The 116,712-nt window shown below is 55.2% G+C and overlaps 6 protein-coding genes, 1 long non-coding RNA gene and 1 pseudogene across 10 annotated transcripts in view; 4 read left to right on the forward strand and 4 right to left on the reverse strand.

The window, feature by feature from the left end:
• ARMC5 (armadillo repeat containing 5) overlaps nucleotides 1-1,924 on the forward strand; it is a 6,978-nt gene extending 5,054 nt beyond the window's left edge. The window contains exons 4-6 of the mRNA XM_084880769.1: nucleotides 1-109; nucleotides 640-772; nucleotides 873-1,924. The exon at nucleotides 1-109 is cut by the window's left edge and continues 391 nt beyond it. Coding sequence (XP_084736895.1) covers nucleotides 1-109; nucleotides 640-772; nucleotides 873-1,692 — 1,062 coding nt within the window. The 3' untranslated portion in view covers nucleotides 1,693-1,924. The remainder of the gene's footprint in view (nucleotides 110-639; nucleotides 773-872) is intronic.
• A 3,206-nt stretch (nucleotides 1,925-5,130) lies between these two features.
• On the forward strand, nucleotides 5,131-11,118 carry TGFB1I1 (transforming growth factor beta 1 induced transcript 1). Its single transcript, XM_084883115.1, has 11 exons — nucleotides 5,131-5,240; nucleotides 6,409-6,524; nucleotides 6,650-6,702; nucleotides 6,804-6,946; nucleotides 7,113-7,200; nucleotides 7,312-7,417; nucleotides 7,526-7,720; nucleotides 8,429-8,602; nucleotides 8,861-8,942; nucleotides 9,051-9,199; nucleotides 9,405-11,118. Exons 1-11 carry the CDS (start codon nucleotides 5,228-5,230, stop codon nucleotides 9,669-9,671), a joined length of 1,386 nt encoding a protein of 461 aa, XP_084739241.1. The 5' UTR covers nucleotides 5,131-5,227; the 3' UTR covers nucleotides 9,672-11,118.
• A 2,765-nt stretch (nucleotides 11,119-13,883) lies between these two features.
• On the forward strand, nucleotides 13,884-20,037 carry SLC5A2 (solute carrier family 5 member 2). Of its 2 annotated transcripts, none has more exons than XR_014794863.1 (14): nucleotides 13,884-14,114; nucleotides 14,856-14,927; nucleotides 14,999-15,103; nucleotides 15,749-15,913; nucleotides 16,143-16,248; nucleotides 16,645-16,725; nucleotides 16,860-17,089; nucleotides 17,379-17,514; nucleotides 17,718-17,825; nucleotides 17,927-18,077; nucleotides 18,181-18,349; nucleotides 18,583-18,718; nucleotides 19,401-19,530; nucleotides 19,616-20,034. XR_014794863.1 is itself a non-coding variant. In XM_084882002.1 (14 exons), the coding sequence occupies exons 1-14, from the start codon at nucleotides 13,989-13,991 to the stop codon at nucleotides 19,840-19,842; spliced, it is 2,022 nt and encodes a 673-aa protein (XP_084738128.1). In that variant the 5' UTR covers nucleotides 13,925-13,988; the 3' UTR covers nucleotides 19,843-20,037. The 2 variants fall into 2 exon arrangements, 1 of the variants encoding a protein (XP_084738128.1); XM_084882002.1 differs by having other exon boundaries at nucleotides 13,925-14,114; nucleotides 18,503-18,718; nucleotides 19,616-20,037.
• RUSF1 (RUS family member 1) lies at nucleotides 18,870-37,432 on the reverse strand. Of its 2 annotated transcripts, none has more exons than XM_084882004.1 (13): nucleotides 37,149-37,432; nucleotides 36,914-37,028; nucleotides 28,075-28,120; nucleotides 26,523-26,555; nucleotides 26,332-26,437; nucleotides 24,210-24,311; nucleotides 22,674-22,744; nucleotides 22,411-22,595; nucleotides 22,272-22,329; nucleotides 21,528-21,598; nucleotides 20,830-20,973; nucleotides 20,653-20,730; nucleotides 18,870-20,195 (listed from the first exon to the last, which is right to left on the reverse strand). In XM_084882004.1, exons 1-13 carry the CDS (start codon nucleotides 37,404-37,406, stop codon nucleotides 20,098-20,100), a joined length of 1,365 nt encoding a protein of 454 aa, XP_084738130.1. In that variant the 5' UTR covers nucleotides 37,407-37,432; the 3' UTR covers nucleotides 18,870-20,097. The 2 variants fall into 2 exon arrangements, with proteins under 2 accessions (XP_084738130.1, XP_084738129.1); XM_084882003.1 differs by having other exon boundaries at nucleotides 18,870-20,256.
• On the reverse strand, nucleotides 29,171-32,825 carry LOC311621606 (thioredoxin reductase-like selenoprotein T; annotated as a pseudogene). The gene has a single exon. The product of its transcript is annotated as a thioredoxin reductase-like selenoprotein T (transcript).
• Nucleotides 37,433-38,411: 979 nt separating the features above from the next.
• Nucleotides 38,412-46,468, reverse strand: LOC311622216. Its single transcript, XR_014794965.1, has 3 exons — nucleotides 46,331-46,468; nucleotides 39,896-39,997; nucleotides 38,412-38,921 (listed from the first exon to the last, which is right to left on the reverse strand). It is a non-coding gene; the product is annotated as an uncharacterized lncRNA (long non-coding RNA).
• On the forward strand, nucleotides 45,918-47,049 carry AHSP (alpha hemoglobin stabilizing protein). Its single transcript, XM_084883124.1, has 4 exons — nucleotides 45,918-46,229; nucleotides 46,350-46,428; nucleotides 46,648-46,851; nucleotides 46,894-47,049. The coding sequence occupies exons 1-3, from the start codon at nucleotides 46,063-46,065 to the stop codon at nucleotides 46,849-46,851; spliced, it is 450 nt and encodes a 149-aa protein (XP_084739250.1). The 5' UTR covers nucleotides 45,918-46,062; the 3' UTR covers nucleotides 46,894-47,049.
• A 9,416-nt stretch (nucleotides 47,050-56,465) lies between these two features.
• IL4R (interleukin 4 receptor) lies at nucleotides 56,466-77,757 on the reverse strand. The gene is given in 11 exon segments (XM_084883109.1): nucleotides 56,466-57,119; nucleotides 57,122-58,614; nucleotides 59,410-59,459; nucleotides 60,701-60,779; nucleotides 62,410-62,509; nucleotides 64,942-65,098; nucleotides 66,548-66,699; nucleotides 67,827-67,978; nucleotides 69,210-69,348; nucleotides 70,641-70,728; nucleotides 77,639-77,757. Coding segments are annotated over 10 exon segments (2,421 nt in total). The 5' UTR covers nucleotides 70,711-70,728; nucleotides 77,639-77,757; the 3' UTR covers nucleotides 56,466-57,090.
• Between the last annotated feature and the right edge of the window lie 38,955 nt (nucleotides 77,758-116,712).

Consider the following 116,712-nt stretch of genomic DNA (forward strand, 5'->3'; position numbering starts at 1 on the left):
TACGGCGCCGCGCTGCTGCGCGCCTGGCTGGTGCTGGGGGTCGCCCCGGACGACTGGCCCACACTGCGGGCCCGGCCCCCCAGCCTGTGCAGCCAGCACCGGGAGCTGGGTGAGTCCCTGCCCTTCCCGCTGTCTGCCACTCACCCTCAGGGAGCCTAAAACCTCACCTTACACTCCTCCGTCTCTCACTGCCCTCGGCCCACATCCACACCACCCAGCACCGGGGTGGAGGGTTCCCTCCCGCCCCTCCTGCCCCACCATCCCAGCCTCAGAGTGCAGCTCCATCCCGGGCCCATGCTTTGGGGCCCCAACAATTTAGAATTGCACCTGTTGGCGTTTCCTTCCCTAATCTACTCTGGGTTCTGCGGGTCACTGACTTGTGAAGCCAGGCTCAGGCGCCATGTCCTTTCAGGCCCCACCCCCACCCCCAACACTACCAGGGTCTGCCCTGTCTCCTGGGCTCCTGCTCAGCCCTGACATCCCACTTCCTGTTCCTGCCCTCCACTTCCAGTTCCTGGGCCCTGGGCTCTTGCCCTGAGGTTTTACCCACCTTCCTTTCGGGCCCGGAAGCCTGTTTCCCATCCCTCCCCAGTCTCGGACACCAGCTCCCGAGCTGACCCACTCTGCCCACCCCTGCAGGTGAGATGCTGCTGCAGAACCTGACGGTGCAGGCCGAGTCGCCCTTCGGAGTGGGTGCCCTCACTCACCTGCTGCTCTCCGGGAGCCCTGAGGACCGTGTGGCCTGTGCACTGACCTTGCCCTTCATTTGCCGGTGAGGGGGATGGGGGTGCTTGCAGGGGGCAGGGAGCGAGGTCGCACCTATTGCCCAGTCGCACCTTTTCCACCTTCTGAAAGATTCTCTCTCCCCGCAGGAAGCCCTCTCTGTGGCGCCGGCTCCTTCTGGACCAGGGCGGCCTCCGGCTCCTCCTCTCGGCCCTGACGCGGCCAGCTCCGCACCCACTCTTCCTCTTCTTCGCTGCAGACTCCCTCTCCTGCCTCCAAGGCCTGGTGTCGCCCACTGCGAGCCCAGCCCTCCCACCTGCAACCCCCTTGGACCCGGACCCGCCCTCCCATTGCCTCTATGAACCTCTGCTGGGCCCAGCTCCCGTCCCAGCCCCGGATCTGCACTTCCTGCTGGACTCGGGCCTCCGGCTCCCTGCACAGCGAGCTGCCTCATCCACTGCCTCCCCTTTCTTCCGGGCCCTGCTGGCTGGCAGCTTTGCTGAAGCCCAGATGGACCTGGTACCTCTTCGAGGCCTGTCACCCAGCGCGGCCTGGCCGATCCTGCATCACCTGCACGGCTGCCGGGGCTGTGGGGCAGCGCTGCGGCCCATTCCCCCGCCAGGCCAGCCCCTGCTGGGCTCAGAGGCCGAGGAGGCACTGGAGGCCGCTGGCCGCTTCCTGCTGCCTGGGCTGGAGGAGGAACTGGAGGAGGCTGTGGGCCGGATCCACCTGGGATCCCAAGGTGGCCCAGAGTCAGTGGGTGAGGTCTTCCGCCTGGGCCGGCCCCGGCTGGCTGCCCACTGTGCACGCTGGACCCTGGGGCCGGGGCAGTGCCCACGGAAGCGGGCTCTGGCCTTAGTGGGGCTTGTGGAGGCAGCAGGCGAGGAAGCAGGTCCCCTGACTGAGGCTTTCCTGGCTGTGGTGATGGGAGCTGAAGTGGGGAGCAAGGGGCCCAGCCTAGACTCTTGATATCCCCTCGGAGGGGACCCGAGAATGAATTACCAAGAAGGCCTCCCTCAGACTGGCTGAGGGAGGATAAGCAGCAGTCACCACTGAGGACCGACAAGAGGTTGGAACTGGGCCCCAGGACGATGGGCTGAAGACTCAGGAGTGAGAAGCCGAGGCCAAGGTCTGGGCATGGGGCCCGCGAGATGGAGACGAGCCCAGCCTTCGGGAGTGGGATTAAAACTTTGGAGTTGGATATTCCTGTTGTGTGTGTCTCTGCTTACTTTCCTGTGGGCATCTCCTCACCCTTCACCCATCAGGAGGGTCTTGTCTAGGTCTCTGTGCCTCAATATAGGCCGCCCTGCCATGTCGGAGTTGAGTAGTGATAGGCCGTGGTTCCCGGAGCCCTGGGATAGGGTAGAGCTCCAGGCTTGTCTCTAGGATGTGGTTATGGGCCTAAGGGAAGCCTGCTTCCAGCTCACGTGACTTCATTGCTCAGACAGCCTCTCAGCTGACCAGACCTTGCTCAGGCTGAGCAGGCTGGGCTGAGGGAATGCTGAGTTTGGTGAGGTATGGCCATGGCCCTGGCATTGCTGTTTTCTGATGGCCCTGCCATCACCCACCTTGGCCTTCCATCTCTGGGTCTGTTTTCACCTCTTAGGCCAGGTGTCCTCCTGCTGTGTTCCTGCCTTAGTCATGCCCAGAGAGAGCCTGGCATTGAGTTGAGGGAGGAGCTTGTGTTATTTTGGTCTCCAATGCAGAGCCTCCGTCACCTGGCTCCCAGGTCACTGAGCACGCAGGTGGCAGCCTATAGGAGAATGCCTGGACTGAGTCTGCCATTGGCCTCAGAGGAGGCTGGCACTGCTGTCTCCATGAGTGCCTGTCTGTCCAGGTGTCTGATCAGTCTGTGCATTAGAACCGCCAGGGAGCTTGTTAAAGATATTTACACATATTGATGCCTGAGCCCTTTCTGATTGAATTGGGCTGAGGGGAGGGTACCCTGGACACCAGATTGTTCTGATTTGCGGCTTTTTTTGTTTTGTTCTGTTTTTTCTCCTTCAGTTTAATTGACATGGCCTATTGCCTTGCAGAAAAAACATGAATTGAAGATCAGTTCTTGTACAGATCTCAGCTCAATATCAGTTATTTTATAAGAGACAGTATTACCAAATATAACTATACCATTGAGAACTATTTATGACACTATGATTCTTATTATAGAGGCTCCAGTGCACAAAATCTGTGCACTCATCGGGGGGCAGGGGCCCTCCCTCAGCCTGGCCTGCGCTCCATCACAGTCAGGAGCCCTCGGGGGATGTCTGACTGACAGCTGAGGCCCACTGTCAGTCGGACATCCTTAGCACTGCTGCCACTGCACTCGCCAGCCATGAGCCCAGCTTCTGGCTGAACAGAGCTCCCCTGTGAGAGTGCACTGACCACCAGGGGGAAGCTTCTGTGATGAGCATCTGCCTGCTGGTGGTCAGTGCACATCATAGCGACCAGTTATTCCACCACTTGGTCTATTTGCATATTAGCCTTTTATTATATAGGATTTTTTTCTGAATTATAGTTTAAAACAAGGATTGTACCCTATTGTACCTTTGTAAGTCTTGTTTTTAGCATTTACTCCATCTACGACAGCACTGTATACCTCAATTCCACATCCAAAAAGGTGTGCACAGTAAGAAGTTATTTTTAAGTAAAAATGACAGCCCTGTCTGGTGTGATCAGTGGTTAGAGCATTGGCCCACACGTTGAAGGGTTGCAGGTTTGATACCTGGCCCTGGTTGGGGCACATGTGGGGAGGCAACAAATCAATGTGTCTCTCTCACATCAATGTTTCTTTCATCCCTTACCTCCCTCTCTCCCTTCCACTCTAAAAAAATCAATGGAAAAAAATATATTTGGGCAAGGGTTAACTCACTCACTCAATAAACAATGGGCCAGCCAGCGTGGCTCAGTGGTTGAGCAGCGACCTATGGACCAGGAGGTCACAGTTCAATTCCCGGTCAGGCCATATGACCAGGTTGCAGGCTTGATTCCCAGTAGGGGGAGTGCAGGGGGCAGCCGATCAGTAATTATTTATCATCATTGATGTTTCTCTCTCCCTCTCCCTTCCTCTCTGAAATCAATAAAAATAAATTTTTAAAAATTAAATAACTAAAATTACACATATAAATCAAAGCCTATGTGAAATATTAAATACTCTCTCCACTTAACAAAACCACCATTTTATATGGAATAATTTGCAATGATGCTATTATATTTTGTAAATGCAATGAGAGGAAACCCATTCTTTCGTGGCATGGTGGTGGGCACATCAGCTCATGTGGCCTGCTGAATTTTGAAGACTAAAGTGCTCAGGTCTGGATTGAGACCCACAGTCCAGTGGCTACAGCACCATTGTGTCTGTCCATACCAACTATAGAGGGTCTCATTTCAATCTTTTAAATATATATATATATTTGTATTGATTTTAGAGAGGAAGGGAGAGAGAGAAACATCAATGATGAGAGAGCATCATTGAGCAGCTGCCTCCTGCACGCCCCCTACTGGAGATCAAACCCACAACCCAGGAATATGTCCTGACCAGGAATTGAACTGTGGTCTCATGGTTCATAGGTCGATGCTCAACCACTGAGCCACACTGGCCAGGCTCGTTTCAATCCCGATTTCTCAGAGTCTTGGTCCAAGGAGGGCTTCTTGTTCCTTTGTGGCTGACTGGTGTGTATGTCTTCCCTTCTTTGCTGTGTTCATTGTAACAGGTCTGGGATGCCTCTTGGGGAAGGGCCTTGTCTTGCAGGCGGGCCGGGGGCTGGCTGCCTGGGAGTGTTTCCTCAGCCTGCACGGCCTGGGTTTCAGTGGAACTCTATGTCTGTTTTCCAGTCTTGGAGGAAAGGCCCTGCCTTACGGTCTGAGGAGGGTCCATTGTGTCTGTGTCTGTCTCAGAGATGTCTTTGTGGTTAGTATTGTGCTTTTGGGGTCTCTGTTTATGTCCTGTTTATCTGGGTCTCTAAGGGAAAGTCTCTGAAGTGGGATCTGCCTGAGTTTCAGAACATCATTTCTGCTCCAGCCCCAAACCCTGCCTAGAGTAAGCCTCGGGAAAGGCTGGGTGGGAGCGGGCTCTGTCTGAGACTCCGGGTGCTAACTCGGAGAGGTGTCTGCTTGGGGGCCTCGGTCTGAGTCTGAGGGTGGCACGGGGCGAACGGTCCCTCCCGGGCACCGTCTGGAAGAGCCACTTCTCTGGCTCTGGCCGCGGCCGCCTGGGGCTCCCTGCAGCCGAGGCCAAGGCTGGGGTGTGGCTGCCTCCCCGCAAGCAGGCTGGCGGGCTGGGCCTGCGTGGACCGCAGCCCTCCCTCCCTTACACGCCCCCACCCAGGATTCTCCCCTTCGTTGCCCCCCAGCTTTCCCTCCAGCCCCATCCCAACGGATCCCGGCTTCCTTACATGGTCACGGCTGGGCCTCCAGCTCCCGGCCGTCCTCGCCCCACCCCGCCCTCCGCCCCCACCGGACACGGCCCCCGCCCTGCGAGCCCAGCGTGGTCCGTCTGTGCCCCACCATGGAGGACCTGGGTGAGTAGGGCCGGGTCCCCTGCGCCCAGCCCCTCATCACCCTCTGGACCCGCTCCCCATCCTGGTGCCCCCGGCCCTCCCGGCATCTCCCCATCCTGCCTCCTGTCTGCTCGCTCCTGCGCTCAGCCCGCGCCTCTTTCCGACTCCACGTCCCCCTTCCTGCCTCTCCCTTCCTGCCTCTCCCGGCCGCCGCTCCCTCCCCCTCCTCCCGGCCCCGCACCCCCGCTGCGGCCGCCGGGAGATGCCTGCGGGGCTCATCGGCTCCAGGATGGGAGGGTCGGCGGGGTCCTGGGTCCGGGATGGGAGAGGAGGCAGGAAAGGGAGGCTTGGACATCAAGTTGTGGAAAAGAAGGGCCTGCCCGGGGGGTGGGGAGGAAAGGGTTAAGGGTCCCTAAGTTTGGTGGGTGCCGGGAGAGGTTAGGGCCCCGGCGAGGTGCTCTAGGTGAAGGGTGAGGGGGCAGGGACTTGTGGGTTCTGGAAGGGAAAGGGGGTGAGGGTGGGGTGGGGTGGGGTGGTAGCGGTGTCGGGGAGAGAAGGAGGCGGCATTCTGTGCTCCCTGTCTCTTGGAACTGGGGCTGGGAGGCTGTGCCCTCCAACTGTGAGACAGAAGGGGTTCCAGCGCCCTGCCATAGGGGGCGCTGCTCCGTAGGGGTAGCGGGCACTGGTACTGCGGAGAATGAGCCAATCAGAGAGCAGGTCCCCCCAGACCCACCAATGAGGTGCGTAGGGTGGGACCGGGGGCTTGGAGGTGAGCCAGAGCGGAGCGGGCCGGGCCTGGCCGGAGGAATTAGTGGGCGGGGCAAAGAGCGCCCAATCAGAAGGCCGGGTGCCAGGCATGCAGCCAATTGAGCAATTTGGGGTGGAGTCAACGTTGGCTTCAGTTAAGAGCCAATTTTGACTACATTAGGGAAGATTTTAAGAATAAAAAAAAAACAGACGGCTGGGTTTGTGCACGACTCCCAGGAAGAGCCAATTGGGATATTCTGGCCGAATGTATTCCTTCCTGCCCTTCCACTTCTCCGCCTGGCTCTGGCCTTGTCTCCTTCTGAAGGCCGGCTTCTGTCCTCACATACTGCCCACTGGGAAGCCTTATCCGTTGGTATCTTAAGGCCCTGTCTCTGCCCTAACCTTGACCTCTCAACTTCTCACCTTAACGGCCTCCCTGCAGATGCCCTGCTCTCGGACCTGGAGACCACCACGTCACACATACCAAGGTCAGGGGCTCCAAAAGAGCGGCCGCCAGAGCCCCTCACTTCTCCCCAGCCCCAGGGCCACCAGCCACAGGTGAGATCAGATGCTGTGGACTGGGGCAACCATCAGGGCCAGTCTGGCCAAGGCTAGGGGAATCTGGGCCTGAGTGAGGCAAAGTATTCGACTACCACCCCACACCTGTGCCCCTCTCTCTGTAGATGGGGACTGGAGAGTCTTCTGGAGCCTCCGGGGACAAGGACCATCTGTACAGGTAAGAGGTCTGAGAACGGGGGGACAGGGAAGCCAATTGAGACTCCGGTGAGGAGTCTTAGATTCCCTGCCCTGAACCCGAGCTCCCGCCCTGTTTCCCAGTACGGTGTGCAAGCCTCAGTCCCCGAAGCCTGCGGCCCCTGCTGCTCCTCCGTTCTCCTCCTCCAGCGGCGTCCTGGGCACAGGGCTCTGTGAGCTAGACCGGCTGCTTCAGGAACTCAATGCTACTCAGTTCAACATCACAGGTACCATGGTTACTGAGACAGGCCCTGATCCTGATGGGCTGGGGCAGGCAGGGCAGAGGGTAAGGGTATAGATTTCTCGGGGCAGCAGCTACAAGGACACAAAGCCTTAGGCGCGAGGGTGTGCAGAGCAGGCCCCGCGTCCAGTGCCCTTCTCTCGTCTCTGCAGATGAAATAATGTCCCAGTTCCCATCCAGCAAGGACACGGCCGGGGAGCAGAAGGAGGACCAGTCTGAGGACAAGAAACGGCCCAGCCTGTGAGTTCGGCAGTTGCCAGGTCTAGGAGAGGTGACTGGTCTCGGATGCCCGAGTTCCCGGAGGGAGCGTTACAGGGGAGGCTCCGAGCTGACACAGCTTGTTCTTCACAGCCCGCCCAGCCCCTCCCCCGTCCTCCCCAAACCTTCGGCCACCTCGGCCACCCTGGAGCTGGACAGACTGATGGCCTCGCTCTCTGACTTCCGAGTCCAGAACCATGTGAGTCAGCAGGAGGGTGGGCCGAGGTGGTTTGCGGCTCCCTAACCCATCTGAGACCTTCCCACGTCGGTTGCCTGGCTGACTCAGCTCACATCCTCCCCGCTGTAGCTCCCAGCCCCGGGGCCCACCCAGACACCGGCGCCGAGCTCCGTGAGCGAGGGCTCCCCGTCCCCGCCAGGGCCGGCGAGCAAGGGCAGCCTGGACACCATGCTGGGGCTGCTGCAGTCCGACCTCAGCCGCCGCGGCATCCCCACCCAGGCCAAGGGCCTCTGCGGCTCCTGCAATAAAGCCATCGCTGGGCAGGTAAGTGGAGCTCTTCACTGACCCGCCTTCCCTGAGCACCGGCCCCGTGCTGCCCCTTCTAATAAACAGCTCCGGAAAGGGGGTATTACTGTCATTCATGTTTTATGACTGAGGAAACGGAAGCTCTGATTCACACAGTAAGTAAGGAGCAGGGTGAGGATCCCAACCCAGGTACCACGTGGTCCTCCTATGTGCTCCGTTACAAACCCCCCTCACCTCACTCCAGGAGAGCCTGGGGCTCACCCCCACAGACGTTTTCCTCCACCACAGTGTGGTGCGTAACTGTGCCAGGTTGTTTTCTGATAGATAAAGTGCTCCGGTTTCCATCCCAGAATTCCCATCCCAGCAAAGCTGGTGGCATTAGGACTTTCGTGGGCCGTAAGCACTCTCACCTTCATGGGTCCCTTCCTCCATTAAAAAAAAATATTAAAATGTGCATTTTATGACTGTGTTAGTATAAAGATGAATATATTATGTATGAAATAATGTTCTTGTAGCTCATTTTTTCCCTTCTGACTTTAAAAGAAATGACAACATTTTTGTGGTCTCCTAAGAAGTATTGAGGGCCGCAGGCTCTGTGCTGGAAGACCCGGGCTGACTCTCCATCACTGACAGACTGAGTGGCTTGAAAAGTGCACCGTGAACCTCGGCTCACTGGGGACGTGGTGCCTCAGGGCCGCTCTGACCCTGGCCTCAACCCCAATGCAGGTGGTGACTGCGCTGGGGCGAGCCTGGCACCCGGAGCACTTCGTCTGTACTGGCTGCTCCACCGCCCTGGGCGGCAGCAGCTTTTTCGAAAAGGACGGAGACCCCTTCTGCCCCGAGTGCTACTTCCAGCGCTTCTCCCCGCGATGCGGCCTCTGCAATCAACCCATTCGCCACGTGAGCCCTGCCGGCCCACAGCTAGGCCCGCTCCCCCAAGGAGCCGGAGATGGGCCTCATCCACTCCTGACCCCTCCCTCCAGCCCCCCCACCCCTAGCCCTGTCCCTTGGCCTCTTCTCCTCTCTCTTTGGCTCCCAAGTTCTTCCGGAGGTCTCCCTCGCCTTAGCTCACACTTCAATCCGCTCACCGAGGTTCGGTGGGAGGGGGAGGGAAGAAGGGATGGGGGGTCATAGCGTGTCCACTCTCGTTTCCTACAGAAAATGGTCACCGCCCTGGGCACCCACTGGCACCCGGAGCATTTCTGCTGCGTCAGTTGCGGGGAGCCCTTCGGAGACGAGGGTGAGCGGCTCCCACTGGACGCCAGGGTCTGCCGGACACCCCGCCCCGAGACCTCCTCAGTCCTGGGGCTGAGGGTCCCACCCATCCCCTCCGCTCTCCCGCCCCCAGGTTTTCATGAGCGCGAGGGCCGCCCCTACTGCCGCCGGGACTTCCTGCAGCTGTTCGCGCCGCGCTGCCAGGGCTGCCAGGGCCCCATCCTGGACAACTATATCTCGGCGCTCAGCGCGCTCTGGCACCCCGACTGCTTCGTGTGCAGGGTGCGCGGGGGGCGGGCCTGGGCTGCGGGGCGGGGCGGCTCGGAGGCGGGGCCTGGGAGGGGCGGGGTCTGAACCCGGGGCGGGGCGGGGCGGGGCGGGGCCTGGGTCGCTGGGGCAGAGCGGGGGCCGCGGGGCGGGGCCGGGGCGGGTGGTTGGGTTCCGAGTGCGCGGTCCCGGCGCGAGGCTCCGCTGCCCCCCTCCCCAGGAGTGCTTCGCGCCCTTCTCGGCCGGCAGCTTCTTCGAGCACGAGGGCCGCCCGCTGTGCGAGAACCACTTCCACGCGCGGCGCGGCTCGCTGTGCGCCACGTGCGGCCTCCCGGTGACCGGCCGCTGCGTGTCGGCGCTGGGCCGGCGCTTCCACCCGGACCACTTCACCTGCACCTTCTGCCTGCGCGCGCTCACCAAGGGCTCCTTCCAGGAGCGCGCCGGCAAGCCCTACTGCCAGCCCTGCTTCCTCAAGCTCTTCGGCTGATCCCCCCCACCCCAGACCCTCCTCCACGGTGCTGCCCCCCTCCCCCCAGGCCGCTCTGGGAGCCGGGGCTTCCCAACCCCAACCCCCACCCCCACCCCGTGAGCACCGCCCGCTGGAGACGCCCCCGGTACCTGACTCTGCGCTCTCCGCGGGCAGCTCAGGAAAGGCCCGGCCCGGCCCCATCCACGCGCCCCCGAGGGGCCCGCACACCGACCAGCACCCCTCCTGCGCCTTCACTGATCCCCACCCGAGGGACCCCCGTTGCAGGAGACCCGGGCCGGAGCCCCGCCCCCCGCCCTCACCGCTCTGTGCACTTTTCTACATAAACACGCGGTCCACGTCGCCCTGGTTCTGTGTCTGCGGGGAGCCGCGCCCCGCGCTTCGTGCCGGTTCTTCCCGCAGCGGTTCCGCGCCGCCCGGCTGGAGGGACCTGCGGGATGGCGCACTGGGCAGAGCCTTCCGCCGCCCCCACCACCCGCTAAGCCCTCTGTATTCTTGAAATGAGCACTTAGGCTGTTCCTTCCCAACTCTCCCGCCCCCGCCGTCTTATCTGGTTTCCAGATGTTACCCCCTCCAGAGTGTCAGTGGTGCCCACCCTCTGGGCCTGGGCACTAAGGCACAGCTTCCCTCTTACTGGCGTTGACTCAGCCCTGGGCAGAGGGTGACACTTGGTGTGGTCAGGGCAGGGCTGAGGGGAGCACTGGGGCTGGAGGAGCCAGAGGGAGGCTTCTAACTGGGAGTCATCAAAGAAAGCTTCCTGGAGGAGGTGACACCCGAGCTAAGCCCAACGGAGGAAGGCCAGGTTTTAGGTGAGGAGAGGATCAGGCTCCATCCGAATCCCCAAGCCCCAGGGGCCCTTCCGAGCCCCAGAACCTTTACCTCGGACCCTGCAGTTCCCTAGGGAGGGGCATGGACTCCGGGGTCTGAATTACAGGGAACTTGAGGATGGAAAAGATGGGCCCTCAGAGCCCCTTCCAGCTCAAGGAGGAGCTAGCAGCCAGAGAGAGCATATGGGAAGAGACACCGGTGTTATCTGCTCTGGCCTCAGGCAGATGCCCGACTCCTCTCTGGGGCTCCTCTCCCTGCTCTTCCCCAGCCTCCCGCTCTTCCCCTACCACATCTTCTCCCTGGACAGTGCATCCATCCCCATCTGCACGTAACTCCCCAAACATTACCACCCCCTGGCTGAGTACGCTCAAGTCGGCCATCTCCAGTCTCCACTCAGTCCTCTGCCAGCATCTGCTGAACACTCGCTGTGTCAGGCCCACACCGGGCGCTGGGACCATAGGAGCATGCTCCGTGCCCTCGTGGAGCTGAAATCTAGTGTGTTGGGGGGTTGGGGGGTGACAGTGTGATGAGCTGAAGTTGGCTCACCCCCCTTGTTCCTACCACAGCACCTCCCCATCCTGCACATCACTATCACAAATACATGTTTATTTGTTGCTCATTTACGTCTGTTTCTGCAAATGGAGTGCAGGCTCCGGAGAGCCCGTCAGATGACATATTTATCTGTCAGCTGACATGGCCTCTCCAGCGTCTGGACTGGTATCGGTAAGTGGTAAGTGCTCAGTAGATGTTTGTGAAAGAAGGGAAGGTGGGAAAACGAGAAGGAAAAGGTAGAGAGCTCAGAGAAGGCCTCTGTGGCAATGTCATGTCTGAGCTGCAACTTGGTTGAGAAAGAGCCAGCCAGGCGAAGAGCCTGAGGGGGCGTTCCGGGCGCAGGAAGCAGCAGGTGCAAAGGCCAGGCGGTAGAGAGAGCTGGGCAGGTTGGAAGAAAGGCAAGGCCAGCGTGGCTGGATTCGAGCAAGCAAAGGGGAGAGCAGCAGGCGATGAGGTCAAAGAGGAAACAGGTGCCACGTCCTGAAGTGCTGAGGAGGCCACAGTGAGGCCAACAGCCCCATCACCCTCTGTACTGGCCCGATTCTCTCAGGCACTTCAGATTCACCACCTGGAGCAGACGCTGTGGCTGCCTGCCCACAGCTGCTCGGCCCACCTCCAGCTGCTTCCCGGGTATCTGTCTGAGGGTGCTCTCTGGGGGAGGAGTGTGCTCTTGCACCCCACAAGGCTGAAGTGGGGGGGGGGGGGGGAGACACACACACACACTTCTGTAACCTCTAACTAGTTAGAGACAGGAATTGGCGAAGAGACACCGAGCTTCCTGGCTGCTTGAGGGTCAGTTCTGAGGTTGTTCTCCAGTCTCAGAGGACCCCCATTGGGGCTGGATTCCAGTTGTGCATGGCGGTAACCTGCCTGTGGACACACCCTTCACTGGCTTTTCGCCTTTCTTTGTCTTTTTTCTCACTCCTTCACAGTCCCTATTGGGATTACCTCCCCAGTGAGTAAAGTCCTTGCACTCCACTTCTCATGTCTGGGGTCTTTTTTTTTTTTTTTAAATCAATCTTTATTGTTCATATTATTACAAAGGTTCCTCATTTCTTCCCCCCTCCACCAGGTTCCCACCCCACCCTCCGTCCCCTCCCCACCCCCCATTGCCCTCATCCATAGGTGCACAGTTTATGTTCAGTCTCTTCCCGCATCCACCACTCCCCCTTTCCCGAGAACTCAGTCCACTCCCCTCCAGAACCTCTGACTCTACTACAATCAACAGCTAATATTGTTCATCAGGTTTTTCAATCTCCTTTTTTTTAAAATTAATAAACTTTTACACTTCTAAGAATAAATTTTAAAATCTAATAATTTTAAACCTTTTTTTTGCCCTGGGAATTGAGAAGCAAACTTGTTTACATGTAAACTTGCCCTTAGGCTATAAAAAGGTGTAGCCATTCAAATGTAAATGAACACATTATTTAAAGATAGCTGCTGGTTGGAATTGGATTACCTGCTCGGGGTCGGAAGGGCTTGTCCTCCCCTTTCTCCATTAAAATTAAGGTGTTAGCTTTAAAACCTCTTTTTGGCAAGAGACCTTAAACTTTCAGAACTTTAAATTTTTCAGATAGTAAATCAGTTATTTAGCATTTTCTCAAATCAATACCTCCACATGCCCAAGGATACACTTCACACAAAAGACATTTCCAAATAGATAACCAACCTCATCCAGACCCCACACAAGGCACTCACAGATCAACACCCCAGCGCTATACTAACTCAACACATCCAGATCTAAGCCTTCATCACTTGATTCAGCAGACCCTCAAGTTACCCCAAAAGTTTCCAGCCATGTCTGAGAGGCAGCCCTGGGGCGTGGGCAGGCGAGGAGTGAGCTGTTCCGGGCCTGGCTGCTCTCAACCCGGCTACTCTGGGCCTGGCTGCTGCTGCTCTGGACCTGGCTGCTCCTGACCTGGCTACTCCGGGCTTGGTTGCTGCTGCTCTGGGCCTGGCTGCTCCCGACTCGGCTGCTCTGGGCTCGGCTGCTCTGGGCCCAGCCACTCTGGGCCTGGCCGCTTCCGGCCTGGCTGCTGCTGCTCTGGGCCTGGCTGCTCTGGGGTCTGCTTTTAAGGCATTCCCTAAACATAATTCATTCACTTCCCCTAAAATGCCCCACTCAGGCATGAGCCCAATGGCCAGGGTCAGACGTCCGAGGCTGGCCAATCCTAGAAGAAAGGCAGAGACACAGCTCTTCCCCAACTGAGGCACGGACCAGAGCACGTCCAGCTCTTGGGGGGGCTCTAGCCTGTTGGGGAGACAGAGATGGGCCGGGATAAGGGCCACTCCGTGTGCAGGGAACTGTATCAGAAAAGTTCGAGAAGTCTTTGTAAGGCGGTCACAGGGCTGGGTGCCGAGGGCCGAGTAGGAGTTGGCTGTCTGGGAGGCAGGGAGGCATTCTAAGCAGAAGGCACAACTCACAGAAGTTTGGGGGTATGAACGTACACACGTTGGCAGGGCCAAGGAGCAGGAAGGAAAGTAGATTGGGTTGGGTGCAAGGGCAAGGGTGGGCGGAGTTGGGGGCTGGCAGGCCCTGAATGTCAGGTGCGAAGCTCCCGCGCCCTCCTGAGTGCTTCTGAGAGGCACTGACACTGTCAGGTTAGGCTTCGAAGATGATCCCTCTGGATGGATCAGAACCAGGGGGCTGGCTCCGCCAGACTCCCCAGGTCAAGGCTGAAAAGTGGACGAAGTGGTTTTGAGCCTGAGGCACAGGGAAGGGGCGGGGGCTGAGGCCCAGGAAAGAGCAACCCAAACTTGAAAGGGTCCACCTCCCAGGACCAGCCTTCGGTGGATGTGGCCTGATTCAGCTAAACACAGGCGGGGAGGGGGGCCACGGCCTGGGTGATTTGTCAGCTCACTGCACCTGAGGTAACCATTAACCCCTCCCCCGGGGGAACCCAGGGCCTGGTCCCTGGAGGTGCAGATCCCGGCAGAATGGAGGAGCACACAGAGGCAAGCTTGGCGCCAGAGCTGGCGGAGCAGAGGGTCTTAATTGACAACCCTGCTGACATCCTGGTCATCGCTGCTTATTTCCTGCTGGTCATTGGTGTCGGCTTGTGGGTGAGAAGCTAGGGCCAGGTTTCGGGGTCTGGCGCAGGGAGACTGCAGGTGGCAGTAGGGACAGGATGCCTGGATCCTTGAGGGAGAAACCAGGTGTAGGGGGAGGAGCGGGAGACTTACCCCCCAAATAAGTCTGTTGGTAGCCATAGGGAGGCCTAATCCACACTCATTCTTTGTCTCCCGTCCTTGGGTTGGCTGTCCTCAGGGACAGCATTCTGAATGAGGCCTCTGTCCGCCATCTATGTTATGGCCGACAGAAGCCCCTGGCCCGAACCAGGGCCCAGGAAAGCCAGGCCATGGGCTTCTGTCAGCTACACTCAGGCTTGGGGAGTTGGACAACAGCTTAGGACCGTGGTCAGCAAACGGTGGCTCGAAAGCCACATGTGCTCTTTGGCCCCTTGAGTGTGGCTCTTCCACAAAATACCACAGCCTGGGCAAGTCTATTTTGAAGAAGTGGCGTTAGAGGATGTTTAAGTTTAAAAAATTTGGCTCTCAAAAGAAATTTCAATCGTTGTCCTGTTGATATTTGGCTCTGTGGACTGATGAGTTTGCTGACTGCTGGCTTAGGGCCTAGGTGGCTCTGGGGGCCTGGGAAGAGGTTGTGGGGGTGGGGTGTGAATCATCGGGGAGCAGAGCGGGTTAATCTTCAGCCTGAAACAAGGCTGAGGAATGTGTTGAGACGGCTAATGAGGTCCAAAGACGTGCCCTGAACCCAGGTCTCCCCCGACTCCTGTCCCCCAGTCCATGTGCAGGACCAACAGAGGCACCGTGGGCGGCTACTTCCTGGCGGGCCGGAGCATGGTGTGGTGGCCGGTGAGCGAGGCGGGCCGTGGCTGGGAGGGGGCTGGAGAAGCTTCCTGCTCACCCACATCCCCGGCCACCAGGTTGGGGCCTCTCTCTTCGCCAGCAACATCGGCAGCGGCCACTTTGTGGGCCTGGCGGGGACTGGTGCTGCCAGCGGCCTGGCTGTGGCTGGATTTGAGTGGAATGTAAGCCCCCTTTATAGCAATAACCCCCACCCCCATGGGAACCCTGGCAGAGGGGGTGTGAGACTGATTGTGGGGTGCAGTTGGCTTCAGGAGAGGGTCCCAGGTCCAGCCTGGAAGCAGAGGGATGTAGGAGATGACCACTCTCAGGGTAGGGGTCCTGCTGTGTGAGCTGGACCAGCCCCTTCCTTCTGTGGCCTTGATTCTCTCCTCTGGGAAGTGGGTGAACAGCCTCAGAGACAGTGACGTGCTTGTTCCGATGGATGGATGCTCTCTGAAGGTGTGGCTGAGGCTCCCCGGGTCACATTAAAGCCCCTGCAGAAGTGGGAGAGGGACAAGGCTCTGGGACTGAGGCTCAGGGCTTCCTGGAGAAGGAGGCCTCTGAGCTGAGCCTTGATGGTTCCCGGAGTTGGGAGAGAGGGGACGCAGCCCTTCCCGGCAGAGGCTGGGTCTGGCTGAGGGGGTCTGTGCTTGGACCCAGGTGCTTGGGGGTAGGGGCAGGGACCGCCTCGGGAAGGACTGGCCGGGGAGGCGGCCTGGGAGGCCAGGAGGGCTGTAGTTAAAAGCCCAAGGTGAGAGGTCTCATGCCCTTCGGGGGTCTGAGATGCTGCAGGCAGGTCTGGGACAGAGTCGCCTCCCCGTGCGCAGGCGCTGTTTGTGGTGCTGCTGCTGGGCTGGCTCTTCGTGCCGGTGTACCTGACGGCGGGGGTCATCACCATGCCGCAGTACCTGCGCAAGCGCTTTGGCGGCCACCGCATCCGCCTCTACCTGTCGGTGCTCTCGCTCTTCCTGTACATCTTCACCAAGATCTCGGTGCGCGCCAGGCGGCGGGCCCCGGGAGGGCGGGGCTCGGGCTGCAGGGCTTTGGGGAGTCTGGGAGGGGGCGGGACCCAGGAGACTGAGGTCCTGATGGAGGGGAGTCAGGGATTTCTGGGACCACGGCCACGGGGTGAGGCCTGGAAGGTCAGGGCGTGGGAAATGGGGAGCCTCTGAGGCGTGGCCACCGAGGCTGTGGCCCTGACCTCCCCGCGCTCCCCCCCAGGTGGACATGTTCTCCGGGGCGGTGTTCATCCAGCAGGCCCTGGGCTGGAACATCTACGCCTCCGTCATCGCGCTCCTGGGCATCACCATGGTCTACACGGTGACAGGTGGCCGTGGGGGGTCGGGGTGGGGGGTTCGGGGGTGTGGTGGGAGCCACATAGCCTGGCTGGCACAGTCCCACCTCCTGCCCTGAGGGCGTGAGCCAGGGAGCCGCCTTCGCTTTGAAATGTGTTCTCCAGCCCCCACCCATGTGGTTCAGTGGATAGAGCGTCGGCCTGCGGACTGAAGGGTCCCAGGTTCGATTCCAGTCAAGGGCACGTCCCCGGTGGGGGGTGTGCAGGAGGCAGCTGATCGATGTTTCTCTCTATCCCTCTCTCTTCCTCTCTGTAAAAAATCAATTTAAAAAAAAAGAAAAAAGAAATGTGTTCTCCGGGAGGGCACTCTCTCGGCCTGCAGCAGGAGCAGCTGGTCCAGGCTGTCCCGCTGACCCAGGCCCCTTGCAGGAGGGCTGGCGGCGCTGATGTACACGGACACCGTGCAGACCTTCGTCATCCTCGGGGGGGCCTTCATCCTCATGGGCTACGGTATGTCCGGGGGGAGGTGGGGCGCGGGGCTGAGGGCAGGGCTCCCTCCGGGAGCTGGGACATCAGAGTCCCAGCGCGGGTTCCAGGGAGGGCCCTAGCCGGGTGCCCGGCCCCTGACGGTTCTGCCCACACAGCCTTCCACGAGGTGGGCGGGTATTCTGGGCTTTTCGACAAATACCTGGGGGCAATGACGTCGCTGACGGTGTCGGAGGATCCGGCCGTGGGCAACATCTCCAGCGCCTGCTACCGACCGCGGCCCGACTCCTACCACCTGCTGCGGGACCCGGTCACCGGCGACCTGCCGTGGCCCGCGCTGCTCCTGGGGCTCACCATCGTCTCCGGCTGGTACTGGTGCAGCGACCAGGTGTGAGGCGGGGTGCTGCGCGGTCCGGGTGACGGGGGAGCAAGGCTGGGGCCGGACAGGAACTGAGGTGGGTGGGGCTGGGTTGAGGGCGTGGCCTGAGGGGTGGGAGCCCTGCCGGTGGGGCTGAACTCCAGGAAGCCGGTATCGCCCGCAGGAGCTGCAGGGAGCGGAATTGCTCAGCTGAGCCAGGCGGGGCCTGAGTCAGAGCCGCGTTGAGGCAGGAGGTGGGGGGAGAGGGGGCCGGAGGCGGGGGGCTGGGCTGGCACAGGTGGTGACGCCCCTGTCACAGGTCATCGTGCAGCGCTGCCTGGCGGGGAAGAACCTCACCCACATCAAGGCGGGCTGCATCCTGTGCGGCTACTTGAAGCTGATGCCCATGTTCCTCATGGTCATGCCGGGCATGATCAGCCGCATTCTTTATCCGGGTAATATGTGCCCCCTGCCCGGCCCCCCGCAGGAGGCCTGTGCCCACCCAGACCCTTTCCTGCAGAAGGACCGGGTGTCCGCCTCCTATAGGTTTGGGAGCCCGGCCATCCAGCCCACCTCCCAGCAGGCCTCCCACCTCAGCTCCATTAGAATCCCAGCCCCAGGCCAGGTCCTGTCCTAGGTGTGTCGTCCCTTTCCCCAGACGAAGTGGCGTGTGTGGTGCCGGAGGTGTGCAAGCGCGTGTGTGGCACCGAGGTGGGCTGCTCCAACATCGCCTACCCGCGCCTCGTCGTCAAGCTCATGCCCAACGGTGAGGCGCACAGGGGGCCCCGCCCAGGGTGCGGGCGCTCCGGAGACACCGGCTGCCCAGCCCACCCTCCGTGTCCCGGACTCACTGCCCCGTCCCCACAGGCCTGCGCGGGCTCATGCTGGCGGTCATGCTGGCCGCGCTGATGTCCTCGTTGGCCTCCATCTTCAACAGCAGCAGCACGCTCTTCACCATGGACATCTACACGCGCCTGCGGCCCCGCGCGGGCGACCGCGAGCTGCTGCTCGTAGGACGGTGCGGCTCCGGGTCCCCCCTCATCTCCCGTCTCCGAACCTGCCTGGGAAGGGGCCGGGCGCGGGGCTGGGGGAGGGTCCGGTGAAGTCTGACCACCCCGCAGGCTGTGGGTGGTGTTCATCGTGGCGGTGTCGGTGGCCTGGCTCCCGGTGGTGCAGGCGGCCCAGGGCGGGCAGCTCTTTGACTACATCCAGGCCGTGTCCAGCTACCTGGCGCCCCCGGTGTCCGCCGTCTTCGTGCTGGCGCTCTTCGTGCCCCGCGTCAACGAGAAGGTGAGCGCGTGCGCAGCTGGGCGCAGGCTGGCCCAGGAGCCATCTCCTCCGCAGGGAGCTTCTGGGGGCCGATTGGGGCGAAGCTGACCTGTCTCCTCCGCAGGGCGCCTCTGGGGGCTGATTGGGGCGAAGCTGATGCTGTCTCCTCCGCAGGGCGCCTTCTGGGGGCTGATTGGGGGCCTGCTGATGGGCCTGGCGCGCCTCATTCCCGAGTTTTCCTTTGGCTCCGGCAGCTGCGTGCGGCCCTCCGCCTGCCCCGCCCTCCTCTGCGGGGTGCACTACCTCTACTTCGCCATCGTGCTCTTTGTCTGCTCGGGCCTCCTCACCATCGTCATCTCACTGTGCACGGCACCCATCCCGCGCAAGCACGTAGGTGTCAGCCTCTGGACGGCCCCCAACATGTGCCACGGGGCAGTGTGACCCTCCCTGCTGCTTGCCAGCAGCTCCCAGTGGAGAGGACCGGATTCCTTATATTGAGGGCTGGCTGGGAGACCAGTTTGAACTCGAATTTGCAATCACGTTTTCATTTAATGACATTTATTTGAGGTGGTTTGGGGGAGATGTCTTGAAGATTGTGGGGGAAGTGATTCAAGTTCCCAAAGTCCTTGGCCTGGCCTTTGGGATAGAAAACAGGCCCATGGCTGAGGGACAGGACACTTCCCTCAAAGCCCACAGAAGGGTTTGGTCTTGTTCGGCTGCAGGGCAAGGGCCCCAGGACAGGGCTGATTTGGGGCCAGACAAAAAGGCAGAGTCAGAGGATGGATAGGATTCCACGGGTGGAGAAGGGGGAAGGCCACAGGAGGAAATCCAAGCAAATACCCACAGGAAGGGACGGTTAGCAGGACTAAGCCGGAGTCTAAGCACTACAACTTTGAGCAAAGAGTAGCCTCTGGGTGCTGAGGCAAGGCCAGGAGCTTTCAACACCCCGCTGAGGTGAGCTGAGCCTGGCCGTGTACACGCAGGACAAGGATAGGCCGTGCCAGTGTGGACAAGAGGCATCAGGCCCTAGTGGGAACCGAATCCCATTTGGTCCCTGCTCCCCTTTCCCCAGCTCCACCGCCTGGTTTTCAGTCTCCGGCACAGCAAGGAGGAGCGGGAGGACCTGGATGCTGAGGAGCTGGAAGGGCCGGCCGCAGCCCCTGAACAGAACGGGCGCCCGGAGCACGCAGTGGAGATGGAGGGTGAGGCACGGCCCAGGAGGAGGGCCGCGGAGCTGAGGGGGGGCCAAATCCCTCAAAGTAACCGTAAGGCTTCAATTTCTCCCAGAACCCCAATCCCCGGCCCCAGGCGCGCTCCGCAGGTGCCTGCTCTGGTTCTGTGGAATGAGCAGGGGCGGGGCGGGCAGTGCCCCACCCCCCACCCAGGAGGAGGCGGATGCAGCAGCCAGGCGGCTGGAGGACATCAGTGAGGACCCGCGCTGGGCGCGGGTGGTCAACATCAATGCCTTGGTCATGATGGCCGTGGCCACCTTCCTCTGGGGCTTTTATGCCTGAGGCAGACCCTGTTGGGCATCCCGAGCCACAGGCAGGGCACTGGAAGGCCGAGATCCCCCTTCCCTCTACCTTGTCTCTGCCTGGGGCTCAAGCCTCTGAGAGGCAGTTACCTCCTGAGGCCCAGGCCAACCCCGCCTCAGCAGTCTCTCCCCCCCTCCCCCCGCCCTGTACAAAATAAAGCTGTGTTCCCACATGCTGCTGTAGCCAGTGCTGTTCTTCAGGCTCCGAGCCTGGGCTGGCCTCCACCCGGGCTGCTCACAAGACCTTCTTTTCTGGAGACGGCAGCCATGTGGCCCTCCACTCGTCCACCTCCAGCTGGTGTTTCTCCGTGTCCCAGCCGGCATCCTGCAGCCCTGGGGAGAGGCCGTGGGGGATTGGTACTAGGGGCCCGCTGGGGCGGAGGCTGGGCTGACCCTGGAGAGAGCGGGAAGGAGTGGCCCAGGTGGGGAACAGGCCTTATGCCCTGGCTGGCTTCCCTGGCCTCTGCAGGGTGACTTCTGACAGAAAGTGGGCTAACACCTCATCTGGTGCAGCAGGAGCTCCCTGAGCTAGCATGGAGAAGCGGGGGACGGAATGGGGCTGAATGAAAGACCAGGGCCAGTCATTGGTGAGCCTCCCTTCCCTCCCGGTCCTTCAATGCCAGCTGGGGTTAGAGACAACAGGACACCTCAGGGACCATCCCAATCTCCATCCTCAGACACCGAGGCCCACACTCACACCCACAGAGAGACCACATCTACACGTCCCAGGTGGAGGGGGTGGGGGTGGGGGGGGCAGGCAGGGCCCTGGGGAGAGCCTGCAGGATGTTACCTTTCAGGAACTCTGGGAAAAGCTTGTCCAGCACCCGGTGTGTCTCCCTGACAAGGACCCAGCTCTCTTTGTTAGGGTCTGGGTGGGGGTACAGAAGAGGCATTCATGGGTCCCCAGGCTGAACAGCCTCTCTCCACCCAACCTGGAGTCACCACCAGCCGGGCTGTGAGCTCTTACCTGCCCGCACCCGGCTCCTCAGCTCGCCCAGCTCTCTTGGGAGGGGCCCGCCTTCCCGCAGGGCTCCGAGCACCAGCCCGTGTGTGGCGGCCCTCAGGACGGTCTCAGGGCCTGCCCCCTCGCTCAGGACCACCTGCACCTGACCTGGAGACCAGGGGCAGATGGTACCAGGGGAGGCCACCTCCCCGTCCCCTCCTGCTGCCCCCACTGCTCTGGCCAAACTGAAATCCCACTTTCCAACTCAACTTCTCTGCGGCTCACTGCGCTGGGCTTATTTTGCATGCTTTCAATGGCTCGTGAGAATAAGCACCTTTCAACATACGACCTAGCAGACCAGTAAACGCTACAACTTTTTCCTCAAGAGGTGACTCCAGATGAGAGAGAAGTGGTTCCCCTGAGGAACCCGAAGGGAACAACCTTATCTGAGTGAGTGTGCTGCAATGCACAACCTGCTTCTACATGTCACCCTGTCTGAGCCTCAGACACACTGCGGGACGTAAGGCAGACCGCTGGCTCCGCTTACAGAGCGGGAAGGGAGCGCCATGGGGCACGCAGCTGTCATTTGACCACACTGAGTCTTAGTCAAGAGCTCGCCGCGGGGCAGCAGGCGGACTCCAAACCGTGCAGGGCTTGCGGGGCTGGGGCTGGAGGAATGGCGGCCAACCCCAGGCGGGCAGTCTGAGGTGGAGAACACTTACCCTGAGACTGGTCCCAGCGAAGAAGGTAAGGTTCCTGGTGCCCCTCGGCCAGCTGCTGCAGCTCAGTGACACTGAGGAAGGAGTGCAGCGGGAGGAGAAAGCAGAGGCAGGGTAGCACCCAGTCAAAGGAACAGCCACCTGAGCCATCGCTGCCTCTACTTCATCTCCTTCACCACTTCCCACCCCCCCCAGCCATTCCTCCCGCCCCACAGCCACCTCCCTCTGCGTCTAGCCATCCATTTGCCCCACCCACCCACTATTCCTTTATCCAACAAATATAACCTTTTTTTTGTTGTTAATCCTTATTCCAGGGTATTTTTTTTTCATTGACTTTTTAGGGAGTGGAAGGGAGGGGGAGAGACAAAGAGAAAAAAATCGATGTGGTGTGTGAGATATATTGAATGGTTGCCTCCCACACATACCCAACTGGGGCCAGGGATCTAGCCTGCAACAGAGGTACTAGCCCTTGACTGGAATCGAACCAGTGACCCTCAGTCCAAGGGTCAATACTCTGACCACTCGAACCCTGAACAACCTGCTAGGGCACAAATATACCCTCTATATCTCCTCTCTGTACACACTCACTGCACTCAAGCACCCAGGCTGACCCCGTCTGTTCAGTGGAATTAAGGACCATAGAGCAGAGGTGGGTCTGGTCAAGGAAGGCCAGTGTGTAATTGGAATGAGGCGCATGTGTGGGGAGTGGGGGGCCAGCAGTGGTGAGTGGGACGCTGGGCTACTTACCTGGAAACCAAGTGGTGTAGGGGGACCCCCAAGGACAGAGACAGAGACGGCCAGAAACCTGTGGGAAGGTGGAGTCAGCAGTACCAGGCAGGAGGACAGACTGAGAGACATAAAACTTGAGACCAAGGGGTTGGGTCACCTGTCCACAGCGGCTCCATCTGATTGGCTGAGGTGGGGTCAAGCACCTCTCCTTTCTGAAGGAAGTGCTGCAGGACCAGCCGGAGCCGGACTTCATTCAAGGTCTCCATGACAAGGGCTCGGACGGCCCGGTAGTTGGCGTAGACATGGAGGGCAGTGAGGAGGAAGAAAAAACCGAGGCTGAAGCTGGAACGAGAGTGTGAGGCAGTCGGCAGGGACAGAGGCCCAGCCGGGCACCTCCGACCCTCGCTTGCCCTCGCTTACCTAGGGCAATCTGACACCAGGGGAAGCATCAAGAGGCTGGCCAGGAGCCCTGCCAGGTTTACCAGTGTCTCCTGGAAAATGGCAGATGGATTGGGAGTTGGTGGGCTCCCCTCCAGGCCAGACTGAGTAACCCTGAGTGCCTTTCACCACATCCCTCCCCGTCCCAGAACCACCCAGGGCTCCACACACAGAGGGTGCCTAATAAGTTTTTAACATCTTTAGTGAGTACACTGTCATTTAAAAGATACCACTGCATCCTGGCCGTGTTGCCTAGTGGTTAGACTGTTGGGTCACTGGTTCGATTCTTGGCCAATCACGTACCAGGGTTGCAGTACCTGGGTTCTAGGTTCAATCCCCAGCTCTGGTCAGTGTATGGGAGGCAATCCATGGATATGTCTTTCTCTCTTATCAATCCTCCTCCCCACTTCCACTCTCTCTAAAAATCTGTGAAAAAAATATCCTCAGGTGAGGATTAACAAACAATCAAAAAAATAAGCCTGCTGCTTCTCTGACAGATACAATGCCCTTGAAACATTTTCTTTGTTTTGCAGGAGTCAGCTGAGGAGTTCTATGCTTAGGCAAGAAAATGTTCACAGTGTGGGGAAGTGTTTTCTTGGTGGTTAAAAAGGGCACATTTTCCCAGCCAGCGGGGTTCAGTGGTTGAGTATGGACCTCATGGTCAGGGCAAGGGTGGGTTATGGGCTCGATCCCCAGTAGGGGGCGTGCAGGAGGCAGCTGATCAATGATGTTTCTCCCTCTCCTTTCCTCTCTGAAATCAATAAAAATGTATAAAAAAAATACAAAAAAGAAGTTCTCTTTAGAAACAGAACAAAACATCTAAGAGAAGGCCAGAAAGTAGAACTGGAGAGGAGAGGCTTCTAGATTGCTTCAGTGTTAAAGAAAACGTCACACTTCTGACCTCCCTGGACCTCACTTTTCTCTCTCATCTACTCAATTCCTAGCCGCTCAGCTTCCCCCTCCCCCAGCTCCCAGGCCTCCTCCACCCACAGAGGCAGGAACACAACAGAGTGCAACCTGGGACGCGTTCAGGGGGGAGAAACATCGACTCGGCGTCCGGGTGCCACACCCCACTCCCAAGGCTCCCTTGGTCAGGGGAGGGCTGGGCCAGGCCTGCTAAACTGCTGAGTGGCTGCCCCGGCCAGTCAGTGACCCCAGCCACCTTGCATGCTGAGGAGCACTTTTTGACTTGCCATGAGCTTTAACCTGTGGGCCTCACATGATCAGAAGGTCCTCCCTCCCAGAGTGGGGGCCACAGCCTAAAGAGGGCCAGGCCCGGGGCTCATTCTTGCCACATGGGTGATGGGCAGAGGCTGGGGGGATCAGCTTGGACTTACTGCCCCCAGAGCCTGTGCCCTCACACCGGACCACCTGCCCTGAGAGTCAGAGCACGGAGCACCCACATTTCTTCCTGCCAGGAGCACTCAGATGCTTCTCTCCACACTCCGAACTGTGACCTGGCCTGCCCCCACCCCGACACCCCCTCCCTCACGCCGTCCCTCCAGCCCAGCCGCTCACCTGGCTGCCGTCCTTGGCTGACACGTCGGCCATGTTGTTCCTCCGGGCCTGGTGCATGGTCAGTGCGGCCCGAGTGGCCCCGCCAGCCACGCTCACGATGCACTGGGGACGGGAGGAGGAAGTGAGAGTGGCCTGAGCTGTGAGAACAGACCTTCTGGGGTGAGCCACGTAAATGGCTCCAACCGGCCTGAGAAAGCAGGCTCAGACCCTAGAGCAAACCCCCAAATGCCGCCGGTGTACTGGTTCTCGCTCCGCACTTCCACCAGGCCCACCTCCCGTCTCGTTCCAGGAGAACTCTCCCGCTCTCCTGCCACACCACCCTGTGGACCTCAGGGAAACCCAATTTCTCTCCAAGGTAGAGCCCCCAAACCAGCCTCAGCCCAGAGCTTCTGCCCTCCGGCTTCTGCCCTGGCTGCACCCTGCCCTGGCCAAGCACCCAGGCCATCTGCCGCCCACCTGCATGCCTGCATCCTGCCTGCCAGGACCGACTCCTCTCCCAGGGAAGGCCTAGCCAGCTTCCAGGCCAGCTCAGAACCCACACAGGCGGTCCTGACCTCCAAAGGGGACCTGGAGCTCCCCTCTGAGATCTAGAGCCAATTCATTGATGAGGGTCAGTGATCACCTTCATTCCTCTACTATGCTTAGCTGTCAGGCAAGACTGAATGGCATGGTATGATTCAGGCTCAACCCCGCCCTCAGGAAGCTTATGCATCAGCGGATGGCAAACGAACACGCTGGTAGTGGGCAGAGGAAATCACTTGCTCGAAGGTAAGAGGATTGTGGAGCAAAACGAGCTGGAGTGACTGGCGGGGCCCCAATCACACGGAACCTCGCAACCTCGTACAAGTCTTTATCCTGAGAGCAAAGGGCGGGAAGTGAGCTGATTTGATTTCCACTCTTAGAGGATGACTGGGCTGCTCTGAGGATGAAGAGGGTGAGAACGGAAACAGGAGACCTAGGAAGCAGCTGTGCTTTTCCAGCAGTGAGGAGCACCGGGCGGCATGCAGGTGGAGGGAATGGATGGGGAGGTTCAGGAGGGAAAAGAACAGAACTGAATGGAGACTGAGCTGAGGGTGGCCGGGGAGGGGGGAGAGGGCATGGATGACAGCCAGGCTTCTACTTAGTGTCCCCGGGGGACAGAGGTGCTGGTCACTGAGAGGAGTGGAGGGAGGGAGTGGAAGAGGGGGAGTAAGGGAGGAATCTGAAGCATGGTCCACAGCCTCCACAGAGATGGCTCTGGGGTCTCCCTGGGGCTGAGGGGTGCTCGAGGCAGTTAGTGCACGGCCAGGGAGGCGGAGGCCCCACCATGAAGTGCGTGCCTGAACCTGGCAGCGTGCGGCAGCGGCAGGCTCCGGAGTGCCTGAATGAGGGAGGGGCTCTGAGACGGGTCTTGGTCTTCTTAGGAATCTGGTCTGGGCCTGGAGCTTCATCCTGAGCGAAGACTGGGAACCTGGCTGGGCTTCCGCTTCCTCATCTGGATGAGGCGGCCTGAAGGAGCTGTGAGCGGAGCGGCCAGGCGGGACCAAGAGCTCCATTCACCCCACAGCCCTCGCCGCCCCACCAGTCTGTGCTGTCTGACCTACAGCTGGACCTTGACCCCACTTCCTTCTGCTCAGAATGGCCACCCTGCACCATCAATTCATTCTTCAGGCCCCCGCCCTGGGGACCCCTCCATCCCTCACTGGGCCCCATTCACGGCTGAGCCCTCTTGCCCCCCACTTCTCATCTGGACTATCGGGAGCTATAATTCTATACATTTGTTTAATTTCGTGGCTTTCTTCCAAAGACAGGAGGGCCCTCACTCTGTGCCAAACGTGCAGCAGGCAGTCAGTGAACATGCTCCTGAGAGGGGAAGGGAGCCAGGGAGCTGGGCCCATGCTGCTGCACAGGAGCGCCTTCCTCTCTCAGCTCAGAGCTCCCTCCCCGGCCTGCGGCTCCAGGCCCACTGCAGACTGGGAGCACCAGAGGCTGTGGCTGAAGAAGGATCGGAGTACGGCTGGGTCTGGGGAGGAGCATCTGAACCTTTTCACTTTTCTAGAAGTGCCCAGAACAGAGGGTCCAGGCAGGGCTCACCTGTGGGCCCCAAATGAGCCCACCGGCAGCAGGATGCCCAGGTGAGTACCTTGGCCAGATTGCTGACGCAGATGGTTATGGTGAAACAGATCGGCAATACGGGAGCCATAATCTCGAGGAACATGGCGATATCGTTGAGGATGTCAGCAAAAAGCCTGGGGAAAAGATCAGAGGTCAGAGGTCAGAGGTGAGCGACCTTCACAATAGAAGACTCCCCTTCCCTTAGTCCCAGCTCCTCACCTCCACTGCTTGGCATTGCAGTCCAGTTTGCTCCTGTTGGGGGGAGAGGTTGGTTTGCGATTTGGATTCAAGAAGAAAACACGTCCTGTGAGCAGTGCAGGCCCTCCGCAGGCCATGGTAAGGTCTGACGGGCTCAGGAAAACCCACACTCCAGCAGACACCTGTCCCAACCCCATCATTGCTGCTGAAATGCCACCATTAGCTGGGAGGATCTCCGGTGGTCACTAAGTGCTCCCCCTTACTAACCCAGGGCAGGCGAAGGTGTAAAACTGTCTTACGGCTGCGCCCCACTCTCTGGGCCTCCGCTGAGAGACGCTACCCCTGAGTCCCTTGCTGGCTCCCCGTTCCTCCTGCTTTGAGGGTGCCCAGCCTGTCGACCCAGAGGAGGGCGATGACTGCCCTGGGACCACATGGACAGTGGGGGACAGGCCAAGGGAGAGCAGGTCTGACATCCAGGCCAGGGGGTCTGTCACCCAGCACCACAATGCCCGCCTCTTCCGCCAGGCAGTGAGCGGCCCATGCACACACCCGGGACCACTCCCCAGTGCAGATTGTGCAACCCCAGCTCCTCAGAACCTGCAGCATTAGCCCTGACCCTGAACTTCAATCTCCCCGAGAGAACGGGAGCATCCCGGCGGGGAATGGCACTCAGGGGAACTCCTGAAGGAACACACGGCGAAGGCAGGACTGCAGCACACGGGCCTGGACCAGGGCTCTGCCCAGTGAAGCAGCCTGCTGCTGCCACAGGCTTTAGGTTCACGTCCCGCCTCACTGTTACACGCTGTGTGACATGGTAACTTCCCTCTCTAGGTTTGCTTCACATCTGTGAGAGGTATACACTCAACCTTACTCTGAAGAGTTGTGAGGGTTAGCGATGACATACAGGAGCTTGTGAGGCACAGTTAGTTAACAGCAGCCAGTGCTCACTGACACATATTATGTGCCACGCAATGTGCTAAGCACTTAGCATAAACTACCTCACTGTACCCCGTAACCACAATGAACAGAAGACACTCACTCCTGAGGTTGCCCAGTACCGACCTGAGGAGGAAGCAGGCAGCACAAGACCTTTAATCCGTTCTAGACAAATGGGGCATGGACCCCACGTCAGACAGGGATCCTGAGGACCTGCTCACTCAGCTCACAAGGCCCAGCTAAGCGTGCGAACCTCATGGTGGCGTCTGGAGTAGAGTCACTCCTTTTGGGCTAAGCACTGCCCGTTCAGGCTCCTCTTCCAGCAAGCAGACAAAGGACTCTCAGAGCCCGCGACTCTGTGCTGTTCCGTGAGGGGCAGCAAGTGGCAGATCAGTTCTCTTGAAGGTAGATCTGATCACGGCAGTGGCTTTGTGCCTTCATTGCTAGGGGACCCGGGCAAGCCACCTGCTCTGGGCACTTTATAAAGACTCCTTAGCTCTGATGAAATAATTGCTAACCCTCCTCTACCCTGGAATCTGGTAGGAGAGGAGGAGCTGAAAATACAGCCAGGGCTGGGACAGGTAAGACCACTGCGGGGAGAGTGGCCAGGAGTCTCGGACCCGGAAGACAAACTCACCCCTTCCACCAGGCAAAGATGATGCGACCCAGCATGCCGGTCGAATCTGGGGGAGAGAGGCATTGGTGAGGAATGAGAAACAGCCTCGGGCCCGTGGGGCCTGGCAGACCCCGGCGCCTTGCGTCACTGTCCTTGGAAGTGTAGCCTGGCACGGAAAGTTCTGGACAGACATAGCTGTAGGACGGGCCAGAAGCGCCTACACTTGGCAGTTCCTCAGTCACACCCAGAGAAGTCTGTACCATGTACATCAGGATCAGAAAGTCTTTGCGGCATTATTCACAACAACCAAAGCTGAGAAACACAAATGCTCGTCGATGGAATGCACAGTGAATTCTGCACAGTCACTCAGAGGCACATTAGACGGCTTTTTGTGAAGAGCCAATGGATTGCAGCTACTCACATCAACATGGCTGACTCCTGGCAAAACCTGACATGAAAGTCGGCCATGAAGACTGTATACAGCACAGTGTTCTTTTCATAAAGCTCTAAAACAAAGAGTTTGGGTTTCTATCCAGATGGTACAACCACCACAAAGAGCAGGAAACGCTGAGTGGGAAGGTCAGCAGTGATGTGATGCTCTGGCTCTCAGGCTGGGCCGCAGGCTCACAGGTGCTCATCAGGATGCAAAGACATAAAAAGGATTTGAGCTGCAGGTTGGTGACAGGGAACTGGGGGTGAGGGCAGAGGGAGAGGCCTCCTCAGGCTAGAAAGTCAGAGAAGTCTCTGGAATCAGCCAGACCTTCATTTGCACAACAGATGCTTACTGGCTACCTACTCTGTGCCAGGCACCTACACCTGGGGATACCACAGTGACCGAGAAAATGATGGCTCCAAACCCAGTGTAAAAGCAAAAATCAGTAGTCAGTATGAAAAACACAGATTTAGCCCAAGGATCATTAACTGTGGTGCTTGGGCTTCCAATCTTTGTCTGTGTAAATAAAATCTTACTGGAACACAGCTGTGCCCATTCATTTATAGCATAAAAAACACCCCCCCCCTCAAAAAAAAAAAAAAAAAAAAAAAAACACCAAAAAACCCACAAACAAACAAACGAACAAAAAAAAAAAATCCAACAAAACAAAACAAAAATGGACCTGGAGCTGCCATCCCGGAGGAACTGCCTTGCATGTCTTAAGCATTAAAAAGTCAAAACAAAGGAAAATAATCTTTAGACTGGAACTAAAGCAGCCTGTGCCCAGGGAACTGTTTGCAAAGAAAACAGAAAGCAGATATGATGACTGTTGCCGAGGATCAGCACCACACTGCTGTCTGCACTCACAGAAACGCCTTCCTGCCGTGGATGCAATTGTTCCCTCCCCTTCTCAAACCCGTTGCGTTCGCCTCCTGACTGGATTTGGGCTTCTGCCTGCATTAATGACTTTGCTTTCCACAAAGTTGTTCTGTTTGTTTGTTTTTTAACATTTAAAAAAATTAATCTGATAATTTCTTCCACAACACCAACTATGGTAAAAACCTCATTCTATGTTCTTCTAATTAATATAATACAAAGTTCTGCCAGCATGGCTCAATTGTTGAGTGCTGACCAATGAACCAGGAGGTCACGGCTAGATTCCTGGTCAGGGCACATGTCTGGGTTATGGGCTTGATCCCTCGTGTCGTGCGTGCAGGAGGCAGCCGATCAACGATTCTCTCTCATCATTGATGCTTCTATTTCTCTCTCTCCCTTCCTCTCTGAAATCAATAAAAATATATTTAGAAATGTATACATATAGTACAAAGACATTTATAAATTACAGAGCCACACAAATTTATAAATAATAAATTCTGAAATGTTAAGAATAAAGCTATCTTCTAAATAGCTTCATTTAAACTTTCCCCTTTCCTTTAATATTTTTCATATTCATGCTTCCCATTAATTTTTCACTAAACTCATTAAATCCTAGATTTAAATATGGCTAAAGATAAAACAACAATATAGAGGTGAGTATCAACAAAATAGCTGAGTTTTATCATAGTCCAAGCTACTGAAAGCTATTCTTTAAAAGACAATTTATTCACCTAAGCCAGTGGTTGGCAACTCATTAGTCAACAGAGCCAAATATCAACAGTGCAACGATTGAAATTTCTTTTGAGAGCCGAAAACCAACTTCTGCGCATGGGCCACGAAGCTTCAATAGCACTGTATGTGCGCCCACATGTGGTATTGTGTGGAAGAGCTACACTCAAGGCGCCAGAGCCACATGTGACTCGGGAGCCGCAGTTTGTCAGCCACTGACCTAAGGCAAACATGGGAGAGTTAGAATCAAATCTTAGGTTCTGCGTGGTTGACCTGTGAGATACACGGGAACATTCAAGATCTAAATGCCAAAAGGTTAACTGCCACCAGAGGAGGAAAGACCCTGGGCACACTCGGCAGGGTGCAGCTTGCAGAAGACAGGAAGTCTGAGCTGGTACAAAGCAATGACAAGGTTTTGGCCCTAGTCCGAGAGCGCAAAATGTTATTACATCTGAATACTAATAACCTGGAAGTAAGTTCCCAGCTTAAACTGCACTGACTGCTGCACTAAATGAACGAAGGTTAACAGCTCTGCAGACTTAATAAGAAGGATAAGGCATTTAATCCATTTTCTGCCAACTAACTTCCTATCTGCCAGATATTACAGCATGTTCCACCTCGAGGCTGTCACAATGGTGATCACTCCCAGACACATTCAACACCAAGTACGTATACGGCTGTGCTCAGTGCGTGGTGGACCGATGTTGAATGACCTCCTAACTTTTCCATAAATCTCATTACTTCCATTAGCAAATCTGGATCTACTCCTATGTGGGGACCAAAGTATGTTATGACTGTTGCTAGGTGACTATTTTTATACATTATGGTCATATTTCTGCTAAATTATTCTTAGTCTTTTTAGAATGCTGAAAAGATATTAAATTCACTGAATAAAAGTTTCAATTTTGTTCCTCAAATATAATAAAATTCTTATATATGTTAGGCAAGTTATTAGACAAGTGATCTTTGATCATCTAATATTGAAGTTGTAAAGAAATTCATCTAAATTTTCTGGTGAGGTCAGTTTCAATTATCCTAAAAATGGTAAATGACCTATTATTTGTGTGTGAATCTAAAGTATATGCCTTATGAAATCTGTAAGTCAAAAACAAAAATGTAAGCAGATGACTGTTAAATATATTGTTAACAGGTATTCTGGACAATAAATTCTAAGTTTATTTAACTTATATCTGCTTTGTTTTTTATTGAGTTAAGTATAAAGGCCCAGTTAATCAACTCAACAGATTGATCAAGGCAACACACTCGAACTACAACAGTACTCAAAAGGCAGCTGGGCCCTGGCCAGTGTGGCTCAGTTGGCTGAGCATCATGTGCACCAGGCCGTCATCAGTTTGATTCCCAGTCAGGGCACCTGCCCAAGTTGTAGGTTCAATCCTATTGGGGTGCATGCCAGAGGCAGCTGATTGATTTTTCTCTCCCCTCCAAAATCAATTAAAAGGATCTCTCCCCATAAACTTGTATAATGTTCTGCAGTATTTTGAAAGCTATGTAAATTGGACATGACCAAATTAGAGATGCCTGATAAACTCATAAAGTATTGAGAACTTCAGCTGTATTCCCAAAAGATAAATTCTAAGCTATAAAAAAGGAAAATTCATATAAAAATCACAACAGATACCTTTGGGAAAAAAATCAAATTCTAACTGATTTGCTATTTCAAATATGACTAAGGAAAAAAGGTACAAGTAGTAATGCTTCCATTAAAAAACAACAACATTAACTGAGTGGACGGAGATGGGGGGGAGGGAGAGAATAACTATACAGTATTATTGCACTCCACAAATGTACAGAATTCCAAAGTGTGCCAGCACCGAAAACCTGTCTTGCATTGAGGTTTCCCAAGAGGTACTCTGAGCCTACCATCTGGTCTGCCCGGGTGTGGCTCAGTTGATTGGGCACCATTCTGTGCACTGAAAGGCTGCTAGTTTGAGTCCCCATCAGGGCATATGCCCAGGTTGTGGGCTCGATCCCTGATAGTGCAGGAGGCAGCCAATTGACATTTCTCTATGAAAGCTTCTGGTCTGTGTAACAGCTTACTGTCTTCAGGACAGGTCTTCATAATGTCAGTCACACTGCTCTTCAAAAATCCCTTAACATAAGAGTTTTCAGTGCTGATGGGTGGGCTATGATTGATGATGTGGGGCTGAATCCATAAGCACACTGGGCTTCATTTCATTGTCAAGAATTTGAACACGCTGTTGCATGGATGGAAGGTGACCAGATTCCAGCTTGGACCTCACAGGCACATCTTTCAAAGTTATCTCAAATGCACAGTTGACATGCACTCTTTCTCAATCATGTTGCTCAAGAAGAAAACCATCATACATGCATAAACCTTATTTTCTTAGTCTCACTGCCAGATACTAGGAGCTTGCATGGCAAAGAAAGCAAAGGATCCTTGCCAACAACTATTCAGCCTATTGATACTAGTTTGAAGATGACAGGAAAGATGCTATGTGTGTATATATATATTGGTCGAGGGAGATAATTCTTGACTTCAGTGTGGATGTGTGGGGGTACCGCTGGCTAATAACCAGCAGATACTCCTCAAACACCTGCCTATGGCCTCAGGGAATACAAATCTGGAACTTGAGCAGCGGCCCCATGGCCCACTGCACCTTTAATCTCTTGCTAGGCATGCAGCCCAGGTTGGCTGGGGCATCGCTCTGGACCAACGCCAAGCCACCACCTGGAGCAGTAGCAAAAGTCTCATCTTAATGGAGCCAGCACTTCAACCACACTCAGACTGACTGCAGCCAGCTCAAGGCTCGATCCGCTAAGGTCAGGGAGGGAGGCAGGAATCCCAAATAGCTATTCTTATTGATCTCAATAAATGCTGGTTGCCTCTATCTTTGAAAGGCCCTTTACTTTTGGGTTAGCAAGAGATTGATTATGGATGTTTTTGTGACACAATGGCAGAATCAGGTTGCTGTGACTGAAACTACACAGCGTACAAAGTGTACAGAGTCTGCCATCTGGCCCTACACAGACAGTGTGCCTACCATTTACACAACACCTTACTCTGACATTAGCACTCATCACGTTCAAAGGACCACCTGAGAATCCACAACGGGAAAGGCCTCATACAGGGCCCCGGAAGGGACAGACACAGCAGGCAGGGCTCCCCGCTTGTCTGAGCTGAAGGACGTGGATCCGTGTGGAGAGGCAAGGAGGAAGCTGGTTGTGGAGGGTGGTGATGTATATCAGCCTTCCCATTCTCCACAGAAACAGATGTCCTCCTCCTCCCACAGCCTCGCTCTTTAGACACCGAGGCCTTCTCACTAGACATCTTTTATTTTATTTTATATTTTGTTGATTTTTTACAGAGAGGAAGAGAGGGGGACAGAGAGTTAGAAACATCGATGAGAGAGAATCATCAATCAGCTGCCTCTTGCACACCCCCTACTGGGGATGTGCCCGCAACCAAGGTACATGCCCTTGACCGGAATCGAACCCGGGACCTTTCAGTCCGCAGGCAGACGCTCTATCCACTGAGCCAAACCGGTTTCGGCCTCACTAGACATCTTTTACCCAGTTGAGCACCCTGGCAGACTCCTGAAATATACATGCCTTTCATTCTTCACAGCAGGCCTGAGTTTGAGAAGAATCATTTCCTTTCACAGATGAAGCAACTGAAGCTTGAAGAATATAGGTGAACAAAAAGGGGGCAGTTTACAGAAGATCTGAATTCCCAGTTTTTCTGAAGGCACCTAAATTCATGGCTGCCCTGGACCTGCCTTCCCTTACCGCCACCACTAGCTGGGCTGAGCAGCGGCTCTCAGGCACGTGTCCGACCCAGTTCCCATCCAGCCTGCTTTGCTTCCCCTTTTCCGTCTCCTGTGTCCCTGCGAGTGGTGCCCAGCAGGCTGGCTATGGCGGCACCCTCCCTTTGTCACTACCTTACCCTCCTCCCTTCAAGCACACTTGATTTAACACAAAATTTTCACCATTCCATTTAAGATTTGGTACTGGATCAACTCAGTGGCTCTGAGATAGCAAGTTTACTTCCACTGGCTGAGAGGGAGCTCGCTGGGCCAGACTCTTGTTTTCTTCCCTTGACTGCAGACTCATAACCACTCAGGTGTGTGTCCTGCATGCAAGGCCTACGCTGTCTTCTGTCAGCGGCAGTCTGCAAGGCCCCTATCAGATCTGGAGGTTGGCACTAGGATGCAATAATGACCCATATCCTCCCTATTATCCAAAAGTCAGCACTGTCTATGAGACTAGGAAGCAATTTCTATTTGCCCAGCTCTGCCCCATTTACAATTAGTTGAACTATAAGATCTAGAAACATTTGAGGCCCAGTAAGGGATCAGCTGTGCACAAATTGCACTTAGCTCCACTCTAAATTCCTAGCAAAGGAGTGTGGTGCTAAGAGTGGGACACAGGAGTCAGTCCATCTGGGTCCAAATCCTGGCCCTGCCTTATCTCAGGCAGGTCACTAAACCTTGCTGTGTCTCAGCTTTCCCCTCCGGAAAACTTATTAACAGCAGCATCCACCTACGGTAACACGGCTGCTGCAGAGAGTAAGTGACGTACCTTGGAAGTGTGCACATGCCTGGCATAGAGTAGGCTGTTAAAATATTATAATAACAGTACCTTTGTTAGGTTTGACAATTAATAGCGTGTTCCATTAAGAGATTTGTAACTGAAAATGACATCAAAACATTCCAAAAGACTTTCTTATATATATCTCTACATAACATTTTCTCATGTTTGATGGAGACGAGTCTGTAAAATCCTTTCTAGTTAAGAGGGCTTTTAAAAATACCAACAGACTCTAAAGAAAATAGTTATTTCACACCTTAAAGTGGTCTTATTTTTAAGATTAATCTAAAGACATATGTAGGCAGCACGCTGGCGATAATTCTAGGGAGTTCAGAAATGACTTGAAAACATCAACTGCTGACACAGGCGCCTACTGTGCGCCAGAGAGTTAGCCAACAGGAGAGTAAAGGAAAAGATCAAAGTTAGCAGCTATGGAATGGACTCTGAACTACACTCCCTGGGTTCAAATCCATGCCCTCGTACTTACTGGCTATGACCATGGGCAAGTTACTTTCCTGTGCCTCAGATTCCTCATCTATAACATGAAGGTAAGGACAATACCTATCTCAGAGCCACCGTGGAAGGTGAGTCAGTTTGTTTGTTTGTTTGTTTGTTTACTAGAGGCCTGGTGCATGAAAATTCATGCACTTGAGGGAGGGGGTCACTCAGCCTGGCCTGTCCCCTCTCATCTCAGGGGCAGAAGATGACCCAGTGATCAGGGGAAGGCAATGCACCCATCACACCTCTGCTGCTGCCACTGCCGGCAGTGCAAGCTCGGCTGGCCCTGGTTACCTGAGCCTCAGGCAACCCTAGATGGCTGGGCAGCCGACATCCAAGGCTTGCCTGAGCCTTGGGCCAGCCCTGGGTGGCTGGGGCGCTGAAGGGACTGGGGGACTCTGGAGGTAGGCACCTCGATGAGGCTGAGCACTGCCATATGTGGTTGTAGATGCCGCCATCTTTGAGGGCGTGGCAATTAATTAGCATATCCCCTCTTTATTGGCTGTGAGTGCCGCCATCTTTGGGACGATGTGAGGGTCAATTAGCATATTCCTATTTATTAGATAGGATTTATTTATTTTAAAAATTTTATTGATTTTTTAGAGAGAGGAAGGGAGATGGATAGAGAGCTAGAAACATCGATGAGAAACATTGACCAGCTGCCTCTTGCACACTCCCCACTGGGGATGTGCCTAAACCAATGTACATGCCCTTGACCGGAATAGAACCTGGGATCTTTCAGTCTGCAGACCGACACTCTATCCACTGAGCCAAATTGGTTTCGGCAGGATTTATTTTTTTAAATTAAGGCCAACTTTTTTTTTTTTTAATATATATTTATTGATTTCAGAGAGGAAGGGAGAGGGAGAGAGATAGAAACATCAATGAGAGGAATCATTGACTGGCTGCCTCCTGCACACCCCCTATTGGGGATCGAGCCCGAAACATGGGCACGCATCCTTGGCTGGAATCAAACCTGGGACCCCTCTATCCACTGAGCCAAACCGGCTAGGGCTGAGTCAGTATATTTAAAGACTGGCATATAATAAGCACTGTTTGTGTGACAAGCCACAGGTCAGCACCGCTCCACTGACACACACTATCAGAGGGCTTCTTTCTGAGAAAACTCCATCCGGCCAGTTGGCTGGGTCTTAAAGGTAAGGATGTGAGCAGGAGCCTCCTGACTTTCCCAAAGGCCCAGGGAGGCTCCTCAGATGCGGCCAGGCTGATGCTGGAGCAGAGTGAGCCTCACTTCGGCTCTAATTTAAATCCTGGCCAACGTGGCTCCGTGGCTGAGCATCGATCTATGAACCAGGATGGTTTGATCCCTGGTCAGGGCACATGCCCAGGGTTGCAGGCTCCATCCCCAGCGTGGGGTGTGCAGAGGCAGCAGATCAATGATTCTCTCTCCCCCTTTCCCTTCCTCTCTGAAATCAATAAGAACATTAAAAAATAAATCCTCCCGGGGAACGGTAGTGCAGAGGACGGTGCAGAGGCCAGGGGTCCTGATGTGGATGGAACACGGGCAGTGTCTCCTTCTTCTCTCCTCCTCTCTCTGGGCGGCAGGGTACCAAACTGTATCTTTCATTTCTTAGTGGTTTTCCAAAAGGCTGTGCACACTTAGCAGATGATTACTGCATTTACTATGTATAGCACCAACTAGTACCCCAGAATATCTAAATGCCTTTCCTTCTTCCCAGAATCTCCTGCCTCCTCCTGCTGAGGCAGCGGCGGGCAGGCTCCGGGCCGGCTTACCTTTCAGCAGCCAGGTGGCAGTGGCGGCTGACACGGAGGCGCTTGCATTCCCCACCCCTATGCCCAGCAGGACGGCGTGGGTCGCCAGGGAGCCCGAGAGGCTGGAAGCAAAGGCCTGGAGGAGAGAGGGAGCGGGGAGTGGGTTCGGGGCAGGGGGGTCTGGCGCTCTCCGCGGAGTGCGACCTGGGGCTCAGCCCGCAGCCCACGGAGGGGAGGGGGAGCGCCGCCCGCCGACCTGCACGGAGTCCCACAGCTGGTAGGGCAGGTAGTCGGGGCTGACGCTGTCGGGGAAGCCCTGCGGCAGGAACACGGTCAGCAGGCGCGGAAGAGGGGGCGCGGCAGCCCCGGACGCTCCCCCGTCGCCCCCCCACCAGCGCCGCCCCCAGGCCTCCCACCGCAGGCTCCCGTCAGCAGCGGCGCTGCAGCCCCGGGCCGCCTGGGACCCGAACCGCTCGGAGCACAGAGCGGCCCCAGCGCCTGCCTGGCCCGCCATCCCGGTCACGCCCCCGCCACGCGGGACGGACACGTGGGCGGAGCCTGCGCCCGGCTCGGCTACGGCGGCGGCGGAGGGACAATCTTTCTTCGCGCGGGGCCGTAGGCCTCCACGGGATCCCGGATGGAGCCGGCCACGTGAAAATTCCTGCGGGACCTGCGGCCCCGCCTCCCACCGGCCCTCGGGTGCGGCGCCCGCCCTGTAGCTGGGCCGCGGGGGCGACTGGGACCCTCCAGCCCGAGGAGCCGAGGACGGACCCGCATCCCTGTGACCCGCTACTTCCAGTCACCAGGAGGAGAGAAAGCGCCCGGGACCGTTGCATTCCAGACCTGCTGTGGCCACAGAATATTTTTAAAAGTAAATATGTCTTTATTGCTTTTCAGAGAGATGAAGGGAGAGGGAGAAAGAGAGAGAAACATATCGAGCCCGCAACCCGGGCATGTGCCCCGACCTGAACCACCCGTGACCTCCTGGTTCATGGGTCCATGCTCAACCCCTGAGTCACACCTGCCAGGCAGAATTTTTAGGGTTTTTTTTTTTTAATATATCTTATTGATTTTTTACAGAGAGGAAGGGAGAGAGATAGAGAACTAAAAATGTCGATGAGAGAGAAATATCGACCAGCTGCCTCTTGCACACTCCCCACTGGGGATGTGCCCGCAACCAATGTACATGCCCTTGACCGGAATCGAACCTGGGACCCTTTAGTCCGCAGACCGACGCTCTACCACTGAGCCAACCCGGTTTCGGCAGAATTTTTAGTTTTTATTATTTAAAAATCCTTTTTGTTTTTTTAAAGGTGTTTCTTTTTTTATTTTTTTAAAATATATTATATTGGTTTTTCACAGAGAGGGATAGAGAGCTAGAAACATCGACCAGCTGCCTCCTGCACACCCCGCACCAAGGATGTGCCTGCAACATGCCCTTGACGGAATCGAACCTGGGACCTTTCAGTCTGCAGACTGACGCTCTATCCATTGAGCAAAACCGGTTTCGGCTAAAAATATCTTTTTATTGAGGGGGGGGAAGGTGAGGGAGAAAGAGAAACATCCCTGTGGGAGCGGGAAATGCCTCCTGCACGCCCCCTACTGATCGAGCCCACAACCAGGGCGTGTGCCCTGACTGGTAATAGCACCTGCAGCCTTTTGGTGCCAGGGACAATGCCCAACCAACTGAGCAGCACCAGCCAGGGCGGCCGCAGAGTTTCCCACGGTGTTGTCACTTCAGGCATCTCAGTGCCTAGGCCTCAGGTGCCGTCTTTGTTGTGAGGACAGGCGGCTACATTTTACGCCTATTGGGTCCCCAGTAACTAACACAGAGTAGGTGCTTCAAAGAGACTTATAAATGAAAGTGCATGGTGAGAAGCTGGACCAGATGATCCCTGAGGAGGTCCTGTTAAACTTCCCTTTTATTTGTTTTTCTTCTGGACTGCTCTGGCACTCCACTAGAAGTTCTCGGCCCTTCAGCTTCCCCAAGGATGGAAGAGTATTGCTTCTGGGCGGTCCCTAGGGACATCTGAGAAATGAGAAAATCAAAGGATTGCAGAATAGTGTCAGAAAAAAAGAGAAATAGGCAAAAATTGTTGTGTGTTTATTGGGGGAGAGTCTAAAGACAGTGTTCCTCTCCCAACTCATCTTTTTCCCCTCTTTTCCCCTTCTCCCTTCTTTCTCCTTCCTATTCAGTGCAATGTACTGACTCCAACAAAGAAATGTGCCAAAAGCACCCTCTTGTTATCAGAAAAGTACCCTGATTCCTTAGCCTGGTGTGGGGGTTCAACAGGAGTCACCCAAAGATGAGCTTCTGTGGAATATGGATTGTTTTGAACTAAAGGCAATTATAGCTTCAGGCTCAAGAGAATCTCTGCCCCTCCCTTAACTCCCTAGATTTTGAATTGGCCTTGTCCACAATAAGAGGTTATTAGCAATAACCTTTTGTGCCCTAACTATATGGCAGGGAAAACTTTTACAGTACTTAGTAAACATCTGCTCTTCTTGTCATCCTGCAATGACCCTTTGAAGCCCCAAGGAACCTACCCTCATCCCTAGCTCAGAATGTCTTATATGCCTAGATTCCTCTTTCTATGTCTGAACCTCTTCTGCATGTTGGGGAGGGGCGTCTCTGAACCTCTCATGTATGCGGGGTTTCCATTCCTAACTATGTGTTAAATGTGGTCATTTCCCCTTGCTAACCTATTTCATGTCTATTTGATGATTAGACCAGCCAGGAAACCTCGAGGGCAGAGGAGAGTTTGTCCGCCCTCACGCTGGCCTTGGACACCCACCCCTCCCAGTTGGACTCCCTGCTTAAAACTTCTGATTCTCCCAAACCATCACCTCCCCCTGGGACCTCATCCTGGCCAGCCCTGCCACCCCCTCATCTTACCTCAAAACCAAACAGACTTTCTCTGAGGCCAGGTAGACCAGGGACTTCATGTTTCCTTTTTAAAAATCTGAGTTGCTCCTTGGAGTGAAACATTGAAGGTTACACACCTGTAATGTTTTAAAAGTTGGCTTCTATGAGTGTACGGAACTCTGAGGCCACATAGGGTTGGGATGAGCATTGAATGAGTGTAAATGTAGGAACATCCAAACCTGTACATAATTTTTATAAGAATTTATATCAGTGCTCACTTCAGCAGTACATATACTAAAAACAAAACAAAACAAAACCTAAAAAAAAAAAAAAAAAAAAAAACTAGAAAAAAATAACATTTGAGCTAAACAGAGGACACTCCTAGTAGCAAGCTCTCAACAGACTGAGACAAATGCTCTCCAGTTTGCAGCTTCTTGTATACATTTGGAATTAAGGGGTGAACATAGGGCGAGTGCCCTCTGGAACCTCTTTTCAAGTGAATTTTCTTTCTTCTAAACTCGAAGGGACCCCCAAGACTTGCAACCAGGGGAGCAGTGGGCAGCAGCAGCTTCTCCCTGGCCAACCCTCAACCTGTGTCCAAGCCCCTTTTCTCTGACTCCCCAACGAGCTGACAGCAGCCCAGCGAGTCTCTTTCCTGTTGCTTCTTCTGGCCTAAGTACGTCCCTGTTTCACTGTCTTCCTGGCTTTAATAGCACACACTCGATCTGGTAGGTTTCTCAGTGGTTAGAGCATTGAAGGGGCTCAGGTTGAATTCCTGGTCAAGGGCATGGGTCTGGGTTTCAGGTTTCTTTCCCCGCCTTTCCCTTCCGGGTGTGTTCGGGTGTTCGGGAGGCAACCAGCCAATGTGTCTGTGTCACACCAACCTTTCTCTCTCTCCTCTGAAAAAAAATGGAAAAAATATCCTCAGGTGAGGATTAATAAAATAATAAAATAAAATAAAACAAAATAAAAGTAAACATAGTCTCAAATAAAAAAGGAGGGAACATAAGGAACATGCAGGTGGGAGAAAGCAAGATGGGAACTGTATTATGGGATGAAAGAGTCTTCCCCAAAGGTGTGCCAGACGCACAGAGAGAATGGACAGCGCTTGCGTTAGGGCGAAGGCGAACCTGTTGTATGCCTGGAGTTGAGAGGGGGAAGGGCAGTGGGAAGCATGGAGCCACAGGCGTTTAATAATTCCTCACATTACTCACTGCAGGTGAGAGGTTTTCTTACAGACCCTGGGAAGTGGGAGGATGAGGTGCAGGAGGAAAAGCAGTGCTGTAAAAAGACACCCATCGAAAAGGCAGACCATGGTGGTTTACATGTCTTGGCTGGGATGAATACAGGGTGCATGTATTTTTACAAATATGTGTTTTCCGACATCTGGGGTAGACACCCAGAAGAGGGATTGCTGTGTCATAAGGTGGTTCTATGACATGTTTGGGGACCCTCCTCACTGCTCTCCACAGTGGCTGTGCCAGCTGACAGCCCTGCCAGCAGTGTATGAGGGTTCCTTTTTCTCTAATCCTCTCCAACATTTGCTCTTTCTTGTCTTATTGATAATAGCCTCAATAGCTTTTTTTTTTTTTTTCATTTCTTCTGTTTTTATGTAGTTCAACTAATTCCATTGGATTAATCTGCTCATTTCTATTTTACAAATATGAGAATCAGGGGCATTTATGAAGCAGTTCAACGCATAGTCATTTAGAAAAGTGAGGTCAAGAACCTCTCAGTGTGAACTGGCACATCATTAGCCAACAGGCAGAGCTGTATTACTTTCAGTAGATAAAATAGTCATTTACAATCCTCCAATTAAGAGTTGTTTTCTGAAATTTCCCAAAAAGGAATATGAAACTACACAAAGAAAAATTACCTTTGTTATTTTGAAGTTGTAAATATTAAACATTAAATAAGCAACACTTTATCAGGCCACAGAGTTATCTCCTTTAAAGAGAGCATGGTGTTTGTATTCTCAAAACGAGACTAAACAAACAGTCACTGTTTTCAAACTTTTTCCCCCCCTGATTATAAGAGTAATAGGTATTCACTACAGAAAAAACTTTAGGTAGAAAAGGATAAAAATGAACATGAAAATCACCCATTTTCCATAAACATACACTATTAGCACTTTATTATAGTTCTTTCAAAAATTTCCCATGTATACTTGTTATATAACGTAAGATTAAAATCTTATATATAGTTTTTATGTGAATTTTCTAATATCATTAAAACTCTTCAAAAAATTTTAGACGTAGAAGTTTTGGTTAAAACGATACATGTTGAGTATGACATTTTGAGAGGGGGAAAAAAAAACAGAAAAAAAGGGAAAAATAAGAATCTTCCATATGCCATCAGCTAGAGCAGTGAGTGCTTCTCAACCTTTCTAATGCCGCGACCTTTTAACGCAGTTCCTCATGTTGTGGTGACCCCCAACCATACAATTATTTCCGTTGCTACTTCATAACTGTAATGTTGCTACTGTTATGAATCATAATGTAAATATCTGTGTTTTCCAATGGTCTCAGGCTCTAGCAGCGGTTCTCAACCTGTGGGTCGCCTAAGACCATCGGAAAACAGATATTTACATTATGATTCATTAATAGTAGCAAAATTACAGTTGTGAAGTAGCAACGGAAATAATTTTATGGTTGGAGGCACCACAACATGAGGAGCTGTGTTAAAGGGTTGCGGCATTAGGAAGGTGAGAACCACTGATCAGAGGTAAACGCCAACGCTGTGGTCCTATAAATGAAATCTAGAGGAATTCAAACTATTCCAGCTTCCAGTACTAGAATCTGTACATCATCTTTTTTTTTTTTAAGTGCAATTTAAAAAATATATATATTATTGATTTTTTTACAGAGAGGAAGGGAGAGAGAGAGCTAGAAACATCGATGAGAGAGAAACATCGACCAGCTGCCTCTTGCACACCGGGAATGTGCCCGCAACCAAGGTACATGCCCTTGACCGGAATCGAACCCGAGACCTTTCAGTCCGCAGACTGACGCTCTACCACTGAACCAAACCGGTTTCAGCATGTACATCATCTTTTGAGGACTCTCTCATTCCTCCCGTGCACAAAGCTGCAGGAAAGGACATCTGTCAGCCAGAACCAGCTGATGAACTTGAAAAGTTTCCTTCTCAGCTTGTAGCTGCGCATCACAGAAATGCTGTCCGTTCCTCATGTTATTGATCGGGGCCTAGATGACTTGGGCATGTCTAGCTGATGAAAAAAGACTCTCCCCAGACTTGGGACAGCCCTCATTATCCATGATGATGATAAATTAATTTAGAGGACTTTTTCCCATAACCTCTGCTTCCCCTTCCCGCCAGAGCCACTATTTTCAGTGGCTTTTCTTCACACTTGGAAATAAAACAAACTTTTTGTTGTGGCCCACGAAGCTCTGTGGATGGGCCCTGCCCTCATCTCAGACTTTGCATCTCACCCCCTCCCTCCCCCACTAGGACGTAAGCTCCAGGGGGCAGGCGTGTGTCGATAGGGGGAAGGGCACTGTCTTGGGCAGTGGTATAGTCCCAGTGCCTTGTACCAGTGCCCTGCACAAAGGCAGGTGCCCAATACTATTTGTGGAATGAATACATTTATTTTCCCAATAGCCTTTGTAATTTATTTTATTCCTCCTTTACAGACATAACTGAGGCTTACATATATGAAGTGACTTCAAAGTTACAGAACTGAAAATGGCAAAGCATTCATTCATTTATTCATTGAACCAAGATTTCGTGAGCAGCTGCTACTTTTTTAGGCGCTGAGGCATGATTTAAATCTGAGGCTAATGATTTTAGAACCACACTATTTTTTTTCTTTTTAAAAATTACAAATAATTATAGGATACATTCATGCTGTAAAATAATTCAAACAACAATATAAAGGGTTAAGGTCAAGTTCACCCTGACATTTATCCCTCTTCACATTTCCCAACAAATGCCCATCAATCCCCAGAAGTAAATATTGTTTACCATTCTACACACACACACACACACACACACACACACACACACAACACACACACACCACACACCACACACACATGGGTTGGGGGAGGGGCAGAGAGAGAATGAGAGAGAAGGGGAGAGAGGAAGGGAAGGAGGAAAAGAGAAAGAGAGAGTTTTACATTTAATCCCACTCCCGCTCCCATATTTTCAGCCTGGGACAGCCTGCTCTATTTATAGCTCAGTTAACATTGCCTTAGAGAGCTTTTCCTATCAGCACATGCTTATCTACCTCATGTAACAGCTGTATATCATGCCTTAGTATGAATGTGCCATAAATTCTTTAGATTCCTCATAGTTAAGGACCTTCAGTTTGAATCTGTCTCTTGATGATCACAAATGGCAAATTCCTTTACTGGTAAATTCCTCGTACAGGCCTTTTTTGTGAATTGAATATGAACATTTCTTTAAAATAGAGGCCAAAGCAGAATCATTGAGTTGAAAGGTATGCATATTTTAATTTGAACAAGTGTTGTCAAATTATTCCTCTAAAAAGCTTGGTCAGGTTGTATTGCAGCTGTTTCTCCTAGTGGAAACAATGGTTTGTACCCTAGATAAATGAAAACATATTGGCACAAAAACCGGTGCGCAGCCAAAACCGGTTTGGCTCAGTGGATAGAGCATCGGTCTGTGGACTGAAAGGTCCCAGGTTTGATTCCGGTCAAGGGCATGTACATTAGTTGCGGGCACATCCCCGGTTGGGGCTGTGCAGGAGGCAGCTGGTCGATGTATCTCTCTCATCGATGTTTCTAGCTCTCTATCCCTCTCCCTTTCTCTCTGAAAAATCAATAAAATATATTTTAAAAATGATATATTTAAAAACAACAACAACAACAAAAAGAAAACAAAAAACAAAACCGGTGCACAGCCGCAGCCGCACTCATGCTTGCCCCAAGCTGCACACTGTCTAGCTGTCAGTGGGCGGACAGGAACTGCTTGTGTCCAGGCGACACACACTCCGCAGTGGAAAGGAACGACTTTCTGCTACTTACAACAACTTGGATGACTCTTAAAGGCATTATTCTGAGAGAAGGAAGCCAGACTATGCAATTCCGTTATACGGCATCCTCAAAAACACAGAGCTGCCTGGAGGGGAACAGATTCATGCTTGGCTGGCTGTAGTGGTGGGACTGGGGGTGGCGACAGAGGGGCAGCATGAAGGAGTGTTTGGGGGTGAGGGAAATGTCCTGTGTACTGATTGTGGCAGTAGTCACATAAATCTATGTATTCAAATTCATAAATTGCACACCAAAAAGAGGTCAATTTTGCTGAATGTTAAGAAAATGCTATAATCCTAGCTGGCTTGGCTTAGTGGGTAGAGCGACAGCCTGCCGACTCAAGGGTCCCAGGTTTGATTCCGGCCAAGGACACATGCCTGGGTTTCGGGCTCAATCCCCAGTGGGGGTTATGCAGGAGGCAGGCGATCAATGATTTCCTCTCATCATTGATGTTTCTATTTCTCTCTCTCCTCCCTTCCTCTCTGAAATCAATAAAGAAATATATTAGTAAAAAAAAAAAAAGAAAAAAATGTTATAAACAAAAAAGAAAATGGACAAATGTCCCTGAGAGAATAGGTACCTAGGAAGTATGCATGCCAGGTTGGAATGCAGAAAGATGTCACGGGAAACACCGCATCTTTAATACTGGCTACTGCGTAGAAGGAGGGAGCAAAAATAATCCCCCTTTCCAGGGAACATTTTGGTACATTCTGGTACATTCTACTTAATCTCAAGTAGAAGGTGGTGGTTTGAAATTTGAAGATGGCTAGTAAAAATGGAAAACATTAAAAAAGACAAAAAGAGTATTTCTACTGTGAGTACCTAGTGACGTATCAGAGAACAGGACGACTGTGTCTCCCTCTTACAGAGCAGAGCCCGTGGAGTCCGGTCCCCACATCTTACATGCGGCTCCCCTGCCGATTGTGACATTACTGGCACCTGCCTACCTGAGGACAGACCTTGAACAGGTGTTTGGAACAGTGCCTGGCATCAGGGAGAAATACAACGGAAGCTGCTGCTCACGTGTCATCCATGGATCAGGGGAAAACGCCATCACATTGCTGCGATGACTGGAAAGGCCCGCCCTGACCCAGGGTGCATGCCAATGATGTGATGTTGTTAGCATCGGGAGCCTGGACACTGGGATTGGGCGGAGGGCAAGGCCCAGGCCCCGGCTGGGTGCCCTGGGTCCCCCTTATCTGTGTCTGAGGCCTTGCTATCTTCCCAACCTCAGGGGAGCCTCGCCCTCCTTCCCCTCCCCTGCCGACCTATCACCCTCCCTCAGGGTCTGGATGCAGGGCGTTCCCGGCTTAGGCGGACACCGGGCTGCTGGCCGGCACCTAGCGTGGCGCAGAGGGACACGTAGCCTGAACGTGTGGGTGGCACACACCAGCACGCCTGGGCCTCACGGGAGCCAGCCTGGGAGAACGTGGCTTCAGAGCAGGGCAGGATTTGCAAGGTGCGGGAGGGGAGGCGGCCCTGCAGGGCCCCTTAGGGGATCTCTAAGAGACGTGAGGGACTTGGGGGCAATGCCCAGGGAGGAGGGAAAAGCATGCTTACAATTTCCTTCCCTCAACAGGCAGATGGCGCTTCTTTCGGCCAACAAAGATATCATTTCCACAGGAATGAAGGAATTCAATGCTCTGCTGAATCAGCAGGTAAGTGAGCCCAAGTGTTGTCTCAAAGGACAGGTCTGGTGTGTTGAGGGGTTGGGGAGGGCAGGGAAGGGAGAATGATTTGGAGCTGGGAGGGTCGAGGTGGAGTTGATGGAAACAATCAGAGACGGGGCATGCAAATCCGAGAAGAGAGGATGTCAGAGTTTGTGGGTTGTTCCTGACTCACATTGCTGACCCCTCTCCCACCCCACCCCACCCCAGGTCTTCACTGACCCTCCGGTCTCTGAGGAAGCCATGGTGACCATAGTGAACGACTGGGTGAACTTCTACGTCAACTACTACCGGCAGCTGATGACCGGAGAGCAGCACGAGCAGGACCAGGCCCTGGAGGAGCTCCGGCAGGAGCTGAACACTCTGTCCGTCCCTTTCCTGGCCAAATACAGGGACTTCCTGAAGTCCTTGTGAGCACCCACGTCACCCACCGCCTCTCCCTAGCCCAGAGGCCAGGCACCCGCGTCACCCACCGCCTCTGTCCTAGCCCAGAGGCCAGCCTGCGGCGCCAGGAAACCCTGTTCCCGCCTGCTCCGCGGTCCTCAGGCCTGCTCCTTCTGGCTGTCCCTCTACCCGGACGCCCCAATAAAGACGACACTGGCTTTGCTGGTCTTCCCGGCTCTCCTGTGGTCTGTCCTTGCCTTGTGCAAACAGCTGGTCTCTTTTCCTTCAGTCCTGCTTCCTAGATGGGATCTTGGAGATTTAACAAAGTCCCCGCTGGCAAGTACTAAAATGGCCTGGAGGAGGGGCCAGGGAGAAGTGCTGGGGGAGGGGTGGTTGAAAAAAGAGGGAGATAGAAATTTCGGGAAATGGGGGCCCTGAGACCTGCTAGCCTGGAAGACAGCCGCTGGAGGCCGCCCTGTCTTGTTCATCCGGTGCTGGGTGGAACCAAGCCGGAGTCCTCCCGCCGCTCGTCCATCCTCCGGCCCTTCACCCCAGCTCCAGCCAAGTTCTAGGATCGCCCGCCCCTAAGGACCACACAGCCCCTCCCTGGAGCCCTGCTGTCACTCAGAGTTGGACGGGGTCTTGGGGAGTGTTTGATACGCCCCTTGCTTTTCAGAGGGAAAACCTTCGGCTCCATCCTTCCTCAGCCCGGAGCCCAGGACTGGAGCAGATATTCCTGCCCCCTTCCCTGCAACCCAACCGTCCCGGTCATTCCCCGGACGAGACACCCTTTCTCTTTGACCCCAGACCCTCAGCTTCCTTATTTAGGGCTCTGGGGTGGAGCCGGGGCCAGCCCAGGCTCCCGGGTTTAAAAAACGTAACAAAGCTGCTAGAGCGAGGAGGGACGGGCTACTGTGCAAGGTCTTAGGAAAGCCACGCGGCGCGGGGGAGGCGCCGGCGGGACGGGGACGGGGACGGGGACTGGGACGGGGATGAGATGGGTATGGGGGTGGGGATGGTATGGGGATGGGATGGGGACGGGGACGGGGATGAGATGGGTATGGGGGTGGGGATGGAATGGGGATGGGATGGGGACGGGGACGGGGACGGGGACGGGGACGGGGATGAGATGGGTATGGGGGTGGGGATGGTATGGGGATGGGATGGGGACGGGGACGGGGATGGGGACGGGGATGGGGGTGGGGATGGGATGGGGACGGGGACCGGGTTGGCGCCGGGCGGGACGGGGATTGGGGTGAGGTGGGGGTGGGGATGGGAATGGGGACGGGGATGGGGACGGGATGGGGACGGGGTGGGGGTGGAGCCAGGCTGGCGGGAGGGGCGGGCCCAGGCGGCGGAACGCACCAATCAGATGCAGGGCGTGTTGTCTCCGGAGCGGGAGAGGTCTGGCTCGGAGAGAGGTCTGTTCTCATCCCCACTAACTGCAAGCCTTCCTTTCGGCTCTGTGCCCTCCCATCTCTGACTCTTGGCTTTTGGGTCTCTGTAGCCTGGTTCAGGGTCCAAAGGGAACTAGCTCAGCGCTAGTCCCCCAACCATCCTTTCAATCTTGGGGTGTGCGGAGAGAACAGCTGCCCAGGGAAGCAGGAAGCGAGCTCCTATGAAGCGTGGTCTGGTGGGTGGCTTGGGAGGAGGCCAGGTGCCCCCTCCCCAGACCCGCCCCTCCCAACCTCGCCCACTATTGGTGATCCCGGGCCTGTTTCGGTGGGTCAGTAGTCAATAACATCTTTGCAAAAAGGCCTGGACTACTGTGCATGGGTGAAGCAGAGAGACCAAGGAACTACACTGAGTGGCCAGATTATTATGATCTCTGAACTCATAACAATCTGGCCACTCAGTGTATATTCTATATAATAAGAGAGTAATATGCAAATTTCCCCCTCGACCAAGAGTTCAACCAGCAGGCAGGCCAGCCACCAACCTCCCATGTCCCCTCCCCCTGGCCAGGCTGGCCGGACCCCACCCATGAGTGAATTCATGCACTGGGCCTCTAACACACACACACACACACACACACACACACTCCACATACACTGAGTGGTCAGATTATTATGTGTTCAGAGATCATCATAATCTGGCCACTCAGTGTCTATGTAAAAAGTACTAGATTGTCCTGGCTGGTGGCTCAGTAGGTTGAAGTGCCATCTCCTGCACCAAAAGATTACCTGTTGGGTTCCCAGTCAGGGCACATGCCCAGGTTGCAGGTTCCATCCCCGGTAGAGGGTGTGCAGGAGGCAGTGGATCGATGCTTCTCACATCTCTTTCTCTCCACCTCCACCTCCACCTCCACCTCCATCTCCATCTTCATCTCTCTGCCCTTTTGTTCTCTACCTAAAGCCACCACTTAATCAAGACACAGCTTGTTACAGAGGCTGGTCCAGCACATTCTTCAATGGGGAGGGCCAGGTGCCTCTGAAAGCAGCACAGAGCCTGTCACCTGCCGATGGGTTTGGGCTCTGCTCTGCCACCTGCAGATTCAAACTCTACAATCAGGCGGCAAGTGCAGTCTGCCTTGTCTTCCTGGAGCCCGCTAAGGCCGTCCACGCTGAGGGGCAATTATAGTTAGAGACTATAACACACACACACACACACACACACACACACACACACAAGTCCACAATCGGCAAGACGGAGCCTGCTCTGCTCTGTGCTCTCTGTTCAGGGGCAGGAGTTCAGCCAACGGGAAGCTGCACCCCTGCCTGCCACGGAGCGCTAACGGTACCAGCAGTGCTTGTGACCACATTCCATGCATTTTAAAGAAAACTTCCAGGGTTATATGAAGATGGTAACTCGCGGTGATGCGTATAGTGAGAGTCATAAAGGATATGTGCGGGCAGCCAGGTGTGGAGTGTTTGAATCTGTTGAAGTTGAGAAGCTTGTCTTCTCTGGGAGACGGGAGGTGGTGGGCCCCTCAGGGACATGGCGAGGCAGTCCCTGCGTTCCGCCCTTCCACGCCGCTGTGGCTTCTGTGTTCACTGTACAGACACGCAAGCAATTACCTTCTTGGGGTTAGCTTTTCATTGGGCATCGGCCACCTCCTGGGTCTCTGCTGGGAGTGAGAAGGGGGCAATGGAGCAAGCCCGGCAATTCGGGGGCTCCGTGGCAGGCCTGACATTAAACACACAGGGTGCTCTGATTATGAACGTGTAGCTGGGAAGGTCCTGGTGGGTAGTAACACCCAGGCCCATGGCATCCTTCGTAGAAAGTTGATCTTTGCCGTAAACAAGCCCTGCCCGTTGTTCTTATTAACACACCTGGGACATAGCAGAGCAGTAAACTCTGTCTCAGAGACGCAACCACCCTCATGAGCCCAAATCCATTTTATCTTTCTGTGCATACACCAGCTCTGTTTACTGTAAATGTCAAATGTAGCCATCCTGCACCTACCAATGTAAATAAACATGTCTCTTAATTTTGCTTTTAATCCAGTCCCTGAGATCTCCCTGCTTTGCTTTCTCCTGCTTTGTTAACCTACCGCCACGAGGAAGCAAGCTGAGAGAGGCTGCATGGCTGGGCCCTGGTCACACAGCTGTCCTGGGAGCCCCGGGAGCTCCTGATGCCCGTCAGCCAAGCCTTCAGCCGGTGCTGGAGAGGGTGGGGAAACGCAGACACCGAAGAGAGGGTGGGCCCCATGGGTGGGGCTTCCAGGCCCAGTTTTCTGAGCTTGGCACGCCTTGGGACAGGACCTACTGGAACAGAGGCAGGCGCTGGGGCCAGAGTGGGCCACCAGGGGGCAGCAGGGACCGAGGAGCTGGCCTCCCGCCACGCGGCCTCTCTCCGCTGGCCAGCTGCCTGTGATGTGGTGGGAAAGGTGGGGTTTTGGGGATGCCTGCCGCCCTCCTGCAGGGCTTCAGGCAGGTTCATCACAAGAGCACCGGCATCGCCTGGCCTTCGCCCAACGTGACATCTGTCTTTACCCACCGCGGCGGCTGCAGGTGCCTCTCTCTTATCTGTGCTTGATGGGGACCAAACGGAGGCCCAGAGAGACCAGTACCTTGCCCATGGTCACACAGCTCCTCTGGCAAAGGCAGGGTGAAGCAGAGACAGGATGAGGCAGAGCCTCGCTTCTCTGAGTCTCCGTGTTTGTTCTTGCCTGGAAAGGGGTGTAGGACTGTGGGGGAGGGTGGTCAGGAGTCATGGTGCATCATGGGCAAGTCCCACCCGCGGTCTCCGGTCTCCGCTGCTGTGAGGAGCCAGTGAAGGATTTGCTGTGTTTTTTATTTTTTATTTTTATTGACTTTTTACAGAGAGGAAGGGAGAGGGATAGAGAGCTTGAAGCATCGTGAGAAAGAAACATCAATCAGCTGCCTCCTGCACACTCCCCACTGGGGATGTGCCCACAACCAAGGGACATGCCCTTGATCGGAATCGAACCTGGGACCCTTGAGTCCACAGGCTGACTCTCTATCCACTGAGCCAAACCGGTTAGGGCTGTTTTGTTTGTTTTTTGGTTAATTAATAGCTTTTACAAGAAGATCATGTGTGGAGGCCATTCTACAGGATGCACACAGATACAGTAGGTCTTTAGAAACAGTCCTTTGTGACGCCCACACGGTGCCGGTGCTGGGGCGGGGGATGGGGTTTCCGGTGGTTTTTCTTTCCTATTTATACCTTCAGGTTTTCTCTGAATCGGAGAAGGCGGCACTTGCTAATTTAGAATTAGAAAAAAGCAATAAGTAGGTTTTATATTTTAAAAAAGAAACAGAACCAAAGCATGCCACCTCCTAGGAAAAATCTTTGTAAGATCGAGGCTGAGGGTGTCGGGCCATGGGGACCCCGAAATCAAGGGCTGTGGAGGGCTGAAGCCGGTTTGGCTCAGTGGTAGAGCGTCGGCCTGCGGACTGAAGGGTCCCGGGTTCGATTCCGGTCAAGGGCATGTACATTGGCCGGGGCACATCCCCGGTGGGGGGTGTGCAGGAGGTAGCTGGTCGATGTTTCTCTCTCGTCGACGTTTCTATCTCTCTATCTTTCTCCCTTCCTCCTCTCTGTAAAATATCAATAAAATATATATATATATTTTTTTTTTAAAAAAAAGGGCTGTGGAGGGCAGCTTAAGCCTCCGGGCCCCGCCCCCTCCCCCCCCCCCCCAGGCCGCGCCGCCTCCGGCCCCGCCTCCGGGGGGCGCTGGGAACTCCGCAGCAGCACCCTCCGCCCGCTTCCAGCTCCGCCGGAGGGAGGGTGGGTGGGGGCGGGGGGCAGAGCTGGGCGCACCTGCCCCTCTGACCCCGCCCCCTTCCTCCCCCTCCGTCTCTCCGGGTCTGCACCCCCTCCAGGCGGAGAAAACTGAGTTGTACGTGGACTAACATGACCTGCTAGCCCTGCTCTGTCCCACACGGACTCACCGCCGCAGGGGCGGTTTAATGTACCGGCTGGTCTGTAACATCTAAACCCACGTCCTCAGCCCACAGCCTCATCCAGTGCCCACCAGCCCGGCGTGGAGCGGCCTCCGGACCGGGCTGTGAGCGTCCCCCGTAAGGAGTTCTGGGGGCAGCCCTGCCCCACACTCTGCTGTCTGGCTGTAAGACGCTGCCAAAGGTCATGCACAGACCTGAGTTCTCTCTTCTTTTCTGATTTCCTTCCTGTAAGTTTAAAATAAAACTTTGATCCATGCTCGTAACTTGAGAAATGTATTTTTGGTTTAACCATTGCCTATCAGGGAGTGCTATTCGAATGAAGGAGTGGATCCCAGGCCTGGTGTGGGCAGTCCGACCCAGGAGGGTGGGCATAAGCCAGAGAGCGTGGGGGCCTGGAGGGGGAAGGAGGGGGAGCAGAAGCTAGGACTCCCCTGTCAGGCTTAACCAACGACAGTGGCAGCGGAAGTGGGAGCCCGCAGAGCCTCACAGGGAAGTTCAGAGGAGCCTGGAGCAGTGGGCAGGGCCGAGAAATCTGGATTTCTACGCTGTTTTTATCTTTAATTCTGGTCACCTGTGCCCCGTCCAGACTGGAGGAAATCCGAGACATGGCAAAGACGATTGTGTGGAGACTGTCCTCAGGAAAACTCCTGACACGGGTTTTTTTAATCCTTTCTGTTTACAAAGGAGAAAACGAAGGCGCAGGCCGGATAACGGGGACACAGAAAGCAGCGAAGGGTCTAGGGCTTTACGCCCCAACGAGCCTTGGGGTGTCCTGCCTGATTGGGAGGCCAAAGACCAAAGATTTTATTTTATTTTTTTAAAGTTTATTTTGTTGTTTAAAGTATTACACATAATAGTGCATATATCTCCCCCCCCCAGCCTCCCCCTCCCTCTGTCTCATGCTCCTCCCCTCCCCCCCCCCCCCCAGTGTCTTGTGTCCATTGGTTGTGCTTATTTGCATGCATATAAGTCCTTTGGTTGATCTCTTTCCCCCCTCCCCAACACTCCCCAGCATTCCACTGTAATTTGAGTCTGTTTGTGCTTTACTGCCTCTGTATCTATCTTTTTGTTCACCAGGTTACAATGTTCTTTATTTTCCATAAATGAGTGAGATCATGTGATATTTATCTTTCTCTGACTGGCTTATTTCACTTAGCATAATGCTCTCCAGGTCCATCCATGCTGCTGCAAATGGTAGGAATTCCTTCTTTTTTATAGCAGAGTAGTATTCCACTGTGTAGATGTATCATAGTTTTCTAATCCACTCATCTGCTGATGGGCAAGGACCAGATTTTAAGGGGATTTTAAAAAGTCTGTTGTCAAAGAAAATTCCAAGGCAGGCCCTGGCAGCAGCCACCCCTCTGTGCACACCCACTCATTGCTGGTGCGAGTGCTTTTATTCGTGCGTGAGAACACCAGCATCGAGGATCTTAGCCAGCGCTGCTGTGGGGGGAGTCTCAGTCCTCTGCAAGGTGAGGGGGAGCCCGATTGGAGGACGTCCAGGGGCTCCGTGTCCTCTCATTGGCTCCTGCTTGTGGGCGAGTTACATTTGGGGATTGGGGAGATGAAAGAGAGATGGGTGTCTATTGGGCCATGTTTCTCAGGGGGTGGGGCTAATGTTCATTTAGGCCAAATATAAATTCCTCACTCCATCCCCCACTGTGCCCACCTTCCTCCCCCCTGTCCCTGGCTCACTGCCATGGCTGGTCTTTCTGTGAACACACCTCCTTAGGCCTCCCATGTAGCTCCCCGTGTCCCAGACCGTTTTCTGCAGAGCACTGCCAACTGACGGTTGTTGGCCCCAATTTAACAGCAACAGGAACCCCTGGTGTGGGGTGTGGTGAAGGAGACATTATTCAGTGCAAACAGCTCCTTTACTATACAGCTTGGCTGTGCAAACATGGTGCCCTGGCTGGACAGCTGTGCTCTGCTCCCTGCTGCCCTGGTTGGCTCCCCTTTGATCCAGCCTGCTCTGGCCTGTACTGGTCTGCTCCTCTCCACTCCACTGAGGCACCTTCAGTGTCTCAGCTCAGCCAGGGAGACTCAGTCCTCAGTGGGAAGGGAGAGTGCCTCCTCAGAGCTGGCTTGTCTGGACAGAAGTCCCGGCCCCTAGTGCCTGATTGTTCTGTCCTCATGCAAAATAGAACTCAAAGTTTGATTGGCCCCAAAAGGCACTGTCCTGATTGGTCAGGATAGAGCTGTGTGGAGCTGCCCAGCTCCAACTGGGTGGGGAAATCCTCAGTCCTATTGGTTGAAATGGGATTCCAGGGCTCAGAGGGCAGCAGCCCAGTGCAGGCAGGCAGTCCCCTGCAGGCTCTCCTTGAAGTTTACAGGAGAGATCCCTGTGTAGAAACTGCTGCTAGGTTCTGTTAGTTTTTAAATTTGAGCCCAGTTAGCCACCAGGAGCCCTTCTTAGTAGGTGTCTTTCTTAGGGTGCACAGCACCCATCGGTGTTTGCAATTTTTCCTTTTGCCTGTTCCATGTCTGTCTCTCCGACTGAACTCTAAGGTCCAGGAGGGAAGCAGCTCCTCTCACTGTCTCCTCAGCACCCAGCACAGCCCCTGGCACAGTAGGCGCTCAGTAAATATGGGTGGGTGTGGGCTTTCCCGCTACCTGCTTTCCTGCTCTGCTTCCTCCTAAACTGGAGAAGGGGGCTGGGGAAGCAAGAACAGAGGCCTTTCTCCAGCTCCTGGGAGCCTGGGAGGTGGGTTAAAGGCAGGGAAGAGACGGGGGTTCTCTATCTAATTCCCCATCCCAGCCTCCCCAAGCCCCGTTATTTCTGTCACATCAGCCTCAGCTGACAAGCTGGGTCTCCCTCCTTATAAAATCCTGAGGAGAGAACAAACACCCTGCCTCCAGCCTGCTGCACCTCAACCCTACCGCCCCTCCACCACGCACACTAATGTACTTTCTCTGCTGCTTAATTTTTAAATTGGGTTTTCTGAGGCCATGCTCAGACAAAGCGGATTAGAGCTGACATGCAGATGGGTGCCGTGCGGTACAGGAGAGGCCTCCATGGGGCTGGAGCTCTGCAGGCAGGCCTGGCTCCGGGACTCGCTCGCTGTGGGACCCGAGGCCACACCTCAGCCTCTCCGGGCTGCTTCCTCAGCTGTGAAACCGGGACGACTGGACCTGCCTGCTAGAGCTGGCACAGGGGACATACAGCATCTAGCATAGTGCTTGGCACTAAATAGCTATTTTCATTTTTAATTCTTAGGTTTTGTTATGACTCCTGAAGGCACAAAGTCCAGAGGCTAGTTCAGGCTCTGCCATTCACTGCTGACCTTAGCAAACCCCTTTTCCTCCCTGAAGTTGTGTCCCCACTTGTAAACTGGGTGTCTGGGGGTGGGGGGTGGGGGGACTCTGGCAGCTAAAGTGACAGTTTTGGGCTCAGTACAAAGGAGACACTTGGACAATCAGGCTGCATGTAAGGCAGCGAGCTGTGTAGAACGCCAGAGCAGGAAGGAACCTCAAACGGCCAAGCCTCCCATTGAAAGTGTGACAGACACAGTCACAGACCTAGGAGCTTATGCTCCCTGCCTGCCCGTCGGAGGCCCAGTCCCTCAGGACACCCACCTGGGTGTGAGGACCATCACCGGCAGAGCCTGGGTGACAGACACGCGGGGTCAGCTGTGGGCCTGCCAACGAGCTGTGAGCCTTGGCAAAGCATGGAGCTGCTGCCAGTGCCCCTGCAGTGGCCTCCACCGGTGGCAGAGGGGAGTGGGCGGACCAACACCCCAGCCCCCACCCCACTTTGCAGGGACACCTCTAGGCTTACACCTCTAGGTGCATGGCTTTCCAAAGCTCCCGGCAGGATCGGGCAGCAGCGGCCTGGCTGGCGCTGCTTATCACACTCCCTCCTCTACTGTCTCCCTGCCCGCTCCCCATGGGGCTCCTGGGTCCCCTCCTAATCACCTCGTTGCACTTCAGAACTGTGCGGAGTCAATGAGTTAATAAAGATAAAGCATGCTTGTTTCATAAGTAAAAAAAGAAAGAACCTTTACTTCTATAAAACTCCACCCCCTCCCGTCCCAGCCTTCTCAGCAAATATAAATGTTAGGTTTAAACAATCCCTGACACACACACACACACACACACACACACACACTCAGCGGGAGGTCCGGGCCGGTGGGCAGGTGAAACGTGCCTGGTGTGGGCGTCTGGACGCCCAGCTCAGCCGGCTCAGGGCGGAGCTCTCCCTCTGGTCTGTGGCTGCAGCCATGGTGTCTGCAGGGCACCGACTGGCCCCAAGGCAGCTGGGTGTGCTTATTCCCGGGACCCCACAAACCGTCACTGCGTGGTAACCGCCGTTTTTCATGTGCTTCTGTTTTCCCTGCTTGACTGAGCGCCCTCCTCTGCCTGATCCTGCTCCGCGTCGGCCTGACGGAGCCGTTGAATGATGGCACCTCTGGGCTCATCACCACGCTCCAGGCCCGGGCTTCCCATCAGCCCCAAAGCCTCCGATGCGCTCCCCGTTACTTGGTTAGTGTGTAGGCTCAGCGTCCAGTCCAGTGACATGGCAGCAGCGAGGCCCGGAGCCGGGCAAGACGTGGGCAACTGAGTGAGCGGGTGGACAAACAGGCCGTGGGCGGCGGGGCAGGGGCAGTGCGCTGGAGAAGGGTGGACCGATCAGGTGGCGGACAGCTCGCTCACAAGCCAAGGTGCCCGGAGCCCCCGGTCCCTGTAGGAGGCTCTGTGGGCCCCGTCCTGCCTCCCCGCCCGCGGCACGCGCTGAGCTCCTCAGTGTGAGAACAGGTCCGGCCTCCGTAGCCGGGGTCAGACATCCGCACTTCACACGGCTTCTCACGTCTCGGCCACGCCAGCCTGGCTGCCCTCGGGGTGGTGGGGGGCATTGTGCAAGCAGGGCTGAGGTGTGCTCAGCAACGAGGGCGCACACCTAGGACACACTCATGCCTGTGGGCCCATGGAGAGCATGGCCACCATCTGGAGGGTCTGGCTTGAGCTCTGAGCATTGCTGGGGCCAGGCTGGAAGGACAGGGGGGCCTTGCCCTTCTCCGAGACACCCAGGGGCGCCAGGGAGGCTGGAGGGAGAACCCCGCCTGGCAGGGGGCTCTCCAGGGGCTCGGGGCTGTCTCCACAGCGGCAGCCACAGCAGCGGGGGGCCTCGCAGAGGGGGGCCTCGCCGTGGGCCTGGCCTGGCTCCTCCCGGCCGCGGCACTGCTTCAGGCGGCCGCACAGGTGGCAGGTGAGGGCCGAGTAGACGATGCCGCTGCCCAGGTCGTCCCCGAGGGGGGCTGCGGCCTGCTCCGGGGTGAGCGGGCGCTTCTGGCTGTCCTTTCCCCGTGCCCCTGGCTCCAGACCGGGGCGCTTCGGGGAGCCAGTGAGGGGGAGCGAGTTCTGAGGGCCGGGCGGTGGCCCCGTGTCCAGCCCAAAGGTGAACAGGGGGACAGGGGCAGGGACCCCAGAGCTGCCAGCAGTGAGGTCCTGGAAGGGCCTGTAGCCCCCCTCCCCGCTGCTGGCCTCAGCCCCAGGGGTCCCTGGGCACGCGGCCCCGCTGGCCAGCAGGCTGGAGAAGGCCTTGTACCCAGCGTCTCCGGGGGGGCCGCCCGCCTGGCCGCCCCGGGCGCCGCCCTGCTGCACCGCCGATGCGAACTGCCGGTAGCCGCTGGGGGCCGAGGGGCCGGCCGCCCGGAGCCGGAGGACGCTCTGCCGGAGGCCCTGCTCCCAGGTCTCCGGCTCAGGCTGGAGTGCGGCAGGCAGCCCAGAGGACCGGGGGGCAGGGAGGACACTGGGGTCCCTGTCTCCCTGGTCCTCGGCCAGCTGCAGGTCCGAGTCGAGCTCTCCGGGGCCTGAGGGCGGGCGCAGCAAGCTGCCGAAGCTGCGGTACGCGGGGTTGTCGGCGATGACTATGGCAGGCAGCTCTGCCACAGCCAGGCGGGCGGGGCTCTGTGTCCGAGGGGCTGGGGGGCGCTCTGGGGGCTGCTCCCCGCCCCGAAGGGGGGGCTCCTGAGGCTCCTCACCTGCCCCAGGCACCTGAGCACTCACACCTGCCGAGGGAGGGAGAAGGCAGCACTCCCCCAAGCCTGGCGGGCAGGAGCCTCCCTCCACGCCCCCGAGGAGGTCCAGGAGCAGGTGCTCCGTCATTCGGGCCGCGATGCCCGCCCTGCCCTCCTGGAAGCCGGTCCCGCTGCTCTCGGGCGAGGGGCAGAAGCTCCCTCCGTCTTCCTCCTCCTGCTCCTCCTCCTCACTCTCCACCGGGGCCTCCAGCAGCTCCACGCAGGTCACCACGCTGATGCTCTCCGGCCAGAGCACCGCGCTGCTGCCCTCCGCGGGGCGCCAGGCTGGCTGTCCGGGGCCCTGGGCAGGCCCGCTCCTGGCCGCCTTGGAAGAACTGTCACCCCTCTCCACGCTGGGCTCCAGCAAACAGGGCAGGATCTTCGTCAGACACGTCTTCCAGTATCTGCAAAGGCAAAGCTTGGTCAGGTCAGTGTCTCCACTTGAAAAACTCCTATTCATCCCTCAAAACCCAGCCTGAAGCCGCCCTGGACTGATGCCTACCTATTGCAGACGGGCCTCCTGGCTTTACAGCCACTGCCTCTCAGTCTGCCCCGCTCCTGCCCTGGGAGCCCCCGGAAGGAGGGCCCTGTCTGCCTTGGGGATGTCTGGAGCTCAGCCCATAACCCGGACCCACTACCAGCTCAGACTATTGAATGAATACGTCTTTGTCAGGGAGGATGGGATTTAAAACACGCAGCATAGGGAACGCCCACTGAGGACGGCTGCCGGGGGCAGGGCTCCCGCGTCCTGAAGGCCCCTCAGTGCTGGGTCTAACCTTCGGCTACTGCACAGGGGGAGGCCCAGAGGCCTGGGGGAGGCACTAAGGAGGCTAAAGTGCTGGTGGCATTTCAGGGTTTAGGAGAGTGGTGTTTGCCAACCAGTATGCGGTGATGTCAGCACTTTACAGCGGGCACCGCTGCCCGGGTACTTGACTCCACAGCCTTGCTCAGGCCAGAGTGCACCCCCAGGGGGCCCCCGCACCTGACCGACCCCCCCAGGGAAATTCGGGGGCCCAGCCAGCAGCCACCTCCCCAGCCCACTCCTCCCCCTCCCACCCTGCAAAGGAACAGTGCTGAACGCCAAGGAAGAGAAGGCAGGCACGGAGGGGCGAGGGACCCCGCTCTCAAGACGGGCCCACTGCGCCAATTCCACCCCCTTCCAGATCCACACGGGCTGTGACCCAAGCTCATATACGTACGGGCACTTGGCCGGCTCCTGGCCCCCAGGGCTCTTCCCCCACATGGGCACCTGGAACACAGAGACGCCGGTGAGCAGAGCGGAGAGGCCGCAGTGAGCCGCGGGAGGGCTGTGGGCCCTGCCGTCACCTGCCGGAGGTCAGACCAGCCACTGCGGCTCCCGGAGCCTCAGCCCCTGGGACAGAGTGAGGCCGCCATGAAGCTAAGCTGCTGAGGCTGAAGGCAAAGTGGCCGCTGTCGTCTGCAGCTCCTCCACCCCGTGGGTCTGGCCAGGCCTGTGACTTGCTTTGGGCACAGAAAGTGGCACAAGTGGCACTGTGCCAGCGGGCCAGCCCGCAGGAGGAGGACACGGCTCAGTCACTCCAGGGCCCGGCGAGAGCCAGACCACCGCGGAGCTGTGCGCGAAGCCGCGGGGAGGATCTGGCCAGGGAGCTCCCTGCTGGGCCCAGACCCCCTCCGGCCCCACCGCTGAGCGACTGCAGAAGCAGGAGCTACAGATGGGGCTTGTTTCAACCAAGTTTAGGATCGTTTGCTGCACAGCAAAGCTGACTGACACGTGGACGAGGCTGGCTCTGTGCAGGGCCTGGTGACACACACTTCACAGGCACCGTCTGGGTGAATTCCAACCGTTCCATAAACACCACACAACCCACAGAACACCGGGCTCAGGGAGGTTAGCCGCTCGCTCAAACCCAGGCCGCTCTGCACGTGAGCAGCAGAGCCGGGTTCACAGCCTGCCCAAGGGTCGCCGGAGACCTGAGGGCCGGCTCCCGTCCCCTTCACAGAGAGCCCATGAGCTCAGGCAGACCACACGCGGCCACGCTCAGGCTGGACCGGCCGGCCCCTCGGTATCCCCGCTCCTGGCAGGTGAAGGGATAGGAACGAGCATGGGATGCAATCAGGCCGGTGAGAAAGGAGGGGATTGGCTGGTGCTTTGTGGCAGTTTCCCACCCGTAAGAGGAACACACAGGAGCCGAGTGCCCCCTCCCTGGCCTCCTGGCCTCCTGCCCGGGTGCAGGCACCTCCCCAGGGGGTGACATGCTGGTGACCGCAGGGGCCATCTCCTCTCAAGGGAGGGACCCCGCCCACGGCTGAAAAGTGGCTCTGAAAGCTGAGGCAGGGGGAGGGGGCAGCCTCTGGCCCCCGATGACCACTCTGGGCTGCAGAAGCAGCCTGTGCTGGGGCCTTCCTGACGCTCAGGTGCACATCCAAAGCCAGTGAGTGTCTAACGCCCAGACGCCGGAATGCTGGTTCCTGCCAGGAGCACCACAGCACCAGACCGGCCACACCTACCTGGACCTCCCGGATGACCACCGCCATGAGGGGGCTGCGGGCCGGGGTGGGGATCCGGTCCCACCACTCTCTCTTGATCCTGGAAAAGAAAAGGGAAGCGCGTTGGTCTCTCCTCCCATAGGAATGACCACATCGCCAGTTCCTCCCAGGGGCCAGGATCGTGTGGGTTGGTTTTGGATGTCTCCTGGGACAGGGCCTCCTGCCAATCCCATTCACAGATGAGCAGACTGAGGCTCCCGGGGCTGAAGGGACAGCTGGCGGCAGAGGAGCCGGTTGGTGCCCCAGCATTCTGCTCCCGACTCGCCACCTCTGTCCTCAGTGGGAACAAGCCCAGGGAAGCAGGAGGCACTGGGGCTGCAGAGAATTCGGGTGCTCCCATCAGCGGTCCCCCAGGGAGCTGCTGGGAGCCAGGCCAGGGGAGGCCTGAGAGGCCGAGGAGACCCTGGGAGAAACAGGTTCCTTCCTCCCCCGGTCGGCCTGGAGCCATGGCGTGTCAGCTCTGAGGGAAGGTCCTCAGATGCCCTGGGTCAGCCTCCGCTGACTCCACTTAGTCAGTCAGCATGCTGTGCTGAGCACCTACTATGCACACTCACTGTGCCAGGCCTCGGACAGAACAGTGAAGCAGACAAAGGCCCCGCCCTCACATAGCTGACTTCCGAGGAGACAGACAGAAATAACTACAGGACATTCATGACGGCATCCAGCGCCATGAGTGGAAATGGAGAAGATAAAGGAGTAGAGAGGAGAGGGGGGTGGTCCAGGAGGGCCCCTGAGGAGGCGGCCTCTGAGTGGGACTGAGAGTGGAAGAGGAGGGAGTCAGGGCGATGCCGGGGAAAGGCTTCCAGGCAGGGGCACGGCGAGTGAAAGGTTTGGAGGGAACGTGCTTGGTGCGTTCACAGAACAGCAAGAGGCTGGAGTGCTGGAGAGCGAGAGGGTCTGGGAGGACAGGCCATGGGGAAACTGAGGCTCAGAGGAGGGAAAAGGCCAGCCCACGGGGGCTGGGAGGTGTCAGTGACAAGACACGGAGAGGAGAGCCTGCAGCCCCTGCCACTCACTGTGTGCCCAGTCACTCCTCGGCCGTCACTGATCCTCACATGGCGAGGGAGGACTCGCTAGTCCCATTTCAGAGATGGGAGCACTGAGGCTCTGAGACACCATGTTTCCTGAAACCCAGGCTCTTTCTACCCCCACCCCACTGTGATCCAAGACTCTCTCAGACTCTTAGGACGGACTGAACACGTTCCCGCTCTCTCAGCCCACAGAGGAGGAGCCAGTCACACAGCCCGGGTCTCCAGACTGTCAGGGCGATCGGCTAGAACTCCTCAGTCTATTGTCAGCCCCCAACTGTCTGGACCATACCCCGGGCAGATCCACCTCCCTCTCCCAAGGAAGGCCCCTCCCAGCTCAAATATCCTCCCCACCCTCCCAGCCCCCGCCCTGACCAACACACAGCGCTCGGGACATCTGGGCCTGCGCCCGGCTCATCTCCTTCCGCGCTGGGGCTGCGGGGGCAACGCCGGGCTCTCTGCAGGCCTGACATGGGGCTCCCACAGGCGCACAGAGGCCGTGGCTTGGTTTCAGCCGCTGCCTCAGAGCCTCGCCCACAGCAGCTGCTCCATAAACACTTATGGTTGAACAAGGACTGCAAGCCGGCAGGTGAGAGGAGGAACTCCTGTCCACTCCCCGCCCGGGGCCGGCCCAGGACTCACTTGAGGATGCTGAAGTAGCAGGACAGGCAGACGGCCAAGATGACGACGCAGGAGATGGCCACGGCCAGTGGGAGGCGCTGCTCCCAGGGCCCCTCGTAGTCTGGAAGGGGGAGGGAAGCCGTGAGCCCTCATCGCTGGGTACAGCCTGGTCTCCATTTCCCCGGGCCAAGACGGGAGCCTCAGGACATTGGCTCCCAGATCCCGCACGATCGAGCCCCTGGGCCCTCCCCTCGCACCCTGAGCCCTTGCCACACCGGCCCCCTTGCTGCCCCTGCTCCTCCACGCTCAGTGCCAGCTCAGGATCTTGAATTGCTGCTCTTTCCTGAAGCACAGAGGTCAAGGGCAGTGACTCTGGCCCTGGACGACCTGAGTTCAAAGCCTGTCTCTGTCGTACCCTCACTGGTGACCCAGGACACGTCCTTCACCCTCTCGGTGCCTCGGTTTCCTCACCGACACAATGGGGTTAACAACAGTGCTCATCTCATGGGGAGCTGTGAGGGTCCCGCGACTTACTACCCACCGCACTCAGAACAGCGCCCTCACCCCATCGCTGCTATCCCCTTCGCTCCTCTCCTCCCTCACTGCACCCTCGCCAGCTCCCAAACTCCCCCACGCCCTCTCTGCCATCACTCCGCCCCCTTTCCCTGCTTTACTGCCTCCAGACCCACTGCCGCTGGGTCTGGGTTGATTTGATTTCCTCTTTTCTGAATGTTGATTTTCTGTTCCCCCTCCCCCGAGTGCAGGTTTCAGAAGGCAAGGATTTTTGTCTGTTTTGTTCACCACTGATTTCCCAGTGTCTAGCATGGGGCCACGCATAGTAGGAGCTCAATAAATAGATGTGGAAATATGAATGTGTCCAGCACACTGTACATGTTCCATGCAAGCCCTCCCCTCCCCTCCTCTTGCCTCCCCTCCCTTTCCCAGGCCAATGTTAGAATCAAATCAATTCAACAAAACTTTCCCAAGGACTTCCTGTGTGCCTGCCACTTTCTGGGCACTGGGGACACAGGCACAGGGTAGCTACTACCCACAGAGCTCACAGCCCAGGTGGAGACAGATGGGGAAGAGACACTTTGAAGAATTCATCTCTAAGTGAATGTTAACCACCCCTCTCCTCTCCACAGTGCAGACAATGCCTAAGGCAGCCTCCCTCCCCTATCTTTCCCTCTTCTTTGCCCAGTGGCAATGTGCCCACCCTGAGGTGCAGGCCAATCACGATGATCCTAGTCTCCTTCCCAGACATTTGAGTTCCCAGCATTCACTGCAGTTGAGAGAGGCCATGTGACAGTCCTGGCCAATGAGATGCAAGGGAAGGTCTGCTAGGGAAGCTCTGGGAAGATTTTTTGCTTCCTGTTAGTGACAGAACCTTTCATTCTCCTTGGCCCTTGGGGTCTGAGGCTGTGTACAGCAGCCAACTTGGGGCCATGAGGTGGCAAATCTAAAGATAAAATACTGCCATGCTAAGGATGTCAGAGGAAAAGAAGGCAAGATTCTGGGGTGATATCATTGAGCTGCTGCAAGAACCTGGGAATGTGAGATAATTCAACATTTCTATTACAAAAGCCAAGTGATAAAGTTGTAAAGAGTTATTTTGGGGGGTGCTGCTTCAAGCGAAGGACTACATTTCCCAGAATCCCTTGCAGCTATGTGTGGCCAAGTGGCCAGTTTCACCAATAGAACTTGAGAGGGAGTGATGTGTCACTTCCAGGCTAAGGCTTTTAAGAAGCAGGTGTGGTCTCCCTGCTCTCCTTCCCCTTCTGCTGGCTAGCTGCAGACAAAGGCAGGGCCCTTAGAGATCCTTCACTTGGGGTCCACAGACCTCCACCGAGGTTGTAGGCAGAATTCAGAGGCCTGGGACTTGGATGGGGAAGCAATGGCATCTCTCTTTCACTCACTCTGACACCTCGCATTTCCGCCCGTTCGGCATGGAGGGAGCCTCAGCAGTCACCCAGCTGCCCACAGACATCACACTGCCCTCCTACCACATGCCGCCGCCAGATCACAGAGCGTCACTTATCTCATCCGCTCACTGGGGACAGTGTCTATGAGAACTGCCCTCGCTCCTGTTTCTACCGTGTTAACGGAGAAGCAGATATCCCCAGATCACAAACATATTTAAGATAATTTTTAATTGTATAAAATTAATCCTAGTACTTTATTTATGCCTGCAGAAACATTGTTCTGAATGGGTTCTCAGGCCTCCCTGACTTCCCAAGGGCCCAGGACACACAGGTTAACCATCTCTGTCCCAGAGAGAGATGAGCACGGGAGGAAGACCACCCACAGGCCAGCACAGTCACGCTGGACTGTCACACACACACAAGCACGTTTCCACACGGGAAAGCTCGGGCCCCGTGGGCACCTGTCACTCAGCCCCGCCTGCCCGCCTGGGCCAGTGGCCATGCCAGCCGCTCCTCTGTTACCTGCGTGGAGGCGTCCTCGGACGGAGACCCGGGTGCTCGGCCAGGGCAGAGTCTGGGCCCAGCGTGAAGCGGGGAGGACTAACTGCTCAGCACTGACCTGGATACTCACCGTGAAGCCACTTGACAGGGGGGCTCCACTCGCTCCACAGGCTGTTGTAGCTCGGGGCCCAGGCCCGCACCCGCGCGCTGTAGGGGGCCCCGGGCGTCAGGGCGCTGGCCGGGAAGCGGAGGGTGGGCTCCTGGTAGGTCACATTGCGGACTAGGAACTGGGGGAGGAAAGGAAGACGTCACCGCACAGCTGGGGCCGGGGTACCATCCCTGTCCTTGGCTGACCACACGGCGTGTAAGAGCCACCAGCCTGGTATCTGGTCATTCCGCCAGCCCAGGCAGTTTGGTACCTCCATGGCTGTGACCGGGCTCCAGTGAGATGGGTCAGAATACCAGCCCGCCCCACCCCCACTGACCAGGCCTATGACAGGACTGGGGAGAGCTGGAACCTTTCTGCGCTTTAGTTTCCTCATCTGAAGTTGAGGGCAAGGGTCCCTACTGTCACTTTCGGGGGGTGTAACCTTAGGTGAGTGACGGAACCTCAATGTCCTCTCTGCAATGAGGGTAAAAGTGCCTGCCTCCAGGGTTGCTGTGAGGATTAAATGGGTTGAAGCAGGGAAGCACTTAGGACAGGGCCTGGAGCACAGGGAGTGTGATGATCTTCCCGAAGCGCAGACAGAGGCACATGCCCCTGGCTCCCTCATGGGCTCTCTGGAGCCTCACGTCCAGCCCAGGCACATGGCCCTGACCTCAGCCCCGCCCACCCAGCCCAGGCACATGGCCCCGACCTCAGCCCCGCCCACCCAGCCCAGGCACATGGCCCTGACCTCAGCCCCGCCCACCCGGCCCAGGCACATGGCCCCGACCTCAGCCCCGCCCACCAGCCCCCACTGGGAAGACTTCCAGGACTGTAGCTGAGTGGACAAGGTAAGATGACAATTAGTAGGTATTGTCTGCTGCCTATTGCTTTAAAAAAAATGGTGCCAGACAAACTGAGGGCCCAGGATCCCCCTTGGGCCCTCAGTCCTTGTACAGTCCTTGCCCTTGTACAGTCCTTGCCCTTGTTGTGGGCAGGACTCTGACTTGTTTCTCACCGACAGGAAGTACAAAGGTGATGGTATCTGGGACCACACCTGTGGTGACATCATGTGAGACCATCCTCCAGACTCCCCGGGCGCCCTCTCTCCCCCGGGCTGGCTGGGGGAAGGGCACGAGGGAGGAACGGGGGGTGGCCTCCTGCCTGGGCCCAACAGCCCCCGGCACACGGATGCGGCCAAACTCACAGGAGCCGGGAGCCATCCTTCCTGCGAGCCTCAGGCGGCCCGCAGCCCTGGCCACGCTGGCCTTGACCAGTCAGCGTCGGGGAGACGATGCTGAGTGAGGGGGTCACGGTGGGACTCGGTCATTTGAGAAGGTCCCCGAAACCTCAGTGTCCCTCCGGCCCCCGGGACACACAGCTGCACCCAGAGCCTCCCTTACAGGGAGGAGCAGGCCCACAAGTCACGTCCCTTCTCTGCACACCTGGTGCCAGGCGAGGGGCGGAGGGACAGGAGCCGGGACTCCAGGTCCCAGGCTGCAGTCAGCCGGGCTCCTGTCTCCCACCCTGGGGCGGGGTCTCCGCTTCCCGAGTCCCAGGGCGTGATGAGAACCCCCACGTGCCCACTCACCTCCGTGGGGTCGTCTTCGTTTGAAATGTTGACCAGGTAGGAGAGCTGAGAGGCCAGGAAACTCTCAGGTGGGTAGGGGTTGCTCCAGGTCAGCTGCCACATGTGGGAGTCTGTGGCGTTCACCGTGAGGTTTCCGGGGGCCCTGGGTTTCACTGGGGAGAAGGGGGCCTGGTGAGGGCGGGTGGCCCTCGGAGCCCGCGCCGCTGAGGTTTTCAGTCAACACCACCTCCATGTGTAGGCACCGCGGAGGTTCACAGTCACAGCAGTTCCAATCCCGGCACTCACTCTGGCGTTGCTCCCCCTCTCCCTGGAGCCACGGGGAACCCAGCACGTGTTTGCCAAATAACCCAGACTCCGGCGTGTGCACTTTCGTCCTTCACACTTTCAGCCACGTCTGTGAGCTACATTAGGTACCATGCATTTTTCTTTATGTTGATTCGTGTGTTTAGACTTAGTCTCTTTTGAAGCAATCATATTAGCGAGATCACAAGTATATAATAATGTGCACCAACGTCGCCATGCGCATGTGAGGATTACGTTAACTCAGGGTTTGTTCATGGGCCAGTTCACCACCAGCGGGTGAGCGGGCCCTGCAGGCACTGCTGGTGGAGTGGCGGAGGCTGCGAGACCCTGCCTCTGCTGCTCATACTGTGTGACCTTAGGCGGGTGACTTGCCTGCTCTGCACTACAGTTTATTCAGTTGCAAAATGGGGATAGGAACTCTCTTTTGGAAACTGAGGTTCAGAGAGGTGACTTGCCTAAGGTCACACAGCAATAAATGGTGTTTGAAACTCCTGTCATTACCCCCCAGCCAGCTCCTGGGGAATGCCCGCAGGGACTCCGGGCAGCAGGATAAGGTCAGCCTTCCATGGTCTACTAAGCATGTCAAACTCAAAGGCTAACACGGGCCAAATAAATGAGGCATGCAGCCCGTGGGCTGCGAGTTTGACATGCTTGGTCCGGACTGTCTGAAGCAGCAGCAGCTGAGCAGTCAAGGGAGGTGAGGACGGTTCCCAGTTCAGTTTCTGGTCTGCGGCAAGCACACCTTCCACCAAGTAGCCTGCTCAGCAGGGCGCTCACATGCAGGGGGTTGCCTGTCTGAGCTGAAGGGGCCTGGTGCTGCTGAGCCCAACCCCATTTCAAAGACGGGAGGACTAAGGCCCAGGCAGGGCGAGAGCCCCATCGGGGTTAAGGAAAGGCTACTTGGGCCCTCCCCCGGATGGAACCCGCCTGGCCCACCCCAGGGCCGGGGCTTAGAGCACCCGCCCCACCCGCTCACCATGCTCGCTGGGCTTGAAGGAGCCACTCCACAGCTGCTGCTTCCCAGCCCACAGGTCCAGCTGGTAGATGTCCGCGCTGACTATGTAGTCCATCAGCATGTCACACTGGCACACGGCGCTTTCTCTGTTCGCAGGGACACACGTGTGGTTTCTGCGGACACGGGCTGCGTTAGGCTGTCATGTACGTACGGTGTCCCCGGGACACGCCTCAAGGAACCACATGCTCTGCTAGTTCCTGGTCTCCTGCCTCAGGACCAGGTCAGGGGACTGGGAGCAGAGCAGCCAGCCTGTGTGATGGGCCAGGGGGCTAGGACTGCCGTCCGTGCTGCCACAGCCCCTCGCCCTCCACCCCCTGGCTGCGGCCTCGGTCCCAGGACTCGGCTCATCCCTGAAGGCCAGTGAAAGGGAAGAACCATGGCACCGAAGGATCTGTAACAGTGTGTGTGTGTGTGTGTGTGTGTGTGTGTGTGTGTGTGTGTTTGTGTGTGTGCGCGCGCGCTAGCACACCTGGGGCCTGTCCTCTCCCATGCAGGGCACTGTGGCACACGCCCTGCCACCACACGTCATCCTAATGTGCCGCCCCAAACAGCCAACCTGTGTCTCATCCGGAGGGTGGCACACATTTTCCGTCAAGGGCCAGACTCCGAGAGCCAGGCCATTCCTGTCCCCATACACTGCACACCCTGCTGGCCAAGACAGAAGCAGCCACAGACAACACAGGAGTGAACGGGCGTGGCCACGTGCCAGCACTTGGTTTACAGCACGGGGCCCCGTGTGGCTCAGGGCCAGCACCCCACCTCTGATCTAGGCCCGGGCACCGCCCTGGGGAGCACAGGGCACCTACCTAGTGCATCGTGGGCATGTACATAAACCACGGGAACATGCACCCAACGTTCCATGCTGAACTTCACACTGACTGAGCCCTAACAATAGTCATGCCCGGGTCAAACGACCTGCCGCTCTCTCTCACGCGTATCACGTGGCGTGTTACGGTGTCGCTGCTCTGGTGGCTGCGTGCTGTTGTGATTTCAATGTCCTGGTTCCATTCCTAGCGGCCCAGAGCGAGCGCTACAGGCTGCCTGCACGGACGCTTTTGGGGTCCTCGCTCATTCTGAGCTGGATCCTGAGGCTGAGGGCCTGAGAACCGCCTGGTCCGATATCCCTCCCCATCCACACACTGCAGGCCCGGTGCGTGAGCTCGGAGCGGCATGACACCCAGCGCATCGCACACTGCGCCCCGGCCCCAGCTCTGACCCCGGCCCAGCAAGAACCGCAGGGAGCCGCACTCAGCACCCGGCACTCCAGGTCACCACCGGGCCCCGGCGAACTCAGGCCAAGCTCCGGCCTCCCCTCCCCCCCCCAGCTCCCCGGCACAGGCTCACCCCTCGTTCGGGAAGACCAGCTGGTAGGTCAGGCGGAGCTCGGCGCTGCAGTCGGTGGGGCCACCCATCCTCCACTCGCAGGTGGAGGTGCTGAGGTAGTCGGAGAAGCAGGTGGGCAGCTGCCGGAGCTGCACACCCCCTGGGGAGACAGACACAGGAGCGCCCTGAGCGGCCAGCAAGAGGGCGTGGCCACCGGGACAAGCCGGAAACAGCCCGAACAGGACCAGGGGCCCATCGCAAACACAGGCACCACCGCCCGGACCGCGTGTGCGTCTCACAGCCTCCCGCTGCCCTGAGGCGGCTCCCGAGGCTGAAGAAGATCCCTGGGTGCAGGGCCCACTGAGGGGGCACCCCGAGGACCTACGTGTGCTGTAGCTCACCTACCTGCCTTCGGCCACATTACAGGGAAAATACGAGGCAGTGTGAGGACGCCGCCAACAGGCACTTGACCTGCAGCGGGAGGCGGTTATCCCTGTGCCGCTCCCGCGCTCCCACCACTTCCCCGCCCGCGCCCCCCCCCACCCCCCCGCCCCCCAGCTTAGGAGGCTGATCCCACCGTCTTGTCACCCAGTGCCAGTGGCCACTGGCTCCTTGTTGGGTTTGGCCAATATCAAAGGGCGGGTGAGAAGGTGGGGTGCTCGTCCAGTCCAGCCACTCAGTGGCCTGCTGAGAACCAGCAGGATGTCCCGGCTTGCTCCTCCCCGGCCTCCCGACTCCACCCTCATGCTTACAAAGGGTCCCTATCCGTGTAACAGGCCATGTACCTCCTCTGCTCACACCCTCAAAGCTTCCGGACTGGTCGCTTGCCACCCGGCCCCGTCCACTCCTCTGGCTCCGCCAGCCTCCAGGCAGGCCCTCGGCTCCGCCTCCACTGAGGTCCTCCCCAGACAGCTGCTGCTCCCCTCCTTCAGTCTCTGCTTCCGTGCCTGTCTCTCCTGAGGACTCCCCTGAGCACGTGTTATAAATTGCAATCCTCCCCTTGACCCCGCTTTTCCAGTCCTCCCTGCCCTGCTCTGTATTGTCTTTTCCCACACCTTCTAACAACCCTAGGATTAATTTATAATCCGGGCCATCTGTCATCGGCTGTCTCATCCCACCACAGTGCAATGTCAAGGCCGGGGATCTTAGCTTTGTTCCCTGATTGGGCCTGGCAGGTAGACTAGGGGTGTCGAACTCAGTCAGAGAAGGGGCCAAAATCTAAAATCCAGCCTAAATCGCGGGCCGAATGGTTTACTGAACAGTCATAAACTGACAATGTCATAAACTGACAGCGGAGTGCAGTGATGACAGCGCGGTTCGGGCCACATTGCAAGGCCTGGCGGGCTGGATTTGGCCCGCGGGCCTTGTGTTTGACACATGTGAGGTAGACAGTCAGTACATGTTTGCTGAAGGAATGAATGAATGAATGAATGAATGAGAGGGGTGACTTACCAGCGCCTGCCGCCCACACCAGGATCAGGCAGCTCACAGGGAGCGTGAGCCCGGAGCCGAGCCGCCCCATCGGGAGGTCCTAGGGCCCCTGCGGAGAGACAGTGAGCGGGTGAGGGCTGACCCGTGGTCCCCGCCACCCAGGCATCCCAGTGCAGCCTTCAGAGCTCGCCTCATTCAGACACAGCTGTCCCCACCCCGGCCACTGTGTCTCTGGCCACGGTGAGCCCTCCGTGTTCAGCAGAGACCTGTCCAATCACGAAACCCAACCCGGATGCACAAAGCCCTGAGCGAGAGCCAGCAACACCTGTCCCTGGAGGTGCTTCTTGGAAAAAGCCCAGGCCCAGCTGAGTGTGTGTATCCCTCGGACTTCCGTAAGTTCATACTGAGTATTTGCATATAAAGGTTCTCATAAGTCCTGCAATAAGGGAACTTCCCCCCCCCCCCCCCCCCACTCAACACTTACCAAATTTATTTACCCAACCTTCATTTTTGTGTGTGTGTGTGTGTGTCAACCCCCCAATTAACACCCTGAAGGACTTACAATTCCTTGAAGTAGTTTGGAAATTCTAACCTGACTGTCCAACCTTACAGAGCCGGTTAAATAAACGATGGCAGACCCATGCAACGGCGTATTAGGCAGCCACTAAAAGTGATGCTGTCTGACTACATGAATGCCTCAATTCTTCCCTCCCATGTCCGCGTAACCTTGCAGTGGTCCTCCCTCCCCCCACCCCCCACCGCTCTGGGCAGGGCGTTCCCTGCATTTGGATCTGGGCTCGCCATGTGGCTCGAGTTGGCCAGCAGAATGCTAGCCGGAATGCGGCGTGCACAGGCCTGCCCTGGCACAGCCGCTGCCCGGAGAGCGTGCCCGGCCTCGCCTGCTGGCGGACGGTGCCGGCAGGTCCCGGCGGTCCCCGGGCCTGCGGTGAGCTCACCCTCCGCGGGGCAGGCAGCTGGCCTCGCTGACCCCAGTGCATGAGCGAGCCCAGGCGGTCAGGCAAGCCCAGAGGGCCGCGCCCACAAGCATGAGCTAAGAGTCCCTCACACGCCCTTGGTGTGCGTGTTCCTGACAGAGCATGTGACCCCTCTCTGACCTCTGACCCCACGGAGGGCCTTCTGTTCCATGTTTATAGCAATGAAGTCACGGACCAGCCTCGCTGTGTTAACGACACCCCACAAGACGTGACCGGGAATAATGACTGGAAGGTGCAGACTGCCAGAGAGAATACAATTCACACCCCCACACCACAAGCCCAGCAGTGCCCCTCACGTTAGTCTCTGTTCCTTCAGAGTCGCTGCTATGATTACAGGGAGGTGAGTATGAAACCTGTTTACCAAACCGGCAGCACCGTCACCATACGAAAGCGTGTGCTTTAAACTCACGGCACCGTGAACATCACTCCACACACAGAACTGAGCCCACAGCCTGGGCCAGCAGTGCCCCCTGTGGTGGGACTGGCACTGGGTGAGCCTTGCTCACTCTGTCACCTTGTTCCGCACGGGATGGTATCCGTCTGTCCCTGGGGGATCCCACCTCACATCTCTCCTGTCCTCCTTACATCCACACCCGCTCTGCCCGCGCTCCTGTGGCCCCTGAGCAAGCAGCTCGCCTGCTGACCTCAGTCTCCATCGCCCGGGTGCTGAGGACCACCTGAGCCGACACACCGAGGCCTCAGGCCACCTGCACAGGAGAGATGGGGAAGGCGCCCATGGTTCTTCTTAGGAAGATGCTCAGGAGCAGATCCCATCGGGCCACGGAGTGCCACTCCCACACACCTGGCACCTCATGCCAAATGCCCCTACACTCCTGGCACCTCATGCCCAATGCCCCCACAAAGCTCCGTCCTGGGGTTGTTCTGGGCGATGCTGACAGCGCCCACCCACATTCCGCTTGGGTCTCTGTCTGGGGTCAGTTCAGAAAGGCAGCTGCCAGGCCTCCTCCTGCTGCTCAGTGCCATGTGCTTTCAGACAGTCGTTGTCTCTGCGCTCTCCCTGCCGGAAGTGACAGGCATGAAGCTCGCAGGTGCCCTGCACAGAGGAGGCGTGTCGGGAGCACGGTGTCGGGAGCAACGTGTGGGGAGCACAGTGTCGGGAGCACGGTGTCGGGAGCACGGTGGGGGCTGAAGCCACAGCAGAAGCTCCAGCCCCTGCGCAATGCTCTCCAGGGGCTTCGTCCCACACGAAGGCTCTGCAGCAGCCGCCTCCCTCCCCAGCCCAGCAGCTGTGCCCCTGCCTCCTGCCACCTGCTTGCCTCCACTTCCTGCTGCTCCTCCCACACACCCACTCACGCCCACCCCGCCCTTCCCTCTCCCGTCCTTTCCATTCATTTCCCTCCCTTGCCCCCTCTCTCTTATTTATTTACTCACAGGAATAAACTCCCCCCAATACTCCAGTATGGATTTCAGGGGAACAGGACATTCTCTGCACAGCCCAGTGCAACCAGCAAAACCAGGAAATCACACGGACGCACAACGCAGTCTAATCCGCTGACCCTGCTTAAATCCTATTCTGCTTTGGCAGGCACCAGCCTGGACTGCCGCTGTGCCAGAAAGAAAGGAAGGAAGGGAGGAAAGGAGGGAGGGAGGGAGGGAGGAAGGATGGAAGGGAGGGCTCAGGAACGCTGGGGACACGGTAAAGGGCAGGAGTCAGCTCGAACGGTGCCCCCTGGCCCACACGGGCACAACTGGCCCACAACAGACATTACAGAAACCACCGTAACCGGGAGTCGGAGCAGGGATGCAGGAGGCTGCAGGGCCAGGTCACAGCGGGAGCAGGGACAGCTCTCGTCGCCACGGCAGCCTCTAGCCCCCACCAACCTCGTGCTAGTGATTTGCTAATGAATGAGTCAGAATAGCTAACATTATATATAATTTTATATAACTTATATCTATAATTGTGCATAATTTACAAACAGAGCCTGGAAGACACCACCTTCACCACGTGGTCAGAGTGAGCGTCGCCAGGAAAGGGACGAGCCAGCTCACGGCATCCTGGAGCCCGGCCCGGAGGGCAGGCCGTGCTCTCGGTGATCCTGCTCAAAGGCACAGTCCTGCCGAGGGTCACGCCGACCGCGCGGAGGGCGGCCTGGGGAGGACCCGGCCTGCACCCCCGGGGCAACGGGCAGGGGGCGTGTGGGAGAGACTGTTCTCTCCAGCGTGTGCCGTCCAGCCCGAGGGCCGCGGTGGTCTTGTTCCCCGCCGGGTCCCGGGGCCGGCTGTGTCGGGCACACAGCATGTGCTCGTCAAGTCACTTTGGAGAGACAGGCGCCCCACGGGCTCCGCAGGGGGCTGGAGAGCTCTCCCCCGGGGAGACCGGGCACCCCTTCCTCGCAGAGTCCCAGCGGAGACCAGGAAGCAGGGAGGGCGTGCGGCGGTGAGTCTGTGACACCGCTTCCTCTGCAAAGCCCCGTAACTTTCCCTCTCGCAGGCTCACAGCCGCCACAGCGTCCTGCGGCGGAGACGCCCGGTGTCCCTCCAGCCCCGCCTTCGAGCAAAGAGAAACAGGGAGGCTGAGAGGCCTGGCCAAGGTCACACAGCGGAAGGGCCATCGTGGGAAAGTCCTCCAGGAGGGTGGACTAACACAGCACACTGACGGCATCAGGCGTCACCTCCGATCCGACTGGAGGGCACGCCTAGATGTGTGTGTGTGCGCGCGCGCACACGTACACACATGCACACACATGCGCACACATGCACACGCGCACACACACACGGCATTCACCAGCGGGCTTCACTGGATGCGGAGCTGCATGTCAGGGAACCATGGCAGAGGTGCAGGTAAATAAGGATTTAAAACAGTCACTGTCCAGTGATCCCAGTCAAGCACGTGGCAAGAGGAAACAGTTTCCAGCTGGCACCCTCAGTCACCCTGACCGGTGGGAGTTGGGCGGAGTCTCAGGGGTGGCCTGCCTAGCTCACCTGCCAGCTGGACAGGGGAGCCCTGCAGACACCCCATCTCCAACAGGCGGCAGGCCAGCGTCTGCTCGCACCCCTCCAGGGATGGGCACGCACCCCCAGGCCACGGCTGCGGAGAGCCTGCCCGCTGGAAACAGCTGCCTTACGTGCGCCGAGGACCTGGGCCAATGAAGTCCTCGCATTTGCTTGGCACCTTGCTGAGCGCATAGAAACATTACCCCAGGGCAGTGGTCGGCAAACTCATTAGTCCACAGAGCCAGTATCAACAGTACAACGAATGACATTTCTTTTGAGAGTCACATTTTTAAACTTAAACTTCTTCTAACATCACTTCTTCAAAATAGACTCGCCCAGGCCGTGGCATTCTGTGGAAGAGCCACACTCAAAGAGCCGCATGTGGCTCTCGAGCCACAGTTTGCCTGCCACGGCCCTATGGAATCTGTCCAAGACCCTGCTGGACAAGTTGTTGCCCCCACTTTCCACCCGAGGGAACCGAGGCCAGAGGTCAGAGCAGGTCCCACGGCGAATGAGAGGGCAGAGCTGGAGCCAGCACCCAGGGCTGTTGGCTTCTGGGCCCAAGCCACCTTCCAACGTATCAACGCTTTCAACTTCTCCTCCAGAAACACAGGCTGCGCCCAACAAGCCAGAAAGACCTGGCCATCCTGCTTGTCAATCTCAGACAGCGGTGCCCGCGCAGAGGACCAGAGAGGCTGACTGAGCAGCAGAAAAAGCCGAGGATTTGTATTGTCTACAAACCCCCATGAGCCAGAGGTGAAGCAGCAACTTAAACAAACAAACAAACAAATACCAACAAGGCCATGTTAACGGAGATATGAGATCCAGGACCAGGGAGGTGACGGTGCCCAGACGCCCCTGTGCTTCCCTCGGGAAGAAATGCTGCTGACCTGCAGCTTGTTGAGAGGATGACAACGGGCACGGAGAGGCCCCAAGTCCAGGGGGCAGGTCTGTGCCTGAAGGTGCTGCCCTCCTAAACCCTGCAGCCTCACCATGCACTTAGCATACGATATTTACCACATCCCTTTATAATTCTATCATATTAATTCACTCAATAGTCAAAACAGCCCCCTTGAAGTAGGTGCTAATATTCCCCGTTTTCAGAGGAGGAACCTAGGCTCAGAGCGGTGTTGGGGACGGCCCTGCTGCATGTGGCAGGCCAGCTGCGAGCAGGGCACCCGGGCCCCAGAGCCTCAGCGCTCAGCCTCTCCCTCTGTCCTTCATGTCCTGGGACCACGGGCCCGTCCGAACGTGGGTGCAAACTCCAATCCCTCCTTCTAGGCAAGCGCAGGCATTAACTTTGCATTCCACTTTAGGGTCCACAGGTCCCCTGAGCCCCTCCCCTGGGCAGTGAGCAGACTTTGAGGGTCTTGGAACAGGGCTGTGGCAGGATTTTCCCAGCCCACAGCGGGCTGAGAGAACGGGACCGGACCACGGGGCCGTCTGCAGTTGATGCAGACCTGGGTCCCCCAGCCTTCTCCACGCTGCTGGCGCCCCTCGGGCCTTCACTGGTCTCCGGCTCTGAAGGTGTATTCACCCCAAGCACAGGTCCCAGGGGTCACGGCCGCCCGGGAGGAGCATCCCTGACACGGAGCACAGTCCACGCCCAGGAGCGATGGCAGTGAAGGAGGCCCGTCGGAAGGGACGCTCCGCCCGATCCCATGTACGTAGGTCACGTTTCACTGTGTGACTCTCCTGGACGGCCGCACTGGAGGGAGAGCAGTTACTGCGGGGAGTGGGGCAGGCAGGCAGGAGGGGAGGGCGTGTGGCTATAAAAGGCAGCACAGGGAGGGGTCCCCTGAGGACAGACGGCTCCACGTCCAGCCTTGTGGGGAGACACAGCTGTGCGTGGGACAGAGCTGCACAGAACGCAGGCTGAGCGGGGGAGTGCAAGAAAGTGAGTGAGCCGCACCAGGGCCTGGCTGTGGCCACGCACCCAGTTCTGGAAGGTGTCATGGCGGGAAGCTGAACGTACAGGCGGTCTCCGTACGGGAGCCCACGGCTGTCTTAAAGTTAAAGGTCCCAGGAAATAAGAAACCTCAAGCCCCTGCCACCCACCCACTGTCCCCTCCCCTCCTCCACGTCTCCCGTCCCACTGGCCTCTGACGCTCCCGGCCCTGCTGCCCCGGGCAGCCTTTGTACCCAGAAACCCATCCCCTCACCAGGGCTGCCCCTGGCACTCATCACAGCCCCTGCCTATAGCTGCCATGGACTTATCACCGTCTCTGATACTATCACTGAGGTTACTCGTGTGAGCGCTGGTTTTATTTCAGGAGGTAGATGGTGAAGATAGGAAGATCTGACTGCGAAAGATTTTCAACTTCCTCAGATCAAAACACGCCAAAGAAGAAACAGAAAGCAAGCAGAAGACGCGAGAAGAGTAGAAATCGACATAATGGCGGGTTGGTGGCCTGTTCTATACAAAAAGGTCTCACAAAACCAACAAGACACAGCCTTTGAGAAGCAGAGGCAGAGGACACAAACGGGTCCCCAAAGAAGTACCCTGTGTTGCCACAATATGAACCAGCCCCTCCGTCCTGCTGCGAGGCCCTGAGGCAGGGTGAGAGACGGCCTGTCGGTTAAGTGATCTGTCCTCACATGCAGAGGAGAGTGCGAGCCCAGGGGGGCCGAGCTGTGGTGCCCTGGGGACTGCCTTGTCCCCGGTGCCTAAACAGGGCTGATCCGTGCCCAGTGTGTGCTCAGTACGCTGCTATGGAATGAGTGGTTGGCTAACCTTCAGCAATAACAAACTCAGTCATCGACCTTTAAACATGGGCATGTATCATGCTTTTGCCCGTAATAGTTGCTATGCATTCGCAATGCTTATCACGTGCCCGGCACTGCTCTCGGTGCTTACAGTGTATTAACCAACGTGGTTCTCACCACAGCTCTATGAAGTAGGTGCCATTAAAACCCCCACTTTACAGATGAGCAGACTGAGGCGCACAGAGGTGAGAGCACCGGCTTGTGGTCACAGCGCCAGGATCTGAGCGGCAGCCGGAGCCGGGGAGACAGCGGCAGCCGGAGCCGGGGAAGCGCCGGCAGAGAAACCCATCTCACTCTCCTTACCGGGGCAGGTGAGCGGCGAGTCTGCGATGTCCGCGGCCAGCACCGCCCGGAAGTGGCCGAGGAGGCTCTTCCTGAGCCCGAGGGGGGGCGGGCCTCTGGCTCCCTCCTCCCCGCTGACCACAAACCCACGAGGAGGGCTGGATCCGCGGCCAGGAGGCAGCCAGGCCGTGACAAGAGGCCCGTGGAGGAAGCCGGTGGCACCGGGGGCTGCGGGGGCCTCCCTGGGAGCCACCGGTCCCCAAAACGGCACAGTCTGAGGCCGCCGGGAGCTTCCTCCGGCCTCGAGGACAGCGGGCGGTATGGCAGGGGGCCAGGACACACTTCTCCCTGAGGCAGCAGCCTTCCCGGAACTGCCGCTTGGCCCGGGTTCCCAGAACCAGCAGCACGTCAACAGCTGCACCAGGACAGGGAGACAGGCCGGGCCGGGCCCCTGGATGGCCTGGGCTCAGCCTCCTGCCCCGCCTCCAGCCCAGCCAGTGCCAGGAGGGAGAACCAGAAGCAAGAACCAGGAACTCAGCCAACGGAGCCCACCAGGCTCCTGTGCACCTACTGTGTGCTCCAGGCCCTCACCCATTCACCCATGTCCTTGTGGCAGGTGTTTTCCGAGCACCTACTATGTGCCAGGTACTATAGATGCGAACAAGGCCATTCACTCATTCGTTCCTTTCTTCCTTCTTCCTTTTGACAAATCTTCGGGTGAGAAGAGAAGTTACTGGAAGGTCTGAGCAGGGACGTGACACTGGGACTTTTCAAACCGCCCCCTGGGCTGTGGGTGGGAAAGGCCTGCTGCCCAGGGCCCGGTGAGGAGGCCGCCACACAGGCCGGCAGCAGGTGCGGGGCTCGCGGCTCACACGGGGTGCTGGGAAGGACTGGGGAGAGAGGCTGGGGCGGGATCTGGCTGAAGGTGGAGCCCACCTAGTGGAACTTGGGGGTGGGGGTGAAAGGAAAAGGGGATGAACGAGGCCGGAGCCTGAGTGGGTGGAGTGGCCATTTACCCAGTGGCTGGGAGGCCCAGGTCCTGGTGGCTGGACTCGGAAGATTTGAGGCACCACTGGCAGCTGTGCAGTGAGCCACGACTCTGAGCGGAGGGGAGAGGCTGGAGTTGCGGCCTCCCCCATGGACGGGCGGGCTGGAGCCCTGGAGGGAGGCCCCATCTCGGGGACAGGCTGGCATCTTGTGCCAATGGCCACTTTATGGCAGTGTGCACCCTCGTGCCGGCTGTGGACACGCTGAGTCCCAGCAGCCAGTGGGGCCCCTGGGAGGCACAGACGGCTCCATCTAGGGTTCTGGAAGCCACACCATCGGCCAGAGGCCCGGAGGCCGGGGGAGGCTGAGCCCGCAGCCCTCCAAGCCCTCCTCCTCTCACGTCTCCGCACAGCACTCACCCCTGCAGCACAGCACGCACCCTTCCCGTCACCGTCCCGATGCCCCCGGGTGCCAGCTCCCACAGGGCCAGAGCCTGTGCCGCCGCCTTCCTGCTGTGGCCCCAGAGCCAGGCCAGTGCCCAGCACAGGCGCCCACAGACCCCGTGAACGGGAGAAGGACTGAACACACTGCCCCTGGCCGTGCCCATGGCGCCGGGGCAGCTGGCATGGCCCCCCTCTCACTGACCACTCCGGGCTCGGGGTCCCCTTAACACCCGATGCAGCACGATGGGCCACCCCGAGAGCTGACCTCCGGGAGCCGTAATTGGGGCATTACCACAGTTATCACTCATTTCCTTGGAGACAAGATGCATGGCGTCAGGCCTTGGGGCACTGATTAGGGCACTGATTAGGTGTTGGCTGTGTCAGCGGCAGTCACAACAGTCACTCACAACAGCCACGGCTCCCGGTGGCCTCCTCCCTGAGGTCTGCAGACGCCACCACAACTGCCCGGCCTGTCCCCAGTCCCTCCGGCCATTACACCATGGGTCCCACCTCCCCACTCCGAGGAACACGGCAGGTGCTGGCTGCTACTCTCATCCCCTGTGAGGTGGACACGGGAGCCTGGGGCCCAGGAAGGCTCAGACACCTGCCTAAGGATGCACAGCGGTAAGCGGTGGGGCTGGGATTCGATCCTGGACCTTCTGGCTCTGGAGGCCACAGCACAGCGCCTGGCACGGAGGAAGCAGCCAAACACTTGGTGCCGTCCCACCCTTCCCTGTGCTCCTCTGCAAGCCCCTGTGGGAGGCACAGCCACACACGCCTGCACACAGCGGAGACCAAGGCTCAGAGGGAGTCCCCAGGTGACGAGGGCGGCGGTGACCGGCTGGGACTTGGCCTCCGTCCTGTCTGCCCAGCCCTCACCAGGGAACGTGTCTGCGCAGTGACCAGGACTTTGCCCCCGGGGCAAACCCGAAGCTGGTGACGCATGGGCACAGATAAGAGCTCCCTGCTCATTTTCTGTCTGCAGGCAGGCTGTGGGGGCGGGGGGAGGCGTTCCCCCTCAAGTCCTTCCTGCTGTCTCACCCCAGATCCTCCCGGGCAGTCAGGGACGCACCGACGTGCGGGGTCACTCACGTTGGCAGGACTCCAGGGCATCTAAGACACGGAGCATAATTCTGGCCTACGTGTGGGGGCCCTCGCCTGACTGTCAAGCTGGGGTCCTCTCAGAGCCTCGGTCTCCATCACTTGCTCATGGGGTGGGTGCAGGGAGGCAGAGACCCTGGCTGGTGGCAGAGGCCTCGGACCGTGAAGATGGAGCAGGCAGCCAGAGCTCATCTCTAAGCACCAAGTAAACTCTCTGAGATTCCGAGGAAAGGACGGCTGCGGCCACACAGACGATCTCACGGGCACAAGCTGGGCGAGCAAAGGGCAGCAATGATTCTATTGTTAAAGAGTCCAAAGGAGACAAAGCGATCTCGGGGTTAGAGGTCAGATAGTGTCCTTGCAGATGGGGGCAGGAGGGAGCCTTCCGGGGCTGGTCATGCTCTGTTTCCTGATTGGGCTACACATGCCCATGTTCTCTGAGAAAACGAACGAAGCTGCACACTTGTCTGCATGCATCCTACACAATAAAAGGCTAATATGCAAATTGACCGAACTGCAGAACGACCGGTTGTTGTGATGTGCACTGACCACCAGGGGGCAGACGCTCAATTAAGGAGCTCCCGCAAGGGGAGTACCGCTCAGCCAGAAGCTGGTGGCGGGAGCCTCTCCCAGCTCTGTGGCAGAGCTAAGGATGTCAGTTGGACATTCCCCGAGGGCTCCCGGACAGCTAAGGGCACGGGCTGGGCTGAGGGACCCCTTCCTTGCCCCAGTGCACGAATGTTGTGCACCGGGCCTCTAGTGTTACAATAAAAAGGGAAAGAGAAAGGTGGGCGGGAGGGAAGAGGCTGGAGTGAGCAGTCTAGAGCAGTGGGATGTGTTGACAAAGGTCTCAGCAGCATCCTTCCCCAGGGCTGGAAGGATTCCCGAAGACCCGCGTCCACTCCCGATGCCACTTCGGGTGCCTGCAGGGCGGCCCTTTGCAAGGGCCCTCTGCCCTCTGGCACCCGCCTCAGGTACGGGCACTCACTGCCTCCGGGCAGCTCCCAGCCTCAGCCGCGCTTCACGGCCACAGAGTCACTCCCCCAGAGGAAACGCAGACACCTAGAGAACTCAGACGCGGGACCACAGTGAGGAGAGAGGGGGCAGCGGGGAGCCCAGGCCCGGTCCCCACGGGCACCCCCACGCTGCCTCAGCACTCTCTGCCCTGTGAGAATGAGGCCTTTTATTTTTCACAGAGGCAGCCAGAAATCCAGATGTTAGGAGCGTTGTCCTGATGTTTCAGTGCTGGAAGAGCTCACCTTTAAAAACCACACCCATGTCTGTGGTCCCTCGTCTCACTGTAACCAGTGGATGTCCTCCTGGAGGATGGGAGTGCCCTGAGATGCCAGGAGACCCCAACAAATGAAAAGAAACAACAGTTGAGACCCCCACACCTTCCCTAAGCTCCTGTACCCCCAAATGCTCCCTGCCTTCTGTCCCTGTTACCTCTTGCCCACTGTGGGATACTGGTTGCTCTGGTAATGTGAAAGAAGGGGGCACTGGTGTCAGTGAGGATCCCCAAAATTCTGCAAGCCCCTCTGCCTTCCTCCTCAGTCCTTACCCATCTGCACTCTCCCTCCCTCCCCAGACGTGCCAGACCCCCCACTTGCACTTCACGGGGGCCCGTCCTCCGCCTGGCATGGCCTCCTCCCGTGCTGCCCCCTCAGGATTTCCTGGTCAAACCCTGCGCTTCCTCAGCCACCCCCGTGCTCTGCCTGTTCCTGTCCAACATCCTTCCCATTCTTCGACGGTGAGCTGCGCCCACCATTTCCCTCCGCCTGCAAAGTCCCTCCAGGCCGGCCGGTCTGGGTCTTACTCATGTGCCTCTGGGATTAGAGGAGCGGCCAACCGAAGGCGGCCAGTGAGGTCATCGGCCGCCTCATGGGGCTTTCCCACCTCCGGGCCTTCGCACTGCGTTCTCACTGCCTGGAACGCCGGCCCATGCTCACCCCAATGACCGGCATGTGCACAGGGGGTGGAGGGGAGAGGTAGTGTGTGTATGTGTGTGTGTGGCCTTTCACATTCACTATCGTGTTGTTTCCACAAAAACCCAGCAGGTCCTTTCCCATTCTATGGACGAGGAAATTGAGGTCCAACAGGGAAATGACTTGTCTGAGATTACTAAGCAAGTGGGTTGTGGAGCTGAGACCGAGATGCAAGTTTTGTTTTCTTTTAAATTCATCTGGCCACCAAATAAAAAGCCTACAGCTTTAGAGTTGAAAAGAAAAGAAAGAATCAGAAAATTAGCCAAGAAAAATGCAAATAAAGATAAGAGGTATAGGAATATTAATACCAAATAAAACAGAATTCAAGGCATCAAAGTATTAAATGAGAGAAAGGTGGCTGTTTTATACTGATAAAGGAACAATTGGCCAAGAAGGTATAATGCATGAACCGTTCTCTAGTCACATTTTCTATTCAAATGCACCTGATAATAAATAGCTTTGAAAAGAAAGCCAAAGTGAAAAACAAAACAAAATAAAAAACTGAGAGAAGGCCAGAACAGACCCTATATCACAAGGGGAGATAAACCAGGTAGACAAAAACACACAAAAACGTAAATAGTATAACTGATATAGTTAGCAAGCTTGAGCTAACAGATATATTTCTAGAACTTTCTATCCAATAGAAAATATACCTCCTTTCAAATGCAAGAGGATCGATCATACAGAAAAATTAACCAGAAAATCTTCATTTTTATATAATAAAAGCCACAAATGTTAACCATCTCTCTATATAAAACCCTAATACGCAAATAGACCAAACGGCAGAATAACGACAACTGATTGCTGTGATGTGTGCTGACCACCAGGGGGTGCACGCCATGATGGGATAGTGGAGCAGGTGAGCAGGGGTGTCAGGGAGTCGCCAGGGCGAGCCTTTGGTGATTACTGAAACTTCTTTGCTCCCACATGCCTTGGTCCTGCCCAGCACTCGCACCTGCTGCCGGTGCCGACCCCACTCGCACCTGCTGCCGGTGCCGACCCCACTCACACCCACTGCCTGCACCCAGTGCCGGCCCCAATTGCTCAGCACTGTCAGTGGGTGCGAGTGGCAGCTACCAGCCCAGATCGCCCCTTAGGGCTTCTCCACCTCCCCCTGCTCCTGAGGGGCGATCTGGGCAGCAGCTGCCGCTTGCACCCACTGCTGGCGCTGGCCCCAATTGCTCTGTGCTATCAGTGGGTGCCAGTGGGGCTGGTGCCGTCAGTGTGTGGGAGCAGCAGTGGCGGGAGCAGGGCTGCCGGCAGACAGCGGACGAGGGCCATGGCAAGAGGGGCCAAGGAGGATGGGCTGAGACCCGCCCCTGTGCTCACCACAGCCTCAGGGCCCACAGTTCCTTTCAAGGTGCAAGAATTCGTGCACTGGGCCCCTAGTAATGTAATAAATTTTGAAATCAGCAGTAAGAAAACTTTCAAAAAATTCCATCTACCTTAAAACATTTAAAAAGCACATAAACTTTTAGACAAAAGAGAAATTGTAAACTATTTTAGCAGTCAATGACATTGTATAACAAGACCTGTGGAATAAATCCAAAACAGTACTAGGAGAAAAATATACAGCCATTTAGCCTGAAGTACATTTATTAGAAATTAAGGAAGACTGGTAATGATTGCTAGCCTCAAACAAGGAATCTCAGAATGGAAGAAACTTTGATAGCAGCATATGTAGAAGAGAAATCTGGAGGTTTTAACTGACAAGCCCAATGTGAGCCCCGAGTGGGACATGGCTGCTGCAAAGTGTAAGTGCAGAGGCATGGGCCCCAGATCCGAGGAGGTGAAACAAGAAGCTGTGGAAGACAGGCGGATGTTCCCTATATGAATTCCTCAAATAAAGCTCCACAGGGTGAAAAAAGCTCTTTCCTCTCTGACTGGGAAGTTTTACATGGGACTCTGACCAACTGGGTTCTGTGCAAGGTCAGGCTGATCTCTTTACCGTCCCCTGAGATAAGAAGAATGACTGAGAACTCTGGCTGTGTCGTCTGAGAGAGAGAAACACAGGGCCATCCCTCCATGGGGCAGAACCGGAGCCAGGACATGAGCGCTCCTGGAAAGCTAATTGGCTCCGTCTCAGGAAGGACCTTCTGCCGGAGCTGCCCGGCGGCCGGGCCCGGAGGCCTCTGCTCCATCCCTGCAGGCGGGCTGCCGTGGGCTCGGAGGGCTGCCAGCCGGAGACCCGGCGTCTCTCCCCCCGAGAGGGCCTGTCCGCTTCGGAAAAGGCACCACCCGTCCTGGCTGCTCCGGGCCGGCCTTCCTCCCTCTCCGGATGCTCTCAGTGCCTGTGCTCCCTCATCTCCCTCCAAGAAACCCCGTCTCTGCCTCCGCGCCTCGTGGGGATGGCTCAGCACAGCGGCTACGAGCCAGTGAACGACTTCCCGGTCAGCGGCCCTGGGCTTGAACCCAGACTCTGCCCTTTCCGAGTTGTGTCATCAGGTGAGTCTCTACCCTGAGCCTCAGCTTCCTCCTCAGAGAGCACCCAGCCCAGTGGTCTGCCCGCCTCCCCCAGCACAGGCTTGATGTGAAGTGGGGCCTCCACTGGCCCCCCCCCCCCCCCCCCCCGTCCCCTCTGCTCGGGTGTGTCCGCACTGCGTGGCCCTGGGGAAGGTGCTCGCTGGTAAGAGATGGTCTGTGATGCCCCTCTGGGCCTGACCACGCCCACAGGGCTGGCTGGCCCACAGTGGGCAGGCACCCCAGCCATGACCGCAGCAGCAGCAGGCGGCCCTTGCATTTGAGCCCTGTTTCCGTTTTGTGTTTAAACTCAGTGGTGAAGACTGCGGACCTGGAGCGGCGGGTCACAGCCCTGCTCGCCACCTGGCAGCTGTGGCCCTGGACCAGTTACTAGAACGTTCTCTGCCTGTTTCCTCGTCTGTGACGATGGAGAAGAGCGGGTGCTGCTTTGAGGGGCCAGCCTACAAGTCCGGTGAGAGCACCGGGCTCCTGCTGGCTCCCTGTGGCCCGCCCTTGCCGCCTGCTCAGTTCCAGCCAACGCATCAGCCTCCTTGTTGTGGGTCCAGCACACCGAGCCGTCCCATCTCAGGGCCTTTGCACTTGCCGTTCTCCGCCCAAACGCTCTTTCCCGGAGAGCCGCGTGCCTTCACTTCAGGCCTCAGGCCACAGTCACCCCCTCCGCGTCCCCACCCCGACTGGACTCAGCTCCACAGGGCCCTGGCCCGGCGGCTGTGTCCCAGCCCTGGCGCGTTCGCTGAGTGCGTGCGAGCGCAGATAAAGCTCTGCAGGACGAAAAAAGCTCTTTCCTCTCTGACTGGGAGTTTACATGGGACTCTGACCAACCGGGTCCTGTCCAAGGTCAGGCTGACCTCTTCACCGTCCCCCGAGACAAGAAGAATGATGAGAACTCTGGCTGCGTCGTCAGAGAGAGGAGTGCTGGGTGGTATTGGAGGGCGATGGTCACCCTCCCCGGGCAGGACCCGGCCCTGAGCGTGCGAGCCACCTGCGGGCTGAAGCTGCATCCCTCCATCCGTCCTCTGCTCAGAGCCCGCAGCCTCCCCTCGGGAAACCGGCCCCCAAACCCGCTGGTGACGCCCGGCAGGCCCGGCACCCGCCGCTCCAGCCCAGACCCCGGCTTTCCTGAGCGCCTGGAGCCAGGGGCCCGGGGCCCAGAGTGAGGGTGAGTGCGGGGCCACGGCTGAACCCGAGGCATCGGCGCCTCCTGGGAAGGCTCAGATGCAGGAGCGAGCGGCCCACACAGAGCAGGGAGCAGTGGCGGGAGTGGGTGGCGATGGAGGAGACCTTCTCTTCTCCCCTCTGCCCGTCTTTAATGTCCTCCTCGGGGGGCCCTGCCCGCGTCCCCCTGCCCCCTCCCCCTCCGGGCGCTGTCCCTGCGACCGGACATGCAGGCCCACGTTCCCTCAGAAACTCTGGGGCCAGGAACCTCGATTGTACAAGGTGACCGGAGCCCCCCTCCCCTCCACGCAGCTCCCGGGACAGCCCTGCAGGACAGCGCACTCAGCGAGGAGGAGAAACACAGGCCCAGCGGCCTCCAGCTGGGCTCCGGTCAGGCCGTGCACCGGCTGAAGTTTTTGTGAAAAAGCTTGGGGTTTTCCAAGCCGGTGGCGTTGGGGGTGGGGTGTGGGGGGGTGTCCTGAGTTGTTTGTAGGTACGGCCTGTCTTCTCAAGGGGAATGTGAGCTCAGGAGGGCAGGGACCTGTCCGTGCCCAGCACACATTCGAAGGAGAAATGCACGAGGAAGGCGGGGGTTGGCTAGGGAGAGGTGACTCTGTCCTAACTGGGGCAGAAACTGCCATCCCTGAGCCACGGGCAAGGTGCCCATAAAAACTATCTTGTGAACACCCGCCCCGCCCACACCCATTTTACTGACAGGCAAACCGAGGCTCAGAGAGGTTAGGCAGCCGCCTCCAGTCTCAGATGGGAAGCAGCAAGCTCACATCGGAACCCGGGCCCTGCCTTCCAGCCCATCGCTGTGCCTCCAGCTCAGAGGAGCAAAGACTTGCTGGGAGTCACGACACAAGCCACGGGAAGACGGCCCTTCTGACGGCCCCTCTGACGGCCCCTCTGACACCAGCTCCTGCAGGGCCCCGCAGCCACCGCTGGGTTCTCCCACCCCCTCTGGCAAGGGCAAGTTCACACAACATCCCCGCAAGCCACAGGCCTGTCTTCCAGACCAGCCACGGGGAGTCTGGTCTGACATGGCCAGGGATGTCTCACAGGGCCGGCCCTGAGGCATGCTGGGAAAGAGGTCCCTCTGGTCCCCCCAGCAAACCGGGGCGGTGAAGAACACAGACTGGGGAGGGAAGGAGGTTCGAATCCCTCCCTGTCAGCCCTACACCTGGGACCTGAGGCCAGGCCACCACACACATGGCTGGTTCTGTTTCCTCACCTGCCCAGTGGGCAGACTGACCCCCATCCAATGGGGTTAATCTCTTAATATTTTACAAACACATGGTGCTTACTCCGTACCGGGCATTGTTCTGTATGCCTGACACTTATTTTCAGCATCATTACAACCATATAAAGTAGTCACTATATTTTCACAAATGGGGAAACTGAGGTCCTGAGAAGTCAGCCACTCTCAGCCCCAGGCAATGCGGCTCCAGAGCCCATGCTCTGAACCTCTGGACTGTGCTTTTTTCTTTGTTTTTTAGTTATTAATCCTCACCCAAGGCCATATTTTCCATTGATTTTTAGAGGGAGTGTGGGGGGGTGGAGGAGAGAAACTTTGATGTGAGAGAGACACACAGATTGGTTGCCTCCTGCACGAGCCCTAACGGGGGCCTGGGCATTGAACCTGCAACCCAGGTGCGAGCCCTTGACCAGGAATCGAACCTATGACCCTTCCATGCGCGGCCGCTCTAATCACGGAGCGACACTGGCCAGGGCCAGGCTCACTTCTTGACGGTAACAATAGACATGCGTGTTTCCTGTGGAAGGACTCTGTGCTGGAAACTGTGTTTCATGAGATGCCGGTTTTACAAATGTGAGGAATCGAGCACCCAGGGCCTTCGGTCCCTGCCCCCGCCCAGTAGCCGGGAAGCGCTGAGGGCAGTGAGCTGTCTGACCCTAAGGCCTCCATCCTGGCGGGTCAGGGGGGACGGGAAGGAGAGGAAGGTCCACGGAGGTCCCCTCCACTTCCCGGACACCTCACTCCAGCTCCTTTCTGAGCATCAGGAAACGGACGCCGGGGGACAGCCTCCCTGCGTGCCGGGCTCTCTGCAGCCCGGGCTCCGGTGCAAACACCAGCACTGAGTCACTGCTCCGAGGCGGAAACCCCGAGCTCACCCACACCTGCTGGGAAATGGTGTGCGTAACCAGGGCGACTGGCCAGTGGGCTCCCCTGCCTTCCTGGGCCTCCCTCCAGGTTCAATGCCGAAGGCCCAGGAATCTGCATGGCGGCTCCTAGGGCTCAGGCGAAGGCGGGACACTGGCTCCCTCCTCAGCGGGGCACTGAGACCTTCCACAACAGGGGTCTTCAAACTACGGCCCGCGGGCCACATGCAGCCCCCAGGGGAGTCTGATCCGGCCCGCCAGGTTTTTTGGGCAGTGAGCGCAGCCAAGGTGTTACAGTGGGGATTAGTAGTTCATATAGTCCGGCCCTCCAGCTCTCTGAGGGACCGTGATCTGGCCCCCACTTTAAAAAGTTTGAGGACCCCTGTTCTACAACGTGGCCACGCCCGCCTTTCCGCCCCTCTGGCTTCTCCCTGCTCCCAGCACCCCACACCACGCCTTCCACACTCCCAGCCTCTGTCCACGCTGCTCCCACTGCCAGCATACCACCCCCGCCCCCCAGCTCCCGGCCCGGCCCCTCTCCTCCTCTCCCCGCTGCTCAGGGTCCTGCTCCGGGAAGCCTGTCTCGTGCCCGTGAAGAGCTGGTCACCCCCTGTCCCCCCAGAGGGCGGCCTCCTCAGGGCAGACACGGGCGCCCAGAGCCGCGCTGGGCAGGCCCAGGAGCCCTGTGCGGGCTGGGGAGGGAGGGATCGGGCCCTCCCGCCCACCCTCAGCATCCCCCTGGAATCACAGGTAGGACTAGCCCAGTTCCGGGCCCTCTGCAGGACTCTGGAACCCCCTGACGGGGGGGACACCCTGGCCATACGCACACCGAGCCTCCGTTTCCCCAACAGGCTTTAAGGTTTTAACAAAGGCGCTGATGTCCCAGCAAAAGCTCCGGCTCCTAAGAGGCCGCCCATTGGGAGCAGCTGCGGGGTCACAGCTCACAGAGGCCTGGGGCTCGAGCAGGTCAGAGCTGGCCTGGGCGCGAGCTGTGAACCCCAGCATCCGCCACCGGTCCCTGGTCCCAGCCCCTCCTGATAGAAAATACAGGTTTTTAAATGCAGATTCCCGAGTTCACTGGGTCTATCTGCTGGAAGGGGCTGGGAGCCTGCGGTTAACAGATCCCAGGAGAATTTGTTTACGGGGCGGTTTGACATACACCGTGGTCAGGTGGCGGCAGACTGCCCGGTTCCGTCCTGACCAGCTTTCCCGGGTGATTTCAGCGCCGGTGCCCGCGCCCCGGCCTGGAAACGGTGGGGGTACCCGGCGCGGGGAGAGCCTTCTGACTCACTCCCAACACGGTCCGCGCCCAGGCGCCCGCACAGCCGCGGCCCCGGTGCGGGTCCACCCAGCGATATTCAAACGAGGAGGCCAAAGGTGGCAGGGTGTCACCCGAGTCCTCGAGCCCGTCTCCAGCTGTCTGCTTCCAGAACTGCCCCCCTTTCCACCCCCGTCCCCCAATCCTCACCGACCCCGGTGCGCGGCCGGGGTGACCGCCCGGGAGGGGCGGCGTGGCCAAGCCCCGGGCACCCACGTTCCCCAGCCCGGAGGCCGGCAAAGTGCGGAGGCGCCGGCTTCCGAGCCCCGGGCCAGCTTCCCGCGGCGGCCTGGCACCTGCCCTGAGCCGGCTCCGCCCCGCGCGAGTCAGACCCTGGTCCCCGCCGGGCCCCGCACTGCCCGGCCCCGGACCATCCCCGCGGCGCTCGCTCGTCCTACCTTCTCGCCCCGGTCCATCCCGCGGCGCCCGGGGAAGTGCGGCCTCTGGGTCGGGACCGGCCGTGCGGGGCTTTCCTGGCCGCCGCCCCGCCTCCCGGCCCGCCCGCCCCGGATTTGCATGCACCTCCCGCCCTCTGGGGCGCCCCGTCCGCCTCCGAGTCCCCGCCCTCCGCCCCCGCGCGCCGGCCTGACCTTTCCCCGGCCCGCTCTGCTCCCCGCAGCAGCCCGGCCGCGTCCCGGGGAACCGAGTGCTTCCCGGAGCTCAGAGCGAAAGCCCGTCCCGTCCGCCCTGCCGGTCCCTGCGCCCCTCCCGCTGTCCCCCTGCCCGGGGGCAGGGGGGAGCACCCCCATCCCTTTCATCCCCCTCATCCTCCCTCTCACCCTGCGGGGCAGTGCGCCTGGGGCTGGGGCTGGGCAGCTTTAATCTTCCGGCCTCCCCAGCAGCCAAAGACTGCCGGTGCTGGTGTGTGTGCACCCCCACATGGTGACATCCCCCCATGGTGAATCCCCCCACATGGCGACATCCCCGCATGGTGACACATGGTGACAGGCTCCGGGAGAATTCAGTGAAACTCCTTGCTCTCATCAGCGGTGCCCCTGACACCCCGTGCTCTCAATGCTCACAGCCGGGAGAACCCGGCTACTCCACCCATTTTACAGACGGAAACCGAGGCACGGAGCCTCTGAGGGAAGCCTGCTTAGAGTCGCAGCAGGTGTGGCATTCGAACCCAGGCTCCATAGACCACACCACTGGGCCACATAGAGCCCTGCTGCAGCCAGAGGTGGGAAGACCACCAGATGGATAAAGTATATCAGGAACAAGCGGCCCCAAGAAGAAAGCAAACAGAGGGACTTAGGCCAGCGGGGCTGGTGGCTTGAACGTATCCTAAGGGGAGGCATTTGAGCTGAGAAGCTGACGCAGGGGTAGGGGAGGTGGGTGGGGGGATGGGGGGGTGGAGGGGGGAGACTACTTAGGGAGAGAGAACTGCAGGTGCAGAGGCCTGGGGTGGGAACCACCCTGGCCTGTGGTAGGGATGATGGGAGGCCAGGTGGCCGGAGAGAGCCTTGAGGAGGGGAGCAGAGGAGGGGAGGGGGAGATGTGCACACTCAGGCCAGCAGCGCTGCGCACCCAGAGAGAATGCGGACCCCACCGTGCCCTCAGGTGGCTCCTGGCCTGAGCCTAGAGGCAAACTCCTGGAGCCAAGGGCAGCCCAAGGGGTTCTGTGGTGAAGGGTGAGCCAGGGAAGCAGCAGCCTCTGGTGAGGGAGGGCGGGCTTGTGGGGGAGCAGGGGTGGTAGGGTAATGGGGGGGGGCAAGGGGAAGACACAGTACTTCAGTTCTCTTTCCTCATTATTCACACTCATTCTCTCTTGGCCCTACGGTATGCCTGACCTGTGACAAATGCTGAGGACTCTCCCATTCACTAATATGCTCACACATACAAAGATATGAAACATAACAGGGCTCCTGACCTCTGAGACCTTACAACCACGTGGACAAGACAGCTCACAACTCCCATGTATGTGACAGTACAGTGGGCCCAGTCTCAAGGCATAGTCAGGGGTGGCTTCCCGGAGGAGGTGGCCTCTGATAGATGTCTCCATGGGCCAGTGGAGAAGAGGGAAGGGAAAGGGGATGGGCATTCAGGTAGTGGGGACTGCAGGAGCCAACACTTGGAGGCCAGCTGTGGCATGAAGGGAGTGGCGTCTGTTTGTTGACACCGCCATGTGCCGGGCCCTGAGCTGGGGCGGGGAAGTGGGACATAGACCCAGCCCCTGCTTTCCTGCCCAGGGGTCTGGTTGGGGCCCTGACAAGTAAACAGGCCCAAGCGCTCGAGTGTGATGAGCTCTGATGGGGCTGCAGAGGGCACAGGAGGGGCCTAGGAAGGACAGAGCGGGCTTCCAGAGGGAGCAGGGCCGGGCCAGCCCAGGTGTGAGTGCGCGGGTCGGATGGGAGTTCCACGTGGGCAGCTCCGGCGGTTTGCTTCCCTGAGAAGGGTTTGTTCCTGCTCACTCACACTGACACTCACACTCACACACACTGACACTCACACATGCACTCATACTCACACTCACTCACACTCACACTCACACACTCACTCATATACTCACACTCACACATGCACTCATATACTCACACTCACACACACTCACACTCACACTCACACATGCACTCATATACTCACACTCACACTCACACACACTCACACTCACACATGCGCTCATATACTCACACTCACACTCACACACACTCACACTCACACATGCGCTCATATACTCACACTCACACACACTCACACTCACACTCACACACTCACTTGTATACTCACACTCACACACTCACTCATATACTCACACACACTCACACTCACACACTCACTCATATACTCACACTCACACATGCACTCATATACTCACACTCACACACACTCACACTCACACTCACACATGCACTCATATACTCACACTCACACTTACACACACTCACACTCACACATGCGCTCATATACTCACACACACACACTCACACTCACACATGCGCTCATATACTCACACTCACACTCACACACACTCACACTCACACATGCGCTCATATACTCACACTCACACACACTCACACTCACACTCACACTCACACACTCACTTGTATACTCACACTCACACTCACACACTCACTCATATACTCACACACACTCACACTCACACACTCACTCATATACTCACACTCACACATGCACTCATATACTCACACTCACACACACTCACACTCACACTCACACATGCACTCATATACTCACACTCACACTTACACACACTCACACTCACACATGCGCTCATATACTCACACTCACACACACACTCACACACTCACTTGTATACTCACACTCACACACACTCACACTCACACACTCACTTGTATACTCACACTCACACTCACACACTCACTCATATACTCACACACACTCACACTCACACACTCACTCATATACTCACACACACTCACACTCACACACTCACTCATATACTCACACTCACACACACACATGCACTCATACTCACAGTCACACACTCACACTCACACTCACACACTCACTTGTATACTCACACTCACACACTCACTCATATACTCACACACACTCACACTCACACACTCACTCATATACTCACACACACTCACACTCACACACTCACTCATACTCACACTCACACACACACATGCACTCATATACTCACAGTCACACACTCACACTCACACTCACACACATGCACTCATATACTCACACTCACACTCACACACTCACTTAAATACTCACACTCACACTCACACTCACACACTCACTTATATACTCACACACACACACACTCACTCATATACTCACACACACTCACACTCACACTCACACATTCACTCATATACTCACACATTCACACTCACACATTCACTCTTATACTCACACATTTACACTCACATTCACTCTTATACTCACACACACGCTCACATATTCACTTATATACTCACACACACTCACACTCACACATGCACTCATATACTCACACTCACACACACTCACACTCACCCACATATACACTCCCTCCCACCCACACTCACCTGCCCAAACACCTGCACACTCGCAGTCACTCACATACTCATACATCACACACACTTCACTCATGTTCTCATATATCCACACACATTCACACTCTTACACATTCCACTCATTCACCCTATGTTCACATTGTCACACTCAGGTCCTTACACACCACACATGCTCATAGCCACTCACACTTTCCCACCCATCACACATGTTCACACTTACACTCTCACATCCACACACATTCATATCCACACACAAACACAAACTCATACACTCACCCCCCTCCCTGACACACTCCTGCCCCTCACACACTGCAGTCGCACTCTCGCACACTCTCGCACACTCACGCACACTCACGCACACTCACGCAGTCAGTGTTTGAGCCCAGGCCGCTCAAAGGAACGCCGTGGGCTTCCCTCTGCGAGGATGGGACTTCTGTCCTCTGGCCCTGCTGGTCCTGCTGTCTCTGAGCGGCGCCAGCTCATCTGCAGCTGCAGCAGAAGGCTCCTTGGGGAATGTGTGGTCTGGGCTGGCTGCCCAAACCCGGCTCCCACCCGTTTTCTGCATCTCTAAGTCATTGCTCTTTCCTCACTCCCCGCAGGCTCCGCTACTTGCTGACTATGAGACTCTGGGCACAGACATCAGTCCCCGAGCCCAGCTTTCCCATCTGCGGGGTGGGGTGGGGATGGGCCCTCCGAGGGCTGTGTGAGGGTGGGGGAGGGACTATGTGAAGGACAGTGCCTAGCTCACGCAGTGTTCACTGTTGTTCTCATCAGATTGACGGTGAGAAGGAAGCCGGTCAGAGCCTGATGGCTGGGCTGTGAAGGGACAGGACAGGACCGAGCCGGTGTGGTTGGGGTGAAGGCATTTGGGAAAGCTGGGAGGAGGGGATGCACGGGTTCTTTGTACTCTCCTTGCAATTTTCCTGTGAGTCTGAAATCATGTCAAAACAAAGAGTTAAAGAAAACGGGGCATGGTCCTGAGGCCCACGAGAAAGAACAGACGTGAAGTCTGTCACCGCGCACACAGTCCCTGCCCAGGCTGTCTGCACTGCGTCCGGCTGCTCTGCGGCAGGCCTGGAGCCGGGCTGGAGGCCTCAGAGTAACACACCTCGGCCCGCAACCCAGGGGCTTCCCAGCGTTGCCTCATCGCAAGCCCAGCTCAGACTTCATCACAACACACTCACTCCCTTGTAAGCCTATCCTTCCGGCTTTAAGAAGTAAAATAATTAATTTCAGCCCTGACCCGTGTGGCTAAGGGTCAGAGTGTCAGCCTGATTTCACCTACTCATCCTCCTGCCCCTGAATCCTGGACGCCTCTGGTCTTTTTATTGTCTCTGGAGTTCTGCCTTTTCCAGAACGTCAGACAGTTGAAATCAGACAGGAGAGCTTCCTAAGACGGGCTTCTTGCACTTAGTGATAGCCTTTCGGGTTCCTCCATGTCTTTAGTGGCTTGATACCCCACTTCTCTTCAGTCCGAATAATACTCCCTTGTCTGGGAGCGCCACCGATTCTGTGCCAGTCTCCCACTGAAGGACTCCTTGGTGGCTTTCCGTGTTTGCAATTACGAATAAAGCTTCTATAAACACTCACGTGCATGGTTTTGTATGGGCATATTTCCAACTCCTTTGAATAAATACCAAGTGTGATTGCGGGATCCGATGGTGGAAATATGTTTAGTTTTGAAAGAAACCCAGACTGGCCTGGCCAGGTTGCTCAGTGGTTGAACATCGGTCCATGAACCAAGAGGTCACCAGTTTGATTTCCAGTCAGGGCGCATGCCTGGCTTTGGGGTCCATCCCTGGGAGGCAGCCTATCAATGTTTCTCTATCATCAATGTTTATATTTCTCTATCCATCTCCCTTTCTTTCTCTCTAAAATGAATTAAAAATATATTTTAAAAAACTATACTGTATTGCATAGTGGCTGCACCATTTGCATTCAGTGTTTCTATTTCTCTATCCCTCTCCCTTTCTCTCTCTCTAAAACAAATTAAATGTTTCTATTTCTATATTTAAAAACTCTACTGTATTGCATAGTGGCTGCACCATTTGCATTCCCACCAGCAAGTAGCAAGAGTCCTCATTGCTTTGCATTCTTGCCAGCATTTGGTACTGTCAGTTTTTGAATGTTAGCATATCTAGTAGATATGTATCTCATGATTGTTTTAATTTGCAATTTCCTTAAAGCCATATTAGTTAAGCATCTTTCCATGTGCTTATTGGTCATCTGTGTGTATATTGTCTGTTGAAATCTTTTGCTCATTTTAAAATTGGGTTGTTATCTTCTTGTTGAGTTTTAAAATTGTTTTTTGAATAGTTTAAAATATAAATATATTTACTGGATATGTGTTTTGCAAAGATTTTTCTCCAGGTCTTTGGCTTAGTTTTTAATGATCTTAAGTATTTTTTTTTTAAAGCAGAAATTTTAAATTTTAATAAAGTCCAACTTAATGAAGTTTTTCTTTTATGGACCATGCTTTAAGTGTTGATCTAAAAACTCATTGCTAAACTTAGATCCTAGATTTTCTCCTATGGTATCTTCTAGAAATTTTATGGTTTTTCATTATACATTTAGGTCTATGGTCTAATTAGAGTTATTTCTGTGAAAGGTAGAAGGTCTATGTCTTGATTCTTTTTTTTCTTTCCTTCTTTATTTTATTTCTCTTTTCTCAAATGGATGTACAGTTGTTCCAGCCCCATTTGTTGAAAAGACCATCTTTTCTCCATCAAATTGTCTTTTGTTTCTTTGTCAAAGATCAGTTGAATATATTTATGTGGTTTTTTTTTTTTTTTCTGAGATTTTATTCTATGCCATTGATCTGTGTCTATTCTTTCTCCAATGCCATGCTGTTTTGATTACTGTGGTTTTATAAGTCTTGAAGTTGGGTACTGCTAGTCCTTCAACTTTGTTTTTCTTCTTCTTCTTCAGTATTGTGATGGCTGTTTTGGATCTTTTGTCTTTCAATAGAAACTTTAGAATCAGTTTGTCAATATTCACAAGATATCTTGCTGGGATTTGATTGGAATGTGTTGAATCTGTACATTCAGTTAGGAAACTTTGGCAATATTGAATTTATCTATTCATAAACAGAATATCTCTTCATTTATTTCAATCTTTGATACCATGTGCCCAGTCCTTTATAATCAGTTATCTCATTTAAAACAACCCTATATATTCCCATTTTATAGACGAGGAAATTGAGGCTCAGAGAAGTTAAGTAACTTGCGTAAGGTCTCATAGCCAACAAGAGAATACTGGAAGACCCCCATATCAGCCCTACTGTACCCCACTGCGTTCTTCTTTGGTCTCTGCCCAGAGGCGGCACCTATGACCTCCTTTCCTTGAGAGAAGGACCCAGACCAAAGTGAGGCAGTGTCCTAACAGCTGGTTGGCATCATGGCCTGTTTTTCCCACTGCAGCATGCCCCGCCCATGTCCTCTCCCACCTACCAGTCCCAGCTCCTCGCTGCCAGCACCTGAGGCTCTGCCTGAGGGCTTCTCTGGCCACGTAGCCAGCTTCACCTGCAGAGGGTGTGTGCAGAGCTGGTGTCCAAGCAGCAGGCCTTGGCAATGATGACTGGAACTGGAGGATGAACACCTGTGTCCTCACTCTTAGGGAATTCGGGGGGCAGCTCTGAGACACGGTCAGCAGTCTCCCAGAGGTCCCAGAGAGATGGAGGCCCAGTCCCCCAGCTCATAACACACCTGCACCGGCTCTCTCCCTCCCCCTTCACTTCCCCACTCTCCCAGTTCCAATGAAGTGCATTCCAGCCCTTGTCTCAGGAGCCTTGGGGCCATCTTATCTACATCAGCCTTCCTGCAGCAGCATCCTTGATATTCCTCTGAAGAGCCACCCTCTCAGCTCTCAGTCCAGACAAGTCCACCCAAGAGTGGGCAGGTGACTCAGGAGTGGCCAATCAGAACACTGTGGTGCCTCAGCCTTAGTGATTTGGTCAGAGATGGGCATGTGACCCATCAGAGACACTGAGGTTTTTCTGGGGCTGAAATGGCCGCCTCCCCTTTCCACAGGTGTCTCTCACCTGTACCAGCTGGAGGATTTGGGCTGGAGCTTTGGCAGCCATCTTGCACAACACCAGCTTTGCTGCTTTTCCTGAATATAAAGTAAGAACACGTTTGTAGGAGATTGCAATGATGGTCCCTATTCTTTACCCCTCCCTCCCTGTACCCACACTCCTTGCCATGTAATTTATAAGTGTCTCTCACTTGGACTGCGAGCTCAGCCACATGACTTGTTTTGGAAACATGGGATGATCACAGATGTGATGGGGCAGAAACTTGACATTTGCTCCCATAATTGGACTTTTTTGCATTTGCTTTCATGCCATTGCCATGAGGATGTCTCTGGGATGGGCTCTCCCACAGGATTAGAAATGATGTGGCACAAAGTCACCTTCACTGTCTCAGTCATGGCCAGTCTAGATCCGCCAGTCTATGCCCAGACATGCGAGTGCAGCCAAGATCAGCAGAGTCTTCTAGTTAACAACTGAGTGTGAGCAATAAATGCTTACGGAGGGCTTGTGGCAGCATTACCATAGCAGTAGGTAACGGGTGCAAGTCTCAGTTAGAAAGCTAAAGCTATACAGAAAAGTACACAAAATTAAGTGAGCCCGGGCTGTGTGAGTCAGTGGTTGAGCGTCGACGTAAGAACCAGGAGGTCACGGTTTGTTTCCTGGTCAGGGCACATGCCCTGGGTTGCAGGCTTGATCCCAATAGGGGGAGTACAGGAGGCAGCCCATCACTGATTCTCTCTCATCATTGATGTTTCTATCTTTTTCTCCCTCTCTCTTCCTCTCTGAAATCAGTAAAAATATATAATAAAAAGATTAAGTGAAATAATCTGAAATCTCAGATGTAGACACTGTGCCATTTTGGTGAACATCTCTCTGGGTGCAGGTGCACATACTTCCTCCCACATCCAGAGTCACAGAGTTTATGTCACTTTGGCAAGATTGGGGCAGATCCTGGGGCAAAGGCCACAGAGATAAGGCTATGATGTCATCCTCATAAATGAGAGTTGTTTGCCTCAGCTTGTCTGGAGGGAGTAACCATGGAAAGGCTTAATATTGAGCATAGGAAGGAGAAACTGAAAGTCCAAGGTTGCAGGGCAATTAAAGGAGGTTGTAAAGCATGATGGTTAACAAGTTGGAGACATAAATTAAGCAGGAATGGGGCCTTGGGAACGAATCTGGTTGGTTTATCAAAATCCCTGTCACCCAGAGTTCTGGGGTTTATTCACTCATTCAATGAGTATTTACTGATGCCTGTTATGAATCATGACCTCCTAGGAGCTGGGGACCGCACAGGTGAGTAAGTTTTGGTATCAGTTCTAAAGAGGAGGACAGGAATAGAGAGTTTGCTAGAGGAGAGGCCAACTAGGAGAGCATCTGATGGATGAGTAGGAGCTCTCCAGTGTGAGGGTGAGTGAGACCAGGTGGGGAGTGAGCAAAGGGGAGGAACAGAACTTGAAAGGTATGAAGGGGAGACCAATCACTGGGACCACTGATATGCGGTTGGGACACTGAGGAGGCAGGGAGAGCGACAGGGCAGGAAGGGAAGAAACAGGGATCTGTTTAAATCTCTGATTACAACCCATAGTAAGAAATGCATTTTCACCCGGCCAGTGTTGCCCAGTGGTTGAGCATCGACCTATGAACCTGGAGGTCATGGTTCAATTCCCAGTCAGGGCACATGCCCAGGTTCCGGGCTCGATTCCCAGTGGGGGGCATTCAGCAGGCAGCCCATCAATGATTCTCTCTCATCATTGATGTTTCTATCTCTCTCTCTCTCTCCCTCTCTCTCTCCCTCTCCCTTCCTCTCTAGAACCATTAAAAATATATTAAGCCCTAGCTGGATTGGCTCAGTTGATAGAGCTTCAGGGGTCCTGAATTGAATTCTCGTCTGAAGGGTCCTGAATTGAATTCTCGTCAATGGCACATGCCTGGGTTGCAGGCTTGATCTCCATTAAGGGCATGCAGAAGGCAGCCAATCAGTGATTCTCTCATCACTGATGTCTCTCTCTCTCTCTCTCTCTCTCTCTCTCTCTCTCTCTCTCTCTCTCTCTCTCTTTCCCCCCACCCCCTCTCCCTTCTTCTCTAAAATTGATAAAAATATATATTTAAAAAATAAAAAATATATTAAAAAAAGAAATGCATTTTCTATTTTGGTTTAGTACAATTACACACACACACACACACACACACACACACACACACATACAACAATAAGTCAATATTTCACCTTGCAAGATGCCATTCACTCATATATTTTCTTTTCAGTCTTATAGGGGCAAAATAAGCCGATCACAAAATAGTACGCATCATAGAATTTCATGTATGTGAAATTCTGTAACAGCAAAACAAAGCTATAGTGGTAGAAACAAGATTAGTGGCTGCTTGGGTGCGGGTGGGGTGGGGCAAGGTTAACTGCAAAGAAGTGAAAGAGAACTTCCTTTGGAGATGGAGTTGTTCTATATTTTGATTGGGGCGGTGGTTACATGGGCACATGCATTTGTTAAAAATAAATATATAAAAATAAATGCACGTGAGGGAACTTTCTGGGGTGGTGTTGATGTTCTATATCTTGATAAGGGATTTGCATTGCACAAGTGAATGCATCTGTCAAAACAAATCAAATGGAACACTTAGATTGTGCATTCCATTGTATGTAAATTTTACATTAAAATTGGGGACAAATATTGAACTATAGTTGATGATGTTCATGCTGAAGTATTCTGATATTTGCAACTCACTTTAAAAAAAATACACTTTATTGATTTTACAGAGAGGAAGGTAGAGGGATAGAGAGTTAGAAACATTGATGAGAGAGAAATATTGATCAGCTGCCTCCTGCAAACCCCATCCTGGGGATATGCCCGCAACCAAGCTACATGCTCTTGACTAGAATTGAACCTAGGACCCTTCAGTCCGCAGGTCGACACTCTATCCACTGAGCCAAACCGGACAGGGCTCACTTTTTGAAATGCATAAAAAATAAGATATATTGATGATTGGATAGAGGAATGGGAAGGTGGACATATATGTTATAAACAAATAAAATAAAATATTAATGCATGTTAAGACAATTCAATGAGGAAAGGCTAACATTTTCAATAAATGGTGCTGGGATAACTGCATATCCACATGCAAAAGAATAAAATTGGATCCTTATTTCACATCATGTACAAAAACTAACTCAAAATAGAACGAGGACCTACATGTAAGAGCTAACATACAAAATTAACAGAAGAAAATATAAGTGTAAATCTTCCTGAATTTGGATTAGGCAATGGTTTCCTAGTTATGACACAAAAGTACAAGCAACAAAAGAAAAAATAGATGAACTTGACATCATCAATTGTAAAAGCCTTTGTGCTTTAAAGGACACCACTAAGAGCCGAAACCGGTTTGGCTCAGTGGTAGAGCGTTGGTCTGCGTATTGAAAGGTCCCAGGTTCGATTCCGGTCAGGGGTATGTACGTTGGTTGCAGGCACATCCCCGATAGGGGGTGTGCAAGAGGCAGCTGGTCGATGTTTCTCTCTCATCGACGTTTCTAGCTCTCTCTCTCTCTCCCTTCCTCTCTTTAAAAAATCAATAAAATATATTAAAAAAATAAATAAATAAAGGACACCACCAAGAAAGTGAAAAGACAAACCACAGGACGGAAGAAAACTTTTGCAAATCAGCAGATAAGAGAGTTGTATTTAGAATATGTAAACATTCAAGCATACTATGTAATAATTCAAGCATACTATGCTAATTAGACCAGATGTCTTCTGGAAGTCCTTCCAGATGACCTTCCAGACCAAGCTGGGGCTGAGAGGGAAGCCCAGGTCCCGGGTGCCAGAGGGAGGCCGGTGCTGGCAGGGGAAGGATGGCCTACTCTTGCATGAATTTCATGCATTGGGCCTCTAGTCTATCCTATCTATTATAATAAAAGAGTAATATGCAAATTAATCATCACTCCGCTACAAAGATGGCGGTGCCCATAGTGTCCCACTCCCAGGCCTCAGGGGGAGGAAGGGCTGCAGACAGAATGCTGGGCTGCTGGGCCAGGGGTGTGTTCTGAGCCACCACAGCATGGCTTGGGACATGCCCCCAGCCCAGCAGACAGAAACCCAGCTGACAGAACCCGGCTGCTGGGCACGGACATGCTCTGAGCTGCCCCTGTGTGGCTTGGGATATGCTCTGGGCCCAGCAGACAGAAGCCCAGCTGACAGAAAGCGGGGCTACTGGGCTGAGGGCATGTTGCCAGCAGCTCCCCAGCAGTGTGGCTCGGGCCATGCCCCAGCCCAGTTGGCAGAAACCCTGTAGACACAATGCAGGGGTGCTCTGTGCATGAGCTGCAGAGGAAACACCTTTTCTTTTCCTTTTCTTTTTTTAATATATTTTATTGAGTTTTCACAGAGAGGAAGGGAGAGGGATAGAGAGCTAGAAACATTGATGAGAGAGAAATATTGATCAGCTGCCTCCTGCACACTTCCTACTGGGGATGTTCCCACAACCAAGGTACATGCCCTTGACCGGAATTGAACCTGGGACCTTTCAGTCTGCAGGCCGATGCTCTATTCACTGAGCCAAATTGGTTAGGGTGGAAACACCTTTTCTGAAGGCTCATTGGCTAAGCTCCCTGTAAGCTGCCTCTCACAGTGTTCTCGGTAACTTGAGTAATAAGAATGCAAGAAGGTGATCTAGGGTTTTTCCACCTTACTACTGGAGAAAAAACTAAGGTCTGCGGCTGGAGGGGCTAAGAAATGTCATATCCTGCCCTAGCCATTTTGGCCCAGTGGATAGAGCCTCAGCCTGCTGATCGCAGGGTCTGTGTTTGATTCTGATCAAGGGCATGTACCTAGGTTGCAGGTTCCTCACTGGCCAGGGCCCAGGTCAGGTCTCATGTAAGAGGCAACCAATCAAAGTGTCCCTCTCACATTGATGTTTCTCTCTGTCTTTCCCTCTCTCTTCCAAGCTCTCTAAAAATCAATGGAAACATATCCTCAGGTGAGGATAAAAAAGAAAGTAAGAAATGTCATATCCTATGAAAGACACATCTTGAAAGGGCCTAAAGAAGGTTGTCATGGTGAAGGGACTGGAGTCCATGTTAATTAGAACACCTTGGCAGCTGTGACAGTGGCAGCAGCAGCAGGGTGATGGGCTGGTGCCTTCCCCTGATCAGCCCAGTCACAGAGGAAGGCCAAACTGCGGCTTAAGCCTGCTCCTCGTCAATAGGATATCTCCTGAGGGCTCTCCGTCTGTGAGAGGGGGCAGGCTTGGCTGAGGGATACCCCCCACCAGTGCATGAATTTTGTGCACCGGGCCTCTAGTATATACAATATATATAAAAAGGCTAAGCAACCATCTGACCATCTGACTGGTAGCTCTGACATGCAATGACCACCAAGGGGCAGATGCTCAACACAGGAGCTATAAGCTGCGGTGACTTGGCAGCAGCAGTTATCTGGTGATGCACCCTGGAACCAGACAGGAGGGAGCCTGATTCCGGGGTGCATCACCTGAGAATTTCCCTCTCGAGATCCGGGACTCCTCAGGGGATGTCTGATAGTTGGTTTTGGCCTGAACCCCACAGGCCAGGCTGAGGGACCCCACCTGCCAGAGAGATGCGGCCGTCTGGGGAGGGACTGTGGGAGGTTAGCTCCAAGGTGTGTCCAGCCTGTCTCGCCCAGTCCTGTCCCACTGGCCACCTTCTAATTAATTTCCTTTCAACGTGCATGAATTTATGCACTGGAGCACTAGTTCAGTAATAATAACACAAAAGACCCAATTTGAAAACGGGCAAAGGATCTTAATAGACAGTTCTCCAAAAAAGATACACAAGAGGCCAAGAAACTCATGAAAAGATGCTCAGCATCACCAGGGAAATGCAAATTAAAACCACAGTGAGACATCACTTCACACCCTCCTACGCTGCTGAGGGGGATATAACACGGACAGCCCTTTGGAGAATTGTCTGGGAGTCCTTCAGATGGTTTAAACATGCTACTATATGATCCAGCAATTCTGCTCCTAGGTACATACCCTAGAGAAATGAAAACATGTGTCCATATAGAAACTTGTACAGGAATGTTTACAGAAGCATTATTCATAGTGGGGCAATAAAATGTTGCATATTCCTACAAGAAAATATTATTTAGGAATTTAAAAAATGGAGTACAGAGACATGCTACAACATGGATGAACCTTGAAAACATGGTAGACGAAAGAAGCTGGTCACAAAGAATCACATGTTGTGGGAGGGTACTTTTGTGAAATGTCTATGGAGACAGGAAGTAGGTGAGAATTGTAGGGGCTGGCGATGGGACTGGAAGAATAACTGACTGTGAAGGGCTGCAGGGTCTCTCCTTGGAGAACGAAAATGTTCTAAAAATTGCTGTGGTGAAGGTTGCCCAGCCTGCAAATATACTGAAAAACACGGCACTGTACACCTAACTGGGCGGGTTGTAGGGCTTGTATCTCAGTAAAGCTGTTTTAAAACCTTCATGTGAATAAAAATGAGAAAATGAGAGCTGCACTTGCTTCTGCTCTTCAAAGGTCACCACTAAGGAAACAAAAAGATACGCATCAGACTGTGAAAAATATTTGCAAATGATATATCTGATAAAGGTCATATCCATAATATATAAATAACTCTCAGCATTCAATAAGAAAACAATTTTTAAAATGGGCAAAAGACTTGAACCTACGTTTTGCCAATAAATAAAGATGCATAGCAAGAAGCTCATGAAAAATGACCAACATCATTAATCATTGGAATTGCAAAATAAAACCACCATGAGACACTTCGATGCGCAGATTGCAATGGCTCACATGTTTTAAGTATGTAGTCAGTACCAGCTGATGGTGAGGGTTGGAATTCTGGAATTCTCATCATTCTGCTGGGAATGCAAAATGGTACCGTCATTGGAAAGCAGTGTGGCTGTTTCTTATAAACATAAAACACGTTTTACCGCACGACCCACTAGTCTAGGCATTTACCCTGGACAAATCAGGTTCACAAAAAAAACCATCTGCAAGTGTTTATGGCGACTTTATTGGAAATTGCCAACTAATGAAAGCAACCCAGATGTCCCAGCAGGCACGTGGGTAAACAGTACATCCACATGATGAAATACTGTTTAGCAATTTTTAAACAACTTCTGCTTTACACACACTATGGAAGAATCTCCAGTGCATTTTGAAAGAAGCCAGACTCAAAATGCCACACACGACGTGACTGTGTACACGACAGTTTATGGGAGAGAACGTAGCCCAGTGGTGGCCAGGGGCCTGGGGAGGGGGCACGCTGCAAAGAGCCGGGGAGGTTCTCCCAGGTTGAAGGAACTCTTCTGTATCTCATATGGTTGTGGTGGTGGCTACTCGACTGTGTCTGTCAAAACTCACAGGACTGTACCCTAAAATGGGCGAATTTCACTGTGTGTAAATTATACTTTCATCTACAAAATTAAAAAATATATATTAACAGTAGATTCTAGATGATGGGCATATGCATGTTTACTGTACAATTCTTTCAACTTTTGATGTGTTTGAACTGTTGTGGGAGACCCGCGAATGACGACCTCCAGTCAGCCAAATTGGAATTTAGGAAGCCTTTATTACGAACTCGAGTCCGGGCTCCCGTCTCAACTGACACAGCAGCGAGCAACCAAAGCCCCGACCCACTATAAGCATGCTACTTTTATCCCCGTCTTAGGGATGCCTGGCAGATTATGATTGGCTAAAGTTTTAATAAAGAAAGGTCAGTTATAAGTTATAGAAAAATTCCACTAGTACAGTAACATTTAAAGTTTATACAACACCTGGGGTGGGGGTTTATTTTCAGCGTAAGCAGTCTCTGTTTGACCTGGTTTGGTCTGTTTGTTCTGCCTTGCGGCTACTGAAACAGGACATGCCTGCCTGGGGGTTGAGCCCTGCAACAGAACTATTTTATGTCTAACAGTTATGCTTAGCTAAAGCGTATCATGCTACATTCTTTGTTGTGGGTCTGGTTGCTCGTTCCTTCCCTGGCCTGGAGCCCTGCCTCGACAGGGTCTTGCTGGCCACAACAGAACATGTTCATAATCAGGTGTTTGGCAAATAAATAAATAAGTAAATAAATAAAAAAGGTGTTAGATGGTTGAAAAAAATAAATGTGTGCATGACCAAAACAAATGAATCATTAAATAAAGTTTAACGAGTCATTTCACCCTTCAAGTCTTAAAAAATAAGAAGCAGTACATACAATAATTACAGCATTACAGGCCACGGTGCATTAAGTTGATTTTATTGATGGGCCATGGTCTTCAGTTTGAAAACGCTGCTTTAGAGCAGGCTTCCACGCTGGGCTTTAACCGGAGAGTGCCTGGGGGTCCGGCCCCAGAAGCAGGCTGAGCTGGGCTGACTCCCTGCTCTGGGCCACTGCCAGTTGGAGGTTCCAGGGAGCAGCCAGGGCCTGTGCCCAGCTCAGAGGCAATGGCTCCCTGGTGTCTCCAGGGACGCTGGACCAGGGCAAGGTCCTGCACCCTCCATACTGGAGCCAGCTCAGGTGACAGCAGAGGAGTCCACGTTCTGGAAGTCACGTGTGTGGACTGAAACGGTGAGCCCTCCCCGCCATCTGGACCGGATCACTCCCTGGATTCTCACTCGACTCTGGCTGGGCGGCTTCCAGAGTGACAGTGGTTAGCTTTTCACCGGCCTTGTCACTGGGCACGCAGGTCAGGCTAAACACGAGGAAAATCATGGTCCCGGCATCCAAGACCAGTGTGGCCAGGAAAAAGTTATCCCCACTGTGTCTGAGTGATGTATTGGAGCTACAGTTCATGCCAATGTATACAGCAGTTCGTGAATAAGAAAACCTTCTACTTAAAAGTGCAAGTTTAGGAACCTTTATTCCAACTCATTTCTGCAGTTTTAAGCCTGCAATTCAGACTTGTTTCTGCTCGTGGTCTTATCCACCCTGGTCCCGGAGCTGAGACAAGACGCAGGTCCTTCCTCAGCAGCCGCCCCTCCTGACCTCTGTCCACCACTGCTCAGGGTGCTCACACTGCTGGGGGGCAGCTCCACTTGCCTGCCTGCAGGCCTCTCTGCCTTTGCCCTTTGCACGGCCTTTTCCATCCTGTCCCCCCCTTCACCCCCGTGACCGCCCAGTCACCCCTCAGCGTCTGCTTCTGCTTCAGCTGCACCTCGTCTGTGCAGACTTCCCTGGAATTCTCCTTATGGCAGAAGCAGCAACTCCTTGTTCTGCATATCTCTCCCTCCCCCCTCCCCCCGACGCCTGCTCATCCAGGCTGGCTTCTCTCTGGATGTACGAAACGCCATAGGAATTTGTTATTCGAAATAAAACTGGGTCTGATGCCAAGCCCTCCTGCCCCAGAGTATAAACAATCATTTGCTTTCTGTGGCTGCTGGAGTCTCTCCCTGCCTCCAGGGTGAAACAGGGGGCAGAGCGGCACGCGCAGGGCAGACAGTCGTGGAGAGCCCTCTGGGCTCCTATCTGAGCAGCACCTGCCAAGTGCCTGCCCTGATGGGCGGGGTCCTCGCTGCTCTTTCCCAGCTTGGGCATGAGTGTCCAGGCAGCACGGAGGAGGGGGGAGGGGGAAGGGGGGAAGGGGGAGTGTTGTGGGGGGGGGAAGCCTCCACTCAGAGCCCCACACAGGCACTCCCCTGGGACCTGCACCGCCCTGGGCACCGTGAGGCAGCACTGCATTGTCTCACAGCCCAGAATGCCTGCACCCTCCTCCCAGTGTGGGGAGCTCGCCCACTCCTGAAGCCCCTGGGAGCTGTTATTGGAAGCGCAATGTGGGTCTGGCTTGCCTAGGGTAGGGGCCAGGGGGGCTGAGGCCAGCAGATTCTTGCTAACTCACGCCCTGTTAGGTCCATGGCACTTACCTCACCACTTTGCGCTGATTTAGCCCCTGCCCGGGCCTTCCTCTGAACTGTGGGTCTTCTGAGGCCAAGGGCTGCCTCACAGACCCTGGTCTCCTAAAGGTTGAGAGTGAGCTTCCTAATTGTGGATCGAGGCAGGAAGCTTTAAAAATCTCTCTGAGCCTCAGTTTCCTCGCCTGTAAAATACCAGTCTCGTAGTAGTGTGGTTGGGAGGAACCAAGGTAAGGCATGCTGACCCCTTCAAACACTGCCTGACACGTCCTGGTAGCTCCATGAATATTAGTGGCTATATTACTTTTTATTCTAATTACTAGTGGCCTGGTGCACGAAATTTGTGCATGGGGGGGGGGTGTCCCTCAGCCTGGCCTGCACCCTCTCCAGTCTGGGACCCCTTGGGGGATGTCCAACTGCTGGTTTAGGCCCAATCCCATAGGACATCCCTCTCACAATCTGGGACTGCTGGCTCCTAACCGCTCACCTGCCTGCCTACTTGATCACCCCTAACCACTCTGCCTGCTGGTCTGATTACCCCCACTGCCCCTCCCCACCAGCCTGATCACCCCCAACTGCCCTCCTCTCCTGGCCTGATCGCCCCTAACCACCTCTGCCCCACCACCATGGCTTTGTCTGGAAGGTCTCCCAGTCTAATTAGCATATTAACCTTTTATTAGTATAGGTAGTATATGACATACCACCATAACTATAACATATCTACCAGCATTACTTTATGAGAATACGTACTTTATGTGATAGGAAGGCATCTAATACATTACATTGTATATGTTGTAAGTAGTAGGAAATACTGTATTTGTAGCAATAATATACACCCTGTAACTTCCCTTCCAGATTTGGGAATGGTTCACCAGTTCCTGGCCCCTGCTGTTTGGAAAGAAAATAGTTCTGAGTTTGGAGAAATTGAATTACAATAATGACTCTAATTCAACTGCCTCCTGTCCTTCCAGCCAGATAACGGGAAAAACACCCCAGGCTGGCGCCTCCTATGGCTGAGCTCTGGAGTGAGGGCCCGCGGCCCAGCGCTGGGCTGGTGATGGTGCCTGGAGGCACCTCCAGTCTGTCGCTCTGCCAGCCTGGCTCCCAGGGCCCTCTGCTCCCAGCCCCTCCGGAGCCCCAGTGCCTTCTATCAGAGGTCCTGAAGCTGAGCTCCCAATCCTGCTGTCTTCTCTTAGCTGGGGAATGGGGGCGGTGCCATGGGGAGCAGGCATCCCATTTTCATTAAAATGTTCAACCCGTGCCCGCTCCACCCGTGTCCGCAGGAGGCCTGGGGGCAGGAGTGATCCCGGAGGCACTCACCGTCCCCACCAGAGCTCAGCCACGATGGTCAGTGTAAGACAGCCCCTCAGGCCCGTGGCTGCGACTTGGACCCGCTTCCTTAACCAGGGACCCGGTGCTGGATGGGTGGCAGCAGTGCTTTCTCCCCGGCCTGTGCTGGAGCAGGTCCCTGCGGTTTCAGAACCGAACTCTGAGGGCCTCCCCAGGCAGCAGCGGCCCCGAGCCCGCCAGCACTCCCTTGATCCTGCCAAAGCTTGCTTCTCACACTTGCTGAAAACCTTCTCGGTCCACTTGCCATAGTAATCAGTTCGGGCTGAAAGGCCTGGGGGACTCCAGCGGGGCTGAGGAGATTAAGTGCTGCCATCTTGTGGCTATGGGCGCTGGCATATTTGTGATGGTGTGATGGTCAATTTGCATATTCCATCTTTATTAGATAGGATTGCTACTTGCAATGGATGTTTGTTGCCTACCCAACAGTCGTCCCAACTCCTTTTTTCCACTATAGAGACTGACGTGCTCTCCTTCCCGTCCTTGCTCGGGGCATGAGCATGTGACCCAGTCTGGGCCAGGGTACTTGGATGGAGGCATGCAAAGCCTTCTGGGAAAGATGACCTCTCTGATCAAAAGACAGAGAGATAGAAATAGACTTTGGACATAGTTGGGAGAGCGGCGATGCCTGGAGCTACAGCAGCCATCTCGTGACCTCGAGGGCAGAGCTAAGGCTAAAAGTTCACATGTGGAAGCTGTCAGAGCAGAGAGAGGGGCGGCGGGGGCCTTTACAGCATTGCTGCCCCCACCCTGGGACCTTCCACCTGAGAACACTCTGTTCAGTCCTGGAATGTCCTAATTGTTAACCTGTTAACCGAGCGGGACCTATAAATACGTCAAACGTAAACAATATCGGGAATGGGTAGGACGTATGAATACGTCCTTGAAATATATGTTGTTCCCCGAGAGGGATGGTATATATTTTTTGTAATCTTTTTTTTTTAAAGTATTTTATTGATTTTTTACAGAGAGGAAGGAAAGGGGAGGGATAGAGAGTTAGAAATATCAATGAGATGAAAGAGAAACATCGATCAGCTGCCTCTTGCACCGCCCCCCCCCCCCCCCCCCCCCGCACTGGGGATGTGCTGGCAACCAAGGTACATACCCTTGACCGGAATCGAACCCGGAACCTTTAGGTCCGAAGACCGACGCTCTATCCACTGAGCCAAACCGGTTTCGGCTATTTTTTGTAATCTTTATCATTGTTTGTAAAATTTATAATTTTTTAATTCGACGTGTCCATTTTTTTTTGTCAGTATTCTTTTCTATTTTTTTGGTAATTTTGTATTTTCTTTTGTGCTTTATATATATAAATAAACGAATATATATATATATATATATATATATATATATATATATTTCATTTATTTTCATTAAGTATAAATAAAAAAAATAATATGAAATTACGTCCTCTGGGCGTGACGTACTGACACGTCCTAGTGAAAGAGTACGCGCCCCTTACAGGTTGCGTCATTAAAAAGGGAACTCCCCGGTTAACAGGACCACTTGTCACTGGATGTGTACGTCAGGAGCTGAAATATAGCTCATTGAATATTTTATCATAGGAAGTGATACTTGGCAACTCTTGACAGAGAGTGGCAGTGCCAGGATGGAAACCCTGAGCTCGGAGGTCCAGGTGAGCGGGCTTTCCATGGGTGCCCCTGGTCTCCAGCCCCACCCCCTCCAGACTCACGTTAGGGGAAGAGCTGGCTGCCAACTGCGGTCATCTGAGATACAAATGGTCATGCCAGTTGCAGTCAAGGGTAATGCTTCTGGGCCAGCAGCAGTTGTCAGCCTGCCCGTAGGAAAGTGGGTGAACGCGTGGCAAGGCGAGTGCCAAGGAAGGGAAGAGGCCAAACCCCCGGGGCTGTGTTTATGCTGGTTTCATCCCCGGTTCATTGAATACGGGATCACAATCGAAACTGCAGCCTGAGTCCAGGCGGCCGCCGGCTGGCAAAGAAACCTCTGTGTGCCAGCTAGCCTCGCTTCGCCGGGATTTCTAACGTAGTTTTGCCCATTATTTATTCTCTTCTGATGGGGACTCTGCCTCTCTGTTGCTGAGAAAAGGGGGAGGAGGCTGTGCCTCTCTTGTTTCTGGTTAATTTTGTGGCTAGAAAAATGTTCTGGGAAAGGCACAGGCACAGCACAGCTTTACCACAACTACCGGTCCACTGGCCACGCAGGATGTAGCCGCGATGGCTGGTGTGTGCCTGGTACAGGTTCATGTAATACTCCATTCACGCTTCCAGCTGTGCTGTCCCATGGCAAGTCAAAAACTAGCTACACAGCGGTGAGTGCGGGTAAGTTTAGGAATGTGATTGGTCACCTGTAGCCAACAGATGTCCTCTCCGTGCCTGGTGCTTTCTGAGCCGGTGCTCTCTGCCGGTGTCACCACGCCTCCGTGACTCTGACATGTTTCACCTCCCCCTCGCACCCTGTCCAGGGTCAGTAACAGTGGCACTGAGCTCACAGGCCTCTGCTCCGTCCTCGCCTCTCCTCCGGCTCAGCGGCCACTCCTTTGTCACGGAACGCTCTCCTGCGCTGGCTCACAGGATGTGGGACCGACTCTCTCATCCTGCTCTCTGGCTTTCCATCCTGTTCTCTGGCTTTCCATACTGTTCTCTGCCTTTCCATCCTGTTCTCTGCCTTTCCATCCTGTTCTCTGCCTTTCCATCCTGTTCTCTGGCTTTCCATACTGTTCTCTGCCTTTCCATTCTGCTCTCTAAGCGAATCCTTCCCAGTCCTCCCTGTTCAGCTCCTCCAGAAGCTCCCTTTTCCCTCACCGGGTGCATGTCCACATGCAGAGCCTCGGCGGACATCCCCGGGGTCCACTGGCCTGGCCCCTACCGGGAGGCGCCTGCAGGAGCCTGTGGAGGTGCGCAGCTGGCGGACCCCTGTGAGCAGAGGCCTCGGTGGCAGCGTGGCTGTGACTGCAGCGCCGCGCTGGTGCCCCGCCCCTCCATTGGGGCCTGCCCGGGCTCCATGTCCAGTGTTTGGCGCCCACACCGCGCAGGCATTGCCCCCACTGTCCCTCAGACCCCGCAAACCCCAAAGGCCTCCGACCAAAGTCACCACCGTCTCCAGCCCTGCTCCCCTCTGTGAGATCCACCTCAGAGCAGGTGTCGACTCCAGTTAGGCAACTTGGGAACGATGCCATCATCTCTGACTTCTCTCTCTGTCTCTGTCTCTGTCTCTGTCTCTGTCTCTGTCTCTGTCTCTGTCTCTGTCTTTCTCTCTTTCCCTGTCTCTCACGGAAGACAGCCAGGAGCCGCGGTGGTCTGTCCGCTCCACCTCTGCATTCCTTTTCGCATCTGGCCTATTTCCCTCTCCCACTGCTTCTGCCCTGGTCCGGACCCTGACTCCCTCTCGCCCAAACTACGGGACCTCCTTCCCCGCTTTCTGTGGCCGGTGACCTACCCAGCCCCATTGTTCTCTTCTTCCCTCCACTCCATCCAGCTGCAGAAGCCCTGCCTGGAGACCGACTGGTGATTGGCGAAGCCAGTGACAGCAACCCTAAACCCCCCAGCAGATCCCCACTGTCCCGGCTCCTTTGCAGCACGGGGGTGGTGGTGGGGTGGGCTGGTGGTGGTGGTGGTGGTGGTGGTGGTGAGGTGACTCAGGTCTGGCCGATAGACACGCGGGGAAATCCGGAAAGAGGCCCACGGAGAGGAAGACCTCCGCTCACTCCTCCACCCAGGCCGTCACCAACGCCCATGGAGCATTTATGCTTTAAAATAGGGGTGTTGAACTCAATCAGAGAAGGGGCCAAAATCTAAAATCCAGCCTAAATCGCGGGCCGAATGGTTTACTGAACAGTCATAAACTGACAATGTCATAAACTGACAGCGGAGTGCAGTGATGACAGCGCAGTGCGGGCCACATTGCAAGGCCTGGCGGGCTGGATTTGGCCCGCGGGCCTTGCGTTTGACACATGTGCTTTAAAAGTTGCTCTCCAGGCGGGCATGGACGGCCTGGACCACCAGCTCTCCGCTCACTTTCCTCCAGCTTTTCCCACGTCTCCCCCCTTCCTCACAGGAGCCTGGGGTGGGAAGGCCAAGGGCAGGTATGTCCTCCACGGCAGCTGGTCCAGGGATGGTCCGCAGGAACCATTTCCCCAGTCACTATCCTGTGCAGCCCCTCGCCGCGGCTGCCCTGGGCCTGTGAAGCAGTTTCACTCCCCGATGCAAAGGGCGGGAAGCTGTGCCACGTGGGCCAGAGGGACCGAGGACACTCTGCCTCTGCCCCTCGGCAGCCCCAAGCCACCGGAGGAGCCACCCACTGCGCCGAGACCACCGAGCGGCGAGGAAGTGCAACCGGACCACAGGAGAGGCCCAGCCAGCACAGAAGAGCAGGCCCAGACTCTGAGGGAGCCAGGGCCATGCCAGCCAGTCCTCCCCTGTTTCCCCAAGCTGCCACCATGTGGAGCACAGGCAGGCAGGGTAAGCTGGGGTGAGAAAGCAACTAAAAATTGCTTCTAGTTACAGTCCATGATGTTTGCACGCTTTGCTTCTGTTGCCCCTTCGGCTTAGATTAGCTCTCTTCCCACCACACATATCACATCGGTCAAGACCCTTCTTGATTGCTACCTCTTCTATAAGACCTCCATTGCGTCAGCTCTGAGCACTTGGCCTTATTGACCAGCTCTGGAGCAGGTATATGTTTTTGCCCACCTGTAGCTAGCTGCACACCAGTTTTGTTTGGATACATGATCCCTCCCCCTTTGCAGTGGAACTGTCAATCAAGCTGTCCACTTACCCCTGACCAAGCCAATCAGCTGCTCTCTCCCTCCAGGGCAGATCCTAATGGAGGACAGCCTGACGGAGCTCCTGCAGGCCAGGTCTCCCAGCTGCTCTGATCCCTGTCCAGGGCAAGAGCTGATTCTCCAGCTTTTCCTTTGAGTCTCTGAGCCCCCCTGGAGCAGAGACAGCAAGCTTATCGATTATTCCATGTGTCCCCAAACATTTATTTCTCAGCCACCTGCAGTGAGGGCAGACCTTGTAACCAGCTCTGAGGGATGACATGAGAGCAGAAATGACACATGCAGTTTCAGGCTGAGGCAGTAAAAAGCCCCCACGCAAACCTCCATCCCTAGACTCCTGACGGTCATCGAGGAGGCGTTGGGTTCAGGTGGTGCAGGTGATGCAGCTGCGAGCGCGGATGCTCTGTAGGCCAAGTGCCTGAGTGTGTGCAGCGCGGAGCCCCTGCAGACCCCCAGGTGATATGCAGTGTGACCGAGAAATAGCCATCTGGAGGATGTTTGTTACAGCACCATTACCTGGCCTATCCTGAATAACACATACCTAACACCCTTCCAATGTGCTATTTTGGTTTTTGCTCAAGTTACCCGAAGTTTCTTGCACCTAAAATTGTTTCCTCTTCTTTTTTTTTTTCTTTTTTTTTTTTTATATATATATTTTATTGATTTTTTACAGAGAGGAAGGGAGAGAGATAGAGAGATAGAAACGTCGATGAGAGAGAAACATCAGCCAGCTGCCTCTTGCACACCCCCTACCCGGGGATGTGCCCGCAACCAATGCACATGCCCTTGACCGGAATCGAACCTGGGACCTTTCAGTCCGCAGACCGACGCTCTACCACTGAGCCAAACCAGCTTCGGCTAAAATTGTTTCCTCTTCATACACTTACTAAAGTGCATCTGCAACTATCAACAAGTGAATCTAAAAACCAAGGGAATTAAAAAACCTGATGAACAATAGTAACTGGTGAATATAATAGAATCAGAGGTATGGAAGGGGAGTGGACTGAGGATTCTGGGGGAAAAGGGGAGTGGGGGTGTGGGAAGAGACTGAACATAAACTGTGCACCTATGGATGAGGACAATGGGGGGTGGGGAAAGGGCAGAGGGTGGGGTGGGAACCTGGTGGAGGGGAAAAAATGAGGAACTTTTGTAATAATATGAACAATAAAGATTTATTTTTTTTTTTTTTAAAAAGTGCATCTGCCTTATTTTCTCTTCTCAGCTGAGAGCAACTTTGCCTCCTATTATTATACACTAGCATACACGGATGAGGCTCTTGATAATTATTTGTTGAATGAATGCAAAAATGGAACGAAAATGAAAAAATTGATGAATCAGCTAGATACTTTATGTTCAACCTTAGTTTCTAAATCCATTTTCAAGAGAGCACTAATATATGATTGCACCTCTGGTTTTATGATGATGGTGGCATATATTTTCAATCATATTATGATGTCATAACTTCAAAAACTTTATTAAATGCCAAAGAGTAAAATACCTTGGAAACATCAGAACAGCAGCAAAGTTCAGTGAGCTCTGAACTCCTGACAGGCGCCGCATGCAGGCTGCTTAGTTTTTCATCTTCCTCTCCCACCCCACTCCCAATCCTGGCGTTTCACATCGGGTTGTAGACACAAGGAGAAGCAGCAATTTGGAAGTATTCGTCTATTGTTCCTGAAGAAATCAATAATTTTTACATCAGTAAAAAAGTGCCTCAGGACTCTGCTGGACCATTTAAAAAGAAAAACCTATAATAATTCTATATAGAAAAACGAGCTTATCTTGACATAATGATATTAAAGTAAGCTTGTCCCTCTTACTTAAAAAGGTGGTGTTTTTTTTCTTAAATAAATTATGTCTATACAAAGTAAAAAAAAAAAAATTAAAAGTAACACTTATACTACTCGCTAGTGTGGCCCAATGGATTGAAGCATCTTCCAGTGCACTAGAAGGCTGTGGGTTAGATTCCTGATCGGGGCATGTACCTGGGATGCAGATTCGATTCCTGACCCCCAAATATCTTCGGTTAAGATTAAAAAAGAAACACCTATAAATGAAAATGTTTTACAACCTGCTTTCAACGAGAGAGAGAGAGAGAGAGAGAGAGAGAGAGAGAGAGAGAGAGAGAGAGAGGACAGAAAGGAGAGAGAGATTGGTTTCAAAAGTATTTTAATCTTTGGCATTTAATAACATTTTTTTGAAGTTATGACATCATAATGTGATTGAAAAAATATATATGCCACTGTCATGATAAAAACAGAGGTATAATCATATTTAGGATCTCTTTTAATTAATGCTCACTTGAAAATGAATTGGGAAACCAAAGCTTAACGGAAATATATATATATACTAGAGGCCTGGTGCATGAGATTCACGCACTCGAGGCGGATGCGGGGGGAGAGGGGCAGGTGGCGGGGAGGGGGAGAATGGGGGGTGTTCCCTCAGCCGGGCCTGTGCCCTCTTGCAGTCCGGGAGCCCCCGAGGGATGTCCTACTGACAGCTTGCCAGCCGTGAGCCTGGCTTTTGTGGGAGTGCATTGACCACCAGGTGGCAGCTCCTGCATTGAGTGTCTGCCCCCTGGTGGTCAGTGCACATCATAGCGACCGGTCATTCCACAGTTTGGTTGATTTGCATATATCAACCAAACCCTTTTATTATATAGGGTTTTAAAATATATATAATATATATTTTAAATATATTTTATTGATATTTTACAAAGAGGAAGAGAGAGGGATAGAGGGTTAGAAACATCGAAGAGAGAGAATCATCAATTAGCTGCCTCTTGCACACCCCCTAACGAGGATGTGCCCGCAACCAAGGTACATGCCCTTGACCGGAATCGAACCCAGGACCTTTCAGTCCGCAGGCCGACGCTCTATCCACTGAGCCAAATCGGTCTCGGCTAAAATATATTTTTAAATTGATTTTTAGAGCAAGAGGAAGGGGGAGAGAAACAATGAGAAACATCAATCAGCTGCCTCCTGCACGCACCCTACTGGCGACTGAACCAGCGACCTCTTGGTTCATGGGTTGACACTCAACCACTGAGCCACACCAGCTTGGCACAATGTTTTAGTTGGAATAAACTTGAAGGGCATGGGATATCGGATATGTGAATAAATTTAGGTGTGTTAGACCACGTGGGATCTAACAGAATCTGTTAAAGTGTAGATTCTGCTGCAAGAGGTCAGGGCGGGACCTCAAACTCTGCTGCTGGTCCACGGCCCACCTTGGAGGAACAAGCTGTAATGCTCTGTGTGTGATAAGAATCACCACTGAGATTCAAGAGCGCCTGACAGGCCCACCTGGGACCACACTGAACCTGGGGTTTTGATCAAGTTGCCCTGAATTCAATCTTTGATCAATTTTCTTTAAGTCTGTTGGATATCACCTTAACCTTGTCTCTTATCTTGAAATCACTTCTCCGGGAACTTCACTGTCTCTTCAGAAACGAGCTGAGAAAACAGCAGCAGGCAAAACAGAAGCCTGAGAAGTAAAAAAGGTATAACCAATTTCACACA

Source organism: Pipistrellus hanaki (assembly GCF_964339955.1).
Source record: "Pipistrellus hanaki genome assembly, chromosome: 4".
Taxonomy (NCBI): domain Eukaryota; kingdom Metazoa; phylum Chordata; class Mammalia; order Chiroptera; family Vespertilionidae; genus Pipistrellus; species Pipistrellus hanaki.

What these genes read in the sequence shown, in the direction of transcription:
- TGFB1I1 (XM_084883115.1), top strand. An exon ending in CCCAGGGCCACCAGCCACAG is followed by an intron (nt 6,525 to 6,649) that starts GTGAGATCAGAT and finishes CTCTCTCTGTAG; the next exon opens with ATGGGGACTGGAGAGTCTTC. An exon ending in GACAAGGACCATCTGTACAG is followed by an intron (nt 6,703 to 6,803) that starts GTAAGAGGTCTG and finishes CCTGTTTCCCAG; the next exon opens with TACGGTGTGCAAGCCTCAGT.
- SLC5A2 (XM_084882002.1), top strand. Translation starts at nt 13,989, where the DNA reads ATGGAGGAGCACACAGAGGCAAGCTTGGCGCCAGAGCTGGCGGAGCAG. An exon ending in ACATCTTCACCAAGATCTCG is followed by an intron (nt 15,914 to 16,142) that starts GTGCGCGCCAGG and finishes GCTCCCCCCCAG; the next exon opens with GTGGACATGTTCTCCGGGGC. An exon ending in GGTACTGGTGCAGCGACCAG is followed by an intron (nt 17,090 to 17,378) that starts GTGTGAGGCGGG and finishes CCCCTGTCACAG; the next exon opens with GTCATCGTGCAGCGCTGCCT.
- RUSF1 (XM_084882003.1), bottom strand. Translation starts at nt 37,406, where the DNA reads ATGGCGGGCCAGGCAGGCGCTGGGGCCGCTCTGTGCTCCGAGCGGTTC. An exon ending in GCGTCAGCAATCTGGCCAAG is followed by an intron (nt 24,312 to 26,331) that starts GTACTCACCTGG and finishes TCCCGTCCCCAG; the next exon opens with TGCATCGTGAGCGTGGCTGG. An exon ending in GATGGAGCCGCTGTGGACAG is followed by an intron (nt 22,330 to 22,410) that starts GTGACCCAACCC and finishes ACCTTCCCACAG; the next exon opens with GTTTCTGGCCGTCTCTGTCT.
- AHSP (XM_084883124.1), top strand. Translation starts at nt 46,063, where the DNA reads ATGCAGGGCGTTCCCGGCTTAGGCGGACACCGGGCTGCTGGCCGGCAC. An exon ending in AGCAGGGCAGGATTTGCAAG is followed by an intron (nt 46,230 to 46,349) that starts GTGCGGGAGGGG and finishes TTCCCTCAACAG; the next exon opens with GCAGATGGCGCTTCTTTCGG. An exon ending in ATGCTCTGCTGAATCAGCAG is followed by an intron (nt 46,429 to 46,647) that starts GTAAGTGAGCCC and finishes ACCCCACCCCAG; the next exon opens with GTCTTCACTGACCCTCCGGT.